General features: G+C 42.9%; 9 protein-coding genes across 10 annotated transcripts; 3 read left to right on the top strand and 6 right to left on the bottom strand.

Moving 5' to 3' along the window:
- Positions 1-8,671: 8,671 nt before the first annotated feature.
- On the bottom strand, positions 8,672-10,360 carry LOC306928774 (ankyrin repeat domain-containing protein 13A-like; the record flags this gene model as incomplete). The annotated part of the gene is made up of 1 exon (XM_079509046.1): positions 8,672-10,360. One exon carries the CDS (start codon positions 10,358-10,360, stop codon positions 8,672-8,674), a length of 1,689 nt encoding a protein of 562 aa, XP_079365172.1.
- Positions 10,361-13,385: 3,025 nt separating this feature from the next.
- Positions 13,386-46,815, bottom strand: LOC306927569 (E3 ubiquitin-protein ligase CBL-like). 2 transcript variants are annotated; one of them, XM_079507356.1, is made up of 15 exons: positions 45,964-46,815; positions 43,189-43,436; positions 37,977-38,123; positions 36,108-36,264; positions 34,788-34,909; positions 29,104-29,241; positions 28,853-28,940; positions 28,076-28,207; positions 24,970-25,191; positions 24,419-24,535; positions 23,845-24,140; positions 22,059-22,229; positions 19,704-19,819; positions 17,658-18,293; positions 13,386-16,774 (listed from the first exon to the last, which is right to left on the bottom strand). In XM_079507356.1, the coding sequence occupies exons 1-15, from the start codon at positions 46,105-46,107 to the stop codon at positions 16,416-16,418; spliced, it is 3,093 nt and encodes a 1,030-aa protein (XP_079363482.1). In that variant the 5' UTR covers positions 46,108-46,815; the 3' UTR covers positions 13,386-16,415. The 2 variants fall into 2 exon arrangements, with proteins under 2 accessions (XP_079363482.1, XP_079363481.1); XM_079507355.1 differs by having other exon boundaries at positions 19,704-19,822; positions 45,964-46,689.
- A 14,429-nt stretch (positions 46,816-61,244) lies between these two features.
- Positions 61,245-67,101, bottom strand: alkbh4 (alkB homolog 4, lysine demthylase). The gene is made up of 4 exons (XM_079507545.1): positions 66,969-67,101; positions 65,726-65,920; positions 64,984-65,254; positions 61,245-63,457 (listed from the first exon to the last, which is right to left on the bottom strand). The coding sequence occupies exons 1-4, from the start codon at positions 67,080-67,082 to the stop codon at positions 63,171-63,173; spliced, it is 867 nt and encodes a 288-aa protein (XP_079363671.1). The 5' UTR covers positions 67,083-67,101; the 3' UTR covers positions 61,245-63,170.
- A 1,507-nt stretch (positions 67,102-68,608) lies between these two features.
- Positions 68,609-69,412, top strand: LOC306927614 (26S proteasome non-ATPase regulatory subunit 8-like; the record flags this gene model as incomplete). The annotated part of the gene is made up of 1 exon (XM_079507415.1): positions 68,609-69,412. The coding sequence occupies one exon, from the start codon at positions 68,609-68,611 to the stop codon at positions 69,410-69,412; it is 804 nt and encodes a 267-aa protein (XP_079363541.1).
- Positions 69,413-70,995: 1,583 nt separating this feature from the next.
- LOC306928773 (centrosomal protein 43-like) lies at positions 70,996-72,309 on the top strand (the record flags this gene model as incomplete). The annotated part of the gene is made up of 1 exon (XM_079509045.1): positions 70,996-72,309. One exon carries the CDS (start codon positions 70,996-70,998, stop codon positions 72,307-72,309), a length of 1,314 nt encoding a protein of 437 aa, XP_079365171.1.
- A 1,438-nt stretch (positions 72,310-73,747) lies between these two features.
- Positions 73,748-81,433, bottom strand: LOC306928772 (uncharacterized protein; the record flags this gene model as incomplete). The annotated part of the gene is made up of 8 exons (XM_079509044.1): positions 73,748-74,634; positions 75,492-75,543; positions 75,802-75,887; positions 77,008-77,095; positions 78,736-78,994; positions 79,582-79,745; positions 80,666-80,787; positions 81,429-81,433. 7 exons carry the CDS (start codon positions 81,431-81,433, stop codon positions 75,530-75,532), a joined length of 738 nt encoding a protein of 245 aa, XP_079365170.1. The 3' UTR covers positions 73,748-74,634; positions 75,492-75,529.
- On the bottom strand, positions 80,666-106,860 carry LOC306928771 (inactive serine/threonine-protein kinase TEX14-like; the record flags this gene model as incomplete). Its single annotated transcript, XM_079509043.1, has 20 exons — positions 80,666-80,787; positions 81,637-81,715; positions 82,598-82,703; positions 85,629-85,844; positions 87,293-87,369; positions 87,615-87,697; positions 88,002-88,102; positions 91,503-91,811; positions 93,347-93,455; positions 94,116-94,306; positions 95,152-95,300; positions 99,030-99,208; positions 99,705-99,828; positions 100,602-100,703; positions 100,923-101,047; positions 102,012-102,087; positions 102,292-102,404; positions 104,630-104,795; positions 105,318-105,438; positions 106,725-106,860. 19 exons carry the CDS (start codon positions 106,858-106,860, stop codon positions 81,691-81,693), a joined length of 2,508 nt encoding a protein of 835 aa, XP_079365169.1. The 3' UTR covers positions 80,666-80,787; positions 81,637-81,690.
- Positions 106,861-113,728: 6,868 nt separating this feature from the next.
- On the bottom strand, positions 113,729-117,703 carry LOC306928770 (uncharacterized protein; the record flags this gene model as incomplete). Its single annotated transcript, XM_079509042.1, has 5 exons — positions 113,729-114,029; positions 116,376-116,739; positions 116,985-117,105; positions 117,570-117,593; positions 117,686-117,703. The coding sequence occupies 5 exons, from the start codon at positions 117,701-117,703 to the stop codon at positions 113,729-113,731; spliced, it is 828 nt and encodes a 275-aa protein (XP_079365168.1).
- A 2,754-nt stretch (positions 117,704-120,457) lies between these two features.
- Positions 120,458-129,483, top strand: LOC306928009 (stanniocalcin-2-like). The gene is made up of 4 exons (XM_079507930.1): positions 120,458-120,788; positions 124,155-124,297; positions 127,677-127,888; positions 128,309-129,483. Exons 1-4 carry the CDS (start codon positions 120,662-120,664, stop codon positions 128,634-128,636), a joined length of 810 nt encoding a protein of 269 aa, XP_079364056.1. The 5' UTR covers positions 120,458-120,661; the 3' UTR covers positions 128,637-129,483.
- Positions 129,484-144,179: the final 14,696 nt, after the last annotated feature.

Raw genomic sequence — 144,179 nt, 5'->3', positions numbered from 1 at the left:
GCGGAGTTTGCTGCCTTCCTGGGAGACAGGGGCATTAAGCACATCCGTACAGCGTTCTACCACCCCGAGGCGAACGGGGGGGTGGAGAGACTTAACCAGACACTGAAGAATGGCATCAGAGCGCACCTGGCCGATGGCTTCCCCTTCTCTACAGCTCTTCGCCGCACGCTCCTGCACTACAGAGCCTCGCAGCATTCCACTACCGGTTGCTCCCCGGCATTCCTCATGTTGGGACGGGAGCTGCAGCTGCCCTTGGATCGGTTGAGGGCTTCTGTGCCGGTGTCTCCTCCAGCTCGAGGACGCAAGAGAGTCCGCAACCAGCAACGTCAGATGAAGCAGCGCTTCGACAGGACACGGAGAGTGAAGGCCCCGTCCTTCGCGGCCTTGGACTGGGTCCGCATCCGCCGCCCCCACCGCCGCCCCCACCTATGCAAGTCACCGACCAGCTGGGGCCTGCCACCTTCCGCCTGTCCGACGGCTCACGCTTCGGCGACTGCCGTCACCTGCTGCTATGGAGCCAGAGGCTCCCGCGCCCATGATGCCGCTTGCGGCCGCAGGTATGTGGGCTAACGCTGACTTTGACTTTGCAGCAGGAGATATGGACTTTGCCCCGGGGCATCCCCCGGCACCTGATGTCCACCCGGTGGTGCCCGTGGCGCGGCCAGCGGTCCACCCGGTGGCGCCCGGGGCACGGCCAGCTCGAAACCGAGCTCGACCGGATTACCTCAAGGACTATGTTACAGATTTCTGAATGCATAAGGCATTAGCATTTTGATATATAACTGGGTGGTGGGGTTGTGTTTTCTGGTTTACTATGGGGGGGGAAATGTTATGTATGGGGTTCACGTCATATGGTTACGACAGTAACGTAAAGCGCTGCTGCCGTAAGGCTGTGTTGTTATTATTGCTGCTGCTGCTAACGCTGGTTTGTAAGTGTGCTGCCGGCGCACAACCAATGTTACAGTAAAGTCTTCAGCTCATGTCCATAGTAGTTGTGCATTATTCTCCAATACAACAGGACCCTATTGGAAACAAGTGTAATGCTTAATTGGGTCGTCCACTCACAGTTAACAGCCTTTGTATTGCGTTTGTGCTTGAAATGTACTGTAATTCTGCAAACTGTTAATACATTTTTCAATCAATCAATGGAACTATAGCCCCCATGACCTGAGTAAGGAATGCTATATAGAGTCTGGAACTACAGCCCCATGAGTTTTTTTGATTGATTGATTGAAAAATGTATTAACAGTTTGCAGAATTACAGTACATTTCAAGCACAAACTCAATACAAAGGCTGTTAACTGTGAGTGGACGACCCAATTAAGCATTACACTTGTTTCCAATAGGGTCCACCATGTTCAATTCATCAAAAACATTTAGAGACGTACAAATAGACACTTCTATATAGACAAAGGACAGAACAGGAATTCATCATAAAGGAGGTAAAAAGGGAAAAGAAACATATACAGTGAGGGGAAAAAAGGGGTGGGCGGTGGGGGGGATTCACGTTCAGCTCCGTTCATTTGTTTGTTTTCCTTGGAGGAGCTGCGTTGGGTCCCCAAGTCGGCTCTGTGACCGTACCTTGAGTTGGCTGTGTGGCCGTGACCGTCTCTTGTGTTGTCCTTGCGTTGGGTCCCCAAGTCGGCTCAGTGGCCATACCTTGAGTTGGCTGTGTGGCCGCGACCGTCTCTTGTGTTGTCCTTGCGTCCGTGTTTGAGGGATTCCGATTTTACAGGGGCCAGTTTCGAATTGCAGCCGTCCGTAGGTGCCCTTTGAGAGCGGTTTTGAAGGAGTCAAGGGATTCGCATGTCTTAATGACTGTTGGTAGGGCGTTCCACATTTTGGTGGCATAGGAGCGAAAATAATGTAGTCCCTTGTTTGTGCCGAATCTGGGTTGTACATGGTTCGTTGCACTCCCTCTGGTGTTGTGGGTGTGGACTTCGTTAACATTAAGGAAGTATCTAGACAGGTACATGGGTATCTTGGTGGTGTATCGAATCGTGTGGACCAGACCCATTGCAAGATGCTGTACTCTGTCGTCGACCCTAAGCCATTCCAGCCTGTCGAAGTGGGCAGGGGTGAGGTGGGTTCGGGGGGCGAGGTCAAGTAGGAGCCTGACCAGTTTGTTTTGGGAAGTCTGGAGCCTGGTTTTAAGGGCCTTTGAGGTGCTGTGGTACCAGGAGGTGCATGCATAGTCAAAGAAACCCTGTACAAGGGCTCCTGTTAAGGTCTTCAAGGTGTTTTTGTCGACCAGTGAGGAGATCCTGTAAAGGAATCTTGTTCTATGGTTGACCTTTTTGATTACGTTGGTGGCCATTTTATCACCGGAAAGATTAGCCTCCAGGATGGAACCTAGGTAGGTAATTTCATCTTTACGTGTGATAACATTGTCACCCACTCTAACCAAGAAGCCATTTGCCTTGCTGAGATTACTATTAGAGCCAAATAGAATGGATTCAGTTTTTCCCAGGTGTAAAGATAGTTTGTTATCAGCGAGCCAGGTGCAGATTCTACCGAGTTCAGAGCTGAGGGCCTTTTCAACCTGCAGTTTGTTCCTGTCCGAGACTAGCAGTGCCGAGTCATCTGCGAACAGGAACAAGTTGCAGTCACATGCTGAAGTCATGTCGTTAACATATATTAGGAACAGTAAAGGCCCTAGTATGCTCCCTTGTGGAACGCCACAGCTCACTGGGAGGGGGGGGGACAGTGTGTTCCATTCACCTCCACCATCTGTTCTCTCCCCTCCAGGTAGGATTGCATCGAGCTCACTGATGTGCTATCGAAACCAATTGCTTTTAGCTTGTTAACCAGTATGGAGTGGTTCACAGTGTCAAAAGCCTTTTGGAGGTCCAGCATGACCATGCCGCAGTATTTGCCAGCATCCACCTCATGTTTGATGTGGTCGCTCAAATAGAGAAGGCATGTGTCAGTGGAGTGGGACGTTCTGAAGCCAGATTGGAACTCGTACATTAATTTATTAGTGGCAAGATACTTTTCAACCTGTTCATAGACTATTTTTTCCATCACTTTCGAGATGGAGCTTAGAATAGAAATAGGGCGGTAGTTGCCGGGGTCTAATTTACTCCCTTTCTTGTGCAAGGGGGTTACTTTGGCCAGTTTGAAATCTTGGGGGACCTGTCCCTGTTTGATGGAGAGGTTTACTATGTGGGTGATGAATGGAGCTATAGAGATGGCTGAGTCTCTGAGAAATTTGGAGGGAATATTGTCATGGCCTGTGGCCTTGTGGGGTTGGAGGGCACTCAGTTTCTTAATTACCTCATCAGTTGTTACCATAACTAGTTTAAAATCGTCTTTACAAACACCTAGGTTTCTGTAGAAGGTTGTAATGTGCTCTACACCAAAGAGCTGATTTGGTCAAGGCAGTTACACTGTTTCTTAGCTTGATTCGTTGGGTATTTAGGTTGTCCAACTGAGCTTGGCGAGGAATGCTATATAGAGTCTGGAACTATAGCCCCATGACTGAGTAAGGAATGCTATATAGAGTCTGGAACTATAGCCCCCATGAGCTGAGTAAGGAATGCTATAGAGTCTGGAACTATAGCCCCATGAGCTATGAACTATAGCCCCATGAGCTATGAACTATAGCCGCATGAGCTATGAACTATAGCCCCATGAGCTATGAACTATAGCCCCATGAGCTGAGTAAGGAATGCTATATAGAGTCTGGAACTACAGCCCCATGAGCTGAGTAAGGAATGCTATATAGAGTCTGGAACGATAGCCCCCATGAGCTGAGTAAGGAATGCTATATAGAGTCTGGAACTACAGCCCCCATGAGCTGAGTAAGGAATGCTATATAGAGTCTGGAACTATAGCCCCCATGAGCTGAGTAAGGAATGCTATATAGAGTCTGGAACTACAGCCCCCATGAGCTGAGTAAGGAATGCTATATAGAGTCTGGAACTACAGCCCCCATGAGCTGAGCTGAGTAAGGAATGCTATATAGAGTCTGGAACTATAGCCCCATGAGCTATGAACTATAGCCCCATGAGCTATGAACTATAGCCCCATGAGCTATGAACTATAGCCCCATGAGCTGAGTAAGGAATGCTATATAGAGTCTGGAACTATATCCCCATGAGCTATGAACTATAGCCCCATGAGCTATGAACTATAGCCCCATGAGCTGAGTAAGGAATGCTATATAGATTCTGGAACTACAGCCCCCATGAGCTGAGTAAGGAATGCTATATAGAGTCTGGAACTATAGCCCCCATGAGCTGAGTAAGGAATGCTATATAGAGTCTGGAACTACAGCCCCCATGAGCTGAGTAAGGAATGCTATATAGAGTCTGGAACTATAGCCCCCATGAGCTGAGTAAGGAATGCTATATAGAGTCTGGAACTACAGCCCCCATGAGCTGAGTAAGGAATGCTATATAGAGTCTGGAACTACAGCCCCCATGAGCTGAGTAAGGAAAGCTATATAGAGTCTGGAACTATAGCCCCCATGAGCTGAGTAAGGAATGCTATATAGAGTCTGGAACTACAGCCCCCATGAGCTGAGTAAGGAATGCTATATAGAGTCTGGAACTACAGCCCCCATGAGCTGAGTAAGGAATGCTATATAGAGTCTGGAACTATAGCCCCATGAGCTATGAACTATAGCCCCATGAGCTATGAACTATAGCCCCATGAGCTGAGTAAGGAATGCTATATAGATTCTGGAACTACAGCCCCCATGAGCTGAGTAAGGAATGCTATATAGAGTCTGGAACTATAGCCCCCATGAGCTGAGTAAGGAATGCTATATAGAGTCTGGAACTACAGCCCCCATGAGCTGAGTAAGGAATGCTATATAGAGTCTGGAACTATAGCCCCCATGAGCTGAGTAAGGAATGCTATATAGAGTCTGGAACTACAGCTCCCATGAGCTGAGTAAGGAATGCTATATAGAGTCTGGAACTACAGCCCCCATGAGCTGAGTAAGGAAAGCTATATAGAGTATGGAACTACAGCCCCCATGAGCTGAGTAAGGAATGCTATATAGAGTCTGGAACTACAGCCCCCATGAGCTGAGTAAGGAATGCTAGAGTCTGGGACTACAGCCAGAAAAAAAAGAAAATAAGGAAAAAGATGGGTTCATTTATGTTTTGGTGATATTTGATTGTGTTTTATTTAATCAGCTATTTATTATTAAGTATTGGAAAAGTAACATGTATTTGAGAAATGACATGGGTACTTGAAGTTTGTCATTGCAACCAGTGATGTGATGACGGATGTAAAATAAATGCTTACATGATATATTTTGCACATATTTATTGAAAACTTTCACATGATATATTTTGCACATATTTATTGAAAACATTTTATTGGTATTGAGATGGATGTTTTTATTGATTTTGAACAAAGTGATTATGATGTAGAAATATGTTGCGATCCAAGTTTAACACAAGGTTACTGCATTTTGTTGTTTGACGAATATACGATCAAGTGGGGGTGTTGGAATATGATCTATATTTCACGTATATGTATAAACAATTAACTCTTATATTGAAGTGCCGGAGATGCTGCCCGGAAATGCTAGTTGACCACGTGTATAAAAACTGTCCAATAAATGATGGCATTCAGTTGTGTTTACAATGAAGGGGTGAATGCAAGCTCTGCCTTCTCGTGTCCTTTTATTTCCTCCATACATTCAACTTATATCCACGGTTTACAGATTCTTCCTATCGCTGTAATGCAGCTCTGTCTAACAAGAATCTTCTGGAATATTGGAGTCGGAAGTCTAGCTCACTGGTGATGAATGGAGAGAATGACAATTTGTTTCAGCCTTGCTTTCTATATTCACGGTTATATAACTTATCCAACTTGGCACGGTCAATTTTCTAAACTTGAGGTTGCAAAACATGGAAGACTAAACTTGAGAAAAAGAAGACCATGGAATTGTGACAGGGTCGTTCTTTTTATAGTAGGGGGCAGGGTTCTTGAAGACTCATACACTGAGTTGGCGGTGCCCGGATTTGAACCCATGACCTTGTGGCAAGAGCTCTACCTACCGAGCTAACTGGACACAATCAGTTATTTTATTGTTAACAGCAAAATCATTCAATGTTTTTGTAGAAAGTTGCGCAAGGATAACAAATGATAAAGGTGGGTATAAAGATAAATTAATTTACTGCGTATGAACCGGAAAATGTTGAGGAGCTCAATGAGTGAGTGAAAACCAATTAAATTAGTCGGAAACAGGGATTAAAGGTTAACTGAAAGAATAATATTAAACTTCACAGAAAACAAACAGCTTTGACATTCATGAAAAATAACAAACAAATGGGGGCCCCTTTAAGTTGGTAACTTGAAAAGTCCAGTCCAGTCCAGTTCAAAGTCCAGTTCAGTTCTAAAGGGAAATCAGTCAGTAGTTCCGGGTCGGCTCACCAGAACCATCCATGGAAGGGAATCCTTTCAGGAAAATCTGACCTGAAAGGCCAGGTGTCCAAATCAGTGTTAGTTTCAAAATCACTGTTGTGCAACATCAAATAAACTATCAATTAATGAGTAAAGAACTTGATTTGATCAAGTTCTTTATACATGGGTTCTTTATACACGTTTCCCACTAAACAAATCAGTTTCTAGCATTGTTACGGCCCTTTAAACTTGGCTCAACCAAGGGCTCATAACATAAAAGTCAGACACAAAGTCAGATCAAAAGTTTACAAAAATATTACAAATGTATTTAAAATCCGGCATTGCAAAACAGGGACTGATGGACACCCAAGACCACAGAATGAACTAGAACTGCACTCTGTCGAGTGCCTACTTGCTTGTTGCACACAAGTAGGCCTACTAGTGCGCAAGCAGAGCGCGCAAGTGCTGTAGACCGCTATAAACTTTCAAATCTTAGTCTCACATATTGAATTATTAGATTTACCTATTTGCTATGTACCTTGTCCATATATGTGTACATGTCTATATGTATGTATATGTAGTTTTCTGAGTGGTTGGTGGTATAATGTGATCGGCTGGGTGGTTTGATGCGTATGTACTTGACACTGAAACGTATCATCATTACGTCCCCATCGTCAACCAATACCCTGGCATTGGTACATAATCTTCATCACGATTCACGGAAAACATACCTGCACGGTCAGCTTCCGTATGTCCGTATGACATCATATCACGTGCATTATAAGGGACATTGGTACATATCTTCATCACGTCATGGGACATATGCTTCGTAGCAAAAACACACCTGCACGGTCAGCTTGGGGCCAGCATATGACGTCATAACATGTGCTGGCCCCAAACACGAGCATCGTAGCACCTGACTGAAAACATGACTTGCACGCTCTGCTTGCGCAAGTAATGAATGACAAAATGACTGAATGACTAAAGGAATGAAGTGCTAGAATGAATGACTGAATGAATGTACACCACAACAAGAATACTGAATCACTGAAAGAATGAAGGGCTAAATTAATTAACAAATGCCGAAATCAATAATGAAGATAAACCTAAAGACCTAACTAAGCATCCTAAACAAACAAACAAAAATATGGGCTGGTAAACTAGGGGAGCCTGGGGAGCTATGTGCAAGAAGAATTTTCACAAAACGGCAATTTCATACTTTCCCATGTCCGTATAGGTCCAAAGTTCATGTGTAGAACTTTTCGTGCATTTTGAGCAAAGATCCTGGGAGGAGATGCATTTTAATTGATTTTCATATAATTCAAAATGGCAGGTGATCTAGAGGTCAGAGGTCAAAAGTAAGAGCACGAAACATGTTCGGCATGAAGAGACGCATATGTGTATCGAAGATTCATTGCCGGTGACGGGCAAACGGTTCATGAACTATGCGTGGTCAAAGTTTGCATTTTCAATTGAGTGCTATTGCGCCACCCTTTGGCCAATGGTCGTGGGCTTCGCATCCTCACCGTTTGGCATGGCCCTCTACCATATTTACACGAAAACCGACTGCACGGTTCAGCCAGAACTGCTATTTTTGGCGGAAGGAGGAGAAGGAGAAGAAAAAACTAACAATAACAATAAAGGACCAAGTCTTTTCAGGACTGCTTGGTCCTTCAATAATACATAAAACATTTAAAGGTTTGATATCATTGTGCGCAAAAAGAAATCACACAATTTACCAAACTACCGTTTCCAATTTGTTTAAAAACAAGCCCAATTACAAAGTGAATGTAACCGAGACATTTAGCCATTCATCTGCCATGTGAGGCACAGGGAAGCTCTGGGTTACTTGGAGGGGTTCCAAATGGATCCTTGCGGGTCTGTAACTCTGAGTGTACAAATGGAACCAAATGGACTCTTACAGGTCCATTTGGTTCCATTTGTACACTCTCAGAGTTATGGTGGCCCTTGAAATTAAACAAAGTTTGAAAACCACTGCTCTATAGGAACACTCATCTACTGCAGTCTGAAACTTCAGGACACTATATGCTCCTCACAAGCATACGTTTAAAAAATTAGTGAACTGAACCAAAAGACGAACCAATCCAAAATAGTTTGGGAATAATGACACAGAACTGATTATATGAAAAGCGAACACAGTTACAGCGAGGCCTGGTCTCACTCCTTGGGCTTAATCTATGCTTTGTCGCTCTACAAAGACACATTTTCAACTTTTTCCAACTCTCTTTTTTTTCAACTTTCTCCCCTCTAAGCATAAATTAGCCATTATTCCCTCTTGTTCCTTTTACTTCTCAGTGAGCGACAGCTGCAATATCTTCTCCAGCTCCTCTTCCTCTTGCTTCCTCCTCTTCTCCTCTTCCTCCTGAGCTCGGGCCGAGAGCTCCATGGCCAGGTGGACGTCTGGCTCGGTGCTAGTGGTTGGAACTGAGCTTACAAGGCTGGACTCCAAAAGACTCTGATGGATGGCGTATTGCAAAAGGTGCTCATCATCGCGGTTGTACGTGTTGGGGCTCTTCTCCTCCTGTTGGCGGTAATGCACGGGCACAGCGAACACAGAAGGACACACCTGGAAAGCTTCTCCAGTAACAGTTGCCCCCTCGAGCATGGGCTTTGTACCTGTAGCCGCATTCGTGTCGCCATGCTTTTCCGTACGGCATTTGTTGACATTCCCGAAAGTGATCTTGGCATTGAGCACATGATGGAATAGGGGAATCTCAATCTTCACAGGAAATCCCGGAGGGAACTTCAGGGTGACGAATTCTCGCAGCCGCGCAAAATGGGCGCTGGTCCGGGCCATGAGGTCAATGATGGGAGTGACCTGCTCCACCAGGGAGAGTGGGTGGTCCTCACTCATCCACAATGTGCCCTTTAACTTCTGTATTCGGGTGTTGAGCTCAATGGGCCGGCCAATGTCTCTATTCTTCAGGTCGAATTCCAGGTCAAAATATTCCTCTGGAGTGATGGCAGACAGATTGGTGGCAGTTGCGTACTCCATAGTAAGGGCCCCCTGTGTGCTTGCCGGTACGTTAAGGGCCCCCTGTGTGCTTGCCGGTACGTGCTGCACCTCAGTCCCCAGAAGAGATTCGAGGGATTTACTTAAGCGTTTTATCCTGGCCTTCTCCGTATCTGTAAGGTGTTCCGTCCTCGTCCGGATCACCACATTGGCATTGTTAACACTAAACACCTTTGCTTCAAACCCATTGACGACCTCAGTTCTGTCCGTCCTCCACCCCCACATCCCAGACTTATTCCTCTCGAAGGCAATGTTTTTGGTGTCCAGATAAGTGTGGGAGATGGGAGTGGCCAACCTTTCGGCGACTTGCTGTTCAGCAGGCTGCATTGAATCTAACGTGACCTCCTGCACCTCGGATAGTATGTTGAAGCGCTGGATCTCCACCACCCTCTCATCATGGTTCACCTCCATCATCTCTGCGCGCTTATCGTCGCTTCTGAAGACCCACGACTTGTTCTCAATGCCCAGAAGAGTGGTGTCCACTCGCAAGCTGGAACCACTCTTCCAGATTCGGCACACGTCACTTGGACAACATAGGGAGATAAGAGGAATCCAACTGGTAAACTCCCATTTCATTTCCACATAGAAATCTGGAGACTCTCGGATCTTGGACAGGAGTTCAGGCACTCCTCCCAGTACGGTGCAGGCTTTGAAGTAGTCCCTGCGTTGAAGCACCAGCTGAACCATTTCCGGGTCTCCAGTACTGACTGCTTCGTGCAGAACCGTCCAACTCTTGGCATTCTCTTTAGTTACTTCAGCGCCATGTCTCAGAAGGACTCTCACCGATTCCACGTGTCCAAGTGACACGGCTAAGTGGAGAGCTGTCCTCCCCCTGGGATCCACGGCCTCAATGTCACTCTGGGGTAAGTGCTTCTCCAGTTTAATGTAATCATTCTCCCAGACAAAGGAATGCAGTGGAAACTTCACTCTGATCGCTTCGCTGACGATCCCTGAGGACATCTTACTGCTGCAGGGGGCTCAATGTAACGCCTAGCAGCTTACGGTATATTACACATATTACACAAACTGTCTACTCTTACGCCCTGGTCTTGCAGCTCGATGAAAGAAGACAACCACCTGGGATCGGCTATATGTGAACTCTGTGTGGGGTGGAAACTCAAACCCAATTATGACGACGCCGATATCCCATCCTTTCCTCCAAAGCTAGTGGAAATTCTTGATGTCCGACTTCCCAGTAACTGACAACATTGATGCGTCATCATACGTCACCAGGTGCTGCACTGTTTCTCAACTAGTGGTCGATAAAATAAAATACAAACCTTTCAATCTTCACTTTCCTACATTACAAAATGCATGGTCAGTGTTGCGAATGATTTTACGTAGAGCTCCATATATGGTGATAACCTATAGTCCCATATATGGAGATAACATTGATATCCAGATTAATGTAGAAACCCCAAAGATGGATATACAGTGGTGACATCATCGTGACACTATAGACTTGCACTCATCATAAAAGGCAGATCCCAGCCTCTAAACCTCAGATACCAAGCAACGCACGCGGTATCTCCAACGATCCCAAATCCTCAGAATCTACAGCACTCAAGCAAGACACAAGATCCAAGACCAAGAACATGTCAACACATACAAACCAAGGTGTCTGGCTTTACAACCCAGATACCCTGAATAGCTTCTATTACCCTTGGCACGAGTCATCTAGATGAGACAGAATATATGGCTAATGGCTAAGCAACTCGTAGAGCATTGAAGTAGAGGTTTCTACATCCCGGTTAAGTTCGTATCGAACACCACTGTAGCGGGTCCTAACTAAATAACTAGCACTGGTTCGAGCTATTTAATAGTCAGGGACCACATGCAATACCTTCCCGTTTCAACCTTCCAGTTGAAAACCCATGCCTGCCTAGAGGAGTGCATGTGTTTGATCCATGATCCAACGTACTAAAGGTCTCCACACACCGGGCGCCAAACGGATGCGAATTCGGATATTTAGCGGCGTTTCTCCATCGGTTTTCCGAAAAACGCGGCCGGTGTGCAACCACCTTAACAGTCCTAAAGTCATGAATCCGACACCTTACCCAAAACCCAACCCTATACCCAACCTCACAGTTTAGTTTTAACCTGCCACGCAGGTCGGGAGCCACGGGTTAGTTTTAACCTGCCAAGGGTTAGTTTTAGTTTTTTGCAAAGATCAGTCTCATGGTGGTGCTATAACAGGCCTTACTGGAGAACGTGGGGCAGACGTTTGGCATTGGCATCCAGGGAGTGGTGTGTGTGGCAGTGTGGCAATTTGGCAGCGACCGGGCCAACAGGTTTGGAGACTGACAGATGGACCTGGTGGAGACAATAATCACATCGCAGAGATTTCAATTTGTCATGACATTGTCAATATATGACTATTGTTGTTTCAGGCCTGGGAACGTCAATTTAAATAAAGAAAAAAGAAAAGAAAAAGAAGGTCATCAATATTAAGCCCATATATGGGAATGTCAATATATGGCCATACTGTGACACTCTCATGATAACCAGTGTGGTTGCCGCGACGCGAGTCACACTTGCAAATTAACCACATGGATTTCCATATGCGAAGCTGATAGTCATGCCAAAGCGCCAGCGCTCGCCCAGCAGTCTGCCGTCACCCAGGTGGATGCGTGCATGCTTTCTAGAGAGAGAGAGAGAGAGAGAGAGAGAGAGAGAGAGAGTGTGTGTGTACACATATATTTATTTATGGGGGGCACATCGAGATCACATTGTATGAATTACAGTATAATTGTTATATAAATTAAGCGGCACAAAAACAAATAGATGAAAATGCACCTTCTTGTTGGAGGTACTAAATTAATGGAAGTAGACTGAAAAGGAGAGTAGTGCCAACATAAGGGGCTTTCTACCATTCCTTCTCATGTTCCACTTCTCTTCTAAATAAACGCTAATCCATGTCAAACGATGTTCGATTGAATGTGTGGTCTGTACTAGTGAACTTACTGTACGCCTATTATGAGTACAGATGGGGATGGATGGGGTCAAGGTGGCAGATGCCTTCATTGTGTGATAAGAAACTCAAGTAAAACGATTCAAATGGTTTGTTGACCAACAACTTCATTGGAATCCAGTTTTCTTTTCGTGAAAAGTAATAGTTTGGAACATACACATTTCCACAGTGACCCGTTACCACGTTTAGCAAAATTGCACTCGTCAGAGAGTGCATTTGATGACAATCTCATCAAATGGTGGTCCGTGGCTTAAATGCAGAATAAATAATGGGCCTTGATATGAAACATAGGTTGAAAACCACAGTTGTAAGCCATCAGCTCTGAACCTGACAGCAGGGGGCAGCAAGCAACTATATGGGTAAGTAGACTACGGTAAGTAAGTAGGCTATACTACTTGAGTAGCCTACTGTATTTTTCAGTACTTGTGACTTTCACTCCACTACATTTGAAAGACATTGTATACGACATTTCTAGGAAGGGAACAAAGTTAGGGTGTTAAGATATAGTAACTGCATTGAAACATCGATTTTAATTAAAAAAAGCGAAGTATATCGAATTGGAAACTCAACATATGGTATCGTTTGACTTTGTATCGTATCGTTATCGTATAGTTTTGAAATGCATATAATCGGTATCGAATCACTTTGCAATGGAAATAATTGATTGTATCAATACTAAGCACTTGTGCGCTGTATTTAGCAATTTAAAGAAGAAAATAATTGTTTAATTACTTTTCCATTCCATATCTCTACACATTCCTATCGATAAATGTGTGAATTCTGTGTTCATGTCAAGGCACGGGTTTGTCCATGTGTTCAAATGTCTATCGTCAACCATGATACGTATTTAGAAATGGTCAGCAACATGTTTTATGATTTTGAGCAACATTTCTATCTACCTCACTCTGAACAGTCAAGGCTGTGATGTTTGGCACCCCCATTAATCCCACCCCAGACTCCAGGTTGGGAAATGCTGACCTGGAGTAATAGTTGGCAATAAAAAGTAACCAAATGTTAAAGAAAATATTGTTTAATTGAAAATCTTACATGGCTTAGACATGGCAAAACAAATGTTTATAAAAACAAAAACAAAAAAACAATAAATAAAATAAATTCTTATCTACACATGCAATAACAAGGCAATGAAAAAAGCTTATTAGTAGGCATGTTATTTTTTTTAGAAGGCTAGGTTAACAATGATTTTGATTTCACCAGGATCTTGTTAAACAATGTACCGAATGCACTACAGTTTACCAGTACATAATGCACTTCTGCAGTGCCCACACACAGGTTAACTGTAATCATGTGTGAAAGAGTCGCCCTCCTGTGGCCACTCAACACATGGCATCCCAGGACTGGTAAACTTTTAACTAGATCTGTATTAGCAGTTTCAAGTCTATTCTCGCATGGAGTGGCACTTTAATGGTCAAAGTATTACAGTCAATATACAACGTTTTAAACAGTACCATTGAGATCAACCAGAGGACTTCAGGATATTCGGTCCAAGGAATATAAATAAATATTTAATCCAGTGGTTCTCAAAGTGCGGCCCAGGGACCCTCAGAGTTGAGGGGGTTCCAAATGGACCTTTACGGGTCTATAACGCAGTGTGTGCACATGGAACCAAATGTGGACCCATATGGGTCCATATTTGGTTCCATGTGTACACTATCCACAAAAAGACAAACTGCACAATCGTAAAATTTGATATTTTCAGAATAGATGTTTTAATAAAACGCGTTCAGCGTTTCATTAAAACATGTTTTAAGATAATATAGATCAATTGAGATCCGTTGTCCACAGGGCTACTTTCTTTGTGTGTGTGTGTGTGTGTGTGTGTGTGTGTGTGTGTGTGTGTGTGTGTGTGTGTGAGAAAGAGACTTGCATATAATTAAGGTATTGATTATTGTAGTACGAGGGGCAGTATTCTCATATCTCACTTTTGAGACAGATGTGCTTCATAAAATGTATGGTTTTTGCTTACATAATGTTGATTGATATATATTTGTGTTTGCTTCTATACTTACAGTACAGTACATATGAACCACTACTTGGTGCTTTACGCTCTTTTTTTAACATTATGGTTGTAGTTGATGCGAAACTCAGGATGTATAAATGTAATTTAAATGTTTTCTTTTTTTTGTGCATTATTCAGTGTTCCATTCATGTTCATTTAGAAAAAAGGAATTTGAAGCCTAAAGTTAAAGCAGCTCCTTCCTGGTTAAGCCAACCCTTACGGGTCCATTTGGTACCATTTTGTACACTCTCAGAGTTATGGGGGTCCATGAAATAAAAAATAAAGGTTTGAGAACCACTGATCTAGTCAACCAACCAAACCTTGTCTAAATGCTTTTGGTGGTGGGTTTGACACGGCCGCTCTACATTTAGTAGGATTTGACACGGCCGCTCTACATTTAGTAGGATTTGACACGGCCGCTCTACATTTAGTAGGATTTGGTGGTGGGTTTGACACGGCCGCTCTACATTTAGTAGGTTTTGGTGGTGGATTTGACACGGCCGCTCTACATTTAGTAGGATTTGGTGGTGGGTTTGACACGGCCGCTCTACATTTAGTAGTCGCCCATCCACTCATAATCAGATTTGACACGGCCGCTCTACATTTAGTAGTCGCCCATCCACTCATAATCAGATTTGACACGGCCGCTCTACATTTAGTAGTCGCCCATCCACTCATAATCAGCCGGCTTATCACTGCACACGCCTCAGTCTTTAGACGTTTTTGAGTACCTGAGTCCCTGGGGTTTAGAACCTCGGTCGGTTTGGGTTTTGGGTTCAAACAAAGCGCAATCCCGTTTAAAATTACTCAATAACCTGAAGAAGCTGCATTCTAGGGTCGAACGTAACGCCATCCGAAAGTAAATTACATAAACATGGATTCCCAGAGAGAAGATTTCCAACGGGCATGAAGTCCTCTTATTCTTTAGTAACAAACTAGAACATAATATAATATATAAGCTATTCACAGAATAAAACAGGCTTAACCATGAAACCACTATGAACGGTGGTATTAAAATCATAATAACAAATAATTCATGAGGAAAAAACAATAACCAGACAATTGTTAGCGCTACGATGAACACACATTCTTACACAGTACTTACACATTACGGTTCTGTTTACAAGAGAGAGAACGTCACCATCATTGAACCAGTTAACAAGCGAATGTTGGAGGCTGTGTTCAACTTGTCAACACACCCCCACTTCATGTGGACTGAACAAGCTACGGTGAGACGTACGTACGACACGGAGCCCTGTAATACTGCAATGCCACTTCACTATTCACAGTCATCAACGTTAGCGCGGCCCACACAATCAACTGCTAACCGTAACTTAACTTGTGAAGCTACATTATTTGTACACCACGATTCATCAAGAGCCTGTTTACACACAAAAAACAGTGGTTCTAAAAGTGGTGGTCCAGGGACCCTAAGGGTTTCCTCGAGGGGGTTTTCAACTGAACCCTTACAGGTCTGTAACTCTGAGAGCGTGCAAATGGAACCAAATGGAGCCTTCCGGATCCATTTGGTTCCATTTGTACGCTCTCAGAGTTATGGGGGTCCTTGAAACTAACAAATGTTTGGGAACCACTTGCACATAACTAAAACAGCTGCCAGGATGATCAAATCAGCTATCCAGTCAACAGCGTTTTTTAAGTCCCTGCTTCTACTGATTTAAGTCACCAAAGCTTCAAGACAAGCTTCATAAAGACACTGCTCTCAGACGAGGGGGAAACGGTTCGCCACGGCACCAGCGGACCTGCAGTAAAGCACATAGGAACAACTGCGTGGGGGTCAAAGCTTGGCTAACACAGGTCACATTAAAAAGCTTTCCTTCTCCCTTAAGACACGCCATTTCCTCGCCAATAAAAAAAGTCAAGCTCTCTTGGCGAGTACTCGTGGACCTTCGAAGAAAGTGCTTAGATAAATGCTATCCATTATAATGGCACAGTGTGTAGAGCTGGGAGAGAGAGAGAGAGAGAGGAGAGGATGACAGCAGATAGGTGGGAAGGCAGCGCAGCGGCTGCTATGTGAGGATGTGCGCCGTGGAGGGGATGGAGACAAACTCGCGCAGGATGTTCTTGGCCGTCTCCAGGTTGTTCTGGGCGATCATCAGGGCTTTCTGGATGTCCTGGAAGGAGTAGCCCTGGGACATCAGACATTCTATCTCCCCGCTGATGGCCAGGCCTCCTGGGATGGGGCCCGAGGACGCAGAGGAGGAGGAGGAGGGTCCGGAAGAAGAGGAGGAGCGAGTGAAGAGGCCAGCGGCGGGCGAGGGGCCGCGGGACTCGGGGGGGCTGAACGGCCGGGGTCGCCGGTCAGAGTTGACCCGCCGCGGGAGAGGCTTGGGAGGGCGATCAGGGTCTGGTCCTGTTGCGAACATGGCTGGGGACGGAGAGAAAGAGAGAGGCCCGTCATATTTTCAGAGTAGTATCAAAGTTGGATTTCTAAATTAGCTACTTTCTGAGTGAGGTTTCCCGTTTTTTTATGGTTAGTGAAAAATTATGTTCAATTATGTCCAGGCAAGAATTTGTATAAAATGTGTACATAACAAAGCTAAGCTAAATCCACAGACTTGGGGCCCTATTTTCGCCGGTGCTAAACCCCTTATCCCTAAACTCCTTTTTTTACTATTTTAGCCGGTCTACAAGCTCACAACGTGTTGATGTAGATCGGCTATTTGAATATTTTATGTTTTTTTAAATAGTAAAAAAGACAAAGAAGTTTAGGGATAAGGGGTGAAAATAGGGCGTTTAGGGCTCCAGTGATGTGTTGGCCGCAAGGCAGCAACACATCACTCTTCCATAAGGCTATGAAGCAACAGGCAACGGATAAGGGATCTCTTAAAGGCAATGGCATGTGGCATGGTGATTGGTTTAATTATTGTAACCGCGCATAATCTAACGGGTAACGGAGGTGTTTTAGGGATTTAGACAGGTAACCAAAATACCAACTTTAGTGGGGGAACACCCCTTCCTTCCCCACTGCTAAATCGTCAAATTGTGTATTTAGAATGCTCGAACGAAAATGGAGCCCTTAGTTCGCAAGCTGTTTTCTGCTGTGTTGTGTTTCTTTGCTTCTGGACAAACTCCTCAGCCGTCAATTCTACCAAACTATCTGCAGCAACTGTGTTTTGATGGCTGATTTCCATCCATGTTTGGATTATGATAAATCATTATTTATAAAAATAAAAATAAATGAAACTGAAACTGAACCAAAAGACGAGCCTAGATCAAATAGGCCCAACAAGATCCACTGAGAAACTTACAGGCCTCTATTGTGGAGGGACACACGTCCACGCAGAGAGCACCAAAGGCTGCCGAGGTGCCGGTGGCATCCGACATGGTGCGTCTAGCGGGGGCTGGGGGCCTGGCATAGTCGGCGGCTGTGCAGGCGACTGGGGGTCCCTGGGGCCTGGCATAGTCGGCGGCTGTGCAGGCGACTGGGGGTCCCTGGGGCCTGGCATAGTCGGCGGCTGTGCAGGCGACTGGGGGTCCCTGGGGCCTGGCATAGTCGGCGGCTGGGCAGGCGACTGGGGGTCCCTGGGGCCTGGCATAGTCGGCGGCTGGGCAGGCGACTGGGGGTCCCTGGGGCCTGGCATAGTCGGCGGCTGTGCAGGCGACTGGGGGTCCCTGGGGCCTGGCATAGTCGGCGGCTGGGCAGGCGACTGGGGGTCCCTGGGGCCTGGCATAGTCGGCGACTGGGCAGGCGACTGGGGGTCCCTGGGGCCTGGCATAGTCGGCTGCTGGGGGTCCCTGGGGCCTGGGGTGGTCGGCTGCTGGGGGTCCCTGGGGCCTGGGGTAGTCGGGGGCTGGGGGTCCCTGGGGCCTGGGGTAGTCATACTCGTACACATCCTCAAAATCCTTCTGCTCCGCGCTGTCCTGGGTCACCACCACATGATGCTCTGAGAGAAACACAAAACATGACATAAAAATCTGTGCATAGAGCGTGTCTAAGCTCGTCCTTTCACCTTTGTGGAATTTGTATTTACTTTAAAACAACTGAAAATTATTCATTATTACTGAAAAACTGATACTTGTATTTATAAGTGTTTATATTGACTACTTCCATTTGGCTGAATGAGGCATAGACCGTTACCACACTAAAACATGAACACAAGCAGTCAGTCTGTATAGTGCTGCTTCACTTGAGCAAGACTCTGAGCCCCTAATTGCTCCCGGTGTGCAGGTTGGTGTCTTGCATGGTTTCCTCCGCAACCGGTGTATGAATGGGTGAATGTAATGCACAGTCTATGTAAAGCGCTTTGGATAGATTTACCATGCACCACTGCACGCTGCATTGTGATGCGTGTGTGGCTTCATTCACCAACTGCACACATCATAACTTAATGATGTGGTGTAGATAGCGTTTGCCGCTTGGCACAGTTGCGTGTGAATTCAAGGTGGCGGTTGCCTTATGTTAGGTATGTTCCTGCCAAACAAAGGGTTGTCGCAGAGACCTTCATCAGACTTCACTCTTATTTGGCCAATGACTTAATTAACATCTTAATTAAAATCCCGCAGCGCCAATGACGCCTTTTACGTGTTTTATAGCTTCCTATTAATTGATTACATTATAATAAAGACTTACCGCGGATCGGGCCTCTCGTTCGAGCGATAGCTCTCGGCTCGATTGGCTTTTCCTGGATCCCAATATATGTCCGTACACAATGGAGAGGCATGGATGCTTTTCTAGTCCTTTTTTAATCAGAATTACAGCCCTAATTGCGCTGGATAAACAAAGCGACCATGTTTATAAGCTCAAATAGTAACTCCATGTTATCTCGCGGGTAATATATGAATATTTCTAAAGATAGATAGACGAGGATCACAACAACACACACACAGATCCTCCGTGCCTGCTGCAGGAGAGGAGGACGTGCTGTTCTTCTTCAAGCCACATAGAATGGGACTGAATGGTGGCAGTAGCTTCACTATTGCTGCTAGCTGTTAGCATAAATCCTGCTTTGAACTGTGGTAAACGGACACCAGTTTTAACGTCCCATAGCTGGTGGTGACGGATTTGCTGCAGAGGCAACCGGATCAACGTTTAAGCATACGAGGGGGTACGAACATGTTCGTACATGGAACGAATATGCTCGTACTTCGCAGAGAAATAATTAACCTTTGCTGCCACCTACTGGCGGGGGATGAGTGAAGAGGCCCAAACTTTTAAGCCAACATAGATCTATATATATACGGTGACCACCACGGCGTGATGTCATGTTGTAGTTTTCGGTGGTCACCTCTTCACCAAAAACTGGACTATGAATAGGCCTTTACCTGGGTCAACCCTGTCCGTGTGTGTGTGTTACCTGGGTCAGAAGGCTGCAGTGCTGGGACACACTCTGCTCCTCCAGCCTGGGCCTGGATGTTACACATGGACTCATACACCTGGGGGTCCTCAAAGTCATCATCGTCACACGCCACACTGCTGGGAGGACACACACACACACACACACACACACACACACACACACACACACACACACACACACACACACACACACACACACACACACACACACACACACACACACACACACACACACACACACACACACACACACACACACACACACACACACACACACACATTTATTTCAAGGACCCCTCAGAGTCATTTGATACGCGTTAGGCCACGGACCCGTATTAATATCTGGAATCCCAACCTCTGCTGTACAATCTTCATTACTCAGTGTATTTTTTTGTACTCTCTGAGAGTACAAACCAGAAAGCAGTACTGTCTCAGAGATACAGAGTTAGAGTTACTGTAAGGGTCCATTTAGACACTCAGTGGTCCCCGGACCTGCAGAGTGCAGACCTTCACTCACTGATCAGGACATCAAGTGTTTTTTTATGCATAATTAATGGCATTCCCTTCTATATCTCAAAATGCTTTGTATGCTCATCTGAGCAAGCCACTTTTTGTGTCATTGTCAGATACACATTTTTGTAATGGTTGTGTGTGGTGGAACCATGTTCTAGTTCTAGTTCTAGTGTATTTGCATTTCCTCTGAAAAAAAAGGCCTTTTAAAAAAAGAACAGAAAGGGAAGCTAAAATAGCTAGTAGAAAAATGAATCCAGCCTATTGAAAAAACACAAGCCGGCAGCACCCTCTGCTGGTCAGGATTTAAGAACCAAATACCTAATGACTACCAGAAATTATTTAATGGTAAAAGAAGACACTGGATTCCCAAAATGTATGTTTCCATTTGAAAACGCAGGCCTCCTTGGTCTCATGTAACACATGCTGTATATCCGAGATCAAGGAACACATGATAGTATATGATTGCACGTGCATGCAGTACTTTCCACAGTACAGTATGAGTTAGAGACCAGCGGGTGGCGGATTTAGCCGCGGTTGCCGCGGGTGAACTGCAGTTTAGGGTGGATTAGGGTCAATTCAATATATTATAAATTAATATTGGATAAACCGCGGGTGAAATAATGCGGGAAATAAATGAATGGCATCTATCTATATGCTTATTATAGCTTTTAAAACGCACACAATCTCGGTGTGCGTGCGTTAGTAGTAGTATTTTAATTTAATCATTTTCCATGATCTGGCACAAATTAGCCGCCTATGAAGTTGGGTCCTGTTGCACAACAACAACAACACAGTGGTCTCCTACAGCCTACAGGCAGCTACGCTAAAGTTGCTAACAGGCAGCTAGTGAGTCTGAGAGAAACTTAAAACTAAGTAAAACAGAAGGGAGGAATATACGTTCGGCGTGGGACTGGGAGTGATTAAGTTCTTTACCCTGCCGCCGATGACCGCTGGATATGCTGTATGAAAATACGTCGCGAAAACGTGGACGACGTGTTACCATGGAAATGGATATATACAACCACTACGTAACATTGGTGAACTGTCGAGAGAGTGGTGAGTGACATTGTTTGTACAAGTAGTATAAATAGCCGATCTACAAGCTCACAAGTTGTCACAACGCGTCGCAGCGTTGCGAGCTTGTAGATTGGCGGCGCTTCCCTGCGCAGCGGATTGCGGGTGGTGCGGATTAATAAATTGGATTAATTAATAAATATAATTATGCACACGCGGATTCGGGTGACAAAAAAGCTCATCCGCTGTTCTCTAGTATGAGTACATAATAGAATGGTTGCATTGTTCTGCATCACTGATTCTTACTAATCTGACTTCAAGAGTGTGGGCAGAAATGTCAACTATGCCATGGGTCTAGGAGCCATTTATCGAACCAAATGATTGAATAAAAAATTAATGATAATTTTAAATTATCAAATAATTATCTAATAATATAATGTATTAGTAATCTATCATTATTTTTGGGCATGTTATTATAGATGGAAAGAAAATAGTAGATTATATGAATTTGGAGGTCCTTGACAAGCACTGTTCTAAATGAGGATACAGAAGGTGATACATCAAAAACAAGAAGAAATAAAAGTAAAACAATGATTGTCGTTGTATTTTTCCATGCCTTCCAAGGTGAGACAATTCAGCTATCCAGCCTTCATCAGTAATAGCTGAAACGTCGGTCACACAACAAAACACATCAAATTGTCTTTCATTTCTGAGTGCAACAGTCCTCGTTTTTGATTGAGCGAACAGTTCATTTGGACAAGGCAGGCACCTGAGTGCTCATAGTGGTTTTAGACATAAGGATAGCCACGGTGTACACAGGTCTTACCCTATGTCATTGTGGTGGTTGGCCTGGGCTGGCGGTGGGGGAACCAGGGCCCCCGCTAGCACCCAGGGAGCCCCAGACGCCGGCAGAGAGGTGGGGCTCATGTACTCGTTCTCCTCGGACTCCAGGACAGCCTTGTCGGCGCCGGACGACGTCCCTGGAGCAGCCAGGGACCTGCACGTGAACACACACACGGTCATTACACCCATCAAGACCTGGAACGCATCTGTGTCACCTTATAGCTTTTTAACCACATTAACCATTATTTGAAACTTTAGCTGTTGAAAATTAGCAGATCTACAAGCTCGTAGCGTGGCTTTTTGTTTTTTATCGTGAAAATGTGTGTAAATCTTTGAATATATTATTCTTTCACAGCAAGTGTTTTAACTCAAATCTTTGCTTCTGGGGGGTCCCTGAAACAACATGTTTTCAGATGGGGGTCCGGCGGCCAAATACATCATATTTGGGGTCCTTGACATGAAGTAGTGTGAGAACCACTGACATAGACACATAGGTTTGTCAGACAACTGTCATGATTTAGAAGACACTAGAATCTGGTCATCATTGGGTTAAAGTAAACCCAGCTGGAGCAGGCAGGGACCTGCACATGAACACACAAACTGTCAGTAAACCCAGCTGGAGCAGGCAGGGACCTGCACATGAACACACAAACTGTCAGTAAACCCAGCTGGAGCAGGCAGGGACCTGCACATGAACACACAAACTGTCAGTAAACCCAGCTGGAGCAGGCAGGGACCTGCACATGAACACACAAACTGTCAGTAAACCCAGCTGGAGCAAGCAGGGACCTGCACATGAACACACAAACTGTCAGTAAACCCAGCTGGAGCAGGCAGGGACCTGCACATGAACACACAAACTGTCAGTAAACCCAGCTGGAGCAAGCAGGGACCTGCACATGAACACACAAACTGTCAGTAAACCCAGCTGGAGCAAGCAGGGACCTGCACATGAACACACAAACTGTCAGTAAACCCAGCTGGAGCAAGCAGGGACCTGCACATGAACACACAAACTGTCAGTAAACCCAGCTGGAGCAAGCAGGGACCTGCACATGAACACACAAACTGTCAGTAAACCCAGCTGGAGCAAGCAGGGACCTGCACATGAACACACAAACTGTCAGTAAACCCAGCTGGAGCAAGCAGGGACCTGCACATGAACACACAAACTGTCAGTAAACCCAGCTGGAGCAAGCAGGGACCTGCACATGAAATTAAACCCAACGCTGACCTGTCCTGCTGACTCAGCATGCATATCATTGCTGTCGGGCATGAACCTATGTATACGTTTTATTTTTGTTTTTCATAACGTTGCTGTGTCTGCAGAAACCTCTTATCTCCATATTCCCTTTTTATCCCACAATGTTATCCATTTTTTCACCCGGTGCCAAATTGCCTAAGCTGTAATCCTGGGTGCTACTGTCCCTCTGCCAACCTGGGGAGAGCCCAGGTTGAGCTCATGCTTCCTTCAATGCATGAGGAGTGAGCAGGCCGCTTCATACTGTATCACCTGACAAGGGTTCGATTCCCGCCAGGGGAATTGAACCCGGGACCTTCTAGCTGTGAGGCAACAGCGCTTCCGACTGCACCACCATTCCATGTTCTTTTTCTGTAAATTAACAGCCTAATTGATCATACTAGTCATACAAAAGCATCAAAAGTAGCAGTTCCACAAGCTCGAAACGTGGCACGAATCCTCGGTCTGTCGTTCAGACAGAACGATCGATTCTTAAATTTATAGTAGGATTTATAGTACTACGGCCTACCTCGCGGTCAGGCAGTAGATGGCGTTGGTGGCCACTGGGAGCTTGCCCGCCTCGCCGCAAGCTCCGTTGCTCTGAGGGCCGGGGCCCATGGCGGCCCCCACGGCCTTGGTCGCCGGCCGGGGGACCATGTAGTTAGAGGCCCAGCTGGGCTGGTCTGGGGTGGAGGGGAGGGGTCTCCTCTGGAGCCTGCCGTCCTGACCGGGCAGCGGCGACGGGCGCTCCGGGGGGGGCGGAGGGGGCAGTTCTCTCAGGGCGGGGGGTAGAGGTAGTGGTTTGTCCCTGTGAGGCGCTGGGATCTGTGGGGGAGTTACTGTAGTTAAATAAAACTAATGAAAAAACTACAATAAAGAAAAAACATTTTAGTAAAGTTAGCTGGAAAAAAAGAAAAAGAAAAAAAAATAATGAAAACGAAGCATTTCACAAAATAAGAACCAAACCACCAAACCTAAACTACACTAAACTGAAAACAAAGTCAAACATGAAATCACAACAAAAACTAAAAGTAAAACTCAAAACTATAATAACATTATACTAAGGGGGAAAAGAAAGACACAAACACAATTTAACCTCTGACCTTGGGTGTGGCTCCCTGGGCCAAGGCAGCAGAGTTGCTGGGGGGTCTCGGCTGCAGCAGGTCCAAGCGAGGGGGTACCGGAGGAAGCGGTGACACTGGAGAGGGTGGGCGCTCCACCTACACACACACACACACACACACACACACACACACACACACACACACACACACACACACACACACACACACACACACACACACACACACACACACACACACACACACACACACACACACACACACACACACACACACACACACACACACACACACACACACACACACACACACACACACACACACACGATTGATTATCATTTGAAGAAGGGACTTGCATGAAAGCCATGTAGACTGATTTATGATCATATAGTCCGTCCGTCCGTCCCCCCTCTAGACAAAATATCTTTGCCAAAAAGCTGACAACACAAAGCGCTACATTGGCTCTGTGTTGTGAGCTTATACCGTAAATCGGTCATTTCCAGCGCACAACACTGTCGTACGAGGGAGCATAAAAAAGCTTTGGTATTCATGTCCTCTGTATGGTACTGTACCTTGACGCCGGCCAAGTGGCTCATCATCAGGCTCTGGTCCTCATCCTCGTCGTCCTCGTTGCCGGGGGACACGTTGCCGCCGGTCGCCTCTGGGACCCTGCAAGGCCCCTGGAAGCCGGCGAAGGAGACCCCGCTGACCTTGGGGTGGAAGGGGTCCACCACGATGGGCTCCGTGCCTTTGATCTCGCAGCGGCAGAACGGACAGCCCTGGCCCTCAGACTCCTGAGAACCACAAAGCTTGTTAATCACAGAAAGCCAAAAGGCAAAAGTGGATGAACATTAGGCAAAACAGCAATGAACATTCTGCAAAGAATGGATGATCTACGAGCTCACAACGCATCTCGAAGCATTGTGAGATTGGCCAATTTGATGTACAACAAGGACATGAGGTAAACATTGCTTCTGTAATGGGTTCCAACAACAGATTTCTTTATGTTCAACACTTTTTTTTAGCCACACATAATTAATAGATAGTAGAACGTCAACGCTATAGGCTGAGACAAATAACAACAATCACAATCACTCAAATTTCACTCTAGTCCACCCGTAATGACTATTGTAATTGTAACACTTTCTTTATTGTGTGCTCGCAACAGCGAGCACACACTAGTTATTGCCAGTTTATATTTATACTTCTTCCTCTTATTATTCCAATTTCCGCCCTTTTTTTCGATTTCCTACTACTTTCACACACTTTATGCTAGAAATGTAGTTCAAACTTCAAACTGTTCAGCTCTTTGCAGTTATTTATGCTTGTATTTTACTTTTTATAATTTGTTATACTTTAACGGTTTAACTTTTTTTTACATTCTTTATAATGAGAGTCGATGGAAGAAAGGTCCCATTTTTCACAGTTCACTTTTTTGTGCTCTAATTACCCTGTCATACTTTCACTTTGAAACTCCATTCAAACTTTAAAATGTTCATCAATCTTTGAATTTTCATTCATGAAAAAGTTGTTTTGAAAAAGTTTATACTTTTTAAAATATTTAACTTTATTTCCTCCCATAGACAATGTATGGGATTTTATCTCTAAATCAACCTCACTTTTGCAGCCTCATTACTCTGGCATACTTTGTCGTAGAAACGTGATTTAAACTTTAGCTAGCTCACACGACTGTGGACTTTTTCGTGGTTCAAACTGAATTCGAATATGTTACACGTTTTTTCCGAAATCGCAGTTCAATCGCAGGCCGTTTCTCCTAATCAGTGTCCCCTTAGAGTGCGGGGCCTCCTTGAGTAGAGTGTGGAAACTGAAATTCTTTCCTTGGAAATTTACCAAACAAATTGTCGTCCCGGCCAAAATATTCACTTTACACGGATGTTCTTTGGTCATTTTGTAGCCACACATGTCCTCTTTCACACAATGTAACCACCAAAGGACAGATACATACAGAATGTGAACTACAGCCTTAAGTGACACAAATACAGTCAAGCTGCCCATTGACCTCCATTGTATAATTCTTACGAGGAAATTATCGTGAAGACAATTCTTAACTCGCTCTTATAACCACATTTTCGATCGTACCAACACCACAATCGCACATGTTGTACCTCAATGTCTCAGGCCACTCACAGCGAAAAAGATATTTGCATTCGACTTTGTTCGGGCATAGGTTTCTCGCGTTGAGGCCCATTGAAATCTCCCAGTCATAGTGAAGCACTGTTTTACTCTCCCACAGCTGAGACATATAAGGGCTTAATTACAGGGCTGACATTAGAGTTACAAGATCTCAATGAGTTGCTCTGCGAAACCTTGTGAGCTTGTAGGTCTGCTATTTGTGCAATTAGGCTCTACACACAGAGTCACAGACACACGCATGCATGCCCGCGCACGCACGCACGCACGCAGCTTGTAGGTCTGCTATTTGTGCAATTAGGCTCGAATTTCCCCATTGACATGAATGGGAAAATGAGATTTTTCGCATTTTCTCACATTCAAGTATTTTTTCCTCAGAGACTGTAAGCACTATAATTACAAAACTTGGAGGGTAGGTTCATAATAATTACTAAAATGAATCAACTTATAATGTTATCGGTCGGCCTCATGGTGGCGCTATAACAGCCCACTTTACGTTTTGGCTTATAACTCTTGAACCGTAGGTCATAACATTATTTTTTCCCTGACTTCCTTGCGTCATGATAGATTTTCCGCCATTTTGAATTTTCTCCAAAACACAATTTTTGCTCCTCCTCCTACAGATTGTCCAAATCTCACAAAAATTGGTACACATGATCTCTGGACCTTTCCGATGAAAACGCCACAGGCGGAATTTTGATAGTGCGTATCATTCGGCCGTAATCGGCTTCCGAAGTTAGTGGGAGGGGCCTATTTTACAAAAACGCCACAAATCACGAACCAAACGTCCAATCAACTCCAAATTTGAATCAAATGTCATGGGTGGTTTAATCAACCAAAAGCCAAAAGCAATTCCATTTTCATCCATAGGGGGCGCCGCAAATGCAAAACAAATAACCGTTTGTCGCAAAAAACATGATTTTTGGGGGCATAAATCCCCTCCGAATTACTTACACATGATCACAGGGGTGACGCGACATTGTAATTGGCTGGCAATATTAGTGGGAGGGACCTATGTAAGCGACTGCTTACATAGGTCATGTAACCTTTCTAGTTACATGCAGTTATTCAAATTCACGTTTGGGACATAAAAGACGCCGTGATATTCTTTTGTTAAAATATAATATCAATACCTCTAGCCTCTATATTGCCATAGTACTCATTGGTATAGACTAGACTAGACTACTTTAGTCAACAGAAAATACATTTTCGGGTCGGGATACTGATTTCATCCATCATTATACAACAGGATAAACATGTGAATACAAATTGTAACTAGGAAATTGAAGATGATAAATGTGTTATTCAGATTGGATGAAATTGGTAACCCGCCTGAAAATGAATTTCCTGTTTATTTAAGAGCTGAAGAGACAGTAACTGAACAATAACTCAATAGCAATGATTACTATCAGAATTACAGAGCTTTAACTTTTTAAACAAACGTTTTGTTTTAACCAAAAAGATCGCACCCGTGCGAACTGAGCGGTGGAACTATACAGGACAGGATATATAGGACGTGTGTCTGACCTGCCAGGCAGTTAGACAGGAGGTACACATGAGGTGACTGCAGGGCTCGATCTTGACGTCCTTGTCGTTCTCGGCGCAGATCTTGCACAGCTGGAATGTGGAGCCCATCTCGCAGTACAACTCGTACTGCTCCTGTGCACGGGAAAGACAACCATACGTCAATGTTTTCCACGCTGCCGGCCGCACGGAACAGATTTTCACTTCCACTGATTAAGCTGCCACATCAAATGGTTTGAGCGCAACTAAAGCCCAAACCAAACCAGTTGCGACTCCTTGCTACTAGTCGCAACTCCTTGCAACAAAACAGTTTTAAGGCATGTCACACCAATGCAACTTCTTGCGACTGCCATTGGGGATCATGGTTGCGAGAAGTTGCATGTAGTTGTATGAAGTACAGTAGTCGCATTGGTGTGGTTTGGGCTTATTCCTACAGTGACAGGAGTTTTGTGTTTCAAATGTCCTTCGAGGCCATTCATTTATAAACTATAACAGCACTCCCTCTCATGTGATATAGTTTAAAAGCTTTAAAAGCTAGCTTTAAGCTAGCCACTAATCTTGCGTTTATTGCATTGTGTTTCTTTGCATCATGAGACGATTTCTCCTCTACTGTTTAGCCATCGTCTTCTAGGATCAACAAATCACATCTACTTGGTGGGAACAGAAACAAAATCGTGACAGAGTAACCACATTTTTGAAAGTCAAATGAAGATGAAGAAATAGATGCAGATGCGTTTCTGGAGTGGAAATGGATGGAGCAAACTAGAATTCTGTGCGTACCTGAGTAACTTTGATGTGGTCTTGGGGCGAGGGCTCACACAGGCCCGTCAGGTCTGGATTCTGAGCACGTCCATCTGGGAACAAGTAGCTGAGGAACACACAAACACGTCTCACTAATATGTCACCAGTATAATGTACAGTAATGGAAAACCATACAATGCTACAGTATGTGACTTCTGCACAGGGAAGGCAATGCCTTCCTTAAAAATACATAAATAAATACATAGAGAATGAGATATTAGACAACTTACAATCCCTCCCGGTAGCCATCGATGAGGGCTTGGAACAGGGGTTTGTTATGAGGGATGGTCTGCAGGATGTTCCCGTCTGCAGTCACGTAGCCGATGGCCCACTGGCCGAGCCGCGTACAGCTCAGCCTGAAGATGTAGCTGGGAAAGACACGAGAGCTTCCGTCAGCACAACAGCACAAACCATGCTTACTGGTCACACACAGCGGACCAGAGTTTGGTATTCATTAGGCCACGGACCCCCATAGCTCCATTCCATAGCATTAGTGAGTTCTCTACAATGCTCCACCAGGGACTATGTACGTCGGTATTTCGCCATATACCGGGTTTTTGATGTCTACCGATTAATAACATGTAATAAAATAATATCATTTTTCTGCCGTTGTGGAGTGAATCAAAGTTTCTCTATCTGGTCAAAATATTTAAGTTTCTGGCCAAACAGTGGATTTGACAGAAAAGGTGGGGTTCTGAGAGGCTTCCCACCGAAGACAAAAGGCTTTCAACAGCTGAACAGCTGAATGATATTATTTTTTCAGGGCGGTAGAGAGAACTGGCCGATGTCATGAATGCTATGACCCCATAATTCTGAGTGTACTAAAGCATTGGTTCCCAACCGTTTTATACTAAAGTACCACCTAAGCAAATATTTGGCTCTCCATAATAAATAACATTTATTATTTGTATATTTAGTTATACCTGCCCTTTTTGTTCCATTCCTAAGCCAATAATGCTGCTGCTCTAACAAAACTCAGTCTAATCACTAATCAGCACAACTGATGATATTTCTAAATTCTAATGTGATTAAGCCATTCTCAAATCTTCTATTAGCGGCTAGGTGTGCTGTCATGCACATTTCCCATGACCAAATATTCTGGATAGCCTATTTCAACCAATTGCTTGGTCAGAAGAATTACCTGTAGTAATATAAATATTTCATTCCACTTTTGTCTTTTTCCCTCCTTTTTTGGGTGACTCCTCTGTGTACCACCAGAGGGGGCCTCAAGTACCACTAGTGGTACAAGTACCAGTGGTTGGGAACCTCTGTACTAAAGGAACCAAATGGTTCCTAACTATCATTTAGCTGGGGACCTCCTGGAGACTCTAAAGGACACTTTGGAGAACCACTGCCTTAAATGGCCCTCCATGTTAGCAGAGTGTTTTAGAACTTGGAATAGCCTAATTACCATATTTAGCTGTTGTTGTATTTCATTAAAAATATATATAAAGATGATAACTGCACCTTAAATCTCTGCTTCTACAGATTACATTTCTGTTGTCGTTAAGAAGTCATTTGAAGCCTGGACCGCTGGCGTAGCGGTCCGGGCACCTAGTTAGCCTGAGTGACAATAATTATCAAAAGGCATAAAAGCCCAAATAATCTTTAAAAGAAGTCATTTGAATAGTGTTAGTTAAACTATCTTTACTCCAAGGAGTACTGTATTTTTTGCTAGACTTATCAAATGAATCAGGGCTTTCAACTGCATTAAAAAAAACATCAATGATGGCATAACTTTGACAAAAAATGAATAAAGTGAGTTTCTGAGAAACTACATATGCATTGGAAATCAGTCAGTATATTGTGAGCAGGGGCGTTTTTTAGAGCTACGCAAACTACGCAGCTGCGTAGAGCCCCGACGGCTAGAGGCCCCGAGAGTTCTCCCTGAAAAATGTCTAATATTGCAGCCCGTTCAGTCGCAGCGGTCATTTTGTTTGCCTGCGACGGCCGTGCGTCGCTTCCTCCTCCCAAACGGAGTCACTTCTTCATCCTCCCGGACAAGCGTCGCCCGGCCGTCCCATTGTGGGGCCCCCTGTTGTCCCCCTCTGGGGCTCTGAACCTGCTGCCTGGCCGCATCATCAGCGGCGCGCATCGCATGTAGTATGAATCCACCCGTGCCATGCAGATCTTAGAGCAGATCTACAAGCTCACAACGCGGCGCGCTGAGACGCGTTGTAGATCGGCCGCGCCGCCGCGCAACGCAGTCAAATTATAAACACAATGGAAACCGAACATAAACAAGCTGAACACATGTAGGTTAGTTGAGTGCACAACCGCTCACCTCACAAACAAAACTCGTCACTCGAGTGAAGTGAAAAAGGTAGGCTGTGTCATGTATATGACTGTGGACAAAAAAAAAGGTTTAATTTCAAATAATTAATCACGCTGCACGCATGGACCGACGACCAAACGAGAGGGACCTCTCTCTCTCTCTGTCTCTCTGTCAGTCCAGTCAATGTCATGATTTCACAATTTTCTAATTGAATTTTGAATTTTGATTGATCACAAACTGTCTGCAGGCAATCAAGCAAATGTGCTACTTTATAATTATAACAAATAACAGCAACACAAGCTGCTGTTCATTTTACTTTGAAAACCAGTAATTTGAGCTGCACTGCAGGGCAGACTGGTTTATTTAACAGGGACAATACAAAAAACAATGTATAAAGTTGTAAAAACATGAAATTGGGTACAGTAGTTGTCTTCTCTATATCACAGTCTATGGACTTTGCTTGTTAGAGCACTTTAGGGAACAGCAAAGTCTATGGACTGTTTATTTAGTGCACTAAAAGCAGTGAGGCAGCCACAGTGGGCACATGTTTTAAGTTAAAGCAATTTATTCCTGAATCCCCATATTGTTCCTGATGAACAAAGTAAACATTTTCTCATACTTTATCTAAAGCTTCTGTGTTGCTTTAAATAATTATATTATCAGTATTACATGAATGTGAATCAGTGAATGTATTTGTTTTGCACTGGCATATGGCATCTTCTTAATTAGCCTATTTGTTTTCTATGATCTCATCAGGGAATTGAAGTTATTAATATATCTTGCTCAATAATATAGCTTTGTACTGATTGATAAAATCATAGACAAAATCTGAGATGCTTATTTACTCAATGTTCATATCTTGCTCAATACTGAGTGTAGATTTGTACTGATTGACTCAAGTATAGTTAGTATAACCTTGTATCCCCATCCCCTGCAAAATGTGTCTAGCACCCCTAAAGTGCCCTATTCAAATTTCGGCCCCTGCCCCTCCAAATCCCTGTTTTTCAGTACATGCATTGTACAGTTGGGACGTGGGGGAGCTCACACTGTACTTTGTCTGCTATGCCGTTTTGCCTGGTAGTCTGCTATGCCGTTTTGCCTGGTAGTCTGCTATGCCGTTTTGCCTGGTAGTCTGCTATGCCGTTTTGCCTGGTAGTCTGCTATGCCGTTTTGCCTGGTAGTCTGCTATGCCGTTTTGCCTGGTAGTCTGCTATGCCGTTTTGCCTGGTAGTCTGCTATGCCGTTTGACGCAAGGGCCCCCTGACAATCCTTTGCTTAGAGCCCCCTGAATGGTAAATCCGGCCCTGATTGTGAGTCATAGTAGTCAATGGGCTAAACATGCCAGACCACAGGTATGATCCTTTAACCAGTGTGTAATTCAAGGCCACTCACCACAAGATGACTTTTGAGAATACATTTTTAGAGCACCAAAGACATGCAATTTTGTAGTGAGTTTGTAATTACACAATGTAACAATTAGGCCTAAAGCCGACAACAACATGGACTGCATTCGTATAACCAGAAATCAAGCCTCAGTAGTCGTGATCATATATGGTCAGAAGGAAGAACGATTTGGGGGGAAAAGGATGACCGTAATGCTGTTGTAGAGCTGGGATACATTCATTTAGTCCCAAGCAGTGGTGTAATGGTGATACCACGGCACGTCGCTCGCACGTGCCCTTGCACACGCCTTCTGTAAATGTGCACATGCGCACAGAACAGCTGATAGCCTAAGCCTATATTGTTTATAGTGTATGAAAGTTTTAGACACACAAACACAAAAGTAGACAATCAGACGGTAAGTGAATAATCAGACAAACTTCTTTACTGCACTGCAGTAACAAAACTAAAAAGTTTGCTTTGGATGGAGCATACTGCTGTGTTGCTTACCGTGTATGAGAATGTGCGTTCACGTAAACAGTTAAACCTGTTGTTATGCAAAGTAGTAGCCATTTGATTTGGGCACGTTACTTGACACGGTGTGAAAGTAGAGGGGGGAATGGCGGCACGCCCACCGCCAGTCAAGCTAAACCCTTACATCACCATGGAGCCGACCTGTTCTGACATGTTGATCCTTCCCCATCCATCCTTCCTCTTCAATGTCTCCCTTTTGAATGATACCTGTCCATTCAAACTCTAGACGGGCCTGCCCCAAAGTTATTAGTGCAGCTACGCCCGGCAGCCGGCCAAACCTAGTTCTCAACAGGCCCGAAAATTAAGGCCCGGGCCCTACCTCGGACCCTCATCAAACCCTGTACACTCAAGACACTGCCCCAGGTGCCACCCTTAGATCTCCATATATGGAGCTGACCTGTTCTGACATTCCATATGCTGATCTAACCTCATCAAACCCTGTACACTCAAGACACGCTCCATATATGGCCAGTACAGAATTCATTGTCTCCACCAGGCCGAAGGCATGGGGAGAGAGTATGTTTTGCACTCCGTCCGTGTGTGTGTGTGTGTCCTTCCTTCCTTCCTTCCTTCCGTCCTTCCGTCCGTCCGTCCGTTATCAGCTAATCTCCGGTACCGTTGGCCCGATCCATGCCAAACTGTGCACACACACTCCATGGATGCCAACGATGAACCTCTGCCCCAAATATTCCTCAAAGGCCTGTTATAGCGCCACCATGAGGCCGATTTAGGCAAAACACATTTCTGTAGATTACCCCTACACATTTTATCCATACATCACACAATTCGGTATACACTATCTACATAGTCATGTGATCAACACGGATTTGCACCATTTCCCATCTTCCATCCTGATTGGCTAATATTGGCTTCCAAAGCTCACATAAATGGTCCATTTCGAACAAAATGCCACAAATCACAAAAACAGTGTGCAATTTCCGTGAAATTATACACGCACATTTTCACTAGGCCGAGGACGACATGCCACTCATTATTTTCCAAATCAGCCTCATGGTGGCGCTATAACAGGCCAATTCCTGTTTTTAGCTATAACTGCATCAATCTGTATACAACTTATGTATGCGCACTCCCTAGAGGCCATGGAAAAACATTTTCCCTGCATCCCTCCACATCTGCCGGTTATAGCGCCACCATGAGGCCGATTTCACATTGCTTATGTTTGTTGCACAGATTTCATCCAAATCTCATGCAAATCGGTACACATGATCTCTGTAGTCATGTGATCAAGACGAGTCTGTTGGATTTCTCAGATTCTACACTGATTGGCTAACATTGCCTTCCAAAGTTTTCAGGAGTGGCCTGTTTCATTCAAAATGCTGGACATGTCCTGCTCATCCAGAATTCTATCCTCAGAGATGCTATGAGTGATCTGGCTCTGCATTTCCTCAACAAAATGAAGAAAATTGTTGCAAAAAACAAACAAACAAAAAAACATGTTTATATTACTCCTAAACATTATGCCAAACATCACACACAGTCCTATCCTCCTGGTGGAGACCTGTGCCCAGAAGGGCACTTTTTCTAGTTCCATTATGTTGATCTGACCCCCCATGACAAAGCGTCAGCGCTCGCCCTGCAGTCTGCCGTCACCCAGGCAGATGTGGTCGAGGTCGCTTCTCGCCCTCAGGCATCTTACTGGTTATACTATGTATCTGTGTGCCCATGTTTACTGTAGGTGTGTGTTTGTGTATCTATCTGTCTCACCTGCCAGGCTTATGAATGAACCTTTGCAGTCGGGCCTTGACCTCGTCGTAGGTGAGGAAAGCCATGTAGCCTGAGTGTGTCACTGCCAGGCTGTTCCAGTTCCTTAATAGAGATGACCATGGCTGCACGCACACACACACACACACACACACACACACACACACACACACACACACACACACACACACACACACACACACACACACACACACACACACACACACACACACACACACACACACACACACACACACACACACACACACACACACACACACACACACACACACACACAGCTTGTAGATTGCCTTCTTGAAGTATGAAATAGGGCTTAAGTGCTTTGATTCATTGATGGGTATATGATCTCTGTCAGGAGGAAACCTCAAATGTCCAAAACTGTTACTTTTCAGGATTAAAAAACAATGCAGCAAAAGCTACAAGCTTAAAACAAGCTTGCATATCTGCTACTTTTGACACTTTTATGTGACGCTGTAGTAGTAGTAAGTATGGCGTCAAAAAATAAAAATAGAGATAAGAGGTAAGAGATAAGACTTGCCCAACAACAAGTCAGCAACGATACATTTATAATGTAATCGCTGAGAAAATAATGGCTAGTTGCAGCCCTACTGATGAATGGACAATAAACCTGAGATATGGACACTGCCATCTCTCTGACTTTGACTCATCACTGGGTGTTCTTGCTTATAGCCATCAGAGCTAAACCATGTCTCGACTCTGTTGAGTTAAACTATGCTTAAAAACAATATTCCTTCAACTAAATCCATATGTTTCCTGCTTATTTCCCTCCTACGGCTAACCTAAGGACGTTATTTCGGTTTTACATCCCACTAAAGGGAACCCTCTGGAAGAGTTCCAGCCACCACACCCTCAATAATGACCGAGCCATGTCCCTGTGGAATAAAGGGAAAAAAACGGTAGCCATGACTGAAATTAACTACCCACGCAGTGGTATGACTAGACCCTTTTTTAGCTAAGAATATATGGGTGGCAGAGAGAGTAAATGTCATGTTGGGAAATACACCAAGAGGACACAGCATATATATTCGTTTAGACACAATCGTAGTGAACCGGCTGCTTAAAATGACCAGTAGCATACTTGATAGTGATTTCCTACTTTTCTGCATTCCTTAGGCAGGTAACAGGTGGTTCAGTAAGGTAACCACACAGTAACTACTTAACTAATATACTGTCGCAGCATGACAAATAGCAAAAAAAAATCTAATCTACAAGCTCACAACAGAGCAGATCTGCTATTTTTGCTAAAAAGAAAAACTTTGACTTTGATGAATTTGCCCTTACCTGGAAGAGCCTGGTGAAGATGTCAAACTCAAACACAGAGATGTAATCGTTGCAGGTGAGGTCGATGGTGGACTTGAGGGCCATGGCCTCCAGTCCAGAGCTGATGGGATGGAACTCATGGAGAGCCTGCCTGAAGGACCTCCACGGTACTATGGTCCTGCAGGGGACACAGGGGACATGAGACATTAGACGTTTGCCCCGGGACCCAAACTAGTGAAAACGGAAGATCTACAAGCTCACAACGTGGCGCTTTGCGCCGCGTTGTGAGCTTGTAGATCGGCTATTTTAGATCGAGCTTAGATAGAGCTTGTAGATCGGCTATTTTCACTACTTTTTAAACATTTTGTTTCTAATTTATGGAATGTCTTAGATTTTTCTTTGATTTCTTCATGAAATTACTGGGTGGGGAAAATCATTGAATTTGTTTTTAATTCATAAAATATTTGCTTTTTTGGGAATGTTATTTTGAAAAGGTTTTGAAACAAAAAAAACAGATAAAACAGCAAAGTCCCGGCCTGGGCCATGGCTCAGCGGTCCAGGCACCTTGGCCGGTAGCCCGAGCCTGGCAGTGTGCCGCAGGTTCGACTCCCGATCCCGACGGCTTTTACTGCATGTCACTCCCCCATCTCTCTCCCCATTTCATGTCAGCATACTGTCTGTTCCTCTATAAAAAATATAAAATAAAGGTGAAAGCCGAAAAAAAACACATAAAAAAAACTAAATTTCTATTCACCTTTTACACATAGACGCACACTTACTGAACACGCTGTAGTGTGCATGCCAGGTCGCTAAGTGGCGGTGACGCACTGCCACCAGATAGACCAGGCAAGCATCGTACTTGAACTACTTCCTATCACAAGGCTTTTGTTTACATCATGTTCCATGGTTTACATTCACCAATGCAGAGGCTCGCTAGTCGCTACATTTGTATTCGTAGGATAAGCGGGCGAGGGAGCGCTTGCTCATTATAGGAACTCCAAATATTGCCTACGGCTCTGCATCAATGTAATAAACATATGCGTTGTGAGCCCACGTGAGCCATTATGTCAAAGGTTTTGCGGATTCATCGTTTTGCCCGTTTACATGGGGAGGAATCAGCGTTTTCAAATATTTCCACTCTGGAAGGTGTTTTCACTTTGAGTGAAGACACCGTTCTCATCTAAACGGATCCCCACAAAAAATAATGTATTGTACCGTTTTCTATGGACAGCGTTCTCGTGTAAAGGGGCCTAAATGGCCCTTTATGAGACTGCAATTCTGATAGTGTGCAAAATTGTGGATCCATTTGAACACACTATGAAGAGTTAAACTAACACTTGGATGAAGAACTTCTATCTGTGTTTCACATGCCTTAAACAATGCATTGTTTCGCTGTTTCAAGGAGAGACCTTGATCATGAAAGACTAGCTCTTGTTTAAAAAGGGAGTATGGCTGTCTTGACTCCAGACAAAATCTCCTTTTAAAACTTTTTAATGAACTAAATGAAATTTAACTTGATTCCACACGCATTTCTATCAGTTATACCAAACACATCTTTATTTAATACCTTTGGAGCTAACCAGTGTGACTCAATGTGGATTTACCCTTTAATTGCTCACACCCATTAATCTGAAAGAACTTCTGGTAATAACCTGGTATTAACCCTCCCAACCAGCAATCAGCGCTGGGGAATCAAGCTGATTCAGCACTGCAGTGAATGAGTGTGATGGTAGACATACACGGTGTGGGTGAAGGCCATTCATTTCACCTCCAACTGTTTAGTGCAGGTTCATTCTGATCTCAGTGTAAACCACTGGTTCACAAGGTTTATCCAAAGCGCTTTGCAATGTGGGCGTGTACTGGAGAAGAGTCGAGCATAAAGAAACTCACTTGTCCCCGAATGACCTCCTCCAGAACTCTGCTGCATCGGCTTTGGTGATCCGGAAGTTGTCTCCTTGGAACAGGCCGTTGGGGAAGATGGCTTTCAGCTCAGCCAGCATGTGGCTGAAGATCAGAGACAGCTTGGTCAGATTCCGCCTGTAAAGGGGAAGGAAGGGAGAGAGAGAGAGAGAGAGAGAGAGAGAGAGAGAGAGATATGTTTTTAAAAAAACAAGACAGGGCTCAGATCTCTCACTGGCCACAGTCTAGATCTCAGATGTTGCCAGGCAGTCTATGATGTCAGTCGTCAATGACATAACTATGAGCTATTATTACTCCAAATTTGGGCAGGTTTTCAGCCCGATCTGACCCACATTGACTACCCATTTTTTTCGGCCCAGTGGTCTGCGTGCATACTGTAATAGAGCCTAATACCGGATCCTTGACATGAAAATGTTTGAGAACCACTGATTCATACTTGCGCATTGATCACTACACAGATATACATAAATTAGTGATTGGAATGTTTAAAGCAAATATGGTGTCTATAAAAGCATGTCTTTGCACACCGGAAATAGGAGCAATGCACAAGCTCACCACGCACATTCTAAGCTTGTATTTTCAGTGCGTGACCAAATATAAATCAGGCATATACTTGTCGAAGGAGACTGAAGCTTTGCCTACACTTGGAACAAATCCCGGGTGGGCGGGCTCAACCGACAACATGTCAATGTAAATTCAAATGCGTTAGAGGTAAAACAGGAAGAGCCATTCAACAACATAGGACAATAGTGCAGGGCAATGCTATGGAACACACAGCCAACACTGCAGTCAATGACACCAAGCAACAGAGAAACACAAACTTGTGCGGGTAACAGCCCGACCCGTTCTTGTGTGGCGGGGGCCTAAATGAACTCCCAGCTGTGTTCAAGCACTGTGAAGCACATTCAAGGAGAACTGTAGGTAGAGTTCTTTGGCACCTGGTTATTTAATAACAAAATAACGTTTTTTGTTTTTTGTGTTTTTAGAGGGGGGTGTTTTTTTGTGTTTTCTTTAGAGGGGGGCTACTATTGTGATATGTTCATGTACAAGTAAGTGACCTGGACAGTAAAAAACATAACTGCCAGGTGCAACATTTAGCTTCTCTGTTGCCACTCGCGTTCCACTTCTCACTTGCGTTCTCATACAAACCCCTTACACAACAGCAGCCAATACGGCTTCACGTTGCAGTGTTCAGAGTATTTTATTTATTTTATGCCATTCAGACTATGGGTTTTACATGTAAGTGACTTAGAGGGAGCCAATCATGATGAAAACGTGTCCACTGCGGTCGTCCCCACGACTACGGTCGTCAGTACGGTCGTTGGTAAATGTAGTCCAGGCGCTTTTGAAGCACCTGGCAAAAAGGTTGCTTGACTTGACTGAGCTATATGGAGTTGTACATTGAACCATCAGTGGTTGATGTCTGCAGCCATCACCACACCGACACAAAGTGGAACGATGTACAATATATACGGTATATATATATATTCATCATGGCATTATGTACAAGTTGGAAATCACAGGCAGCATGGTAATGGGAACAAGGGAGGGTTCATTACAGTTTATGACACATGCCTTGGAATATAGTAATAGAACAATAACACTTTTGTACATCAGAGTGTTTGCTTAGTGATAGTTCCACAGGAGAAGACCAGACGGTCACCAACGTTTTTACGACTAAAACACAATCTCTTCATTGTAAGTATTATTTATGTTTAACAAAACCCTGACTTCTATTCGCAGTGGCCATTGGATGTTTATTCAAAATGTGTTAGTAGTGACTGTGTGCACCAGTCTTTTAATTTATATATTTTTTAACAGTGTGGTATATAGTGCCATCCCATCCTTCCCACAGAAAGCAGTTGTATGATGAACACCTCATTTCCATCTAAGAAGTTTGCCCATCCTTGAAAAGAGCACCAATCAACATTATAACAATTTAGACATTTATCATGACGCTTTTATGCCGAGCGACTTACAATAAGCAAGGTAACGCCATACATCAAATGCAGAGTGACAGTGTAGTGTTAGTGCCTCAGTAAACTAGGATCACAGCTTTGGGTCCCAGTTCACAGGCACACTGATTTAAAGGGGATATATGAAGACTCTTGGCATACGGAAGTGGCTAATATAGCCTAACTATCTGAATCAGCAATCAGGAAGGATGTGCTTCAGCTTAGTAATCACATTCTGAGACAAGAAAGGGGAAGCGACACCTGTTTGTCACCTGTTTTTTTCTAAGGCAATTTCTTAGAAGCCTCATCTTCAGAATGTAACAGAAACCACAAAATAAAGTAAACAAGTCAAATGAAATTATTTGGCCGTCTAACTAGCATCTCTAAGAGTTAACTTGGGTATGTGTGCAATATGTTAAGACTATTATCCTGGCCATTTTCACAGCCAGCCTACAGCAAACTCCTCCCATGCTCAAACTTATTAAAACATAATGCACAAGAAATCCCTTAAACAGGAGTCTTCAATGTTTTTCTAAGGACACCTTCGTGCTATTTGATAATCAACTTACAAAATGGTCTGTTGACGGCTGAGAGATTTGAGACTAGATTGGAAGTGATAAATTCGTTTGAGAGCATAATTTGTGTACTAATTCAATCTCATTTCTAATATTATATTGGATTCAGCATGGTATTTCATACGCTACATTTTTTGGAAGAAGAATTAAACTAAAAATAAATGTCTTTGCCAAAAGGAGCCAATCAACAAGCTCACAACGCATCATTGTTGGGACACGTTGTGAGCTTATACTGTAGATCTGCAATTTGTACTACTTATTCACTTCTGTTTTCCCGTCTCACAAAATGAGAGAAGAAAAGGCTAATGTTAGCATTAGCACACGATGTCTATCTTTCTCCAGAAACGTTAATACTTTAATCGCGATGCCGTGAAGTCAGAAATCAGACCTGAACCTCGGATGGATGATCAACACCACGGACAGCGCCGTAGTTTTCAGAGAAAACGGCGAGAGAAGACAGTTATTAAAACAGGACTATGGATGCGCACGCATGTTTGGTGTGGGCGGGGGTGAACATGCCGTTGCCAAGCAACCGGGCCAGGGCTAAAAGTAGCCAAACCGTTACATAATTCATATTGATATAAAGCGATTAACTACGATATATCTCGTAGTTGGCAAATAGTGATCAACAAAAACAAAAGTTAGAATATGTACATAAGAGATTTTTGACCGACAGCGACAAAATAAGGAACACTGAGCTGCTGGCCCTAGATACTGTACACTGGAGCTCTAACTGGGTGGATGAGTAAATGTGTACATCCATCAAAAAAATAGGAGTGAATATATTATGAATTCATAATTATACATGATCTACCGCTGATGAATGAGTGAATGTGTAGTCAACTGCGTCTGAATCTGGTTTCTGTTCAAAAGCTTCAGACCAGGTGTTTCCCAACACCTGCAATGGCCATTGCAAAACATTAATTGTGTTCTTGGACCCATTTCTGTGCTTCCTGTTTTTGGGGTCATTGTGTGGTTGAAAGTTCCACCTGACTCATGTCTGGGCAAGAATGGTGATAGGTCCGTTATAATAATACTACTGCTGTTGATCTTGACAAGAACACCTGTACTGGGGCAATAACTTAATACTTCATTTCTAGTCCATGTCTACAAAACAGTACATTGCCACCAAATAGTGATATTATCTCCATTGCAGACAGTGAAAAGCTCATACACTGCAGGCTTTTTCTTTTTCTAGTAGACTCACTGTAATACACTTTATCTGGCCTACCCAAGAAATCCATTATGAACCTGCAACAAGTTCAGAATGGTGCTATTAGAAACGCAAATTGTGATTGGCAGGAATGAGATGAGCATGTATGATGATAAGAGCACCCCTCACTTCACATGGGTGTGATTCTTTATTTTCTTTTATAGGTGCAGCAAGTAATACTTTATTGTTAATATAAGTGTTAAATAGCTCTATACTGTTTGTTCAGTAACAGGTGTCTCCCTGTCTTTGCAGCTCTTTAAAATGTATTTTCAGGTCTTGATACCAATTTGATCCAATTAGGAAAGAGAACTCAGGCTAAAGAGGTTAAATTAGAAGTGACAAAATACATGAGTAGACAGATTTGTAGCTGGAACATGATACATTTTAAGCTAATAAATGGGTAGGCCTACTCTCTTCTCATTGGCTGAAATTGCCAACCCAGTTGGCAATGTTATTGAGCAAAAGCTGTAGCAATGATTACTATCAGAAACAGTATATAAAGCTTTAACTTTTTAACAAAACATGTACTGTTTTAAACAAAACATATCACTTACACTACCATTCATTTTTAAATGGGTTTCCTTTCCTCCCACTTTACTTCAGTGTTATTAGTGTAAACTAAACTCCTTCTAGGTCGCTTAGAAGTCATCCTACATTAATTAGTTTTACTTTAGTCTTCTGGTTCACTGCTGGAACATGCATGGCTACCCTGCCCGAAACAATGTGTTTATTTGTGAGCATGCATCTGTCTGACACCTGTTACATGTTATAGTGATACTAGGGGACGGCCGTAGCTATTAGTGGGTAGAGCGAGGCCCTCTATCGAACCACTAATAATCAGAAGCCCAATATACATAACATATCAAAGGCTTTCTTCTGACTGAAGGCAAAGGTGATTTGTTTCTCAAATCTGATCTTTAGGACTGACAGTGCACACCGTTATACAAATTATTCGATTAGTGTGTTCAGACATCGCCAATTTGCTTCTTTTTTTTCTTCAGCGAGTGACATCAAATCAGGCTTCAGTGTGTCCAGACTACCGTACATACATCTTTCTATCTAGATGCATGTTTAGAAATCAACTAAGAATGTGGTTCAAATCTGATTCACAAGAATCTACATCCATGTGTGGTTGTTCAGACTTGATCAAAACAGATCAGATTTGGGCTGCCAGTCTAAACATAGACAAAGTGCCCCCCCCCCTGTGCAACGCAACACACACACACACACACACACACACACACACACACACACACACACACACACACACACACACACACACACACACACACACACACACACACACACACACACACACACACACACACACACACACACACACACACACACACACACACACACACACACACACACACACACACACACACACACACACACACAAATAATGGTGAATGCTTTTGTCTTGTAGCGCAACCAACCTGGGCTGAGAGTTCTCCTCATACATGCGCTCTTTGGCCTCCTTGAAGAGGCTCATGGTCTGCTTGATCTTGTTGGTGAGGTTTTCCATCACAACACGAAAGTACTCATTCTCCCCAAGAATCTCCATCTTGCCCTCGTAACGTGACAGAATGGTGCGCAGGTGCTGGTAGGTGTCGGGCAGCAGGTCCAGGATATAGGGCGGACTGTTCTTCAGCGCCACCTTGGGGTTCTGGCAAAGGCGCACCACCTGAATGGGAGACAAGAGGGTCCACAATGATTTAAGGCAGGGGTCTTCAACAGGACCCCTTGTGGGTTCTCAGAGTTACTACAGGGGATCCGCCAAATCTTTGTGTGATTTGTTTTTTGATTTTGTTCTTTCTTTTTATATTTACCCCTTGAGCACTAGCATCCCTATTCTGGGGGAACATTTGCTGAAAATAGCAGGTCTACAAGCTCAGCGTTGCGAGCTTGTAGATCTGCTATTTTCGGCAGAGACTTTGGTGTGCAGGGGTCAGGTTTATCGATATCTGGCATTTTCATCAGCTGATTTTTTTTAGCTATACCATAATTTCGTGCAAATATCCACAACAGCTGTTGTTTTCACAAATGCTCACACTTGTGTAACCCAGACCATGCGTGTTCATGCTGTGGAATAGTGTTGCTATGCATATTACCAATTACCATTGCTTCGTCTTTGTCTGAATGACTGAGTAGCCTTAGCCTATATTTTGGTTATCAAAATCTGACAATTCTTTGTTTGAAAAAAAGTAAGCAGTCTCTTTTAAAAGAGATATAAGTGTATAGAAGTCACTGTATAGAAGTATAAACGTGCTGGACATTTTGTAATGTCGTAGAGAAGGGCATTAACCCATGAGGCCTGTTCACAAGTGTGAATGTTTTTTTCTTTTCTATGACTTTTTGATTTACAATGACAATGATATTTACGCTAAAATGTAAAAGCTGTATAGAATAATTCCACTGTGAATTTCTGCCCCATATTTGAACTCTAAAGCAGTGGTTCCCAAAGTGGGGTCTGGGGACCCCCAGGGGAACTTGAGGTAGTTCTAGGGCATCCCCAGCTAAATGATTGTTTGGAACCAATTAACCAAATGGACCCTCGTGAATCTGTAACTCTGAGAGTGTACAAATGGAACCAAATGGACCCATTTGTACACTCGGAGTTAAATTAACATTGATTTTACAATATAAATTGGGGGTCCCACCGTCCCAGAGATAGAAATGCCATTAAATGGGGGGGTCCGTAGACTAATGCATGTCAAACTGGGGGTCCTTGAAATTAAACGGGTTGAGAATCACTGTTAAATCCGTAAAATGTTCTCTTATGGGTGTCCCTGGCATATCTTTTCAAATGGGGGTCCGCAGGCTAATAAGTGTCAATGTCGGGGTCCTTGACATGAAAAAGTGTGGGAACCACTGCTCTAAAGGCCTGGTCAGTCAGTCACCATTGACTTCAGCTGTAACGGTGAAAGCTGCTATCAAGTTGGTAAATGGTCTGCCTTTTCTTTTTCTATAATAGCACTTTATACAAGCAATTTATATTCTTGTGCATCATTTACATTCAGAGGCAACCACAGGCACCAAACTGCTCATCGGGAGCAGTTGGGGGTTTTGCTCAAGGACACTTCGACATGATGCCAGCAGGAACCAAACCAGGAAACCTTCCGGTTCCCAGATGGCTGATCCACCTCCCAAGCCACAAACTCTCCTTGTGTTATGTCACGTGGACAGAAACAGTCCGTCTGTGTTTCTGCTGACATAGGGTGAATAGATGCAACAGTTAAACTAATCAATTTAATCCAAATGTAATAATCGCTTAGTAATCAATCCGTATTTTGGGCATGTCATTACTCATTATAGGCGAAGATTTTCACAAAATTAAAAAATGTTCAAAAATAGCGGAAACAGCAGATCTACAAGCTCACGTATCGCATCAACACATTGTGAGTTTGGTAGTACATCTGTTTAGTGTTTCCCTATTTTTGCACTATGTTGTGTGACAAAGTGCTTAAATGGTTAACCAATTTGTTTATAGATAGATAGATAGATAGATAGATATAGTTTTTATTTTATTTGAGGAGTCAAAGCCCTCATTTAACCTTTATCTTTATCTATTAGCTGAATTCCCAGCATTGATGATGTCATCGGTAGACAGGTTTCTGAAAAGTCCACAGCTGGGCTGTTTGTAACAGCCCACGTGAGATGCACGGATGCAGAGTGAGTAGACAGACATTGTGCCATCTTTAATATGAGCATTAAGTGAGGACCAATTATATGAAGATAAAGTTGAAAATGGGTGAAGAAGTTCTCCATTAAGCTTTCCCACAGCTTGGACTATGCAAGAATCAGGAGGACCCCTCTGTCTCTGTATCAGTCCAGACTCAGTCACGTAATATTACAGACTAGAGCTATAGTTATAATGAATATGATGACCAGCATCCCACTCCCACCTACAACAATTGAATGTCCAATAGCCTATTCTTATTCAACAACATATGACACATGTTTGTGTATTATGAATGTTATTCCACTTGGCGACAGACAGGTAGATATTAGACAGCCAGACCTCACGTGGGTGTAAAAACGACTCATCATCACACATATGTCGCTGTTTCTAGACGTGGAATCAACAGCTGCAGACAGATGCGTACTGTAGCAGCATCATGCAGCGCGCGCGCGCGCGCACACATACACACACACACACACACACACACAGGTGGACGTGGTGTCTGTCTGGTGGTGTGTTTACCAATTACCTTGTCCATGAGCTTCCAGCATTTCTCCACCATCTTCTTGTCGACGGCGGCAGGTTGATGCGGCTGGAGGGGCTGCTGGTGGGGCTGAAAGGCGTCCTTCATCAGCCCGATGAGACCGGTGCCCCTCCTCGGATTTCCTGCCATGCTTCTGTCGCTGACCCCCGGCTCCAGTAGTGGGTGGTGATGATGATGATGGTGGTGGTGTGGAGACAGACAGACAGACAGACTCCGGGGCTCTTGGAGGACGTCAATGAAAATGGTAATTCCGGACACGTATTTTGGGAACTTGAGGGGTCGTGGCTGTTATTTAGCCCCCCCGCTTCCGTAGCCGAGAAAGACGCACCGCCGAGCGGAAGAGAGGAGAGCGGTGCCCCCGCTATACGGTTAAAGAGCCCTGCTATACTATAACGTTAGCTGCACGGCTAACAAGCTAATTTTAAAAAGCCTCTCTTCTCGCCTTTTCCCGTTCGCCACAAAAAGAGCTGCTGTTTCTGCCATAATAATCCCGTTCAATTTTTAAAAAACCCTTGAGGTTCTCTCCAGCCGGCGGGCCGATGGGCGAACCAACCGGGTTCCCGACACAAATTATGTCGGTTTTTTTCCCGTAATAATATTGAACTGTACTCTTTTTTTCTCTCCTCCTCCTCCAGTTGTTCTGCCGTTCGGCTTCGTCCGGGTAGCGACTCGCCGACCAGCTTTTTTACACCGTGACGCACTAGTGGCCACACGTCATAAACCCCGATTATATATATACATCCCCTTGCGGCGGTGTCGCGCGTCGCAAACCAGCTGATCTACAAACTCACCGCGCGTTGCTTCGGCGACGATCCGTGAGCTTGTAGATCGGAGTGGCGTGGACGACACCCGTCTACGATCCCATAGGCCCGGAGGGACGGCTCGCGCTTTGATTGGCTAGATTGGTGAGGAAACGTCCGTCTCCATGGAGACGTATGAGGTACCAGGAGTCTGTTTAGTGAATTAGTTATCTCGTTCTTCTCAGGGAAATGATCTCTGAAGACTAGGTAACTATTAACTCAGATATGTCATGTAACTAAATATATGATTCTAAAACTGGAGTGGCTACTCCAGTGGCATTTTACATGCACTATGCACTTTCTCAATCAATGAGGAACCTGAGTTGTTCTGTTGTATGTCGTGTAATGTGCTTGCATTGCATTAATACAGTAAAGTAAGTCACACACGCACGCGCACACACACACACACACACACACACACACACACACACACACACACACACTATAGTATAGGCTATAGTGTGTGAGATTATTTTGTGACAATAAGATACAATTAGGTGTGTGTGTGTGTGTGTGTGTGTGTGTGTGTGTGTGTGTGTGTGTGTGTGTGTGTGTGTGTGTGTGTGTGTGTCAATAAGATACCTAATTGTATTTTATTGTCACAAAATAATCTCACATATATATTTATATATATATATATACAGTATACTGCTATAAGCACTACTTGAATACTAGGATAGCTGTTCTCAGAATCAGATTCAGTTTTATTTGTCACATAAAAGTAAGGTGGGTGAAATACTTTGTTGTGCAGGTGTGACCGGTGTCAAAATCAGGTTTCTCTTTTTGTTTTTCTTATTTGTTTTTGCATTAATACCCTGTATTATATATCCGTTCAGTGACTTATTCTTATTATATATATAAATACTTAACGCTGTCGATTGGATGTATGATCCTGGATGTGTGCAGTGAGTTCTGTTTCTGCTGGACTTTGGGGGTGATATCACTGTCATTAACTGATGCCTTTCAGGTGTGAGAAATGGAGGAGGAGCTGTCAATCAGGCCAGATCTTTGTCAGTATAAGAAGGGACTTGCTGGGAGAGGATGTGTTATGTTGTGTGCTGCTCTGTCGAGTGTGGAAGGTTGACAGGAGGATACCGAGAGAGAGAGGGCTGGAGAACAATTGGCACACCGTCTTACGAGCCGAAAGAGGAAAAGGACTCGAGTGTGACCAACTGTCGAGGATTGGAGAGAATCGAGTGAGCTGTGCCAGGGACCAGGAGTGGTGTTACAGAGTGCGGATTCCCAACACACGCAGCGGGCAGGTGGAACTGCCTGTGGTGTGTGAGTACTGTTTCATCCCGCACTACTGTTGATTCTACCACCCTGGGCGTATGTGAGCTGTACTGTGTTGTGGAACGGAGAAACTGGCGTTTGGCTTATGTGCGTTCAGGTCCAGTGATGTATTGAAGGGGACGTATATGATGCTGGACTGACTGGACTCTCTCTCGGATAATGAAAAGAACTGTCTGAACCTAAGCGCACTTTAAGCACACTTTTGTATTGAATGGTTTTAAGGATTTGGTTATTTTGTTTTTGTTTATTGTTTATTTCGCTACATCATTTTTAAGATTTATTAAAGATTGTATTTTTAAGGCATTTAGTGGCCATTGTATAGGATAATAAACATGTTATATTTTGGATGCATGAGCCAGTGTCAGTCTCTCTCCACCTTTTTATGGTTGCTCTCTTGCCTGGTAAAACTTGAACCTGTGTGTCCTTGAACAAACTGAAGCTAAGAGTAATAATGACAAGAGTTGCTGTTTCTCTACAAATAAATGACGGCTGGCGTAGTCCCAGGTTCTATTGACTTAATAGGGTTGTACAACTTTGATATCTCTAGCACCTTAAACGGTGCAACTCTAATAATTAAAGGTTGTATGTCTTATAAAGTAATAGCGATAAAGAATATTCTACTGCCCAAATTTCGTGGCTGATTCGGCCTTGGTCACACAGGCTCATTGCAGTTATGGGGGATAGAGACAACAATTAGAGCTACAGTACACAGCTGCAGCATGTCTACACAAATGTATGGCATTTTTGTTGTGCTCACAGAATCTGGTATTGAATACTACGGGTAAACAAGTAAACCAGCAATAAAGTTATTTTGATTATCATTGTATTGATTGTTGAATACTTTATTTGTCAAATGTCAACAGCATGGAAGCAGTCAGTAACACACTTGGGCTAAAAGGATAACACAAAAAACCCCTGGGCACTTCCATTGTGGTCCTATGGTCTCCATTGGCCCTATGATTTTGTGCATTTGCTTTGTTCAGCTATAGATTACCAGACAGGAGTTTTATAGACATTTGGAATGTGGGGATAACTGTATGCATGTTTCCTGAAGCATCATTGATGGAACTATTTGAGATCAGTTATAAATTATATTTTTCCATGTTTTATTTTATCATATTTTGTCTTCGTAACTCCATGTCCTGCATGTTAGACACTAGACAGAAGTCCATAATCATTTTAACTTTGGCCTAGTCCCTGTTTTGGCAGTTACCTTGTTATTACCATCCTAAGTTTATAAACAAATATCTCATGACGCCACCATTAATCATATTGTTGTCGCCCCGTTCATTATAATGTCTGTGTCCCCACGTGCACTCAGCTGAATACTGTCGGTTTTACAAATCCTACCATCTGTGTCTTGTGGTTTCACTTGCCCGGTGGAATGTATAAACAACCTGATAAGACAGAATTTACCAGCTAAAAGAGGAAGGTCAAGTCACTATAGTCAGGGCTCTATCTAAAGGTTGCCATGACAACGCACTCAACTTCTACTGCTTCATCCCTTTCCATCATCCCTCGTCGGGCTGACCCGGTCATCACTACCTCCGGGTCAACTCTATCCTCGTCATCCTCAACCCAACATGTGAACTCTTCTGTCCAATGAATTAGCAACGACAACTGTGACGCCATCTTCATCTTAAAAGCCATCTACAGCCCTAGAGACGTTCAGATCATGGACTTTGTTACTGGAATTTAATTATATGCGATGTAAATTCTGAATCTTCACGATACGATCGCTGATTGAATAATTCACTAAAATTATATTTCCTTTATTTCGGTGTCGGCGCCTATTCTTTCAGGTCTATTTTTCATTGATTGGGTTTAACAGTTTCATCACATTGACTGCTTGGCAAAGGATTTTTAAAGGGATTTCTGATTCTTAATATTTATTTAAAGGCGTTTATCTAAAAATATCCGTCAATCATAGATCTATGATTAGCATCTCCATCATCACAATTCACAAATAGAGGGCAAACCATGAGAACATGAGATATATTATAAACTGCAGACTTGTGCTTTTGATAGATATCACACATTCACAGATACTGTACCTGTGACACAGGATATACAGCTTAGAGGTTATAATGGTCAGGTGTGTAGTGCGATGGTTCCCAAACTTTTTAGCTTGAACCCAAAAGTTATATTTGATGTCTCCCGTCCCCGGAACCCAAGAAGTAGGTCAGGACTGGCTAATTGTTGGTATCAGCCGGGAACACGCGTCTGTCACCGAAACAATGCGCAAGACCCCTGGGAGATGGGATTGCCACACCTACCATCAACTCCCAGTACTTCCGGATCCAACCCATGAACTTGTGGTACAAAGGCAAGAGCTCTACCGACTGAGCTCCCCAGACACAAACTATAGTGAAAATAGCCGATACAAGCTCGGCTATTGTATATCTGCTATTTCCTCTACTTCTAGTATTTTTTCCCCCTCTAATTAATGGTTTGTTTTTCATAGAATTCTTTAGAAAGAACATTTGAATTTGTTTTAATGAATTATTCTTTTTAATCTTTTGAAATAATGATAAAATGTAGGAAAAAATATATTTACTGGCGTCCCATAAAAAAATGCGACACACATATGGGTCCCGACTCACTGTTTGGGAAACCCTGTAATTCTGAGAGGGCACAGGTTTATATCAAATCAGCCAGCAGACCTACTTACTGCACATGGTAACACAGTGATGCAAATTAAGGAAGATTACATTTACTTGCATGAGTACTTTACTTAAATACGGGGGGGGGGGGGGGGGTGGTAGTAGTGGCTCAGGGGTAGAGTGCCTGGATGGTAACCGCAAGGTTGCCAGCTCGAACCCGGGCTCCCCCAGAGTTAGTGTCCATGAGCAAGACACTGAACCCCTACTTTCTCCCGATGTGCAGGTTGGTGCCTTGCATGGTTTCCGCCGCCATCGGTGTATGAATGTGTGTGTGAATGGGTGAATGCGTGAATGTAATGGACAATCTATGTAAAGCGCCTCGGATAAAGGCGCTATATAAATGCACCATTTACCATTTTATACTTTTTTTTTGTATCTGTACTTTACTTTTATTTTGATATTTTCACTCCACTGCATTTCAAACACAAATATTGTACTTTTTACTCCACTACATTTCTATTCCTTGCGCCTCGGTGATGGCTGCGCCCGGGGCGTCCCTCCGCCGATTCGTCTATAGTTGGAGGCCTGGAGGAGAGGGGCAGTGACTTGGCCAATCACTGCCGACCCACCAACTGGAGAGTGTAGTGGTTGAGGGTTGAAACACTCTAAGGCCTCATTCACACGTACCAAACACCAATCAAGCAATGTTTGGTCGTTTTTTGGTTTTTTTGGGGCACCACAATGCTTTTCCAATGGGAGTCACATGGTTTGATCAAACATTTGTGTTTGATCGCTGATTGCTGATTGCTCCCCCCTCATCAAACAAAAATGTTTGGTCAAACCATGTGACTCCCATTGAAAATGAATTGGAGCGGCACTCAAAAAGCAATCAGGCATCACACACGGACCGAACATTTGTTGTGTAGGTGTGAACTAGGCCTAAGAAGGTTGGAGACCACCTGATGACCTCTCTTCCAGGCCAAGGCTTCATCCATTAGAAATTGATTATAATCGCATATTTGATGTATTTATACAAACTAAAACTAGGAAGGGAAAACACTTTATTTAAAAAAAATTGTGAAAACAGCAGCTGTGACACATTGAGTACTTTTATCCAACTTTAGTACATACTGTACTGTCTGACTTCCAGCTGTGGAAAGCATTAAAAACAAGGGGAATGTGGGAGTGACTTACCAATTTATAATCTGTCACAGAATCATCACCAACATGTATATGAAATGAGAAGCCCTTAAATGTTTATTTGACATCAGAAATGTTAAATATCAAATACATAAGGATGGACCTTTGTTTTGATTTGCCACTGCCCCTGCTCAGATTTGAGATTTATACAATGCAATAACTATATATTCAAATACTATTGCATTATAGTTAACCATTTAAGCCCTATTTTGTGATGTATGATCTTGTCATGCAGCAAAAATAGCCGATCTACATGCTCATGCATCACGTCACATGCAACATGCTTTTGGGGCTATTACATGCCCAAAATAGTGATGGCAGGTTCCAAATGGTGTTCTGTGGCCCGATAATACATACAGTATCAATTTGGGGGTCCTTGACATGAAAATGTTTGAGAAACAGTTGACCACAAATGTTTCTTAGTAAAATGAACATCGTTGTGGCTTGTCTGTGCAGCCGTCCAGGCCATTGTGTCAGACATTTCCTGTGATGTTGCCATGCCATGAGTAGATAAGGAAGAGAGAGACGGCAGAAGTCGTGAGTCATGGAAACATATTTACTTCTGTAATTCTGCAATGTTGCATTTGTCTGAGCATATAAAAGGTGAAATACTTGAAACAGAAAACAACAATGTAACCGTTTTGAATTTGGCGTGCATAGCCTATAAACCTGACGCTCAAATACCAGACCTGTGCCCAGCACATTAGGTTCATGGGAACTCACCGGGAGATTGGCAGATTGGAGATAGGAAACCATCAGTGTTCATTTTGTTGAAGTAAGACGAAGACTAAAGACTAAGTCGACTATGTTTTTTTAGAAGACTAAATAGGACTAAGTCTAAATGGTGAATTATTGAACTTAAATATACAATCAGGGGCTCCACTCAGAAATATATCAGAGTTTGGCAACCATTTCTAACCTACTTTGCGGTAGTATTTTCTGCGTAGTCATTGGCCATCTCCCCCCCCCCCCCCCCCCCCTCCCTTCATTTTTATTTATCTTTTTGTATTTTTTTTGTATTTTATTTCAGTTAGTTGATTTCATTAATGTACAATTTGTGGTTTTTTACATTGTATTTCAGACTTTTTTATTTTATACATGAATGTTGAGTACTGGTGTTGTTGTTTTGTCCTGTGTCTGTTTTGTAATTGTTATGTATCTGTTGTTTGTCCTGTCTCAAACTTCAATAAAAAGACTTGAATAATAATAAATGGTGAATTATTCAAAAGACAATCTAAATATTGTGAAAAGATTAAGGTCTAACCATGCCACCACACACCAGCCATATTATACTGATGAATATGGACCCTGCAACTACAAGAACCAGTTACATGACATGATGTTCCTGCTCTTTCTTTTAGAATAATCCTTCACTTCCTTTCTGCTGCAAAACAGAGTAAACTCTCCCCTTTCTTAATGTAGGCCTACATTTTCTATGCATTAAATAATAGGCTTTTAGTTTCCTTAGTTTTCCTGGCGATTTACCAAAAAGTGGCCCAATTCAATAATAAGCACTGCTTATTGTGTTGCAGGTTATTAACTTTGTTCAAAGTTAATCTTAACAGATTAAGAAAGTTAAGTATCATTCAAGTAGCAGTTCAGTATCATTCCTTTCATGTGGAAGAATCTAACTTCACGGTCTTGTTTTCTCTCGGTCAGTGCACTAGTTGTATTTTCCAATCTTATTATTTTTCATTCAAGTACAAGGGCTTCTATTAGCATGCTAACCTTCCAGGAAGAGAAAGGTTGTACTTTCTATTATCTTGAAATTCCCATCGATTATGTGATTGGCAGGCAGGTTTCTGAATTCTCCATATAGCCCACCAATGTGAGTAGACAGAAATGGACAGAATCTGATAATATATTATCATATTTTAAGACAAAAATGGTTGTGGTAAAGTGTGCTGATGAAGTATGGAGTTTTCTAACTATACAATGTTGTATTATTTGTTTAAGATAAGTAGCCTAAAGATCAATTTTCATAACTCATTTCACTGACGCACTATCCATTACAAAATAAAAATCAGTTTTCTGTGAATCTTATTAATTATCAAACTGGCTTGGCAGAGCATTTTAACATTGCTTTTAGATTATTATTTGTTTTAGTTTAGTTTATTTTATCATCTTCACAGTATCAACTGTACATCAAGATAAGGACACTGTTACATAAAGGTGATCAAAGGGAATAGGCTGAAGTTAAAAGCTTATAAGTATCTAACTATCCTATAAACAAAACATAATTTAAAATACTCAACATACTGTAGTTATCACTTATCAGATAATTCACAATACATAAATCAGAGACAAAAAAAAAAACTATCCTGAATCCGACCCACACCCGTGTCACCAGTTGAATCTTTGTCATTTCGACTTGGCAGCAAAACGGACATCTACAGGTGCATCTGTTTGTACACAAAGACAATTCAAAGGGTTTTAAATACATTTCAAGAGAAATACAGAATAATGAATACATTACAAATATCACACTAGCACACTATAGAATCAGAGCACTTAAAAAAGACTTGAGCCCCGGCAAAACTAATAAACAAACTCAAAATACTCATCAGATATTGTAGCCTCAAAAACCGCCAGAATGAAAATGTTGTCCAGCAGGGGAAGTGGTTCACCAGGCTAAGAGACATACAGGAGCAAACACAATTCTACACTTTAAGGACCACTTCCTTTTTCCATGTTCAACCTTATCTTCATCATTGGTCCTGCACTATTTATGCTCATTATAAGACCGAAGGCACCATTACTGCGGACAGTTCATAAACCTGTCAAAATGTATTCATCAGCATGTTCAGCACATGCTAAATTTCAAAGGAAGAGAAAGGCTGTAGTTTCAATTAGATTGGAAGGTTTCTGATCGGTCCAAAGCCAAGGCATCTTATAATGAACATTAGTGAGGACCAATTAGTTAAACTAAAGCAGTTTTAAACTTAATTTAAAACAAACAAGTCCAGACTAAAACTAGAAAAAGTGCCCCTTGGGGCACAGGTCTCAACCAGGATAGGAGCATTTTTTTTGAAAAATGTTGAGTGGCATTTCTTCCTTGGCCTAGTGGGAATATGCATGCACAGTGTCACCACAATCAGGCGCTGCGTTCATGATTTGCGGCATTTTGTACAAAACGGGCCACTCCTGTAAACGCTGGAAGCCAATTTTAGCCAATCAGGATGGAATATGATAAATCAAACAGACCCGTCTTGATCACATGACTAATGTACGGGTTCATCTCTGGCATCCAGGGAGTGTGTTGCATAGTTTGGCTGCAATCAAGCCAACGGTGCCAGAGATTAGCTGTCCACAGACAGACAGACAGATGGAGTGCAAAACATACTTCCCCCATGCTTTCGGTCTGGTAGAGACAATTACATAATATAGCCCTTTTTCCCAGTTTATGTTGATCCCAAATGACTGGCCATGGGGATGATGGGGTCTATTTGCAGAATTTACCATATGCAGACCGCGGCCATCTTGCCATATAAGTTAATGGCAGGGTGGTAACTACAGTATGGTGCAATTTCCCATTGACAGCCCATACATCCAAACAGAAAAGTCCTATCTGATTGTATTATACGTCAAACTCACCACTATTGAAGCTGTACGAAAAGCCTGAATTATCCTCTTTCATGTTTCATAAAAATGTTATGAGCTACTTGTTTTCCTTGCAGGTGATTATTTTTTTATTTATTTTTTATTTTTTAAGTGTTGCAGTTTGGAAGTGCTCATTAGATATCACTCAACTGTGCCATGCGTACCACCTGTTTGGAAGTGCTCATTAGATATCACTCAACTGTGCCATGCGTACCACCTGTTTGGAAGTGCTCATTAGATATCACTCAACTGTGCCATGCGTACCACCTGTTTGGAAGTGCTCATTAGATATCACTCAACTGTGCCATGCGTACCACCTGTTTGGAAGTGCTCATTAGATATCACTCAACTGTGCCATGCGTACCACCTGTTTGGAAGTGCTCATTAGATATCACTCAACTGTGCCATGCGTACCACCTGTTTGGAAGTGCTCATTAGATATCACTCAACTGTGCCATGCGTACCACCTGTTTGGAAGTGCTCATTAGATATCACTCAACTGTGCCATGCGTACCACCTGTTTGGAAGTGCTCATTAGATATCACTCAACTGTGCCATGCGTACCACCTGTTTGGAAGTGCTCATTAGATATCACTCAACTGTGCCATGCGTACCACCTGTTTGAAGTGCTCATTAGATATCACTCAACTGTGCCATGCGTACCACCTGTTTTCAATTGCATATAATGCAGGAGGACGTTGCTTTACTGAAAACTCTGATGGCAAGATGGCCGCGGTCTGCAAATGGTCAATTACCATAGGCCTTGTCGTCCAGTTTCCCCAGCAGCCAGCGGAGCCCATAAGCATAATCGCTAGCCTATGCTATTTGTTGCTGTCAATTATTATTATTATGATTACTATTATTATTACCCTTATTATTTTCATGAATCGTTATTGTCATTACACATAGGCTACACACGTATCCATGCCTTGGTTGTCCCACACGAGCCACAGTAGTCTGCTAAACAGATCAACCATGTATATGCAGCTGTTGTGTGTTTGCCATCGCGCTGTGATTGGCCAGTACAAAATAAGATTTTGCTTCTCTCTGCCCCTTTTTTCTTGAACAAAAATAGTTGTGCCGATGATGTATGGAGCTGTCTGTCTTTATTACTTTACTTAACTTTAAATAAAGATAGTCATTAGAGCAGTACCAGCAATCATGGCACCTGTCCAACCACTGCATCATCATCGGTGGCAAGAGGTCCTCCATATGCAACCACAGCACCAGCATCGATGACACCATGATGACCATGTCCATGATGTCCTCCTCCAAAACCTCCATGTCCTCCAAAACCTCTATGTCCAACTGGTTATCCTTTTTGGGGAGGCGGAGCTGCCTTTCACACAGAACATAATGGAAGGTTTGTATGTAACAAACCTTGAGGTTGGTTGTACTGTGCAGAATTCAGTATACATTCAAACACACATTCATCATGGTTCATTATGCTTTACCAATTGCTTTACCAATTAGCCCTTGCACCCCTAGCTATTTTGGTCATAGGTGAAATTATTCATAAGATTCATTCAAGTATTTTCATATTTCTTTTTTAAATTGCACTATTATCATGTTTTCATAAATAGCAGGTAGTAGGCCTACAAATGGACCCTTAGGAGTCTGTAACTCTGAGACAGGTCCAATTGTTTCCATTTGTACACTCAGAGTTAAAGTAACAGGATTTTACAGTGTAGTCCCAAACAAAACAAAACAAAAAAAAAACGATCGGGGTGCATGGCCTAATGCATACTGGGTCTGGGGGGGTTCTTGAAATTAAAAGGGTTGAAATTGACAGAGGTTAGAACTGAACTCTTCTGAATGTCCCTGTTGTGCCTACCTGAATTTGTGTGGACCAGAAAAGGACCAGTAAGGCCATGGAGACCAGCATACACATCTGCATCTAGTAGAGCAAAAGTTCATAATGAAGAAAACATTGAAACATTACATTTATGTTTGAACAGCTGCGTACAGCATTAATTGTTTATTAAACAGAGTTATCTCATATTCCGTGGTTATATACAGTACATGTTATCTCAAGACTATTTTAGACTATACAAAAAAGCCTCAGATTTAAGATGTGTTTAGCAGGTCTGTTTACATATTATGCAGATCTAGCGGCCTACTTGTATAGTAGTCCGGCCTGGTAGTATTCTATTGGCTAACCTTCTTTTATTGCAACAGTTTACAAATCTTGCTGCTGTGTTTACACATTGTTGTATTTCGTATGGGTAATGATTCTAATTATCTGCCTCCTGATCCACTGCTGCCCAAATAATATTGAAGTGAAAATGGACTTACCATTCAAAGCTTTGGTGTTTTTCCTGTAGTTGGCTGGTTGCTTCTGAGCTGAATCAAAATCAGGATGTGACAACACAGAATGTGGAGCTCTACTTATATATGCTCAACAGAAGCCAAAATGTGGCCTAACATGACCTGATCTTCAAGTTTAAGTAGGCTACTCTGTCAGTCCGCCTACTTGCTCCATCTACATTTATTGACCTGCCTAAGGGCTACCACGTTGCTGGAATTGCATCACATACATTTCTCGACCCAACTTAACCAACAGTATAAAGTCAATGGAATTTTTCTCTTGTTTCTTTTCATGTCGTATGAAAGCAGGGAATCACAGCTTCAAATTGACATATTGGTTGTGCAGTTTGGTTTGACCCACTAGTTTTGGAGATATATATGGCTTATAGAATGAGGTCTTGCAGAGATGTAGCTCCGTTTGGAACTTCACTCTATGCTCTTAGCTCAGAGAAGAGGTTCCGTATCAGGATATCCCTGCATCGGTAGACGGGGGTTGAGCCGTCCGTGGTATTGGCTGACTTCATAAGCTTTGTAAGTGGTTGTTTCACCCCTGTCTAAAAATTGTATGTGCCTGTCCTTTATGATGATTTAGTTTATCATCTGTAGATACCCAGAAATACCTTTACTTTTTGGAAACGATACTGCGAAAAGGGTTTTCGCCACTGTTTTTGGACGGCTCAACCCCCATTCTACCGATGCAGGGATATCCTGACACATAACCTCTTCTCGGAGCTAAGAGCATAGAGTGAGTCCCCAAATGGAGCTAGCAGAGATGCAGCTAGTTGAGAAAACAGGCCTAGATAGCTGTAAACTGCTACTGTATGTTCATCGTTTATCCTAGATTATTTAATGCACTTTACATTGTTCTCTATTAGTCGATATACCATATATGTGATTATTTACCTTGCTTTTTATTTTATTTATATATACTCTGCTCATTCCAATCTCACACTACTAGACCCTAAGTGACTCTGGATAAGATCCTGCTAAATGCCTAAACTGTAATTGTATAATTATATTATTGAAAAAAACTTGACTTAGTAACTTTGTTTTATTATGTGTAGTTAAAAAGGCTACTTCAAGCAGAAAAGGTTACTTAAAAAAAGCGATCTAGAATCTAGTTCCTGGTTTAAGATAAGGAGATGATCCGCAGCAGCAGTCAAACCAGACTAACGCGTTTCGGCGCGCAGGCCTTCGTCAGTGTCAGAACTTTGTAAATTCTGACACTGATGAAGGCCTGCTCGCCAAAACGCGTTGTCTGATCATCTCCATTATTAAACAAGACTCTTACTATACGACTGAGAGTGCAGATTTTATTCTCTTTCTATATGTTCTCTTTGAACTTGCACCCAGCACACGCCTGAACCTTTAAAAGATTGCCTGAGTTGAGCGAGCCTTTTCCCTTGAAGTTAACTAAGGTAAGGAGAGCCATAACAGAGAGGGGTCTAGCTGTCAATATTGAATGAGCAGTAAGTGAGAAATCAGCTGATTGTCTCTACCAGGCCGAAGGCATGGGGAGAGAGTATGTTTTGCACTCCGTCCGTCCGTCCGTCCGTGTGTCCGTCCTTCCGTCTGTGAACAGCTAATCTCCGGCACCGTTAACCCAGTCAATGCCAAATTTTGCACACACACTCCCTGGATGCCAACGATGAACCTCTGCCCCGTGCTTTCTAGAACGGCCTGTTATAGCGCTACCAGGAGGCCGCTTTGTGCAAAACAAGTTTTTGGACAGTACACCTACAGATTTTGTCCAAACATCACGCAAATTGGTACACGGTCTCTCTAGAGCCATTCAACGAAACAGGTCTTTCAGATTTCTCAGACTCTATCCTGATTGGCTAAGATTGGCTTCCAAAGTTCGCAGGAGTGCTCAGTTTCAAACTAAATTCTGCAAATCATGAACACATCGTGTGATTTCCGTGAAATTGTGCACGCACATTCCCACTAGGCCGAGGAAGAAATGCCACATGAACATTTTCAACTCGGCTTCATGGTGGCGCTATAACTGGCCGAAAAGTGTTTTACCTCTAACTGCACAGATCTGTGGATAACTTTGTATGCCAACTCCATAGAGGCCAAGGATAAACCTTTGCCTGGAATTTTTCACATCTGCTCTTTATAGCGCCACCAAGAGGCCGACATATGTAAAACACATATGTGGTGAAACTGTGCATGCATATTCCCACTAGGCTTTGGAAGAAATGCCACTTGACAGTTTTCAAATCAGCCTCATGGTGGCGCTACAACAGGCCAAGCCACGTCACACACACACGTTTATATTGCTCCTAAACATTTTGCCAAACATCACACGCAAACTCCTATCCTCCTGGTGGAGACCTGTGCCCAGAAGGGCACTTTTTCTAGTTTTCTTATGAATTAGGAGGCTGTTTTCAGACCCCTGCCAGATCATCCACATACCGTTTCCACAACTTGATGTGTTCTCCCGGGTTCTCCGGGTCCGTCTCAAAATTGTTTTCAAACATTGCAACAGTCAATCTTAATTCCAAAGTCTCACCTACAATACCGTATGCTCAGGAAATGTGGGTCATGATCCTCTACGTTGCAATGTTTGAAAACAATCTTGTGACAAACCCAGAGAACCCATTTCTTCAAAAGAGATGGCAAGGGGCTTGCTACTGATCTTTATAGAAAGAAAACAGACATGTTCATATTTGAATGCTGATTCCTTATATCCCACACATTTAAGTTGGTCCCAGCAAATCTTCCACCTGTCCATTTAACAGACAACCTTTTTCTTGAATCATCCTATCCTTGTTGATATAACGCCATTTAGGTCAATGATATAACATTATGTTGTGATATAATAATATAGCAGTGGGTACTTGAATCATTGACTTCCTATAGCCTCGGGTTTTGTTTTCAAAAAAGAAAAAAGCCTGGACGAACGAGCCTGGAAATCTGGTCTAGGTGTGGGTGTGATTCGTGAACCCTAGCTGTACTTCACCAACCAATAAGTCGATCCAAATTTTGGTGACGTCAGCGCTCTCCGCTGTGTTCTACCGGGGAGGGGAGGGGAGGGGAGGAGAGGGGGCATCCTTGTCCAATAGGCACGTTAGCAGCGAAGAAAGCTTGACCTGCATAGCAACCGTTGCTAAACTATTTGGATTGGCATTGGACACTCGCTTTTTGGGGTGGGATTTAGTGAAGGGCTAATTGTCTTGCCAACTGGGATTTAGTCCTCATGCCCCGCAAACGGCCCAGTACAGGGCTTGTGGTCAAACGGCCCAGTACAGGGCTTGTGGTCAAACGGCCCAGTACAGGGCTTGTGGTCACCCAAACTACTCACCCAACTGAAGTGGGTTCTAGTACTTGCATGTATTTCAGGAGAAACTGGCAATTACACTATCATAGTTCCATTTGTATTTCATCAGTGCACAACTGATCGCACATGCATATAATTTACATAATATGCATTATGCATCTTAAAAACAAATACTAGTCGTTTAATTTGTTTACATGTTTATGCATACTGTAGACGCAAATTACAAACAAAAATTATATTCTTATAATAAAGACATGATTTTTGTAATTGCCTGGAGTTTATATTGTAGCTTTGATTGGTCAGAAATGTTTAAAGGTATATTCAGTGATTTCACTTAATTCAAATCACTTCTTTTTTTGTTTTGTATTGATAATCCTCCTTACTATAGAGTGTGCTGACCATATAAGGAGTTCCTCCCTGTCCCCAGTTAACCCTTGGGGGTCAAAAAAACGGGTTTTCGTTTTTGGCTAGGTGGCCCAGCCTTCATCCAATCAGGATAGAGAGGGGCCTTCTGCCAATCATGATCGAGCGGGGGTGGGCCTTGGTGTGTGTGCTGTTGGCCTGTCGCGTGTCCCCTCACTGTAGTGCGTGCATGATGTGCACATCTTGTCACCGGGGCGGACTGGGGGGTTTTCCAAATCACTGAATTCTCCTTTAAAAAAGGTAACATCTATTTAACACATTTCTGCATATTGCTTGACCAGGGTGAAGTGACTCATTGTTAAATCACAACACTGTGATTTAGTGAGTAGACTAGGCCTATGTGCAGAATTTGTGGCACGGCCAGGTCCATAGAGTATTTATGTGAGAATTTGGCCTCAGGTCAAATCTATTTGATAACCCCTGCTCCAAGTGCTAGTTTTGCACTCAGTGTGTGCGCGGCGTGCATTTGTAATTCATCTCAATGCCTCTGAATCAAAGCAGCTTTGTTCTCGGCCTAGACTGGAGTCGAGGAGAGGTAACCATTTTTTCAAGAACCCATACTGGGAAAATAGCAGAAATCTACAGATCTACAACATCACAAGGAATCACATTGTAGATCGGCTCTTTGGACAATTTCTCTGAACTTTAAAAATATATTTTTTCTATTTTAGCCTGGCGTTTTAATCTGGTTGGGGTACAATTATTTTAGCACAGTCACCTAGGGCCCCATCTTCAATGTTTGTTTTAGAGCACCTATGACGTAAATCGTGTACCAGCAAAGGTACACTTTGAGGATATTACATTGGCCCGGTTTCCCAAAGGACACATGGTGTAAGAGGAATGGTGTAGAACATGCTCAGATGCCCTCTAGGCCACACACAGAAGCCTGTGAACATAGACATTCCGTGCATACCACGTAATGGTAGGCCTCAGGCCTGGTATGGTAGGCCTCAGGTCTACCATTCTGAAATTTAATTTAATAATATTTGGACTGCTGGACAGTAGGCTCTCTTTACTCTTAAAAACCTATTAGGCCTCAGGCCTGAGGCCTACCATTGCGTGGCACATCTATGCACGGAATGTCTATGTTCACAGGCTTCTGTGTGCGGCCTAGAGGGCATCTGAGCATGTGCTACATGGTGTACCTCTTACACCATGTGTCCTTTGAGAAACCGGGCCTAGTCTGTTTAGCGCACTTAAGACTTTATGACTTATGCTAAACGTTTTTAGGCATTTTTTACTATTTTGAAAAACATTTTAAAAAAAAAGGTTCAAAGAGCCGATCAACAGGTCGAAGTCGATCAGCTATTTTCGTTATTTTAAAATGTTTAAAAAAAATCACTCGTGTGAAGGGTGGGGCGCTCTTATCATCATCACATGGCTCAGCCAATAAAATCATAACATTCCGCCCCCCCCCCCCCCACACACACACACACACACACACACACACACACACACACACACACACACACACACACACACACACACACACACACACACACACACACACACACACACACACACACACACACACACACACACACACACACACACACACACACACACACACACACACACACGGCTAGCGCCTCTCAAAAATATTTTAAAGGTTTAGGCATAAGGGGTAAGGCAAGATAGGGACCCAAGTGACTGCACCTTTAAACAACAGAAAATAACAAACGTCTAACTGTGGCGGGACGATTTGGTAGTCCCCTGGAAAGTCAGAGCAATGTCCAAGAGTTGCGCTCCCAGCTCCGACTGCTTTCCTCCGGGCAGGAACTCTGCAGACAGCTCTCTGAAGGTGCTGCACACTCTGCGTGCATCAATGTCCTTCCTGAGGATGGCGTGTTTCCATTTGTGGCGAGCCTCGCCAAAAAGCACCACCAGAGACCTACGAGGGAGATGCACGGCCACAAGGACTTCCTCCGCTTCTGCAAGTCCCACTTCTCCTTGACCCAGTTCCACAAGACCTGTTTTTAGGGGAGCAACAGTTAACACTTTTTGTGCCCAGGAATCCTTCCATTTCTCCCCCCCAAACCCGGTAGGTATAATGTTCCAGTACTACCTCGCCTGATCTCTATTTAGAAGCGTTAATATTCCAAACGAGATGCTTGACTAAGTCAGAAATGAGGACAGAACATTACCGTTCTGAAAATAAGAAAATAAACCGTTTTGTCGGGCCGTAAACAAGGAAGTGAGCGGCTGCGCACATGCACCAAACATGTCAGAGAACACTGAACAACGGCCCGTCAAAAAATTGATTTTAACGATGCATTTTTATATCATTAAAAATCACACCTGTGTGAAGCTCTTATCATCATACATCATCATGCATCATCTCATACTGGCCAATCAGAATGCCCCTTGCCTGTTGCCACAAATTTACGTCATATTTGGCGGACATTTGATCAAATTTCTACTTTCATTGTCAATGGCAAATATTGAGACTTGTGGGGACAAAAGCTGTATATAGGAGGGGCGCCCCTCAAAAAAGACCTTAAGACATCATGGGCCTCCTATGGGTGTAATTCTAAAGACATCTGGGGCACAGAAGCTGTTAATAGAACTAATCGATTTTTTCCCTTTTTTTAATCAACCTTGTGTGAAGTGAGGGGCGCTCATATCATCATACATCATTATACATCACATTCCGTGCTCAGCCAATCAAATCATCACAAATGTGGTACACACAAACACACGCTGGGCATATCTATTTTAATTAAAAGAAAAATTTATATTTGGTGGGAAAATATAATTTCCCTTTTTCTTTCAATCCTTTTCCAATGCATGGCTTTTGAAGATTACGTCATATGGCAGCCAAATCTATGGTCTTTAATGTTTGTTTAGAGCAAACAGGAATTTATTGTCAATGGGTTTGTGTAGGACAAAGTTTGTGAACATCTAACTATAAATGCCCCAAGACTATGTGTGTGTGTGTGTGTGTGTGTGTGTGTCTGTAATCCACGCAACTCGGAACCGTTCGCCCCATCGACTTCAAATTCGACAGACGTGTTCCACACCCCCACAGGGTGTGCAGTGCCCGGTGTCAAGTCGGTCGGACCCACGGTTGTCCAGAACCACCCCAAAGGGCCTCTGCCCGGGCTCTGGACAGGGCCCCTGCCCAGTGTCCATATATGGAGCTGGCCTGTTCTGACATCATTCTGACGTCTGCATAGACTCCCTATTTGGGCATGCCTGACAAAGAACTCCATATATGGGCATAAAAGGACACAGACATAATATCTGGGTGAGGCATGCATTTCCAACTTGCATTGTGTGATTGGCCGGAATGTGATGATGTATGATGATAAGTGTGATTGTTTTTACTGTAGATCTGCTACTATTGTGCAACACTATTGTATGACAAAGTATTAGAATAAGGCTTTTAAAAATACAACAAATTATCAAAGAAAAACACACTCCTCTGTCATTCGGAAAAAGTAATCGATAGAACTAATGACTAAGAAGAATTATGGACAGTTGCGGCCGGCCTAACCTGTTTCAATGGACATGGTGAGCGTGGTGTCCGATAACATGTTGATGGTGACCAGCCGCTCCCCCCACAGCCAGGAGTCGTCCAGGTGTGGGTCGATGGCGGAGCCTCGTTGGGGACGGTAGTCCAGGTTGCACTGCTCCACCGGCTGGAAGCCTTCCAGGACAGGCTCTGTGAGCATCCTTTCTACCAGGGGACGGCTGGCGGCGGGCAGCCCACAGAAGACGCCCAATCGCACTTTGTGCTTTTTGAAGTTCACCTTTGGACCAAAGTCCTGCCATGACATACAAAAATAAAAGGGTTCATGCCTTTGCAGTTACAGTACACTGTGGGCTTGTGATATGGTCGCTGGCTGTCATGTGTCCAAAGCCGTTTATTTTCTGGAAATGGGAAAAATATCCTGTGTTCCAATGGTTCCAATCTAGTTATTTAGTCACACACCTTTGTTAATTATTTTCATTGGTATATTTTAGAAAACCCAGACAAGTTAGACAACTAAATACTAAGATTACTATTGTGGTTTGTGCAACATCGTTATGTGTTAAAGTAGGCATTCCCAGGGCATGAATTTGAAAAAAACGAAATATGGAAAATACAAGATTTCTGCCCAACGTTAGCAACGATATGTATCCATTATGGCCACATTTTGGGCTGTGAATATATACATTTTTTTAACAATCCTGTGAAACAAGCAATGCCAACACACACATAACAGATAATAGACACAGACAGTATTTCACAAGACCTGTTTCTGTCTGCCAGACTGAGACTTGTTCCAGACATCTTGGTCCACGTTCTTTATCAACTCCTCCTCCTCCTTTTCAGATATAAAGTTTTCCCGCAAAAAGACACCAGGAAAGGGGAAAGACACAGGACTGCCGTCTTCAAGTTCACGCACAGCTAGTCCCAGTAGAGGATCATAGCGGAAATGATGAACAACCTGGACAAACAACAGTGAAGTCAAAATCTGCCATAAACCTCCCTTTTAGCAAAAGTAAAACTTTAATATAACCACAAGAAAAGATGTTATTACGGCTAGAACCTCACTTGAACATACAGTGAGAGTATATGGCTGCAGAGATGGTGTGGATCTCTGCAGTTTTATAGCAAAAGACCATTGTATCTGACAGTGTGCAGAACCTCTTCTTCGTCTTTCAAAGATACCCTTTTCATTGGATCTCTGCAGTTGACAGTAAACCACTTGAGCTCAGCAGCAGAAGCTGACGTGTGTCACTTCCCAGGTTGTCAATGTAGGTTCCAGACAGGGACCAGCAGGTGTCCAAATGGACCCTTACGAGTAGGGATGTCCCGATCACGTTTTTTTTTCTCCCGATCCAATTCTGATCATTTGAAAATGACGTCACGTGATCGGCCCGGTTTCCGATCACGTGATCAGATCATTATCATAGCCTCTAGAGTCACTGTCATATTATCATTGATGAATTGAACAAGGTGGACCATCTTGTAAACAAGTGTAATGCTTTATTGGGTCGTCCACTCACAGTTAACAGTCCTTGTATTGAGTTGTGCTTGAAATGTACTGTAATTCTGCAAACTGTTAATAAATATTTCAATCAATCAAATCAATTATGAATGATTATCGTCTTGATTCAACTTTCAAGGCTAGGATTATCATTACTTGGACTCGAGCGGACGAGCGCCACCTCCTGATATATAAATGTAATAGCAAGTTGCTTCCCAACTGACAACTATAATACGTGACTAAGATAATGGTCTCTGACTGATACCTAAAACAATAACATTATATAGCGTGTTGTATATAGTAAAACAAGAGATCAGTCTTAAATCATTCTTAACAGATATTTGGCGAAGGTAGCAATCATTCAATTCAAATCAAATATAGACGTTATCCATATCCTACGACTCCTACGGCCTGTGCTATCTGTCAGCTCATCGGGTGAATTTCGCATGGTGAGCCCAGCTTGCCTTGTACTTTTTCGGCTCAACATGTGTGGAAGCGCTCTTACCGTTGCTGCATTCTCACTGATGGGTCCATTTCCCTTCAAATGTTCACAGAAAAGACAACTTCTGACACCCTTGCAGCCGCATTTTGCGATCCCAACGTTGTTGTCTGTGGACATATTAATGTGCACCAGCCAAATGGACTCACCTAAATTGCAATCCGTGCACATAGGTTCCGCTTTGAGCACTGTGTGATGCACTGACCTGTGATGTCAGGGTGATGTCACTGTTGTGCCTTTATTTTAAATGGCTATGTTGCAGGTTCAATGTGAGATAGCTGATCCTCCCCATGGTGTACCGTGTAATTATAGAGAGAGAGAGAGAGAGAGAGAGAGAGAGAGAGAGAGAGAGAGAGAGAGAGCTTGTAGACTGTAGATGGATGTGCTATTTTTGAGTGGTGTAAACCACTCCTATAACTGGCTTTGTTAGTTTACGTGTCTGTTCGTACCAAAAAATGAGCATGGTTGCTATGGTCACCCAGTTCACCCGGGTGTGATTTCAGCTTTGTTAGTTTACGTGTCTGTTCGTACCAAAAAATGAGCATGGTTGCTATGGTCACCCAGTTCACACGGGTGTGATTTCATTACGTCAGACATTACGTCAGACCACAGCTGATCAGTCTATATAAGACCTTACACCACTCATTTCACACAGGTGTGATTTTTAAAAGATGACCATGATTTTAGTTTGTTTAATTCAGTTTTGTGAACACACAATACAGTTTATGTTAGTTATTGAGGGGCGCTAGGCCCTTTTGTCCCCACAAAATGTCCGCAACACAAACATTAAATGCCATTGACAATGAAGGGACAATTTACGTCATCTTGTCCCCACATGTCTCATATTTGCCATCGACAATGAAAGGAGAAATTAGGTCATATGACGTAAATGTCAGTATGAGATGACGCATGATGATGTACAGTACGATGATAAGAGCGCCCTCACTTCACGCAGGGGTGATTTTTGTTTTAATGTAAAGCCTAATTTTTGAGGGGCTCTCTTATATAGGCCTACAGCTTTTGTCCCCACACGTCTCATATTTGCCATTGACAATGAAAGGAGTAATTAGGTCAAATGTCTGCCAAATATGATGTAAATTTGTGGCAACACAAAGCACCCCTCACTTCACACAGGTGTGATTTTTGAGGGGCATACAGCTTTTGACCCCACATGTCTCAATTTTTGCCATTGACAATGAATGGAGAAATTAGGTCAATATGACGTAAATTTGTGGTAACAGGCATTTTGATTGGCCAGTATGAGATGATGCATGATGATGTACGATGATAAGAGCGCCCCTCACTTCACACGGGTGTGATTTTTATTTTTATTTCAGTTAACTAAATATTTTTCATTTTGTTAGTTTTGGTTAACTTTAATAACCTTGGCACACAATTAATGCCAAATTCAGGGCACAATGGCAACACTTTGTGTTTGTCTGTGATGTCAGACCAGACCTCTGGTCAGTCTACATAAAATGCCTATAAATATTTTTAGATGTCCACGAGAAGAAAGAAAGCAGGAGAAAGAAATAGTCAGCACAGAAAAGAACAGAAGAGCAGAGAAGACCGAAGTGAAAAGACAAGGCGGATATCCTACGTCTATGTGTTCAGGAGGGAAGAGAAAATCCGAAATAATTATCACTATGCCATTGAAAGAGACAGAGGGGTTGTATGAATCGCTGAAAGCAGAATGGAGGAAGGAAGACCCCAACCTCAGCATATGTGGAGAGCTTTTAAGTCAACTCAAGATTTCCCTGTTGGAATTAGATTTTCTGCCCACTGTGGCCAAGCGCTCTGAGAAGGAGCTCCTCATAGCCCGTGATGTTCTGGAGATCGGAGCGTTGTGGGGCATCCTCAAGAAGGACATTCCTTCATTTAAGAGATACGTGGACCAGCTCAAGAATTACTACTTTGATTACAATGACGTGCTGTCTGAATCGGCTTACATGTACCAGTTGTTGGGCCTGAACCTCCTCTTCCTGCTGTCACAGAACCATCTGTCCGAGTTCCACACAGAGCTGGAGAAGCTGAGTGCAACGGCCATCACCACCAATGACTACATCAGACACCCGGTGTCTTTAGAGCAGTATCTCATGGAGGGGAGCTACAACAAGGTGTTTCTCGCCAAAGGGAATATCCCTGCTGAGACAGTGAGGTATACTACGTTCTTCATAGATATCCTGCTGGACACGACTCGCGATGCCATTGCTTCTTGCCTAGAGAAGGCATATGAGCAGATCCAGTTCAACGAAGCCACGCACGTGCTGTTCTTCAACTCTCCAGAGAAGATGAGCGAGTACGCCAGGAACAGAGGTTGGACTCGACGCCCAGACGGATATTACACCTACACCACTCAGCAGCAGAGAACAGAGAAGGTGACCATGGCCTCCAAAGAGATGGCACAGCAGGTCATGGAATATGCACGAGAGCTGGAAATGATTGTGTAGTCTGTCCTCTGTCTGAACTTCTCACCCAATCTCTAAAGGACGTGCTCGTACTGTATCTTGTCCTTCTTGGTCATCATGACCCACACTTCATGACCACATGAGAGGGGGAGTGAAGATTGACAGGTATTTTGAGAGCTTTGCATTCTGGCTGGGTCTATTCAAACCCGAGCCATAATAAGTCTGATTTGTGTGGTATGTGCTCTTACCAGGTCAGCCCTGTCTTCTTTCACCAGACTGCATACCTGGCAAAATACGCTCCAGAGATGCTCTGTTCGTTCTGGAGGCTCAAGAACAAGTTCATCTGTACAGAGCAGAAGGTTAAAGCAGTGATTCCTCCATCGTTTTCATTGCAAGGACCCCCATTTTACTATACAGAATTCCAGAGCTTGGGGCCATATATAAACTGAAGGTAGACCTCCCAAACTATATCTTATCCAGGTTCTAGGAATGATCGCTGTCAGATCATCTATTCTACTAAAATAGGTGACCTAGCAGGAGTTCCAATCGTCACTGAGGTAAAGTGGGGGAAGCCATAAAAAAGTCATAAAAGAATCTTGATCAATTCTAAAACACGGATAACCAATAAAAGGATTGATAGCAGATGTGATATGATCCCTCATTTTAGTGTGTGTTAGGATTCTAGGGATTCTAGCAGTAGCATTCTGAACTTGTTTTAAGGACATATTGGGTAGGCCAGATAAAAGTGAATAAGCTGCTAGTGCCTAACATGCATGTTAATGTACTCATTTCATTTTATATTTGAAATATATTTAATTATTACAGTATTGACACAGGCACAAAGCCCTCTTGCATTGGTAAAATGAAGATTTCTGAATTGGAGCAAGCTTAATCAATAATCTGTGAAGGTTGAGCAACAAGACATTCTATCCTCAGCTGTAAAGCAATAACAGCATACATACTAAATATATCAGCAAGTAAAGAAGGTCCTCTATACCACTGGTTCTCAAAGTGGGGCCCGGGGACTTCCAGGGGTCCCAAGATCATTTGTAACAGTCTGTCTATTAGACCTAATAATATAGGCCTAATAAATAGACTGATTCATTGTTCTTTCTGTACACATGTGTACAGACTCTAGAGTACCTAGACTGCAAAGTACCTGTTTAGTCTAATCCACTGGTGGATTAGACTATAAATAAATGTTAAGCCCGTCTCCTCATACTTACTTTGAACATATAGTTATTAGATAGGGTCAAGCCCGTCTCATTGTGATACACAGTAAAATGCAGTGTAAATGTATCCATTTGTAACACGTGTGTGAACTTGTAGATCTGCAATGTTTGCTAATTTAGAAAATGTTAAACTTGAACTCAGGGTTAGTATCACCGCCTGAGCACGGCCAAAATTAGGTTCTGATAACTATCCAGCCCAGCACAGTTCAATTACAGTAAGTAGTTCTTGTGGTCAAAAAGAGCCAATGTACCATGTCATCCAAATATGGGATGACAAATATGGTTCCCTGATAATGTCATCATTGTACCATGTCATCACTATAATGTCAGCTACTGAATACCCAAATATGGAATTCCTTGGTAATGTCATTATTGTACCAGCAAGCTGTCAGCATGTCCGCTACCGAGGATGAGACAGAACTACGGGATCTGTTGATCCACAACCTGGAAAACAACGGAATCTTCAACAAACTGAAGGCAGAGATGCGTGCTGCTGTGTTTCTGGCCATAGAAGAGGAGCAGGATAAACTGGTAAACAAAACACCACTTGTCAACAAAAACCTGAAGAGATGCCTCAGTACCAAAGATGGTCGTGTGGTTGCCAGTCTAGTTCTAGACTTTCTCCAGGTGTTTAACTTGGACTGCACCCTGGCCGTGTTCCAGCCTGAAGTCAACTCTACGAATGGGCTGCATAGTCGTGCACAGGTGTGTTGTGAGCTGGGTCTGTCCGAGTCGGACGTGAACACTCCCCTGCTGCTGGAGCTACTGGCCAAGTCAGCAAGACACCCAGAAAAGGAGGGTGGCAAATTGACAAACATTCCAAAGGAACTGTCCCCAAAGACAATCGCTGACGCCAGGAAGAAGTTTGACCATTATGACAAGGACAGGTGTGGAGCCGTGCTGACAGAAGATCTCAGACGTGTCTTCAGGGATCTCTTCCCTCATTTTAATAAGAACATGTTGAAGAGGTTCATCAGTGATGAGCTAAAGACCACAGACCAAGCCTTACAGAAGACAGACTTCCAGGAGTTCTTGGGCTTGTACAAACGGCTTTTTACTCAGTGTGGGATTGTGGTTATGGGTGACGTCAGCGAGGCGACCCGTCTCTCCAGAGGCTTTGAAGAGAAGATGACCAGTAAGAGGGTGGAGCTTGTCCGTGTTGACCCCAGTATTACCTCGGGTTCCGGGGTTATAGGTGACGTTGGCACGGGCCCTGGCAGGCCCAGCAAAGCTCCTGGAAACGGCCAAAGTTCCTCCTCCGTCCTCCTGAGGAGGGCACGAGGCCTGGGCGTGGAGGAAGGTGGTGACGAGGGAGACTTCCTCATTGACGACCCGCTCCCCAAACCACAGAAAGCCCACGGCTGGAGGGTGGAGTCGTCCAGGACTAGAGACAGCCCCGGGGGCTCCCAGTGGGACCCCACCCCGCAGAGGAGAGACCACCGGGACATGCAATCCTGCAGGAATGGAACTTCCATCTCCAGAGACAGAGGAACAAGAGACACAACTGTCAAGAAGGATAAAAGTGGCTATCTGGGCTTAGGTGAATATGACGATGATTTTAACAGCCGTTCACACCTCTCTAGGTTTAGTGAGCTAAGTATAGGAAAAGCGATAACGGAGGCATCCGTAGAGGGAATTGACATCAGCAACAAGTTTGATGAAACCACCCAGGACTTGAGTGTATCCCAACTGAGTCAGAAGCATTGAGAAGCATGCTACCAATAGTGGGCAAACGGCTGTGAATTCCATGTCTGCTCTGCTGTTATTGTGGTTGACATTTTGCACATGTAAAAGGCTACTGTACTGTATGTTCGCATGCACAGAGGTAAACATTGTATCACATATTCACAAGTGATTGTTATTTTCTTAGATAGACAGACAGACTGATTGATTGTTCTTTTTTAAGGGTCCATTTGGTTCCTAAATATCAAAAACGTATCTGGGGACCCCTGGAGGTCCCCGGGCCCCACTTTGAGAACCCATGGTAGAGTGGTTCTCAAAGCAGGGGTGTCAGACTGGGGGGGAAGTGTGACAGACCCAGGGCCCCCAGACTTTGCTTCACCCTGCTCAAAGTGGCATGGAGATGTGGACTACTAATGACTCCGCTGGTCAGGTTAGTGGACTACAGGAGAACAGGCAAGTTCAGGATGAGGACAGAAGAAACACCTGACAAATTATAGCTGGCTTCCCTTCCCCTTATTTTTCATATTGATATTTAATGTATTCTTATTTTAAACTAGGCCTCAGTGTAAAAAAAAGAAAATAAAAATAAATGTTTTTAGTGTCTTGCTCATCTTGCTCAAAGGCACTATACCTCCTCCTGATGTTGGACGTACTAAACATTCAAAGAATGTTATCCTATACCAACTTTTCCTGAAAGATGCCTATGTATGAGGTGCAGAACTAGAATCTATGTGTACCAAATAACAATTTGATTGGCTGAGCACGGTATGTGATGTATGATGATGTATGATAAGAGCGCCCCTCACTTCACATACGTGTGATTTTTTTCTCCAACCACCCTCTTAAAACCACTAGTGCTAATTTTGGACAGCATCTTCAGATGCTTTCCTATGTAAAAAGAACCTGCGGTACAGTACAGTACATGCGGCATAGACTTTGTGACTGAAACAGAGGCAATACAATAGAAATGCACCTTGTATGTGTTTATTTAACACAAATGGAATAAATGACAAATTCAATGCTTGCTCCAATGGTAACTATATACTGTGTCTAAATGAAAGGCTTCAGCAAGTAAGCACACATTGATACGCCAAATGGTTCTATTTAAACACTCAGTTACAGACCCGTAAGGGTCACTTTGGACCAATGGTTGAGAACCAGTGCATTAATATCTCCAAGGAGTAGTAGCTGCCAGGAGTCGGATCAAGTTACACTTTTTACATTTTTTTTTACCCTAAATACATCCGTGTGTTGTACATAAACAACATAACATGAACAATAGAATCCTCCAAAAACATAATAAAAGGTAGGGTAAGTGATATTTTTGGTAAAAACTAAAAGGGGTTTCTTAAAAGGTTAAAGTAGTAGTATCTTTATTGGAAGGATAAAGTCCTTTTATTTGTTTTAGAGGGGGTCCTTGACCTTAGCACAGCAATTGTACATTAGAACCACAGAATGTACAACATGTTCATTTAAATACAGTGAAACACAAGACATGGCAGCGGACGCCACAGGGACAAAAAAAAAAGAAGCTCAGCAGGAGGTTGGAAATAACTTGCCATCCATTTACAACTACTTCCTGCGAGGTTGCACTTGGGGTCAACCTCAATCTTTTAAGTGCTATATTGTACAATACTCAATAAAGCACTACCGGTATATTGTGATAGTAATCATTGCTACAGTGTGTTTGTTCAGTAGCAGGGGTCTCTGCGTCTCTCCAGATCTTTAATGAGCAGAAACCAAATTTGCAGGTGGGTGGCCAATCCTCAGCCAATCAGGAGAAAGTACCCATTTATCAGCTTACATTCGGTAGTGTTCCAGTTCCAATTTTGTCTGCTCATTTCATCACTTGTTTAATCAGGGCTAAACAAGTGTTAAACTATGTTTAACCTATGTTAAACTATGTTCCACAGGTTCTATGTTCCCCCTTACCTTAGGGTTAGGGAAGGCAGGGAACATAGATACCGGCACGCCCCTGTTTAATCTGTATCCTTTGTGAGTTCTCTCTCCTAAATTGACAAAATTGGTATCCCTACCTGAAAATGTATTTTCTGTCTAATCAAGAACTGAACAAACACTCTATACAAATGAGTACTATAACAATATTTTAACAATTATAACACATATTTTAACAACAAATAACATTTACTCTACCTTCAAACGAAAAAGAACAAATTTAATAATGTTAACATTTTAAACAAATTAGCAGAACTTGGGTACAACAGTCAGTTGAATAAACACAAGATACATTACAGTCAACTGACTGAACAAACACAGTAGGCCTACTGAGGTACAGTCTGAAGCACTTGAACAAGTTGGCTTTGGTTAGTCTGCTTCAATTCAATCCTCCTGCATTCACAAAAAAATAAAAATAAAATAAAAGATGAGTGACACAGATATACTGCAAATCTGTAGCTCATTTCATACAAAGTACATTTGGTGTGCTTCAGACTAAAGGCCTGGGAACAGACCTATACATTACCTGTTGGTACTGTATAGGTCTTAAGTCTGCTTTTAGAATTGACACCGTAATAGCAGATCTCAGGTCATCAGGAGGTCGTTCCAGGGAGTAGAACCATGACTAAATGCACCTTCATCTGATTCACATTTTATTCAACGTATACAGTATTAAGGAGACCAGTTCCTGGTGATCTGACATGATTTGATTGGTTTCTAGGTAGTGAGGAGGTCAGAGATTTATTCAGATGCAGTTGCATTTAGGGCCGTATTCACTTCTTCAGAATCTATCTCGCCCCCTAGCACTCCCTGTCCTTGTGTCACTTTTTGTTCCCTATATTTTTTATAGATGCTAGTTATACTATGCTGATGCAGGTTGGTTACTTGTTCACATGATGTTGTTTAAATTGACAAATACTGATTAGTGTTTGCTTGATCACAAATGCTAGTTCGGTAGCATGTTGTTTAGACAGATGTTGGGTTTGGTCTGTACCTGGCATCCCGGTTACCATTATTTTTCCACTTATGTGTCCATTTACCCCTGTCGTTTGTTATCTAGCGTTCATGGCACTTACTCTGATCTTGCACTTACCGGTAGTTGTAAGTCACTCTTTGTAACAAATAATAGATACGTTTTGATCATCTCTGGTATAAGACACAGTTGACATAAAATGCTGTACAAAGCATATCTTAATGTATGTAGAAAAGACAGGACAGGGAAATGATCATAACATATAGCTACAGCGTACCTGTGAGGCTGGCGGCACTTTGTAGAATGTGATGCTGTCTATGGCACGTTCTCTGTAGAGACACAACATTATATGGTTATTATTACAAATTATTAACCACTTTAACCTTATTCACACTTTGCCTATTCGAAAATAAATGTATTTGGGGAAAAAGTAACACATCATAATCTTTACTCAAATATTCTCTTCTGGGGGTCCCTGGCACAAAATCTTTATAGATGGGGCTGTGCAGCCAAATACACATCGATTTGGGGTTCCTTGATATGGAAACATTTGAGGAACAGTGAGTTAGCCGTTAATGGACACTCACCGTTGTCCAGACAGTCCAGTGAGCTCTGCCATAGGCTTGTTTGGTTCCCCTCCTCCTGTAGCGCCTCATCCAGAGTAGACTGAGCTCTAAACACAGATGAACACTCACTGTTGTGGATGGAAATCTACAACACATCCTGCTATACACTACTATGTTCAGTATGTCCATGTTTCTCAACATACTGACGTACATACTTACAGTATGGGCAGTTTCCATGGCATCATTACCTATTCCGTATTAGTTTTGTTCTGTGAAATTCAACTTTATCGGACTCCTGGCAGCTGTCCAGGCTGTAACTATTCCTTCGGGCTATTAAAGCAAGCTAATGCAGAGGTATACAGCTGTGCATGGTACTGTATGTTATCATGTGTCAATGTATTGGCGTACTGTCAGCGTGCACAAGAAATGTGATGCTGATCGATGTACTGCAGAGTTTACAAGATTAGACAAAACACGCACGGGTGGAAACAACCTCTGAAGTCTGAACATGGTTTTGGACTGGCGGAGATAACAATAGGCAATGAACACAATCAATCACTTGGTGTTTGGATTATTTGCAGAAGAATGAGTGCTGGGCATGTATGTGAGGGATAATCTGGTGAGCCTGTGGACACTGTGATGCCTGAATCCCATGCGTTATTTTGTCTGTACAAACTATACAGACGTAAACAACATGTACAATCTATAGACACAGATGGCAATCTATAGACACAAGTGACAGAGACATGGTCATGATGAAAGTAATGCCTTTCTTCAATAATACTTCAGTGTCCCACAAAAGTTGATTGCAATATGGGTAAAGGATAATAACAGTTTTGGACATACAATGTTTCAACCCAACAGCGACGATATACAAAGGTGTCTACAGTAGGCCAGGGGTTCTCAACCTTTTTGGCCGGGGACCCCCGGAAATGCTTTGGCAATGTCTCGGGACCCCCCCGCCCCCTCCTGACTCCCGAAATTGACTGCTACAATAACCTTAAACCATTTTGGGCGGGAACCCCTTTTGGTGTTTTAAGCATTGTTATAATTTAGCTATTGAAAAATAGCAGATCTACGAGCTTGTAGGTCTGCTATTTTTGAAAAATCGTGATTTTTTTTTTTTTTATCTTTTTTTTTGAAAATAATTTGGGGACCCCCTAAAATAATTTGGCGACCCCCCGAGGGGTCGCGACCCACGGGTTGAGAACCCCTGCAGTAGGCTACCTGTTGGTGTCCTCCAACAAGCTGGTTCCTTCAGCAGAACCTACACCCAATGCTGGCCACTTCTCTTCTGGATGGAGATCACAGTCACCTGTAGGGGTGGGGAAAAAAGTAACAGAAGAACATTACACAATTTGAAGGTACTTTGACTCTGATTCACCGCATCTCAGAGGCAAATATGCAGTGGCGTGCACAGACATTTAGTGGGGCAGGTGCTCAAGTGAAAAAGGGCACCTTGTGCAGCGTGTGGAACCGGCCGGTCGCCTTAACCCATTGATGCCTGAGGCCGAATCTGGGAATGCCTTCTAGGGCCTGACCTAAGGTTTCTGAAATCCTTCAAAATCGGATTCTTCTTTTTTTTTTAAATAGTTCCGTTACTACATGTATAGCAATAGCTGATGAGACACAGAGCGCGCCGGCATCAAGGGTAGAACAGCGTATCGGTTGCACCAGGCGTCAATGGGTAGTGTGAGATTTATAGATTTGGGGGCCTAAATAATAGGCCCCCAAATCAAGAATTGATCAATGTCACCATGGTCCACATACTGTACACTAGTGTACACTGTACATTTAAAGTGCTCTAGCACCCCCTAGTGATGTGCACGCCACTGCAAATATGAAATGATAAATTATGGCTTAAGTGGTTAATACACTCCGGGGACCACCAGTGGTCCTCGAGGGGGTTCCAGGTGGTCCCCAGCTAAAATGATGCAGAGTTGGTAGACAGCATGTACTTCGCTTGTGGACAAAATCTTATCCAACGATAACAAACATTTTGGGTCCGAGAGGCAAAAATGGTGGTCCGTAGCTCAAATGCTGAATAAATAATGGACCTTGATATGAAAACGGTTGAAAACCACTGATCTAAATCTGCAAAGTAACTATAATCAATAAACAAAACGTGTGATTTGATGTGTTGAGATCACATGAGACAGCATTATCATTTCTATGGTTCCCATCCTGCATGCTCAGTCAGTACCTTTGTCCAGTGACACCTCGTCCCCAAACTCTTCATCACGGCACAGCACTTGATCCATATCGTCATTGTCCTCATCTTCCAATGCATCAGTAACATTCCATCTCTCCACCTCTTTAATGAACAGAAAATAATTTTTCAGGGGTGTTGCAATGTTTCCAGCTAGTCATGAGAGAGTACCTATTTATTAGTTTACATTTTATTTACTGCTCCAGTTACAATATTGTCTGCTCATGTCTTTGTGTCACCACCACTTCCAATTTGTTTACTAAAGAGCTGGAGAGACAGGGAGACTCCTTTTATCAATGATGAATATCATTGATAATAGAGACACTTACCCTACCTTTAACTAAAATTGGAAAAAACATTTCAGTTAACTGAATTAGAAGGAAAACAAATTATAAAACAAAATAACTCACTGAAACTGTATTGTGTGCGTTTACAAAACTAACTAAAATCATAGAGAAAATGTCCTTAGTCTTGGTCAAAAATATCAAAAATAGCAGTTCTACAAGCTCACAACATGTCATAATGTTTGTGCACTTGTAGATCTGCTATTTTGCAATTTCTCTGACCTCGTTCAATCTTGCCCCTGACCAATCCATATTACCGTACAAAAGGTTGAACTAAAACAGTAAAACGAATATTATAATATAACTAAAACTAAGCCTTAAGAAAATAAAAAATGAAATTGAAAACAAAAAGTAAAACAAAATAAAGATGTAAATGAATAAAAAATGCAAAACTATAATAACCTTGCAATGCATATGCCTCTCTGTGTGGCATTCCTTGCCTCCCCTCCTCTGCATCCTCCTTCCTCTCGTCACTCTGTTCTTTGGGAGCATGTCTCTCCTGCTGCTCTCCTTCCACTGCAAGGAGAGTTGTGGTGTAGGTCTCTCCTTCACCAGCAGGTGGCACTGCGGAATAGGTGTCTCCTTGACCAGCAGGGTGTTGTTTAGAGGTGGAGCCTGCCTTGATGGGCGGAGCCTGAAGTGTGCTGGATGAGGCAAAGATCTGCACATCCACAATGGAACAACAACACACTTAGTTAGGACTACACTAATGGTTCTCTAAGAGGACCCCCAGGGCTCAGTGAGGGGGTTCCAGGAGGTCTCCAGGTAAATGATTGATAGTTAGGAATCAAATGGAACCTTACAGGTCTGTAACTCTGTGAGGGTACAAGGGGGGTCTGTTAACCATTAATACATACCAAAACACAATCGATCGATTGATCATTAAAATAAACACGCTCAGAAACGTTAATCCAGAGCGATTTACATTAGGCAAGAACAAAAATATGGTAATACATCACATACATAAAAAGTAGTATTCAAGAAACATGCGTAAGCTAAGAACGTAACAGTGTAATCTCTATATAATGAAACTATACATATATACTATACTATACTATAAAGTGCTATGACTACATACAATGCAATTCTAGTGCTGTCTACATCACATGCTATAAGTCTGTATAAAATGCTATCTAAGTCTACAAAAGTGCTATCTAAGAAGCTAGGGTAAGTGCTATGGAGTATGGGCCATGATGGAGTCTGAACAGGTGGGTTCAGACTACGGCAGAAGGACGTGGTTTGTCTCACAGAGCTGGCTGTGGTGAATGCGACGGCTCCAGATGTGGAGTGACCACAGGAGGAGGGGTCCGGGGCTCCAGATGTGGAGTGACCACAGGAGGAGGGGTCCAGGGAGCCGTCAGGATATGGGATGACCGCTCCACTGCCTCGCACCACACTATGCTGGTGGTGGGCTGCAATAAAACACAACGCAAGCATGTCAACCACGCCTAGAGCTGTCTGGGAGAAACAAGACTAATTCAGCCGGTAACCGGAACAGTCCTCAGAATACTGGGGACCGTTTTTTTTTAATTACTTACCTTATTTCATATTTTATATTTGATTTCTTTAGAGAATGAGGGGAAAATACAGGTCCAATATGTCCACAAATGCTATGTATGTTACAAAACTATCCGGTCATTTTGGGGATAAACAAGAAGTCGAGGCATACATTTAGGTCTGATAAGGATGTACAAATCATGCATACTTTACATTGTTCAAACCATTTTCCATGAACTGAGTTCACAATATGAATAAAATATCGAAAAGTGAAGGGTACGCTTTTAACAAATTCTAATTTACAAAAGGAGTCAGGGTTTTAATATATCTGGTTCTGGTACTATTCAATTCAAACTTTATATAAGACACTCACAGGGGGGTCCTATCCTACTCCGGTTATATATTCATTTCTCTAAAGAAATCATGGAATGTACTAATTTACCCAATGAGAGGTTTCCCTGACGTAAGTTTCACTGCCAAATAATCAACCTCTGGATTACCTCTGGAGTAAAGAATCCTACAGTTTACCTGGAGACTTGTTCCACCCCCAAAAACAGCAATCACTGGACAGGGCTAATCTCTTGCTACCTATTACAATGATCCATTCTCAGCATCACAAATGTACTGTAAGCAGTATGTCTTGGAGTTCCAGTAACATCACTATTACTATCAGTTTGTTAAATTAGCTTTTCATTATATGTTTTGGCCCACCATCTAATGCCTGTGAAATAAATTAGCCAGAGGCCAAACCTTTTTCCCCGACCCATGAAGTAGGGTCAATAATTTACAGTTATGTAAGGTGTATGCGAGTGTGAGACAGTGCTACAGATTGTACCTGGGCTGCGTGGCGTACTGTTGTACAGTGGGGGCATTCTGTTGAGAGGAGACGGCACTCTGTTCTGGAGATGGGCTGGAGAGCATGTGATGCTCGACAGCTCAGTCAGCTCTGGAGGAGTTCTGGAACCACAGAGAGTTTAGCAGACGCAAGGCGAGAGATTGTTTTTATTTATGATGTGTACACTATGGCTGTTAACATTCCTCAGAAATTAAATTCGAATATCGGTCTTAAGAATTGCCCCGAATATCAAATATATTAGAATATTAATTATTATATTTGTATTCTTTAATTTTTCCCCCATAGAAAATTAGTTGTAAAAACAGGATACCAGCGGAAGAGTTGTTGCTCTGATCCAATAAAAAGATATACATTTTGTTTGTTTTTATAAGTTGATACATTGTTTTTTGTATTGTCCCTGGCAAATAAACCTAAAAAAAAGATATATTATTATTTTTAATAATTTTCCCCCCATATTTGAGGAATATTTGAATTTAGAATATTCACCAGCCCTATAGCTCCTACTCTACACCAAATCTCTTGGTCGAAAATAGCCGATCTACAAACTCAAGCTTGTAGCTCGGCTATTTTTGGTGACATGCTCAGAATAGGGATGCTAGGGTTCATGCCAGCTGTGTGTGTGCCAAAAAATGTTAAACAAAATTAGGGACACTGTCCATAAATTACTCTAAAGTTCTCTTGCAGGGCATGATTTAAGAAAAACAGGACACTACTCAAACGCAAGTGTAGAAAAAACACAAACTCCATGTGTCCATTGTTGACTAGTCTGTCATCCAGGGTCCACTCTACAAGCTCACAACATGTTGTGAACTTGTGACGCGTTGCATTGGTGAACTTAGCAACCGTTCAGGGACGCTAGGGTTCAAATGGTTAAATACAACAGCATACACCCTTGATTGTGCTTTGAGTATAACTGTTCATTACTGATGAAGAGAAGCCCAGGTGCGTACATGTTTTCACCAAGTGGAAAAGAGGCCTGGGCAGCACTGATGGCACCATCATCTTCACAGTTCTTTACAGCCACACATTCTGTGTGAGAGAAGAGTCACTTTACATTGGTAGATTACATTTATATGATTAGTGACTGTGAGGCCTAGTTCACACCTACACAACAAATGTTCGGTCTGTGTGTGATGCCTGATTGCTTTTTGATTGCTGCTCCAATTCATTTTCAATGGGAGTCACATGGTTTGACCAAACATTTTTGTTTGATGAGGGGGGAGCAATCAGCAATCAGCCATAAAACACAAATGTTTGATCAAACCATGTGACTCCCATTGGAAAAGCATTGTGGTGGCCCAAAAAAACAAAAAAACGACCAAACATTGCTTGATTGGTGTTTGGTACGTGTGAATGAAGCCTCAGGCCTCATTCACACGTATCAAACACCAATCAAGCAAATGTTTGGTCGCTTTTTTGTTTTTTTAGGCCACCACAATGCTTTTCCAATGGGAGTCACATGGTTTGACCAAACAAAATGTTTTTGTTTGATTGCTGATTGCTGGTGGTGTTCTGCCCCTCCCCCCCATCAAACAAAAATGTTTGGTCAAACCATGTGACTCCCATTGGAAAATCATTGTGGTGGCCTAAAAAAACAAAAATATGACCAAACATTTGTTTGATTGGTGTCTGATACGTGTGAATGAGGCCTCACTGTGTGCAGTGGTTCTCAAACATTTTCATGCCAAATTGATATGCATTAGGCCGCAGACCCCCATCTAAAAATCTTTTGTGCCAGGGACTCCCACAGAAGTTTTTCAAATATTTTCTACAAAAGCAGATCTACAAGCTCTGTGACATGTTGTGATTGGGGTCTGTGGTCTAACGCATAGCAAACAGGGGGTCCTTGACATTAAGTCGTTTGAGACTCACTGCCATAGTTGAAAGATGTTGCTAATAACATGTTGTTACCCTGGTTGTTGTTGGCATCCAAAGTGTCTCCAGGTGGAGGAGTCCTGCTGGCTGCAGGTCCACACACCTCCAATGTAACGTCTGCTGCTTCTTCTGCACTGCAAGTCTGGAACACAGATTTTAACCACATGAACTAGTGCTGCACGATTCTTGCTCAAATGTGAATCTCGATTTTCCTCCACAAGAATTGAGAGCACGATTCTCACACGATTCTAATTTTTCCATGAAAATATTTATTAAAAAAAAACACAAGACATACAACATAAAATGAATTGGAAAGCCAACTAGTGCTGCACGATTCTTCACAAATGAGCTTGCATAGGTGTCTGAATCTACATCTCAATCTTTTTTTTATTCATTGTGCAGCACTAACATAAAGCCTAATGTTAGAATGGGGAAACAATTCAGGAGAAAATAGCTGAATATTTTTGCAAAAATAGCAGATCTATAAGCTCTCAATGCACATTTTGTGACGGTTTAGGCAGAGGGGCTATCCTTTACAGAATATCTACTGTAAGCAGTGCTTATTGCAGTGCGCATTGAGAGCTTATAGATCTGCTATTTTTGCAAAATATTCAGCTATGGGATACAACTAGGTTAAAAAACAAAGCGCTGTAGCGATCATTCATCCAGTGCCATTAAGTCCGGTGTAAACTGTACATCATCCGGGTAATTGGAGCCCCATTATCCAGTCAATTTCAGTGCGGCTATCTAACTACAATACTACAACTATATACAGTTCATAAATACAGAGCTAGAAGATATAGAACTTTCATTGGTACCATTGATGTTATAATACAAATAAAATACTAGATTATTAAAATAGGTTCAGACGTTCAAGTTCTACACTAAAAAAAATAATAAAACAGGCTTTTCTGGAAAAGTAGGTTGTTTCCTTGGTCCCGGTCTGTACATTATGATCCCCACCTGGGGAACAGAGCGGCATTCCGACCCACCGCCATTCCGACTACGTGGCTTCCGCGTGCGGTTAGGGTTAGGGACGGAGTTAGTAATGAGCGCGTCGGAATGGCGGTGTGTCTGAATAGCGGGCTTTGGAATGCCGGAGTGTAACGGCCCCAACCTGACTGTCTTCAGAATGTTGACTCTCGGCATTGCCTGCAGCGGTTTGGTTCTTCTCCTCTGTGTTGGCACTGTAGAAAACACTCGACATGTTGCTCCATTCCGCCTGAAGACATGCAGCCGCTTGATTCTCTGCCTCTGTGCTAGGACTGTCTGTATCTAGGGATGTCATGATTAAGTTGACAATTAATTGTCACACAAATAATTGCGATTAACGATTGAATTGGTACGTTACAATTAGAATTTTCCATTTGCCTCTTAGGTTTCGTAATCACAAATTGCACAGGGCCGATATGACAAATAACTTACGGTAAATATACAAATAAATCACTGACACATTTAATAATTTTTCATCCAATTTTCTTTCCAAAAAATTACAAAATAGCGGAAATAGTTTACAAAAGCTTACACCAGTCACGAAGTGTAAGCTTGTAGATCTGCTATTTCTGCTATTTTTGAAAAAGTATGTCAAGTGTCTCAAATAATTCCAATTAGGTGATTATGTAATAATTGTGACAGGCCTATCTGTAGTGTACCATGCTGATTATGCTCTGTGCTAGTACTGTCTGCAGCATGCCAATTCTCCTCCTCTGTGCCGCTACTGTCTGCAGCATGGCGATTCTCCTCTCTGTTGGCACTGTAAAAAAGACTTGAGCAGTGGCGCCCTTCCTCCTGAAAACAGGTTGCAATGAGTCATGCATTAAAACATAGTCAGACAAACATTAAGGCCATGGCTGTCCATTAAAGCCTAGAGTTCAAAATGTTTCAACTCCGAACAAAGCCCTGCGGTGGATTCAAACCCCTAGACTCTGAGGTGGTGGGCAGGTAGTTTACCACTGCACCACCCGAATGCCCCAACAATTACAACAAAAAAACTAAAACAATTCAAAACGTACACTGCGCTCAGGGGGAAAAACGCCTTAGTAGACAGTCTGGACACTGGACCCAGCCCCACAGTAACAAAGGTTTATTTGGAACGATAGCATCCATATTCTGTGCATATATAAATAAACCAATGCAATTTGGTGTAGAGGAAAAACCCTGGGGGACCCCGGTCAACTTAATTATATAGAATTTAAGTGGCTAAAACAAACGGCAACACATCAGGTTGCAACGAATCATGCACTAAAACCAGTGGTGGACAGTAACGTACATTTCTTTGAGTACTGTACCTACAGTGTAAATACATTTTCTGAACTTTGAACTACATTTCTAGGAAGGAAAAAAGTACTTTATGAATAAACCACTTAAGCTGTATTTCAAACATAGCCGATCTACAAGCTCACAACAAGTCACAATGCGACACGATGTGAGCTTGTTGGTCTGTATTTTCACTATTAGTTAGTTAGTTAGGTTCAGGTTCTTGAGCTCTGCAGTGTTAATATGTTTTGAAAATGTTTGGAAAATGTTTGAAATTAAATAAAGAAAATATAATTTGTGCAAATTAGAAAAGTACAAATGTGACAGAGCATCTTTAACTTGTAGTAGAGTAATGTTTGACTTTTGACTCTCAAGTACTGGGGTTGAGTACTTTGTCCACCACTGGTTAAAACATACAGCGGTAGCAGTGAGCCATGCATTTTGACCAGTTGATACCTGTGGACATGCTTCTTCATCCCAGACTCTACAGGTCTGACTAAAGCTCTCATTGATCGTGTGGAAATCTGCGTCCAACTCAGTCTCACCTATAAAAACAAACCTTCAGAGTTCAGACAGCCATTTTCCAGAGCTTATTCAGGAGTATTGATTTGTTGATCTTTACCACGTGAACCATACCGTCCCTATTCTGCTGTAATAGGCAAACGTTCGGCGGAAATAGCCAATCCACAAGCTCACAACGCGCCGTGGCACGGTGTGAGCTTGTAGAATGACTATTTCCGATGAAGAGATTTGGTGTAGAGGGGGGAAAAGGACGTATATAGGGTTAAGGACATCCCATCTCCACTCTTACCCACTGAGCTGTTCTCCAAGTCCGTGCCACTCTCATCCTCTGTTGTTCTCTTCTGTGTGCTGAGATCTGTCGAGGGATTTCTGTTGTGGTCCCTGCAGCCTAAGTGTGTCTGGTTGGATTGACATGCTGCCTGCATATTGTGGTCCACCTCTTCACTGTCACCGCTACCTGGCACCTTGCATCCAGTCATTCTAGCCACCAACTCCGATATGTAGTCTACAAAAGACAGAATACAAGTGGGAGCTTTTAAAAAGCAAGAAGAGATCCGAGCACTCAACACATGAGGAGGAGAGGAAGTTAAAACAAATTTTATTCTATAAAAAATGCCAACATGTTTCGAGTATAGGTTTTCATCTGTTCTCGCCCTGATGAAGACCTTAACCGGTCAAAACATGTTGGCATTTTTATAGAATACGGTCAAATTTGTTTTAACGTTAACCTCTGCTACCCATTTTTTTAGTGCTCGGATCTCTTATTTTTGAGGGTTGCTAGCCCCTCCTATATACAGCTTTTTGTCCTAACTCGTGTCACATTATCCATTGACAATGAAAGGAGAATTTACGTCATAGGTGTCTGAGGCTGAGCAAATCTGCTTTATGTGCTAACACAAACATTAAATGCCATTGACAATGAACGCCATATGTGTCTGAGCAAATCGGCTAATATAATATATGCATTTTTTTATTGGATGATGTACGATGATAAGAGCACCCCTCACTTCACACAGGTGTGATTTTTTAAAGTCTACATTCCCGCTGATCCTAGCCCTCCTGTGAGCACCCGGTTGGCCTCTGTGTTTTTGTTGAGTGGTGCAAACCACTCCAACAACTGGCTTTGTACCCGTGTTTGTTCGTACCAAAAAAACAAGCATGGTTGCTATGGTTAGTATGTGACGTCACTGACATAGCTGATCAGACTATATAAGACCTTGCACCACTCAGTTCACACAGGTGTGATTTTGTCTATACAAGTGGGAGCATTGGAACACAAAAGTGGCAACAGATCAGAATGGTATCCTGCGCTTGACCCTGGTTTAGGTAGAATGCAGAATATCCCAAAGTTCTACAGGCCTGGCATATGCACTGAGGTGGTTTTTAACCATGTGAAATATGTGGGTGTTTTTTTCTTTACCTTTGCCGCACAATATCATATGTACTCCCACTGACTATAGTGACTATACCTTCGACAGGCAGCCTGTGTAGACATTTTGAAAGCACAAGACCTACATCTTCATTCTTGCTTTTAGTTGAGCTTTTAAAATCCCTGTTATTCATGTCCTCACTGTATTGCCTTATTCCACTGCTATTATTTGTGTTGTTTTATGGCATGCCTTTTCTTTTTTCTTTATTGCTCTGTAAAGGACTTTGAGCTGCATTTCATGTCATGACAGGAGCTGCATTTCATGTCATGACAGGTGCTATACAAATAAAGTTTTATTATTATTATTATTACACACCTACAGATAATGCTAATATTCCAAACATCATGTATATAGCAGCTATCACACACCACCTGTAAATACAAAGATATTCTCTACATAAAAAACTGCTTTTAAATTATTTGATTAACCTACATGGGCAAGATTAAGTTTGGTATTGGTTCTAAATGTTGGTTTGGGTATATTGTGGGTTAATTGCCCAGCCCTAGTGTTCAGTACAACTCACTTGTCCATGTGGTTGGCTCAGGCTGTAGAGAATGTCCTTCCTCCTCCACACAATCTGTGTCAGATGAAACACAGCATCTGGAAGCACATTTAATACAAGTAATACTATTATTTTGTGTTGTATTATAGAGTGCCAGGCGAGCCTGTCCTGTTCAGCCCAACCTCTTACCTGTTGGCAATTGGCATGCAGTATGGGCCTCAGGCCTAGGAGGTAGGAAGCTGGGCTTGTCACAATAATTGTATTAATGAATGTAATGATGATGGGTACATTTTAGGCTGAACTGGTGACGCAAAGGGCCACGGTCAGCACTGTTGGCCTATACCTGGGTTGTGCCTTTGGCTGCTGATTAGGTGACTGGGACCGCTGTCTTCTCTCTGGTCCTCTGGAATGTCTGCCTGCCGCTGCCTAGCAACACCAGGGGCAAACACGCATTATCCTCAACCCTCAGAGAGGAGCTGATGTACAGTATAAGAAATACAATGATATTCAGTATAATAGAAAAAAAAAATAATAATAATAATAATAATAATAATAATAATAATAATAATAATAATAATAATAATAATAATAATAATAATAATTGTAATAATAAAAAAGAAAACAATTATTCGACTATCATTAACAAGAGTGTGTCGGTGAGCGGTTCTAAATTTCAGTATCGATCAGTTTTCGGTTAATTTCCCAGCTCTACATTGTTACGTTATCTCACCACTGTCCACTTGTCCCCGAGCGGGCGGCTGTCACAGGTCAGCTCTTGGCTGCCACTGCCAGCCTCCTCTGAGGTAAACGCTGAGCTGCTGGAGTCTGCATCTGAAAACAGTGGTGGAAAGTAACTTAAGTACATTTACACAAGTACTGCACAACCACACAATTTTGAGGTTATTTTAGTTTGCTTGAGTATCGTGACTATGTCTATGTTTCAATACTTGATACTTCTACAATCTACTCCACTACATCTCAGAGGTAAATGTTGTACTTTCTTGCTCCACAAGAAATTATTTGAAAACTTTAGATAGAAGTTACTTTGTGGAGTTCGATTATTATTAAAAACTTACATTAACCAAATACGCCTTATATACTTTGAAAAACAGCAGATCTACAAGCTCACATCTGTAGAGCTGCTATTTTCGAGAAGAAAAAAAAAGCCAAATGATGGCAATACTTTTGTACTTTTTACTCTGACTTTTACTTGTAACAGAGAATGTCTACATTATGGTATTGCTACGTTTATTTAAGAAAAATAAATAAATCTGAGTACTTCTTCCCCCTTTGTCTGAAAGATGTTCTGGTGGTGGCGAACTGTACTCCTGGAATGGGTTCTGCTCAGCTGGGTACCGGGTCAGCCAAAAAGATAGTTCTTCTTGGTCCAGCAGAGTGAACTCTCCTATTAGAAATTGGACCTTTTTTAAAGTGTAAACTTAAGTGTAAACTTATATTGTCGTCGACGACGACGACAATATCTGTTCTCTGTTGAATAAGGCCTTGATTAGAGCCCTGCAAGCCTGTCGGGACCCGACAAAGCGGGCCGGGCCGGGCCCAGGCCAACTCTGTCCCTGACCAACGGGTCCAGGGCCGGGCCGGGCTCACAACCCCCCCCCCACCACCACACACACACACACAGTTGGCACACTAAAATCTGGTAAAGACTTTTAACAAACAGCGTGTTGAATTCTCTTCAGACATAAAACATTTCTCCTTCCTTCTCCGTCTGTCAGGGTGTCCGTGCTACGGTTCTCTCTCTCTCTCTCTCTCTCTCTCTCTCTCCTAATTGTCTCCACCAGGCCAAAGGCATGGGGAGAGAGTATGTTTTGCACTCTATCCGTCCGTCCGTCCGTCCGTGAACAGCTAATCTCCGGCACCGTTAACCCGGTCGATGCCAAATTTTCTATGTGTGATTTCCGTGAAATTGTCTATAACTGGCAGAAAAGTGTTTTTACCTCTAACTGCACGGATCTGTGGATAACTTTGTATGCCAACTCCCTAGAGGCCAAGGAAAAACCTTTGCCTGGAATTTTTCACATCTGCTCTTTATAGCGCCACCAGGAGGCCGACATATGTAAAACACATTTTCTAATATTACTCCTTCAGATTTTATCCAAATTTCACGCAAATCGGTACACATGTTCTCCAGTCATGTGATCAAGACGGGTTTGTTTGATTTCTCATAATCCACCCTCATTGGCTACGATTGGCTTCTAAACTTCTTCTAAACTTTTCAGGAGTAGCCCGCTTTGTACCCGTTTTGTACAAATCGCCACAACTACTCAACGCAGCGTCCGATTGTGGTGAAACTGTGCATGCATATTCCCACTAGGCTTTGGAAGAAATGCCACTTGACAGTTTTCAAATCAGCCTCATGGTGGAGCTACAACAGGCCAAGCCACGTCACACACACACACACGCACGCATGCACGCGCACACGCACTCACACGTTTATATTAAGGCTGTCAAAGTTAACACGTTAATCGTGCGTTAACTCAACGTCCTTTTAACGGCGTTAATTTAATTAACGCGCGATTAACGCACGGTGAAGTTTGACAGAACGGTTGAGAGACGCATGCATCTGAATGCAGGCAGGCAGATTCCAATAGCCCCGCCTCTCTCTCATCCCCCCCCCCCCACTCTCTCTCTACCATTCCCACACTCAGTCCGGACTCCGGACCGTCAGTACTATAGGGCACTGGCAGCGGTGGCCGAACGGATAGCGGCGCGGTCTAGATACCGGAAGGTTCCCAGTTCGAACCAGCCGTCCGACACGTTAAAATTACCACCGCTGAAATGCCCTTGAACAAGGCATCAACCACTACGATGAAATGTGTTCTATGAGCAGGGCCTGGCTGGAAACAAGTTCTTGAGCTTAGCCCAGATACCCTGGGTAAATATAGATTTCATTTCATTTCATTTCACTGGGCACTGCAGTTGAGCTGTGAGCAGAGGCTGAATGCCTCCTCCGTTGCATTGGGCAAAAGCAAAACTCTGGCAGTTTTGGTTGACAAACATAGTTAGTTAGTTGTGAACACAGACCATGCTAATGAGTGCTAAAGCTAATGTTGACTTGCAGGAGAGAGAGGGGTGTGTGTGTGACTGTGTGTGTGTGTGTGTGTGTGTGTGTGTGTGTGTGTGTGTGTGTGTGTGTGTGTGTGTGTGTGTTGAAAAGACCACCAGTGGTCCCTGAGGGGATTCCAGGTGGCCCACAGCTAAATGATGGAGGGTTGGTAACCAAATGAACCCTTATAGATCTTTAACTCTCAAGAGTTGAATAATTGTTAAACAAATGCATTACTTAAAGTTAATTTACAAGAAGTCTACACAATTAGAGAACTTAGAAAACATGTTATTTTGATCAACATACAGCCTGTTATCTCTCCTAATGGTACCAACATCAATACAGTTCTTTAGTTTGGGTCTGGAAGGCTAAATGTCATCAAATGGTGGTCCGTGGCTCAAATGCAGAATAAATAATGGACCTTGATATGAAAAATATTGAACCACTGATTTAAGGTATATTTAGAACGGATAAAAAATATGTGATTAATTTGCGATTAATCGGCGATTAACTATGGGCAATCATGCGATTAATCGCGATTAAATATTTTAATCGACTGACAGGCCTAGTTTATATTGCTCCTAAACATTTTGCCAAACACTCACACTCACACTCCTATCCTCCTGGTGGAGACCTGTGCCCAGAAGGGCACTTTTTAGTTATGCACTGCAGCTGTGCGCACGCACACACACACACAAACACACACACACACTCCGAGACGGCGTCAGGCGCGTTGTGAGCTTGTAGATCGGCTACATGCTGTTCTGATCAACAAGCAGTCACAATTAATATACTGCAGGATAATTACCGCCTACCAAACGAGTAGCCTACAGTGCAGAAGATGTAAGTGTTCTTCAGTTATAATTATTATTTACTTGTTTTTTTATCATGCAGCTGTTGCTGCGCTGCGCACAATGCACGGCCAGCGACTCGCTAGAAAAGGTGTCGGGACTCGGGCTTCGGGCCGGGCTTTAAAACGGCGGTACAACAACAGGCCCGGGCCTTAACTCCACAGGCCCGGGTCAGGGCCCATATTTTGGGCCCGTGCAGGGCTCTAGCCCTGATACATGTATCCGGTGTTGTAGCGATATCAACAAGCAACGTCAATGATCTCTTTTTCGGGGAGGGGGGGATATACAAAAAATAATTCTAATCTAATCAAACCTGTCAGAAGCTGGACCTCCATCTTCTCAACTGCAGGGTGCCCCTGTGGCTGGAGCCGGTACTGTGGCGGTGGCCCCACTGCTGGAAAGATGAAAACATCTTGATGGGTGCCTCCCGTCATGTCCAGCTGGAGAGCGTTCTCCACCGCGTCCAGGCTTCTATTGGCCTGCAGCAGCAGCTGACGGGAAGCCTTGAGGTTGGACCTGATCCTCGTCATCCTCGCCGCCCGGTCGGCGATTTCACCGCTCTCTGTTTCAGTCTCACCGTCTGTCTCAACCGCCACTGGCTGGAGCGCTGTAGAAAGTACACCTGAGGGACGAGACAGAGAGAGAACCCCAACGATTGATGATATGATATGATATGATATGATATGATATGATATGATATGATATGATATGATATGATATGATATGATATGATATGATATATGATATGATATGATATGATATGATATGATACATTTGTTTTTTTTATGTAAACAAATCACTTTTAGGTTATTAAATCATTTTTATGTAAATAAATCCCTCTTACCTGTTGCTCTTACTTACTTATACCCAAAATATGATGAAATGATCAATAATCAATTACTTTTTATAATTGTTTTGCCAATTATTTGGGGGCCCACTTGCAATATCCTCACAGCCCACCAGGCACCAGCCCCGGCCCACAGGTTGAGAATGGCTGGAGTAGATTTAAGGGTCCTATCTTGAACACCGGCTTAACTCTTATCCCTACATTTCTTTGCCATGTTAAATTTCAAAAAGCCAATCTACAAGCTACAACGTGACGATGTAGATCAGCTAGCTGAACTATTTTAAAATGCAAGATTGGGGCCTTAGGGCCTCATTTATCAACGTGATTTACACCAAAAAATGGGCCTAAGGCGAGATCACCGCATTTATCGGCCTTTATCATTCCAGCTTGACTTTGACGTACGTCACACCAAAACTCACGTCTGGTCGGGAGCTGTCGTAGGCTTTGTCTGCACCCGTTTTACTGTAGATCTACAAGCTCATAGCGCGCCACCGAGTGGCGCGCTACGAGCTTGTAGGTCTGCTATTTTTGAAAAATCGTGAAAATAAAATTTAAAAAAAAATATATATATATATTTATTTTTTTTGAAAATAATTTGGGGACCCCCTAAAATAATTTGGCGACCCCCCCGAGGGGTCGCGACCCACGGGTTGAGAACCCCTGTCGTAGACAATCGGAGCAGCCTTGTCTGACCAGCTAACAGGCATCTAAACATATGTACAAAAATGTACAATAAAAAAACTATAAAACTAATAAATAATACATGTGAAAAATATATATTGTGTATGTCCTGATGTCATATGAAATTGAAAAGAAAGTGTAAGAATGCTTTTGAATGAGCGCATACATGCGAGAGTATTTTGAGAGTGGTGCCTGTGCTGGAATATTTTCATGACATGGAGACATTGGAGAATGGAGACTGCTGGAGAGTGAGTTCTCCCAACTTGGGTAGGCTACTGTAGCCATATTCAAAGATTTGCACACATTTTCAAGATTTTTTCACAAAAAATAGTGTGTGTGTGTGTGTGTGTGTGTGTGTGTGTGTGTGTGTGTGTGTGTGTGTGCTCAGTACTAATCAAAGTAGCACAGTGTTTAAGTGTGTGTGTGTGTGTGTGTGTGTGTGTGTGTGTGTGTGTGTGTGTGTGTTAATATGCTCAGTACCAGTGTCAATAGCAGTGTTTAAGTGTGTGTGTGTGTGTGTGTGTGTGTGTGTGTGTGTGTGTGTGTGTGTGTGTGTGTGTGTGTGTGAGTGAGTGAGTGAGTGAGTGAGTGAGTGAGTGAGTGAGTGAGTGAGTGAATATGCTCAGTACCAGTGCCAGTAGCACAGTGTTGAGGACTCGGAGAACAGCCTGATGCCACCACAGCGTTTCTTGGCTCAGCACGCAGACCACACTTCTGTCTTGCTTCCTGGGGGAGCTTCTATAACACACACCCACACACATACGCACACACGCGCATGCACGGCTTGCACACGCACACACGCGTACTGTACGTCAGGGTGTTTCCGAAAATAAACTAGATTTTTCTTTTTAATTTCAAAACAAATTATTTAGTTGGGCATTTAATTTATTAAAACTTGAGCTATAATTTCACTCAAACTTTGAAGCGTTCGAAACATCCGCATCCGATCCTGACCCCGACGATGCCCTTTCATGTATCATGTTTACAACAGCTGATCAGACGACTTAATCTTGCTCATGTAGGTCCAATAATCGAATAATCTAGAAGCAAATTATTTTGCCCACAGCTTGGAGACTCACTGGACTGTAAGTATATTGGTCGCTGTCGGGCAGAAACATCGTATCTCTGTGTGTTTTTTTAAATCAACGCCTCACTTCATCATTGCCAGTTCCCACTTGTAAAAGAGACGCAGTCTCAATGTGTTTTTACTGGTTAAATAAAGGTTAAATAAAAAATACAAAAGTGTCGCACAAAAGTAGTGAAAAGCTCACGACACGTCGCAACGTGCTGTAAGCTTGTACATCGGTAATTTTCACTATTTCAAAATGTTTTAAAAATAATAACGGTAATAAAAAAAGGAATTCCACCCGTCAGCGACGATATGAGAAGAAGGCACACCTTGCCGTGGGAGCGCATTGTGTCGTATAGGTCCTGCATGCTGCGCCTGCGGTCCTGAGCTCTGGCTCGCAGGCCCATTTTGATCAGGTCGTAGTGCGGCTGAGGAACCTTCCAGTGTGGACCCAGGGCATGGCCGCCGTCCACCACCTCCTTGATGTATCTGGGTTCAGCTAGGCCCCATGGTATCATGTCTACAACATAGAGGAAATGTTTTAGTCTTTGTTACTATTTCATAGTTCATGGCGTGTTCACACTGGCAGCTACAAAATATACAAAGTGGCACAGGCAGTGTGTGTATGTCGCACTGAGTCACTGTGGTAGTGTTGATCAACACAAGTTGACGTCATCCAAGCGTGCGTCCGACAAGCAAGAAAAATATAAAGGAAAGTAAAGCCTGGCTGCAGTTGAAGCCAGCTCAACTTGGATTGCAGCTTTGTAGCAGCTATGAACGTTGGTTGTATCTTTCTCGCTGGTTGAAGAAATGTCACATTGAAAATAAGCGGTAGCCTGTACAGTAGCTTTGTATCTGCCAATGTGAACACAGCATTACTATTATTTTGGGAGGATATGAAATATATCTTCCATTTATTTTTAACCAGTGCCAGTTTTCTTTTATTTTTTAAGATGTGTTTCTGCCTTTATTGATATATCAAGACTGACAGGAAAGAGGGAGAGAGAGAAGGGGAGAGACATGCAGCAAAGGTTGTCATGAATGGGACACATATAGGCCAAAGCCTACAGTATATGTGGCATGCTCCTGGACCACTTGGTCAGCGGGCGCCCCACCAGTGCCAGATTTAATTTAAAATGGGGATGTTAAAATAAAACTACATTGGGGCATTGTGAGCTGCTATTTTTGCTACCTTTGTGACACTGGCCTACAGTATGACAAAGTATAAATTAGCTAAGGCTAAGCTAAAAAAAAAAACAAGCAAAAAAATGTTAGCTTGTTTTTACGGCAAAGATTGTATTCTGTACTGTAACACTGAGATTTGTTCCAAATGTAAAGTGCAAACTAAATAGAATGTATCATTACCTGTGTATATTTCTTGGATGAGGACACACAGGCTGTACAGGTCAGCCTTCCATGTGCATGGTTCCTGTTGAATAACCTCTGGTGCAGCCCAGTTGTACAGGCTGGGTGGTAAGGCTAGAGACACTGCCGTTCGGACACACGTCTCCTTACTGGCAGGCAGGCAGGCAGGCAGGCAGGCACACACACACACACACACACACACACACTCACTCATCATTCTTGGCACTTTTTGGCAAAACGGGCATGTCTGCAAAATTAGGCAGACTCTGACTGATACTGCAAGCTGAAAAAGATCGCACCACGCCGCCAAGTACACAAAGTGGTAGGAGGGTCTAAGTGGTTAAATTTAAGTGATATTGATAAATTCCAAATATTATTAAAGTATTCTGCGGCACCCCTGGACTTGTGTCATGCTGGCACCCTAGGGTCTCACAGCACACACTTTGAGAAACAGTGCTATACAGTACAAAGCTCAAAAGGGCCTACAGTACATACAAAAAACACATATTTACTATTCAGACTTAGAGCCTGTAAAATACAGAGACTTTAAAGTCTATTCCATGTGGGAACTGCGACATGAACGTTCTAACAGGAAACACATTGAAGAATGACGTGTTACTGTATGAGGAAATAATATCAACCACAATACACACATGCTGCTTTGCGGTCAGCCTCACTGCACACACACTGAGACAGTCAAGACAGACAGCTCAGAGTGACACAAAAAGACATATTCATATCAGAATGTCTTGGATCAGATGGATTCAACTGTTCTTATTGCTGCTGCTTGGAGTCGACAACACCGACCTCCTAAAACTCACTCACCTCTACAGTAGATCTGGTTATACTATCAATCTGCCATTTAACACAAAACTACCCGATGACCCCGGCTGTGTTTCAACTGTGTGGCTTTATAACGGAAAGGATTCCAAAACTGTCCGTGTGGCTGAAGGTGGTTCGATTCGAACGAGTGGAATAAATCCATCTAAAGGAAACAGAATGAGCTTGGAGTCTAACTGCTCTCTGACTGTTAAAGATATCAGAGCTGAAGATGTTGGTCTTTATGGCTATCGGCTATATAAAAACACAAACAAACATGGAGAAAACCACTGGATTGACTTGACTGTATTGGAAGTGAGAGACATCACTAGAGGAAGCAGTTTGACTGAACAAACATTGAAGTGTTCTCTGTTTCTAAAGGGTGGAAGCTGTGAAGATCACACTCTGAGCTGGATAAAAGAAGAAGGTGCCCTGATGAACTCACTGCCTGGATGTTCTACTACATTGACCATAAAAAAGGACGACCCAACCAACAAGATCAGATGTCAGGTGTCTGTCTCTGGAGAAGTGCAGGCATCTGTTGACTTCCTACGAGGTATGGGGGGGGGGGGGGGGGGGGTTAACTGCCACAGCGTGACAAACAATTCACATAAAAATTGTGATTCTTACTTTCTATGATTCTGAATCGATTCTATTTCCTAAAATCTGTCTCTATATATCCAACCATGCATCCATCCATCCATCTATATAATTAATTTATTTTGTTTGCTACCGGTATTGTTGGCTTGCCTTCCTAGTTTCTGTAGTGGTTGCACAACAAGCAGTGTGGCCACTAGTGTCATTCGCTGGCTGCCAAATTGGAGTAGGAAGAAATACAGCCGGTGTTTGGAGAGTTGGGACGCGCATTTACTGATGATCTCTCGTTCTGCCCCTCTTCCACGCTCTCCCTCTATGTGTATGTTTGCCACTCTGTGTTGAAGAGTCATATGCATGTTGCTGCGAACTTAAGAAATCTTGGCGCTGCCGCTGCTGAACTAAAGATAAATACTATACACCAATTGTTGGTGGCTATTTGTACATAATGTCGCGGCTAGGTAACGAACCCATTTAAATCAGTAACTGTTATTGAATTGGAAAGGTCATTCGTTACACTACTAATTATGAGTGGAGTGGAGAGAGCATGTCACAAATGACCCCACATTAAGGTCCTTTGAAACGGGCAGTGATTAATGCAGACGTTGTTGCCTGGATCAACAGGTCTGCAACAGGTCTGCTCAAGAGGGGCGCGACAACGCAAGCGTATAAAAAAGCGAAACAGAATCCAGGTCTGGTGAGTCGTGGGCCTGTGCACAAAACGAGCACGCACGCAACAATTTCACGGGACCGCGCACACGTAAATAAGCTTGCGTTGTTGCCACTCGACTTCTCCGCGCGTACTGAAAAAGAAACGCAGGTCTCATTGAAAATGAACTATAGAATCGCAGCCCGTTTGAAAGGACCTTACAACTGGGTCAGTAGTAGTTGTGGACAGATGTAATGCTGTGCTTCTACAAAGAAATGCCGGGTTAATTTAATGTATAACAATATCAGCACCTCAGTTTTGTGTAAAAGTGTAACAACTGATCCTAGTCTCCTCTCGTCAGCACCAGAACATGAGGGGGGTCCCAATGTCATTGCCACGGTGATCGTTGTGGTGTCTGTTGTTTTGGTCGTAACAACAGCATCTGTGATCTTCATTGTCAAGAGGAACAACATGCCAACCCAGAACAATTCCCTGAACTCAACCAATCAGAGCACAACAACAGTGAGTCAACCGGGACTATCGTCCAATCAGATCGACCCTGATGGCGGTCTGACCTACGCGTCCATCATCCACACCAGTCAGACGAAGACCGCCGTGAGAGGATCCAGGACACAAGATGACGATAAGGTGACCTATACTAGCGTCAAATCTGGCTCTTCAGAGGAGCTCTACGCTAAGGGCAACAAATGACATGTATATTTGTACAGAGAAGTTAAAGAAATCCCCTTTAATCTCCTTTAGGAAATCCTAGCAAAAGATTTACTAGACATTATGCTTTTATTATCTGTATTTTAGATCTAATTGTCTTCAATTTACAATTTCGGCATTTAGCAGACGCTCTTAATCCAGAGCGATTTACAGTAAGCAACAACACAAGGTAATACTTCAAATACATAGAAATAGTCATCAAGAATCATAAGTCAAGCTAAGAACCTAATATCTGTCTAACAGTAGATAATCTGTACAGTGAAGCTATGAGTATACATTATAGAGTGCTACGTGCTACGTCTACATAAAATGCTGAATTATAAATCTAATCAAATGCTAAATTATGAATCTAAATTACATACGTTTAGCCTTTGCATACATACGCCTGTAAGGTTGTCGAGGCTAGTGCAAGTGCTACGGGCCAAGATGGAGTCTGAAGAGGTGAGTTTTCAGACTACAGCGGAAGATTGGGAGTTCGCAGTTCTGATTGCAATGGGAAGTTCATTCCATAGTTTTGGAGTCAGAAGGGTCGTGGGACGTCTGGGACGTGTGGAGCGTTGTCCCGGCTTTTATATCTGTACATATCTGTACTGTGTATCTGTATATTGAATCAATCAACTTTGTGTTGTATCTGTATATCAACTACTTCATATACTGTGTATCTGCATAAATCTACTGCATATACATTGTATCTACTGTCTCTATACTGTACATACAGTATATCATTCTGTATATACTGTAGATCTATTGTATATCTCTGCTTTCCTGGAGCACACGTCATAACTTCAATCCTGGCTGTTGGCAACCAGTACCGCCTAATAATGGGCTTTAGGCGCTACAATGACTTTAGTTTATAGTGAACAGTTTCTTCCCCACTCAAGCACACTTGCCCGTCGGGCAACCTGAAAGCAAATTCCACTTGCTCGAACGTTTTATTGACTTGCCACGGGCAGTCGTGCAACGCTTTTTTGTCAACCCTTGTATAGGGCTGAACTTCCGTCGTATGTATAGCCAGCCTACTTCCCCCGGAAACTGTTTTCTTCGAGCAATCACAACACAATGCGAGTCTGGGTCAGACTTTCCCTACCTGGGGACCATGAAGCCCAGGCCAGTGAGCTTGGCCAGCCCAGGGCGCGTGAGTAGGACGCTGTGAGAGGACAGGGCTCTCATGACCAGGCCTCCACTGTGCAGGTACATGAGACCTTCACACACCTGCACCACCGTCCACAGCAGGTCCTCCGCCTGCGGCCGTGGAAACTTTGGTTGCTAGAAGACGGAGGGATTCGACAGTTATGAAACTAATCCATTTCATTGATTATTTATGAAAAAGAATGATCGCTAATGAACACATTTTATTTAACTTTTCATCTTTCAGAATTAAGGTCCTTTCAGACGGGGAGCGAGTGACGCAGGCGTTGTCGCCTGGATCAGCGACAGGTCTGCTCATGAGGTGATGTGGCGCGGGACGCGTATAGCATAAATATTTTTTGCACGCACGTGACAATTTCACGGGACCGCGCCTGTGAAAATATGCTTGCGTAATCGGCGCTCAACTTCTCCGCGTGTCCAAAATAAACGCAAGCCTCTTATTGAAAATGAATTACTAGGCGCGTTAGTCGCTCCCCGTCTGAAAAGGCCTTTCGTTTATTTTTAATATTTGCGGTTTTTGTGCAACACTGACAAAGGATAACATCCATTTTGTCAATTTGCTTTGTGTGCGTGTGGAGTCAAGGGGGTGTGGGGGGTAGTGTTTTTGTGTTACCTTGTGGTGAAGCAGGTTGTATAGGGAACCAACATGGACCCTCTCAAATACCAGTCTGGTCCTGTGAAGGTCATCTGACAGATTCACTGCCACGAGCTGCAACAGCTGGGAATGGGGCAACTGACTATACACACACACACACACACACACACACACACACACACACACACACACACACACACACACACACACACACACACACACACACACACACACACACACACACACACACACACACACACACACACACACACACACACACACACACACACACACACACACACACACACACACACACACACACACACACACACACACACACACACACTATGACTGTCGGGAAAGATTCTTCATCTTTGTATGAACCCTGAGTGTCCCTGGACCACGCTTTGACAACCACAGCAAGCATCAAAGCGTGCACCAGCCTCATCTTCTCACCTGACATGCTAACTTCCCCAAACCCCACAACCAATCAGAAACGAGAAAGACATTATTGTCACACCTAATGTGAAAAAAATATATATACTGTATGCAGAAGGAGGAGAGGAAAACTACTAGAAAATAAAAACGACTAATGTTTCGACCTTACGGTCTTCATCAGAGTCATGATATACTGTATGGTGCAGTAAAAAGAAGGGTGAAACTCATTTGAGTCTTCTCAGACTTGCAGAACAATAATACAAACAAAATACAAACAGACACACAATCACAATATAAAAAGGCTGACGCACCAATGAAAATATATTTACCGGTATACAAGACACTGCATATGTCATAATAATGTTAATTTTAACCATATACTGTATGCTTCGCTGACCATGGTCACCCAGGCGTCAATTTTGATCCCCACCTTTTTTTCCCTTGACACCAAATCACTTAGCTAAACATAGCCCTCACCAGCAGTAGTCTTGCTCAATTAGGAGAAGGTCAAGGTAAGATGCCGGGGTGGCACTGGCAATTAGTTCTTTCATTGTGACCCGGGAGTCTTTCCACATGCATCTGAAATACACAGGCTCTCTGGTTAAATGTGCACATGTACAAAAGGACATTTAGAACAGTCATGGTGTGGTTCACAATGTTTTTCAGGCCAAGGAACCCTTAGCTGAGAGAGAGCTGAAGCAGTGACCCACGATTTAGATGATTTATATTCACGTAAAGTAATGCTGAAACAAAGCTATATGGGTGACAATTAACAATACATCAAACGATGGGTCTCACTTGGTCATGGAGATGAAAGAGCCACAGCTAAATGAGAACGGAGCTTCGTCATCATCCAGTGTCAGATCACTGTCCACTATCACTGGAATTGGGGCCGACATACCCAGGACCTTGTCCACACACATCTGGATAGACACGCACAAAGCAGGAGATGACTTAGTTTGGTAATCTGATGAAATAATTGATCTCTCTGTCTCACTCTGTATAAGCGGTGTGTCAGGTCTAGAAAAGGGACTAATATGTAGACTAGACTGTGTCAAACCAGCTTTACAGAGCAGGGCAGCTAATTGTCCTATTCCTGTATACATCATGATCCTTTAAAAAAAAAAATAATAAAAGTAATTATTCATTATTTTTTATTATATGGTTGTACTATGCTACTCGTTACTTTTTGTGCACGTTTATGATTGATAAAGTTGCTAAATAAGCTCAAGGGCTAATCATTTCAATGTATAATGACTGTTGATTTAATAGGAAGTTTTGAGATTGGCCTGTAATTTAGTAGCCTCGGTCCCAGGCTTACTTTTCTGCGAAAAGAAGAGCCTGGTCACAACCTAAGGCAGAGAAGCTATCGGGCGGAACATCCGTCAGCTGTATTTCCCCCGGATACGATATTTTCCCGACCAATCACAACACTTGTTTCATTCGCGGAGAATGTAAACTGATTTGTAAAGCATCAATGGGCGATACTTCCGCTAAAATCCCGCAACTTCCGATGATAGTCTTTTCAGCGTAGGTCTTGCCCAGGGTGGTAATTTAGATCATTATGGATCTAATGAGGGCTAATTATAGGTTGAACTACGTACAGCATGTATGACATGCTGTGATTTAATAGTATCTGTAAAGAATGAACATTTAATGCCATGCCGAAGAGAAGAAGCAGAAGAAAGAACTAATTCTACTAGCATGGCGGTGCGCAGTAGTGCAGCGGCTTCTCTAGCCACTGGAACTCTCATTTAGATGTATTTTTATCTTTTTGCCTGACCAGGACCTGGGTAAACAAATTTCATTCTGTACTTGTATTATGGAATGACAATAAAACTCCTTGAACCTTGAGCTCTGCTACTTAACTGAAGATCAAAGAAATACCTTTCCGAAACCTCGACACGGCACCTGGTTAGACATGGAAGACTTGCTGCCCAGAAATCTGTTCAGGTCCCAGCCTCTGTGGAAAACAGGATCATACACAAGCCAATAATTAGTACCTGGGGGTGCGATCTCCATAAATGGGCATAAAAGGGACAAGGACTGACAGATAAGAAAATGTTCATATATGAGCATAAAAAGGACCAGTACTAACAGATACAGATACTTGCGCTATAAACCAATTTGACAGGGTTGAGGATGAAGAATATGAGGAGCACCATACCGGCACTTGAAGAAGCGTGAGATGGAGTTAGATGTATGGAAGTGTCCCTTCATCACTGGACTCTGCAGGCGCTGGTGCACCTGAAACGTCAAGCTGTGCAGAAAGTCCACCATCTGTATGACCAGAACAAAGAGAGTAGATTACATAGGGCTGCCTGCAACAATCCATTATTTCCTAATTTGGTTGATTATTTATATCAGTGGTTCTCAATGTGGGGTCTGGAGGGTACTTGAGTGGGGTACCAGGGGGTCGCCAAAAATATAATTTTAACCACTTTATCCATATTTTATACTTTGGCTATTCCAAAATAGCAGATCTACAAGTTCATAGCAGATCTGCTATTTTTGAAATATCATGAAAATTTGTGAAAATCTTTATATACATGTTTTATATAAATCTTTGCTTCTGGAGGTCCCTGGCACAAAATATTTTTGAGATGGGGGTCCGCAGCCAAATTAAATCCATATCATTTTGGTGGTCCTTGACATGAAGTTGGGAGAACTACCGTTTTATATATCAACGAATATCAAATCGAATCCAAATTACATCAGTCGTGGCGACTGAAAACTGTGAGACCTACTGTAGCGCGGTGCTGCTCGGGTGCAATGGTCAGCCAGTGTGTGTAGAGTAGAGACCTACTCTAGCACGGTGCTGCTCGGGTGCAGTGGTGAGCCAGTGTGTGTAGAGTAGAGACCTAGGCCCTCATTTATCAACCGTGCGTACGCCAAAATATGGGTGTACGCCGAAATTACCGCAATTTTCGGCATTTACCATTTGCGCCAACGTTTGATTTTGAACTTGAGCCAGGACAAAACTCACGTCTGGTCGGGAGCTGTCGTACGCTTTGTCCTCACCTGTTTTTCTGTCGTAGAACAGCGGAGCAGCATTGTCTGAACTGCTGACACGCTGTCACAGGCATCTAAACATATGTTTTCACTCCTAAAATGTTAATATAAAACTGTATGTATATACATGTAAAAAGAAAAAGAAAAAGAGAGATTTCCAACTTTACAAGTAATTAAAATCGCGCAATTAAAAACAATATAACATGTTTACAATGTATTAGTTTGTGCTTAATCAAACAGTGCTTTACTGGCCTTGTTATGCGAGCGCACTTGTGAGATGATTTGGGAGCGCATCGCATGCGGCATGAGCGTGACATCAGATGCCTATAGAATCACTGTGATATTATTTTAAAAAAAGGCACATGGACTGCACGCCTTTATTTCCAAGTGACAATGACAATCATACAGCTTGCCTATTTGCAATTGTAGCAGGCTATAGGCGTAAGGGGCTTAATCATTCACCATTTAAATAAGCGCTTTGACAGTTCAGATAAAAGCGAGATCATTTTCGGGGGTCGGGAGGCGTGCGTCGCCAGCCCAGGCCAGCACATACCGGCACACATGCAAACCTTCATCCATATGTTTATGATTCGTTCATCAATGATCAAATCACTCCATAAACGTTGATTATGACTGCCTTGACGACATGGTAGCCTATCTCTCATGCAGGCATCACTGACTCACCCACAGGACTTATCACAGCAGTGCGCGCAGTCTCACTGATCGCCTTCGCCGTGCACTGCGCACGAATGGGTAAAATTATTATAGGCCTACAAACGTATTCCATTCATGGCGATGCGATGTGTCATGTAGCCTTGAGGTGCGTGCGTGGACATGACAGAAAGGCAAGCGAGGTGAGAGGGAAACAGGTGAGAGGGAATTATTTAATTCATGCAGGTGTTCGTTCTTTATTTAAGATACAACACACCAGTTAGTTGGGCTTGCAAGTTGTGTGTGTGTGTGTGTGTGTGTGTGTGTGTGTATGAGAGAGGGGGGTGAGGCGGGCAGTACGTTTTTCCTGTATCCATGGTTTCCAGGTCGTATTGCAGTTGTTCATGTCGCAAAAACGAGGGCGAGGCTTGATTTCATAGGGCGTGCCAGATAGATTTCAGCCGTCACATTTATAAACGTCCGAACGAAATTAAGGAAGAAACAGCTGTCTGCGATCACTTTGTAAATGCCGACCCGACGTGGGTGTACTACGAATCCTACACTCGAATTTGGGGCAGATTTTACACTCGATTGATAAATGAGGGCCTTACTCTAGTGCTGCTCGGGTGCAGTGGTCAGCCAGTGTGTGTAGAGTAGAGACCTACTCTAGCGCGGTGCTACTCGGGTGCAGTGGTGAGCCAGTGTGTGTAGAGTAGAGACCTACTCTAGCGCGGTGCTGCTCGGGTGCAGTGGTGAGCCAGTGTGTGTAGAGTAGAGACCTACTCTAGCGCGGTGCTGCTCGGGTGCAGTGGTCAGCCAGTGTGTGTAGAGTAGAGACCTACTCTAGCGCGGTGCTGCTCGGGTGCAGTGGTGAGCCAGTCCTGCGGGGTCCTGCCGTCCAGGTCGTGCAGTCGGAGATCTCCTCCAGCTTCCAGCAGTGCGTGCAGCAGCCAGGGCTTGCAGGAGAACACAGCAGCATGGACCGCTGTGCTGCCGTCCTCACAGCGGCTGAAGCAACAAGCAAGTATAGGGCGCAACGGTTAATCAAACTAATCGATTTAAGCAATTTTTTAAAAAGTCATTAAATTACACTGGAGCAGATTTGTGCGGGAATATGCTTTTTCTTCGTGATATTTTCCATCCCAGCACCTCAACCAAATGATCTGCATATTCTATTTAACGGTTTAAGAACATTTAATATCATGGGGTCAAGAAACTTTGTGACTTCAGTGCTTGTTGCTGTGGTTGCTCACTCATGTGTGAGAGCACCATCCGGTGGACATTTGGTGTGATCTCTGATCACCTGGCTACACGAGACCACGTGAACAGGAGTGTTCTTACTATGAGCGCGTGATAATATTAGGTGAACATTCAGTAAAAATCAACAAACGTACTGTGAAAATAGTTGAAAACTGGGAGATTGTAGATCGGTTATTTTCGCTATTTGATGTACAACTAAGTAAAGGGCTAATTTGGTTAAAAGAGTGATATCATTATTATTAACTCCATGATAGCTTGCTCGATACTTACTGGTTTGGGTCGGCACCATATTGCAGCAGCAGCTTTGTGATAGCCGTGCGGCCCAAGAGAGCAGCAAAGAACAGGGCTGTCTGACCGATGTGGTTCATGGAGTCGGAGTCCACCTCCACCCCTGCAACACACAAGAACAACACTGTATTATATAGAACATATCGGCGCTGTCTGGTAGAAACCTAGCCTGGGTTCCAGCCTGAATCAACAAACAAATTCACGGAACGCAGTCGTGAATTTGTTTTGTCACTGTGGCAAAACAAATTCACACAGGCAGTGAAGCAGGCTGGAACCAAGGCTAGCAGAAACCCACCCCCGCCCCCATCTATTCTCACCTTTTGTGTTTTTTCATAAATTAACACCCTACTTGATCATACTACAGTACAGCGTCACACAAAACAGGGCTTGACACTAAGGTCTCAGAGGAACTTGCCCAAAGTGATGTTCTACTTAACCAAAGGTCATGCCCACTTGCCCGAAAAGTAAATTGTCCATTATAAAATGATAGGTAAAATTTGAATTCTTTACTTTCTGGGGCTGTGCGATACAAACATTACATTATAGGTAAACAGTGCTCCTATTTTACATTCCACAGACCAGAAGACAAAGCTCTCTGGCCACATCCAGGTGTTTAGACAGATATCTCATGTTGTGTTTATATTGTGTTTATAGAAGGTGCGTCCCCTCTCAAACGAGCACATGCCCGGACGGGCAACCTGAAAGCAAACTGCACCTGCCCAAAGGTTTTATTTACCTGCCAGGGGCAGGTAGGCAACCCTTAGTGTCAACGCCTGCAAATGCAAAACCATCAAAAGTAGCATATCCACAAGCTAAAGTTTTGAGCTTGTAGATCTGCTACTTTTGCTATTTTCCTGAAAAGTTACAGTTTTGGAAGTATGAGGTTTTCACCCGACAGAGACGATATACTGTATACCTGGAAGAACTAGAGGCAACCACACTAATAACATATCTGAATACAAAGTATTTGAACTTGCTTCCCTTTAAATAATAAACAAAATGTTGTGTTCTCATTTCTTTAATGAAAACATTTATAGCCGCACACTCGTAGCTACCAATGCCAAAAGTGTTATTTTGGACACAGAGATGAGACCAACATTTCGACAAACAAACTGCCTTCTTCAGGGTTCTCATTTCTTACCATGAATGATTTTCCAAGAATCTATAATACTTTGCTCCAAATGGACATGCATGAATCTTATTTACCTAGTCAAAATGATCTCTTGAACGTCAATTTAAGAATACTTATCGCAGGGGGATGTAACTTCACTTAAATAAAAACTGTTCTATCGGCTAACAACTGTTCCTTTTGGCAAGCAAGAATTCAACGCCATGGTAATACAGAGTATATGAGGCTTTAATAGTATAAGTAGTAACAGAGTTGTGTACCTTTGTTCAGCAGTTTCTCCATCTCTGCCATGTTTTTGTCCATGGTGTATCTGTGCAGCCGAGCAGACAGATCACCATCACTTCTCACCACAACACTAAGATGCACACCGCACGGGTAGGGCCATGCCGTCTTCATGCTCATCTCTGCTCACTGTGTTTACAATTTACAATTTAGGCATTTAGCAGACGCTCTTAATCCAGAGCGACTTACATTAAGCAATAACAAAAGCATGGCATACATCACATATATAAGAAGTAGTTATCATGAATCATGCGTAGACTAAGAACGTAACAGTGGAGTATCTATGTAAACTATACATACTATACTATATAATATATTATACATGTGTACTATAAAGTGCTATGACTACATAAAGTGCAATTCTAGAGCTGTCTACGTAACAAGCTATAAGTCTGTTTAAAATACTATCTAAGTCTACATAATGTGCTATCTAAGGGGCTAGGCTAGGGCAAGTGCTACGGGCCATGGTGGAGTCTGAAGAGGTGGGTTTTCAGACTACGGCGGTGTTTAAACACATCTACGGCGGAAGATGTGTTTAAACACAACAGCATTTTGATATTACAATCACACAGAGAACGTTTGACATTTTGACATTATTAGTTCAGAGTCAGACAACTTGTGAGAAGAATTTACCATCCTTACGTTTTTGCTCTTTAAACCACTTTCAATATGCTGTCCCTATTCTGGGAACACACACACACACACACACACACACACACACACACACACACACACACACACACACACACACACACACACACACACACACACACACACACACACACACACACACACACACACACACACACACACACACACACACACACACACACACACACACACACACACACACACACACACACACACACACACACACACACACACACACACACACACACACACACACACACACACACACACACACACACACACACACACACACACACACACACACACACACACACACACACACACACACACACACACACACACACACACACACACACACACACACACACACACACACACACACACACACACACACACACACACACACACACACACACACACACACACACACACACACACACACACACACACACACACACACGGCACCAACCTGCTCACCAGGAGCATTTAGGGCTTCAGTGTCTTGCTCAAGGAAACTTCGACAGTAACACAGGGGGAGCCCGGGATCAAACCAGGAACCTTCTAAGTGGCCACTCTACCTCCTGATACTGCCTCCCGTCATCCATCTATAAGTGTGTGTGTGTGTGTGTGTGTGTGTGTGTGTGTGTGTGTGTGTGTGTGTGTGTGTGTGTCGCACAGGTGAGCTGATGGTATGATGGTCACGCATACATGTACAGTTACACTGGTATCAGGTACGGTCGCCCCTAAACCATCTCGCCCCTCGATTTTTTCCCACAGACCTCACGCCGACCGCTCGGCCCGACGGTTCTTGTATTCTTTATTTTGTTTTACTGAGAATAAGGTTAGAAATAACTTAAATAAGTTTAGGGTTAGGCATAAGGTTAGGTTTAACCGTTTAAGCATAATTTACTTAGGTTACTTTACCAGGCTGCACAGTTCTGCCGGCTGTACGCCCGGGGCGAGTTGGTAAAGGGGCGACTCGTTTGGTATTCGTCTTAGTTATAGTGGTATAGTGGTATAGAGCGTATAGTGGTCCCGCCTCCTACCCTGGACCAGGAAATGAAACCCAATGCATTATTCTCATAGACATTTCTTAAAGTATTTATTTAAAGACGGTTACGCCGCGGACAAAGCCAACTCGAGTCGTGACAACTCATGACAACACAAACAATATTTTGGACCAAACAAATAATTAGAAAGAAGAAAAAAACGGCAGGTTACAACACTTTTTTTGTTGTTTTTCTTCTTTGTAATTATTTGTTTGGTCCAAAATATTGTTTGTGTTGTCATGAGTTGTCACGACTCGAGTTGGCTTTGTCCGCGGCGTAACCGTCTTTAAATAAATACTTTAAGAAATGTCTATGAGAATAATGCATTGGGTTTCATTTCCTGGTCCAGGGTAGGAGGCGGGACTGCGACGCTCTATTGTTGAAGGAGTATAGCCGAGTAGCCGTCTAGACCAGTGGCTCTCAACCGGCTCAAGTGGTCATTGAGCCGGTTCCAGGTGGTCCCCAGCTAAATGATGGAGAGTTGGTAACCAACTGTACATTACAGCAATGAAGACCTCAGTCTGTGCTGTTAAACTTACGGTTTAAATGTTAAAATGTTTAACGTTAGTTGGATTCCCATCATACATACATATCTAATATTGGAGTTGTTGCAAACAACAGACCACTATAGGGGAGAGACCAACTCGTTTGCATGGATTTAGAAATATCGGGTATGCCCAGCCATACCTATAATAATAACATTATAACACCTTACCTTACCAAAATCAAAAATGTGTCTCCCCAATTAAAACAAATTGCCCCAGGCAGGGGTATTGTCTGGCTAGGCATCTATACCAAAGAGTAAGACAATAGCCTACGTATGTTTACATAGCTACTGTCTATACAACTGCATTATAGCTACTGTCTTGCATTATAAGCCTACCGGCTACCGTATGCCACATATTTCCATAGGCTTTTTCCGTGAAAACGTTTGGTGTAGCCTAGTATCAGTTTAGGCTACATACGTGGACGGTGGACGTTAAAATCAGCTCGTCCATAACGTAACAAAACTTAAACAGTTAGCTTGCAAGCTTACGGCAGCATTAAAATAATAATAATAATAATACAGTTAGCACATTGCAGCTGTAGACAGAAACACATACATGTCATTGGCATTGCAGATTGTTTACCTGGCTGGCACAACTTGCTTTCGCCATGTGGAGAATGAAGACGTCAACACTTCGCGTGCGGCCACCTGCCACCTGTTTACCAAATAAGGTATGTGTGCACTGCACGGCTGGACGTAACCGAATCCCTGTGACCTCAGAGCGCAACCAAGGCTAGCGACAAAAAAGGAAGTATTTAACAAACTGGCAAAATAAACACTTTAAGTCACCGACAAATTATTAGGCCTTCAAACCATAGAAAGCGGAGTCTCTGACGTAGTTCACCCGCGGCCATCTTGCCTTGGGGCTACAGTAGTTAGATCTAGATTTTTGTTATAAAAAAATCTAGGGTTGCAAATTGCGGCTACAATACAGTATGTTCTATTAGTTAGGTAAAATTAGCTTAAGTTGTGGCAAATCTGGGGAAAAAATGCTTACCACTAGCTTTCTTCACAGATGTGTTCATAAAGGTGTTTACCACGGTCTACCATCACAGAAAAATCTGTTCCAAGCCAACTCCCTTGGGAAACTTTGTGGGAGCCAATCAAAGTTGGGGTACCCAGAGGGCCTAGGCTAACAGCAGGACATTTTAAAATTGGCTAATATGAGCTTGTGAGGTGTGTAAATAGGGTTTTTTTTGGGGTGCTGATGCTGAATCCGTTCCAACCATTCATTTTCAGTAAAAATGACTGGCCATAAAATTGGCTGTCCCAGACATACTAATCCATTTTATGCATATCTCAATGGATGTCTATGGTGTTTTCTTGTTTTCTTTTGTGTGTTGGTGTGGGGGGGATATTAAAATACAAAAAGCATTTTATTAATATATCACAAATGCATCTTAATGGAAACTAACTGTTGAAACAGAAGTAGATGGACAATCTTTAATGGATTTAACTGATTTATTCTTTTCAGAATCAGAAAGAAATAATTAACGGTAAAATAAGGGGGAAATGAATGTGCCGAATTTCAGTTCATTAATACAAATAAATAAACAGATATCACAACACAATATAAAAAAAAGATCAACACATAATAAAAAACCAAGGGGCTAAAATCTAAGTATGCTTTTGTAAACAATAAATACAAATGTGAATAAACATACAACTATCTACTCTTCCAACTCCCTTTCATCTCCCTCACTGCTCGTCATCTAGCTTGTTGTTCTTGCAAAATTTTCCATGGAAGTTACCACAAGCAGAAATGCACTGTGCACTAAAATGCAGTTTGTACACTCCCCTCATAGATGCAACTGACTAACTCCAGTGCCACCCCAGTGTCTGCCCAGTGCCTCCCCAGTGCCCCCCCAGTGCCTCCCCAGTGCCTCCCCAGTGCCACCCCAGTGTCTGCCCAGTGCCTCCCCAGTGTCCCCCTGAGTGCCTCCCCAGTGCCTCCCCAGTGCCTCCCCAGTGCCTGCCCAGTGCCTCCCCAGTGCCTCCCCATGCAGTGTCTGCCCAGTGCCTCCCCAGTGTCTGCCCAGTGCCTCCCCAGTGTCCCCCCAGTGCCTCCCCAGTGCCTCCCCAGTGTCTACCCAGTGTCTCCCCAGTGTCCCCCTGAGTGCCTCCCCAGTGCCTCCCCAGTGTCCCCCAGTGCCTCCCCAGTGTCGTCCCAGTGCCTCCCCAGTGCCTGCCCAGTGCCTCCCCAGTGTCCCCCCAGTGCCTCCCCAGTGTCTCCCCAGTGTCTCCAATAGCAATACAAGAGCAATAATACAAATTAATCTTAATTAATCTTAATGTATTAATCTAATTAATTCATGAATTCATGAATTCATTAATTCATTAATTCATTAATTCATTAATTCATTAATTAATCAAAATTTTAGGTCCCCCGTGCCCAGCTCCATGCCAAAGCTTTTTCCTGCAGGAAACACTGAAGTTCATGTTCCATGGGAAATCGCACGAAAGTTTTGGGGACTGGAGATTTTACATCTTCAGCAAGCAGGTCGCTACTGGGAGTATCAGACCAGAAAAACTGCCCCCGACAACAGGAGCCACAGCACAGCACTCTCTACGAGCTTATATCCAGACCAGATATTGGCAGCTTCCATTCATACTCCAGTACATACTGGAGAATGGATGGAAGCTTGGTGACAAAGGCTATGAGTCTCTACCGTCAATAGACCCCATCACACCAGACTATCTTCTGAAGTCAACTGTGAGGGGGATTGTATTGTACATACTCAGGTGCTGCTGTAAAAAGCAAGGAGTGAAGTGCATTTCTGCTTGTGGTAACTGCCATGGCAAATTTTGCAAGAACAACAAGCCAGATGACAAGAGCAGTGAGGGCGATGCCAGGAGGTTGGAAGAGTAGAGATAGTTGTATGGTTATTCATATTTGTACTTGTTTACAAAAGCATACTTTCTTTTTAGCACCGTAGTTTTTTATTATGTGTTGATCTTTTTATATAGTGATATAGAACCATATTTTGTTTATTTATTTATTAATGAACTGAATGTCTGAGGAGCAAATTCATTTCACCCTTATTTTACTGTTAATTATTTTTAAGGTGTGACAATAGTCTTTCTTATTCTGAAAAGAATAAATCAGCTAAAGATTGTTCTTTTGTCCATCTACTTCTCTTTCAACAGTTAGTTTTAATTAAGATGCATTTGTGATGTATTAATGATCTTTATATTTTAATAACATGCGATACCACAGTATTGCATGTCTCAACTTACACCTTCTGTGTGTCAGCCTGACACACAGCTGAGAATAGGTTGACTGATATGTACATGTGTCCAGATCTGTCCAGATCTGATCCATCAGTTGATTATTTATGACTGCCTTGACGACATGCTACAGTATCTCTCGTGCAGGCATCACTCACCCACAGCACTTATCACAGCAGTGCGCAGTCTCACTGATCGCCTTCACCGTGCAAGTGCTGCGCACGAATGGGTCAAATTAATATAGGCCTAGCCTACAAACGTATTCCATTCATGGCGATGCAACTCTGCGATGTGTCATGTAGCCTTGAGGTGCGTGCGTGTGGACATGACAGCAAGGCAAGCGAGGTGAGAGGGAAACAGACAGGGTAGGCCTACATCTTTATTTAATTCATGCAGGTGTTAGTTCTTTATTTATTTAAGACTAGTCCTTACCCGTTCTGAATATATGAAGTATCAACCACTTAAACTCTATAATTTAGTTTGTTCTACATCAAATAATGAAAGTATAAATTGCAGCACAATTAGGTGAAACTTTCAGAGGATACTAGGGAAGTTTTATTTTTTGCCACTAGGGGGGTGAGAAAAAACATAGGGGCAATTCAAGGCAATCACTGAAACAGAACTCAGGTGTGGTGGTTAACATGGGTGTGGTAGATAATCAGGAGGTGGGGAAGACAAAACACAAAATGCAAGGCAAAAACAATGTCCAAAAAGGCCACCAGGGGGGCACCAAAAACCCAAACCATAACAGGAATACCCTACCGATAGGCTGTATTATATTATACTAATAACTTTGGGGCAGGCCTGTAGAGTTTAAATGGACAGGTATCAGTCAAAAGGGAGATATCGAAGAGGAAGGATGGATGTAACCTGACTCCGCCAGCTAGTGGCAGCAGTGAGTTCCTGGTCCCTCTCGGGCAGAGACGATGTACTCCAAGCCATTTCTGACCGGAGAGATATGCGGCCGCTAGAGGCGGGATCAACACGATACTTGATGACGTATTGAAGCGCTGCAACAGTGCAAATGTAAACACAACCTAACAAGACTACAACTCAAAATTATTATGGAGATATCATCATTTCTATCCCGCTGCTTCTGGTTTATCGTTTGAGAGAGCCCAGATCCAGGCAGGAGGAGGGAACCTGTGAACTCAATACTGCCGCAATCTGGCGGAGTCAGGTTAGGATGGATGGGGAAGGATCAACATTATGGAATGTCAGATTAGGTCAGCTCCATATATGGAGATCTAAGGGTTTGAGGTTTGAGGTCAGATGTAGAGTTGCTGGTCAATCCCTCCAATATTGATGACATCAGGGATCTCCATATATGAGCTTAATATTGATGACATCAGGGATCTCCATCCCTGATCTTCTTCTTTTGTGTATCGTCGTCATATGTCCAGTCCAGCTCAGTGTTATAAAGCCACGCTCTTGTCTCTGGCTCTGGTCCCACGTGGAAGAGGCCAGTCTCTGAGGGAGGACAGGTGGTGATTATGTGGTCAGCAGTCTACTCGGGCTTGCCACACTCGCATGCTGCGCTGTCTGCCAGGCCCCACTCCTTCATGGACGATTTGAAGCGACCAACCCCAGTACGGAGGTGGTTTAGCAGGGTCCAATGCCGGCGTGGTAGATGTTCTCCTTCGACTCCATCTCCCGGGTCTTGGATGTAGCGGTGCATACGTGTAGACTTGGCCGACTCCCATTCCCGCTTCCAGGTAGTTGCCAGCCATGCCCTTGTAGAGAGGTCCTCAGGAATGGAACCAAGCATCTCCTGTACTGTCCGGTTGAAGGGGTGGCGGGACTTGAGTCTGCATGGGGGTGCTGACTTTAGTTGTAGTTTCGTGCAGGATATGCCAGTCGTGTTCTTGGGCTTTCCTTGCGAGATCCATCCCTGATGATGTCACGTGATGTCACGTGATCCATCCCTGATGATGTCACGTGATGTCACGTGCTCCATCCCTGATGATTTCACGTGATGTCACGTGCTCCATCCCTGATGATGTCACGTGATGTCACGTGCTCCATCAATGATGATGTCACGTGCCCGACCAACACACTGACGGGAAATGCACGATTCCATAGTTAACTGTGACAGAAATGGTCATGCTGGATCACTCTGCTTGTGCAAAACAAATTTGTTGTTGAACTCAAACTTTCTGCTTTTAAAAGCACATCATGACCATGATCGGGCTGCATCAGATTGGTTCAACAATCCTGATGCACCAAGGCTCCACACATATTCCCTAATTTTATTCTTATAATTAGAGGTCCATATTCCTTGCTTGAACTGGAAACTTCGGGGGCAAAACGTTTTAGGTATAAAGACATTTTGTGAAAAACTTAAAAATACCTAAGAAACCTAAAACCTAACCTCAGCTATTTTAGCTCTTTTCTAGGGCTAAAGTGTTTAAACACCCATGCTGTTATGGGGGTTGACCTACATACAGACAAACCTATGTTTTGGTCCTACCGCTGTCCCAGAGGCAGACATGCACTATGTTTATGTTGTGGGTTTGTCATAACATGGTCATGTGAGGGAGAGGGTACAAGAGTGCACTGCACACATGCAGTGTGCAATACGGCGTGTTGATGTATGTGTGCACATACACATGCATAATATGTGTGCTTCTGCGAGAACATGTTTGTCTGTCCGTGTACGTGCGTGCGTGCGTGCGTGCGTGCGTGCGTGCGTGCTCGCACCATGAGACATAGCATGAGGTATATTTTGTGTTTTTTCTTGTGTGCGTGTGGGCGTGGGTGAAAGGTCATTGTGTGGGTGGTCATCCGGGGTTGTGTGAGGGAAGCCATGCTAGCCTGGGATGTTGTTTTGAGACAGGAGGGAACAGAGATAGAGAGGTGTGTGTGTGTGGGGGGCGTCCCCATCAAACATGAGGCCCTGCCTGATGGGTCCCTGTGGGCCCCTGCACATACACGCACACACGCACGCACGCACACACACACACACACACACACACACACACACACTTTTTCATTACCTTTTCCTGTCTTTCATTTCCTTTTTGTCTTTGTCTCACTGCTTCAGAATCCAGAATCCTGGATGGAGGCTCAGCAGACCTGCATCTCTGCAGAGAACACTCAATTTGGTCTCATAGCAAATGAACAAATGCCCGGCTGGCTGGCTGGCTGGCTGGCATGCCCCCAGGTTTCAGCTCACTCTTCGTCTTCGGTGAGCTTTCTACAGTATGTCCCTTGTGACAAGTGGCATCCTCCACTTATAAAAGCACTCTGCTCAGCCAGAAGCATATATGCTGTCGTCTTTTGGTAATTTCTCACTGTAAACTGGACCTGAGGGCTCTGCCAAAAATATGGCTATTTATGGATGCCGTACTAGTGTTAACACAGCCTCAGGGTTCATTTGGTTCTATTTTACACTGTCAGAGATAAATGAACACTCCAGCCTGTGGTTGCTTGGGTTTATTTAGTATCCTGGAGAGACAGTCATATAGGTCATCGTGTCACATGACCTTGTTGTGTCCAAACCTTGATCTCAGGAGACCAAAGGTCAGGGCTGCCGATCAGAAACAAAACACAGCAGCACAACAAGTGGTCTGCTGAGGTTCAACTTCATTCAACTTATTGTAAAAACAAAAAACAACACTGCCTGGAATTTTGGCAAATCAAATATTGCCAAATATTTACAGTTAGATGGATGCATTGCAATATTAATTATACATTTTGGGAATCCCTGATGTCCCAGCCCCTTTTGCTCATGAAGTTTTGATGTGTGTACGTGCCGCAACGTACCATTCATGTACCATTTATCAAAAAAGTTAATTCCACTTACTCTATAATAAGCATATATAATAAGCAAGATAAGTTCACTTCATAGCAGTGATCATCAAGTCAAAGCAAACATTATTTTGAAATTGGAAATAAATCATTGCAGGCAGCATTTGGAGGCAATAGGGTCCTGGCCCTGGAACAATGTGGTTGCCTTCTCACACTCTGTATCCTGAGGTCTTCCAGGAATCTAGAAGAAATAGCAGAATAAAATTCACAAAATAAAATAAAATAAAATTTGATTTTGTTCTGCACATAAGTGTTTGTGTGTTTGTTTGTTTCTTTGTTTCTCTGTTTGCTTATTTACACAGATAAGTGTACTGATGATAATTATTATTAAAATAACGCATAACCTGATAAGGTGGAATATGAATACTATTAAAGGCATAAGTAATAATAGAAAGTATTGATTAGATACCTGGTTGCAGACAGCCCTTCCATATCGTACAAATGTGACAAAGTGTTCGCAGTTGCAGGAGAACAGATCATATGTAAATACCACATTAAGAAGTAAATTGAGGCGTTTCCGCATATCTTTCTTTGAGGATGGTGGGAATTTATGGCTGTTGTTATCGATGGAGACACGGGCTCCTGTAGGCACGTTCACCTCCTCAATTGGCATCCTGCGTATCTTGGTTTGCCCCAGAAGGATGTCCCCGCTCATGGGGAAAGCTGATTGCAGGTAAGTGCGCACACTGGACATCAATTTGTTCTCATCTAATGGGAGCATGAGGAATTAGAAAAATCTCAAAACGTTTGAAAAACTCATTTGAATTCTAAATTTGCGTCTCCCGAAATAAAATCTTGTCATCAAGCAAAATGCTTTCCAAAATGTATTCTAAATTAGGCCTATACTCCAATACATACAGCAAATTATTAGATAGCACATTAAAATGGAAACAGGTGATTCATGTAAAGCTATCATGATACAGACATTCAATTTACATATCTAAATGTCTCACCTGCTACAGCGAAATGGATTACATGTCCATCCTTTTCATATACAGCCCAGTGTGAGTATCCAATAGGGTAGCAAAATTCTATCAAGTCTCCAAACTTGGCACTGGACTTAATTTCATCAATCTGTGCATAAACAAATTGTATTTAAACAACAGAAAAACAACCCTCTGCAGACTGATCTCCACACCCTGGTAAACTTCACCTAGTTTAGTTTAGTTTTAAAGCTTAAAGCTTTGGCAGTAGGCCAAAGGTGAATGCATAATTCGTCTTTTTGCTTTATATTCTTTCTCCTATATTTTTAGGGATGGTAAATGCTTATTGTCTTTGTACAATGTTGCACCACTATTCAAGGAAGGAATCCATCTCTGAATCTGACCATATCAGACCATGCCTGATTAACAGCTTGCTTGTTTCATTGTACCTAATATATATCATCAAGCAGTATAAAAAATGGAGGATCTATTTTCCTGGATGGCTGTTTGGATGTTTCTTCTATTCCTTCCTTTTTACAATCTCAGTGCAAGCAACTCACTATTTATTTACTCCTGCTGCCATAAGTAATTAACATCATACTATACTATATTCACCTCTTTCCTGGCCTCCCGTTTCAGCTGAACAGACACAAAATGGTTACCACATCAATCTTCACATTATTATTTCTGTGCAATTGAAACCATAAATGTATGCCTTTCTATTTTCTTACCTGCTTTTGGTAATCCATTATTGACTACTGACAAGTTGCTCTCAGTAAAGACTCTTTTATCTAACCCGCCCTACTGGGCATGTGCCATTGTTGTCTAGTTTGAACAATGCTGACACACAGATGTAGGATGACCCCCTATGAATCACTTCATTCAATGGAAAGGAATTGCATGTCCCCATTCTTCGGGGTGTAATTGTACATTACAACCCCGCAATTCCTTTCCATTGAATGAGGTGATTCATACATCGGGGGCGGGCACACACGCGCGCACACACACACACACACACACACACACACACACACACACACACACACACACACGCACACACACACACACACACACACAACTACACACACAATAAAGAGGGCAACAGATATCTTTAGAGGACAATAACACTGACTAGATTCAGTGAACCTATTCTTATTGTATTTTTATTGTTATCACACCATTATGTACCAAGATGATTTCACTTCCTGAAATGATGTGACAGCTGTATTGTAAATGCATGTGACAATAAAAACCTTGAATCATAGAACCTGCTTCACACATTGACCTGTATGAGACCAGAATGATATGGTCTCAGGGTTGTATATTACTAGAAGCTTGTGTGGATTTGCTCACTATGTGGCAGTGTGATCTGAGTGAGACATACACACACACACACACACACACACACACACACACACACACACACACACACACACACACACACACATTTAATTTAAATGTATCCCATGATTTTGTAACCCATTTCCATGTGTCAATTATCTAATGTGATCCTGATCCTGGGCTCTACACACCCTCCGCCAACCTGGGGAGAGCAACGGACTTGAACTCATGCTTCCTGAATCATGCATGAGTGTCCAAGTCGCTCCTTTACACCTGACAGGGGGGAGTTTCCCTGGTTGGACGTAGCGCGTGGGAGGAACACGTTATTCCAACCAGTTCCTTTCCCCTCCATCAGGCTGGCCAGGGGGAGGCAGTTTAGAGACCAGGATTACTGCATGTTTTTGTGAGGGTACCTACCCTAGGCGACACGGGGAGAACATGCAAACTCCACACAGAAAGGCCCTTTGTACAAACTGTACATTTTGAACGAAGGCAGTTTTGTCTTTGTGTTGTCTGTCGATGCAGAGTTACTGGAAATGTGCCATTACACTCTAGTTTGAACAACATGCATGTTATTTGGGAATCCTCAGTGTGGCTAAAGTGAAAACATTGGACTGGCCATGGCCCATGGCCAACATGCTGAGAGGCTGGCCGATTACTCTTTTTTTGTTTCTTTACACTATGATAATTAGGATTAGGTTTACAAAAAGATATACTAGATGGCAATGGCAACACATCAACAATGTTCAACAAAGAGCGGCTGATTTTGTATCAGGTAATGGCTGTTCTGTTATTCATTTTTAGAAGATTTTTTTTTTTTTTTTTTTGGGGGGGGGGGGGGGTTTAATCTGGTCATTCATTCATACCTAGGAAAATAACTTGATTCATATGAATAATTTTATCCTCAAAGTGACTTTTCTATGTGGATTGTGGATGTGTCCTTTAATAACACAAATATAACCAATCATCTTAGGGCTTAATTCGTTAATTGACAGGTGTGTCCCTATACTTACCTAGCAGAAACAGCTTGCTCTGCACTTGTCCAATACATATCAAATCCTAGTTCTTATCATCCTTTTTTTTACACTAGGCCTATATAGCCTATATTATTTGTTTTTTTGGTTTTTTCATTTATGTATAGGCTATATTATGTTTACATCTGGATGGCTTGTGTTTCCCTATACTATACTGTTCCCATGCATATGTTCTGGTTACTGTATGGCCATGCTGTCTGGCCATTCTGTCACAGATGCAGTGGAAAGTGAAGTCTGCATCTCCCAGTCAAACAGACTGATGCCATGGAAGAATGTCCTCGTCATGCCAAAGCTCTGAGGGCAGAATTCATTCACATGCACCTTGCTGATGTATAGGTTCAATTACACGGTCTATACAGATCAGGCCATCAGGGGTGCACAAATTAACATTTCCGCAATGACCCAGAAATATTGATCCATGTGCTTGTTGTGACACAACTCAATGTAGTATTTAGTCAATAATTGACCATTCATTGTTTGACTGCTGGTAACAGCCATGGTAACTGTTTAAAGTGTTACTGCACTAGCTAACTATTATTATTATTATTATTATTATTAATAATAATATTATTCATATTATTATTAATAATAATAATAATAATAATAATAGGCCTATTTTTATTTTTTTAAAGCCCAAATTGTGGAATTTGTGGATGGTTATATTAAAATGTAGGTATGATTTATGTGGAATGACACTATAGGGCTAGGCTATCCAACAACAGCAAAATAATAAATATTGGTAGGACAATACTGTTCTTGCACTGTAAAATCCTCAGTTAATTTAACTGAGTTCGACAAATGAAATCAAATTAACCCTGACCTTATCAAATGGAACTTTGTAATTCTGAGAGTCTAGCCTGGCTAGCCTACACGTAAAACTCCATGGAACCAAATGGAAATATGGACCCTTGGCTTTAGGGTTCAAATGGACCCTTTAGAGTGAGACCAATGAAGTGTGTTGAACTGATTTATTAACTAATTTAGCTCATGGGGACCTCCTGAAACAAAGGACCGCTGGGGTGCCCCCGGACCCCACTTTGAGAACCACTGACTGGTTTATCGTTTACAGTTGCACAATGTTGTTTTCTGCGGTGACGTCACGTCGGGTTTGTGTGGGTTCTAGCGGTCCAGCCTCTGTCTGTCTGACTGTCACTTTGAATTTGAAACCGCTAGTCATCCCACCGGGTCCGGGAGCTCCTGCATGAGTCCTGTACAAATCCTGAAGGCATTTTGTTTGTTTGTGTCCGTATAAAGCGAATCAATAACACCTAATATCGTCGTAGATTCATTTGAATCCCTACAGTGAGACTGAGGTGCTGTCTACACGAGGACATGTCGTTGAACTTGTCCGTGTCGCTGTCGCTTGTCCTGTTGCTGCTGCTGGTCGGTGGAGCGACGCCTGCAGAGCTGAACGACCCGCAGAACCAGGCCAAAAGACGCCTCACTCTGCAGAACACAGGTAACTGTTTTACTGTCTACATCTCAGTGCTTTTCAACCCCTTTCATATCAAGGGAATTAAGGCCCGTTATGTATTCAGTATTCTGCATTTGAGCCACGGACCACCATTTGATGACATTAGCCTCTCGGACCCAAAACTAAAGAATATTTTTGTTATATCATTGGATAAAATGTTGTCCACATTTCCATGCTGTAGGCCTATACTGATCGATGTTGGTACCATAACATAGGAGAGATAAACGTTGATCAAAATAACAATTCTTGAACTATAGGCTACATATAGTTGTGTAGACTTCTTGTGAATTAACTAGCCTAAAGTATTGCAGATGATTCCCCTCACTGTATATATTTCTTTTCCCTTTTTACCTCCTTTTTGATGAATTCCTGTTCTGTCTATAGAAGTGTCTATTTGTACGTCTCTAAATGTTTTGATGATTTGAACATGGTGGACCCTGTTGGAAACAAGTGTAATGCTTAATTGGGTCGTCCACTCACAGTTAACAGCCTTTGTATTGAGTTTGTGCTTGAAATGTACTGTAATTCTGCAAACTGTTAATAAATTCTTCAATCAATCAATCAATCAAACAACTAGAAAAAGTGCCCTTCTGGGCACAGGTCTCCACCAGGAGGATAGGAGTGTGTGTGTGATGTTTGGCAAAATGTTTAGGAGCAATATAAATGTGTGTGTCTGTGTGTGTGTGTGTGTGTGTGTGTGTGTGTGTGTGTGTGTGTGTGTGTGTGTGTGTGTGTGTGTTTCTTCCAAAGCCTAGTGGGAATATGCATGAACAGTTTCACCACAATCGGACGCTGCGTTTAGTAGTTGTGGCGATTTGTACAAAGCGGGCTACTCCTGAAAAGTTTAGAAGCCAATCGTAGCCAGTGAGGGTGGATTATGAGAAATCAAACAAACCCGTCTTGATCACATGACTATGGAGAGCATGTGTACCGATTTGCGTGAAATTTGGATAAAATCTGAAGGAGTAATATTAGAAAATGTGTTTTACATATGTCGGCCTCCTGGTGGCGCTATAAAGAGCAGATGTGAAAAATTCCAGTCAAAGGTTTTTCCTTGGCCTCCAGGGAGTTGGCATACAAAGTTATCCACAGGTGCAGTTAGAGGTAAAAACACTTTTCGGCCAGTTATAGCGCCACCATGAGGCTGAGTTGAAAATGTTCATGTGGCATTTCTTCCTCGGCCTAGTGGGAATGTGCGTGCACAATTTCACGGAAATGACACGATGTGTTCATGATTTGCAGCATTTTGTTTGAAACTGAGCACTCCTGCGAACTTTGGAGGCCAATCTTAGCCAATCAGGATGGAGTCTGAGAAATCTGAAAGACCCGTTTCGTTGAATGGCTCTAGAGAGACTGTGTACCAATTTGCGTGATGTTTGGACAAAATCTGTAGGTGTACTGTCCAAAAACTTGTTTTGCACAAAGCAGCCTCCTGGTTCATCGTTGGCATCCAGGGAGTGTGTGTGCAAAATTTGGCATCGACCGGGTTAACGGTGCCGGAGATTAGCTGATCACGGACGGACGGACGGACGGACGGACGGACGGACACACGGACACACGGACGGACGGACGGAGTGCAAAACATACTCTCTCCCCATGCCTTCGGCATTGAGAGTGTAAAATTAAACCAAATAGACTTTCATGGTTTAATTTTACACTCCCAAGAGTTAAAGATGTATAAGGGTCAATTTGGTTACTAACTCCATCATTTAATTGGGGACCACCTGGAACCCCCTTAAGGACCACTGGTGGTCCCCAGGCCACTGGTTGAAAACCACTGGTCTATCTGATAGCGAGAAAATTTGAAAAAGTTTGTTTTATTTTCAAAATAACAAACAACAAAAAATATTGCTATGCCTATCATATCATATCATAGCCTCATATCATAGCCGTTTATTGTAACTAGGTTTTTGAGCAATACAAAAAATTGCAATTTCTCCCATTTATATAGTCTCCTAGATATAAAATATAGCCTAAAATATAGCCGGCAAATAGTTTTTGATATGGCTTACTAGACTACTTAGTTAGGCCTAGCTATTTCTTAATGTCTAGTAAGAGTTTAATGTGCTACGTGTGTGTGCGTGTTGGTTTTGATGGGTTATAGTCCTCTGGATGGAGATTTCAATATTCTCCCCTGCAAGTAAATTGTCCCTGATGCTAGGATTTCTTATTTTTTTTTATGTATTAAGTTTTGCATTTAATAGTCTTCCATTATGCCTGCCTATCATTCACTGATGATGACTATTCTGCCAGACATTTCTGCTCAAAATTGTTCAGTGTCTGGTTTAAACAGTGTGGCTGTAATGTGTGCCTTATGATATTATACAAGTCAAGTGGTTCGCAAAGTGGGGTCCACCCCCCAGGATTCCTTGAGGGGGTTCCAAATGGACTGTTATCTCTGTAACTCTTCAAAATATGTGTACAAAATATTACCCAAAAGAAAATACCCGTAATGACATTCACTCTCAGAGTTTTGGTGCTCCTAAGTGCAGTACTAACTACAGTATGTCTCTGGACACACTGACTTATTTATTTGTCTCAGAAGTCAAACCAGCCTTCATGAATTTGGGGGATAAAAAGAAGTAGCTATGTCAAGATCATATACAATTAGTGCAATTACACCATTCGGCTGACAAATTGAAACACTTAAAACCTGTTTTGCATTTTAGCTTTGAATTTAACTGACCAAGAACATTCCACCCCCTGTGCTGTGTCAACTGGCACCTGGTGCGTAGCTACACACAGTCAGGGACCACTCAAAATAAAAACCTACACCTGGTACAAACAAATAAACGGGGGGATATGCCCAGGGGCCATTCATGAAACAAGTCGGTCAATGATTGATAAAGGGCATATTTGACCTTTGACCGCTTACTGATTATTAATATCCACTTTAAACCAAAATGTCTATTCACTACAGACAGTATAGGCCTGTCACAATTATTACAAAATCGCCTAACCGCAATAATTTGAGATAGATGGATCTGAGATGATCAATTGTTTTCCGACTTGTTTCCTTGTTGAAAAATGTTCATTCATAGATTTTCTAAAATAGTGGAAATGGCAAATGTACATGGTCACGTGTCGCTGTTGTAAATCTGCTATTTTAACTATTTTTAACACATTTTGAGTGTAACATAATTAAATAAATAAATAAATAAATTTCTGTCATAGTATTTTCTTTTTCTTTTTGAATTTATCGGTTGCCAGTCATTCAAGTTATTGCCCCGTGCAAGTTGTATTTATAAAGCCTGTGTGTGTGTGTGTGTGTGTGTGTGTGTGTGTGTGTGTGTGTGTGTGCGTGTGCGCGTGTGTGCGTGCGCGTGTGTGCGCGCGCGTGTGTGTGCGCAGTGGACATCCAGGGGTGCTTGGTGAGTTCAGGGGACGTGGGCTGTGGGATGTTCCAGTGCTTCAACAACAACTCATGTGAAGTCCATGGACTGCACCACATCTGTCTGACCCTGCTGCACAATGCTGGACGCTATGACTCACAGGTGAGCTGCTGCTGCTTCTACATCAAAGGGGGCTTGAGCCCCTGCCTTTTACCCGTCTGTAAAAAAGACTGCCCTCTCCAGTCCATGAATGTAGTATTTACTATGGTGAAAGAAATGCAAATGCCCACCTCTCCATGCCATACCCGATGGCAGCATTCAGGAGGATTGCCTTTTTTCGAACTCTCCCGAACTCAAACGAAACATTTTGTATTGAAAGAATGTGTGCCCTGTGTAGAATTCATGCCGTACACAGCATCTTCAGTAGCTAAATAGTGTAGAATTCATGCCGTACACAGCATCTTCAGTAGCTAAATAGTGTAGAATGAAGGCCGTACACAGCATCTTCAGTAGCTAAATAGTGTAGAATTCATGCCGTACACAGCATCTTCAGTAGCTAAATAGTGTATAATTCATGCCGTACACAGCATCTTCAGTAGCTAAATAGTGTAGAATTCATTCCGTACACAGCATCTTCAGTAGCTAAATAGTGTAGAATTCATTCCGTACACAGCATCTTCAGTAGCTAAATAGTGTAGAATTCATTCCGTACACAGCATCTTCAGTAGCTAAATAGTATAGAATTCATTCCGTACACAGCATCTTCAGTAGCTAAATAGTGTAGAATTCATGCCGTACACAGCATATTCAGTAGCTAAATAGTGTAGAATTAAGGCCGTACACAGCATCCTCAGTAGCTAAATAGTGTAGAATTCATTCCGTACACAGCATCTTCAGTAGCTAAATAGTGTAGAATTCATTCCGTACACAGCATCTTCAGTAGCTAAATAGTGTAGAATTCATGTCGTACACAGCATATTCAGTAGCTAAATAGTGTAGAATTAAGGCCGAACACAGCATCCTCAGTAGCTAAATAGTGTAGAATTCATGCCGTACACAGCATCTTCAGTAGCTAAATAGTGTAGAATTCATGCCGTACACAGCATCTTCAGTAGCTAAATAGTGTAGAATTCATGCCGTACACAGCATCTTCAGTAGCTAAATAGTGTAGAATTCATGCCGTACACAGCATCTTCAGTAGCTAAATAGTGTAGAATTAATTCCGTACACAGCATCTTCAGTAGCTAAATAGTGTAGAATTCATTCCGTACACAGCATCTTCAGTAGCTAAATAGTGTAGAATTCATTCCGTACACAGCATCTTCAGTAGCTAAATAGTGTAGAATTCATTCCGTACACAGCATCTTCAGTAGCTAAATAGTGTAGAATTCATTCCGTACACAGCATCTTCAGTAGCTAAATAGTGTAGAATTCATTCCGTACACAGCATCTTCAGTAGCTAAATAGTGTAGAATTCATGCCGTACACAGCATATTCAGTAGCTAAATAGTGTAGAATTAAGGCCGTACACAGCATCCTCAGTAGCTAAATAGTGTAGAATTCATTCCGTACACAGCATCTTCAGTAGCTAAATAGTGTAGAATTCATTCCGTACACAGCATCTTCAGTAGCTAAATAGTGTAGAATTCATGCCGTACACAGCATATTCAGTAGCTAAATAGTGTAGAATTAAGGCCGAACACAGCATCCTCAGTAGCTAAATAGTGTAGAATTCATGCCGTACACAGCATCTTCAGTAGCTAAATAGTGTAGAATTCATGCCGTACACAGCATCTTCAGTAGCTAAATAGTGTAGAATTCATGCCGTACACAGCATCTTCAGTAGCTAAATAGTGTAGAATTCATTCCGTACACAGCATATTCAGTAGCTAAATAGTGTAGAATTCATTCCGTACACAGCATCTTCAGTAGCTAAATAGTGTAGAATTCATTCCGTACACAGCATCTTCAGTAGCTAAATAGTGTAGAATTCATTCCGTACACAGCATCTTCAGTAGCTAAATAGTGTAGAATTCATTCCGTACACAGCATCTTCAGTAGCTAAATAGTGTAGAATTCATTCCGTACACAGCATCTTCAGTAGCTAAATAGTGTAGAATTCATGCCGTACACAGCATATTCAGTAGCTAAATAGTGTAGAATTAAGGCCGTACACAGCATCCTCAGTAGCTAAATAGTGTAGAATTCATTCCGTACACAGCATCTTCAGTAGCTAAATAGTGTAGAATTCATTCCGTACACAGCATCTTCAGTAGCTAAATAGTGTAGAATTCATGCCGTACACAGCATATTCAGTAGCTAAATAGTGTAGAATTAAGGCCGAACACAGCATCCTCAGTAGCTAAATAGTGTAGAATTCATGCCGTACACAGCATCTTCAGTAGCTAAATAGTGTAGAATTCATGCCGTACACAGCATCTTCAGTAGCTAAATAGTGTAGAATTCATGCCGTACACAGCATCTTCAGTAGCTAAATAGTGTAGAATTCATTCCGTACACAGCATCTTCAGTAGCTAAATAGTGTAGAATTCATTCCGTACACAGCATCTTCAGTAGCTAAATAGTGTAGAATTCATTCCGTACACAGCATCTTCAGTAGCTAAATAGTGTAGAATTCATTCCGTACACAGCATCTTCAGTAGCTAAATAGTGTAGAATTCATTCCGTACACAGCATCTTCAGTAGCTAAATAGTGTAGAATTCATGCCGTACACAGCATCTTCAGTAGCTAAATAGTGTAGAATTCATGCCGTACACAGCATCTTCAGTAGCTAAATAGTGTAGAATTCATGCCGTACACAGCATCTTCAGTAGCTAAATAGTGTAGAATTCATGCCGTACACAGCATCTTCAGTAGCTAAATAGTGTGGGTCGTGCCTCGAAAATAGTTGATCTAGATCCGCTATTTTTGTGCCCTTTTAGGGAATTTCAGCCCCTGCCTCTGTAACATTTTCGGCACAATCCTGGCTCCTGGCATGCACCCAAGTGCACACACACACACACACACACACACACACACACACACACACTGGTAATGAGTTAGTGTATTATTGATTTGTGGATTCAGGTTTTCAGTCACCACTGATTTCTATAAGATTAAACAGTACGTTTGGCTGTGGGTTTCGAGACCTTAGTCTTAGTGTCAACCCTGTGCTCTATATGTATACGCATGTGCATCTTGAGACAACTTGTTAATAAACTATATAATAAAATTCCATTGAATTGAATACTTGGGTCTATAAAGGGGGGATTGCTTACAATAGTGCGGTGGTTCTCAAAGTGGGGTCTGGGGACGCCAAAATGTCTCTGGGGCGGTTCCAGGGGGTCCCCAGCTAAATGATTGATAGGTAGGAACAAAACGGAACCTTACAGGTCTGTAACTCTCTGACTTATGTGGGTCTGTGGCCCCAAACTGGGGCTCCTTGAAATTGAAAATGTTTTGAAAACCACCACAGTGGTGTCCAGTGACCTGTAGGTCTCTCTCTCTCTCTCTCTCTCTCTCTCTCTCTCTCTCTGTCAGGGTAAGTGGTTTGTGAAGGAGGCGCTGCGCTGCATGGCGGTGGGTCTGCGTCAGCGCTTCAGCTGTGTGAGCCGGAGGTGTGCGGCGGTCAAGGACATGGTGTTCAGCCTGCAGAGGGAGTGCTACTCCAGACACCAGCTGTGTGACGCCCTGAGAGACCACGTGGACACCATGGGAGACCTGCTGCACTTCCACCTGCTCTTCCCCCCGGGGTGAGAGACACACAGGCACGCACGCATGCACACACACCGTAGGCGGTCAGAAGGGTCTGAATGTCCCCGCACTATTGGGGGATGACTGGTCTATTTATTTATTTAGTTTTCCCGACCAGCGCTGCATACTTGCCTCTCACTGACTGCAATGACCATTCTGGCTGTAGTCTAGTCTACGTGCAGTAACTGCAGTTGCTCTCTCAATCTCATCAAGGTGTCAGACAAGCTAATGCACAACAATTAATCGATCTTTGTATGCTGGCTGTAGATGTGAGCTGCACCTGCTATTTCATGACGCCCCCCCCCCTTAACATTGTGTGTGTGTGTGTGTGTGTGTGTGCGTGCATGCGTGCGTGCGTGCGTGCGTGCGTGCGTGCGTGCGTGCGTGCGTGCGTGCGTGCGTGCGTGCGTCACCACCAGGCCGTACGTAGAGTTGGTCAACTTCCTGCTGGGCTGTGGAGAGGAGGTGAGGGTGTGGGTGGGCCAGCGGCTGCGTGGGCAGTGTGACCAGCAGTGGGGCGCGCTGTGCGGCAGCTTCAGCGGCGGCTGCGCTTTCAACCAATCCCACGCCCCACTCGCCGCCGCCAACAACTCGTTCCCTACCGCACCCCTGCAGCCTATCACAGAGCAAGACCCCACTGTGCTGCAGCCAACCAGACAAGACCATGCGGAGAGGAAGAGGGATCAGCAGACTAATAACAACAACACAACCAACCCATCCGGACACACAGCCATACCAGCTCTGTAGAGGGACACACGCATACGCCTGATTTAAGGTCCTTTCAGGTGGGCAGCGTGTGACGCAGACATTGTCAGGTCTGATGACAGGTCTGCTCCAGGTCTGCTCATGAAGGGCGCGACAAAGTAAAAAAAAGCTCAACACAATTCAGGTCTAGTCAGTCGTGGGCATGCTATGTTTATATACACATATATATTTATATATTATACATGAATAATTATAAATTATACGTTATATAGTATACTGTGTGCAGTATAAGGAAGAAACTATTTATCTACCTCAATTCAACATCAAAGTTGTAATGGATATACAGCAAGGAGCCAAGGACAGATGTGCACAAACACACACACGCACGCACGCACACACACACACACACACACACACACACACACACACATACACACGGGTGAATACTTTACAGGGAATGTATTTTTGGATGGTGTACACTAGCTGAAGATTCACTGTCTATATATCAGACATATTTAAAGTCTTTATTTATAAAGGGATGGTTTTGCATCACCGCATGGTTTTTACTTTGAACAGCCTCTTGTCCAAATCCATTCATTATCCTACACTGTAATGCTAATCCTCATTGTTTGTTTAACTCCACGAGTGAATAAAATGGAACAGGTCCATTTGATGAATATTTTTTTATTCTTGACGTTACAAACCCTATGAGGGTCTATAGTTGGTTACATTTTTATACTCACTGAGTTACAAGTTACAACGCCATAAGGGTCCATTTGGTGCCTTTAGTGCCTACTGTGACTTTTCTACAGTTGTATTTGTTTAATAGTTTTTGTATGAAGCTTTCCTAAAACCAGCACATTTGAAGCAGGTTGTCTACACAGTATGGTCCAACACAATAAAGTCAAAATCAAACAAAGAACTCAATGAGTGTGTCTGTCAGTGTTGCCAAGTCTGCTGATTATAAGTGACTTTGGGCTTGTTTATTTTCTGTAAAGTCGCTTATTTTGGTAGTTGAACTTTATTATATATTTATTTTACGTTTTTAAGGGGTGCTAGCCCCTCCTGTGCCCAGATTTCCATGTTTGTGTAAACTCAAACATTGAAGACAAATGTGAGGACAGAAAAGTGAAGACGCAAATTGTGATTTATTTGGCCGGAATGACATTTGTGATGATATGACTTGCTGAGCACCGAATGACAATGTGAATGTGAAATCACACAGGTGTGATTTTCTTTTATAGGAAAGCATCAAAAGAGGCACAATATTTGTGGATTTTGTATGTATAAATGATTATCCTATATTTTTCTTTAGCTTGTGGAATGTGCACAAGATCACCACTAGAGGGGCCTATAAGTATGGGATTTATGCATAGCATAAGATCAGTTTAGGCCAAACACCAAGCACTAGAAGGGAACTCAAATGGAATGGATATAATAATAAGCTATTGTCAAATATAATAATAAGCTATTGTAAATAAGCCATTTTCAGCCAAGAGACTTGGTGATGAACAAAGAATAATTGGACATAGGCGAGCCCTGGGCTACTGCGGTCAACTAAGTATATGGTTTAAGTGGTTAAAATGGGACAGGGGTGCTAAACTAGACCTGATGCAATTTGTTTATCTCCGGCCAAGTCAACCTCTGTAGATAAGAGGGGAGAGATGACTGATGAAAAGGGATAAGACAAAAGTCAAGATGATGGTCTCCGGTCACTATAGCTCAGATTCCAGTGGAGGGGTCAACTCTATGGGAGGGCCACACTGACTGGGCAAGCAGCTGAGTAGGCCTGTTAAAGAAAAGACAATTGTTTATATGTCTTATTATATTTTCTATATTATCTTAAATGTCATTGTGCTGTATGTGTTTCATACAATGGGAAGGAGGAGGTTTGTTACAGATTCTCAGTGGATAGTATCCCATAGCCTACTTAAAACGTCAACATCTAAATTCTATGTTGGGGCTAAAACAGGTTGAACAGGTTGTAAACCAATCCTGATACTCATGAAACATTGTAAAAATGATTAGGAAACGTTTTAGATTTTTTGACACAAGAGGGATGTGTGTAGTTATACTGCTGCAGGTGTGATAGTGCATTTGCGGGGCTTCTTTAATGTACTGTACTCAAAATCTTATGGCAGTTTGACCACAGTATAGTTTAGCAGAATGCCGGAAATTCTTAAAGGCATAAAATTACTACGGATATGATATCCCCTGGAGTCGTTGGTCTTAAAAACATGAGAAGTTGTTCCCATTAATGGTAACACTAACAAGCAATGGCAGGTCAGGCAAGGGACAGTTCACATTGAAGTCTACCCATGGAAATAACCATGGACATACAAATAAAATACAAACGATGTAAGAAAGCACTTTATGCATATTTAATCATAGCAAACGAAACAACACCCCCTGAACTTGACCCACAATTGCAAGCAAAAACCTTTGACAGGAAAGAAAAACGAATAAACCTCTGGACCCTCTTCCAGAGTGTAAAGGTGCAATGATGGCCAAAACTAACAAAATAGCAAACTAATTATACGCAATAATGCAATTCATGCTGTGATAGAGATGCATGCAGTCTATTATCCAAAATATTATTTCAATTTATGCTGCATTGAATAAATGCCCATAAAAGCACATGCACAGCTCACTGCAGACCTAACCTAGTTCATTGTGTTGGTGAAAATGTTGCTCAACCCCAGCTCAGCCTCAGCCTAGCCAATGTTCTCTACTTACCAAGCAGGTACCCACCCGCTATATGGAACAGAAACCTGAATGTTAGGCTTCCTGCTCCTGAGCGTGCTGATGGGGCATATGTCTACTGCTAAAGGGTTTAGGTTGGTATGCTGTAATGCTGGACAAGACTGTACAAGCTGAAGAGTCAGACGTTGCATTAGTACACAGCGTATTTTGTAGGTAGATCACTGACACAATAACTTGCTCCCAGTGAGATTGTAACATAACAACATAATCTATAAATTGCCATTGGTGATGATGTAAATTAAGTAACTAACTAGAAAAAGTGCACAGGTCTCCACCAGGAGGACAGGAGTGTGTGTGTGATGTTTGGCAAAATGTTTAGGAGCTGTGTGTGTGTGTGTGTGTGTGTGTGTGTGTGTGTGTGTGTGTGACGCGGCTTGGCCTGTTGTAGCGCCACCATGAGGCTGATTAGAAAACTGTCAAGTGGCATTTCTTCCAATAGTGGGAATATGCATGCACAGTTTCACCACAATCGGACGATGCGTTCAGTAGTTGTGGCGATTTGTACAAAACGGGTACAAAGCGGGCTACTCCTGAAAAGTTTAGAAGCCAATCGTAGCCAATGAGGGTGGATTATGAGAAATCAAACAAACCCGTCTTGATCACATGACTATGGAGAGCATGTGTACCGATTTGCGTGAAATTTGGATAAAATCTGAAGGAGTAATATTAGAAAATGTGTTTTACATATGTCGGCCTCCTGGTTGCGCTATAAAGAGCAGATGTGAAAAATTCCAGGCAAAGGTTTTTCCTTGGCCTCTAGGGAGTTGGCATACAAAGTTATCCACATATCCGTGCAGTTAGAGGTAAAAACACTTTTCGGCCAATTATAGCGCCACCATGAGGCTGAGTGGAAAATGTTCATGTGGCATTTCTTCCTCAGCCTAGTGGGAATGTGTGTGCACAATTTCACGGAAATCACACGATGTGTTCATGATTTGCAGCATTTTGTTTGAAACTGAGTACTCCTGCGAACTTTGGAAGCCAATCTTAGCCAATCAGGATGGAGTCTGAGAAATCTGAAAGAGCCGTTTCGTTGAATGGCTCTAGAGAGACTGTGTACCAATTTGCGTGATGTTTGGACAAAATCTGTAGGTGTACTGTCCAAAAACTTGTTTTGCACAAAGCGGCCTCCTGGTGGCGCTATAACAGGCCGTTCTGGAAATTTGGAGCAGAGGTTCATCGTTGGCATCCAGGGAGTGTGTGTGCAAAATTTGGCATTGACCGGGTTAACGGTGCCGGAGATTAGCTGTTCACAGACGGACGGACGGACACACGGACACACGGACACACGGACACACGGACGGACGGAGTGCAAAACATACTCTCTCCCCATGCCTTCGGCCTGGTGGAGACAATTATAAAGATCTATTTCCCTTTTTCCAGAAATGCTCTGTAGGAGATTTTTCATTTATTTTTATTTTTTAATTTAGATACATTTTAAATAAAAAAATTGTAAAATCTTTAAAAATCTTTAAATATTTATAATATAAAAATGTTAACAAATGCTCAAGCCAGCAAGTATTATAAACTTGTTTGTTATGTGGTGGTGCTTTTCTACAATTATCACAGAATGGTGTTTTATCACCTGCCCTGTTTTATCACCTGATGAAGGCCAACCATGGTCAAAACATTAATGCCATTTAAAAAAATAAAAAAGCACCGTAGAGCAGATCTGTGTGCGGACTTCTCTCTGTTTTAAACTGTATCTACCAGTACCCATTGTCCAGCACCAGCGAGGGACTGGATGGGCACAACTCACCTATTTTTGACCATGTAGACTTACCCTGGTCATTTTGTTCTCTTGTTTTTATTTCTTAGGCTTTTTTGTTTGTTTGTTTGTTTTTAGGAGCGCTAGCCCCAGCTATAGTGTAGATTTTTGTCTTACACAAACATTCAATTCCCATTGACAATGAATGGAGAATTTACGTCATATGTGTCTGAGCAAATTGGCTATTTTCGTCCTACACAAAGACTAAATTCCCATTGACAATGAATAGAGAATTTACGTCATATGTGTCTGAGCAAATTGGCTATTTTCGTCCTACACAAAGATTAAATTCCCATTGACAATGAATAGAGAATTTACGTCATGTGTGTCTGAGCAAATTGGCTATTTTCGTCCTACACAAAGATTAAATTCCCATTGACAATGAATAGAGAATTTACGTCATGTTTTATGAGCAAATTGGCTATTTTCGTCCTACACAAAGATTAAATTCCCATTGACAATGAATAGAGAATTTACGTCATATGTGTCTGAGCAAATTGGCTATTTTCGTCATACACAAAGATTAAATTCCCATTGACAATGAATAGAGAATTTACGTCATGTGTGTCTGAGCAAATCGGCTATTTTCGACATTAAATTCCCATTGACAATGAACAGAGAATTTACATCCCATGTTTCTAAGCAAATTAGTATTGTTGTCCTATACGCAAATATTAAATTCCCATTGACAATGAATGGAGAATTTACGTCATATGTGTCTGAGCAAATTGACATGTTACGTCATGATGATGTACGATGATAAGAGCGCCCCTCACTTCACACAGGTGTTGATTTTTTTCACCACAAGGTTAAAATGTAATCTAGCTAGCATGCTATTTGACAGATGCTATAGGTTCACTGTTTACCTGCTATCCTATAGTCTCAATGTAGCCTACAGATTATTTTGTTTGTTTAGACTGATGCTATATGTTCTCGGTTTACCTGTAGTTTACTGAGGCACTTCACTGTCTTTTCTGCATTTGATGAATGTGTTTACCATGCTTATTGTAAATCGCCCTGGATAAGAGCGTCTATATTGCATTCAGTCACTATGTTTGTAGTGAGGGAGCACAACTTCTGACATATATCATAATCTCAATGTGACTGTTGGTGGAGAATCAGCTATAGGCTATGCATCTTAGGCTACTTATAAAGCATTTGGATTGATGATTGTTCTTTTTAGGATTTTAAATTACATGTAAATGCGAGGCCTGAAATGTTATCACTGTTGCATCCTTCAGATTGCAACAGTGTTTTTAATGTTTCCTCAGTCTGGCTGTTTTCTGTTATGTACCAGGATGAATATATAGGCTACTGTACACTTTAAATATTGTTTTAGTTGACATTCCTCAGGGAGTCCAGAAGAAATATCACCATCATACTATAACGACTAACATAACCTTTATAATAAATGTACTGTGTATGCTGTATTCTGTATACATACATACACATACATACATACATACATACATACATACATACATACATACATACATACATACATACATACATACATACATACATACATTCTGTATGTATGTATCTGTTTTCATGAGCAGACTTACATGAACATGCAGAAAGGAATTCAAACTTTGACACAAGGTAATTCCTGTGGATGCCACATGGTGGAGTATTGCCTGGATGAAATCCACAAGGCTCATTCAGAAGTGTGGTTTCAAATATTGTGCAGTATAGGAGGTGTACCTCTGCCAGAAGGGTTGCGCACGCTGATGATTAGTGATCATGATTAGGTAACCAACCACCAATATGAATAAACACTATACTTGCAGAGTTATATAGGAAATACTTCCTTAATGTTAACGAAGTCCACACCCACAACACCAGAGGGAGTGAAACAAACCATGTACAACCCAGATTCGGCACAAACAAGGGACTAAATTATTTTCGCTCCTATATGCCACCAAAATGTGGAACGCCCTACCAACAGTCATTAAGACCATTGACTCCTTCAAAACCACTCTCAAAGGGCACCTACGGACGGCTGCAATTCGAAACTGGCCCCCATAAAATCTGAATCCCCACCGCAGTGAGGGGAAAAGGGGGGCCCACTGTATATGATTCTTTCCCCTTTTTACCTCCTTTATGATGAATTCCTGTTCTGTTCTTTGACTATATAGAAGTGTCTATCTGTACGTCTCTAAATGTTTTGATGAATTGAACATGGTGGACCCTCTTGTAAACAAGTGTAATGCTTAATTGGGTCGTCCACTCACAGTTAACAGTCTTTGTATTGAGTTTGTGCTTGAAATGTACAGTACTGTAATTCTGCAAACTGTTAATATTTCAATCAATCAATCAATCAGTTTTAATAGTTCTATTTTTGAGGGTGCTAGCCCCTCCAACGTCTGGCTTTCAGACATGACGTCATGTGGCAGCCAATTCAGTCTATGGACTTTAATGTTTGTCCTATTAACGTGCCCCCTAAAATCAGAAAGCCCCCCCCCCCCCCCCCCTCTGCCCCCAGTGACGTCATGTGGCAGACAAGTCTATGGACTTTTTATATTTGCTTTAAGCATGCCCCCCACACCCCCCGTGATGTACAAAAGCAGACAAAGGCGACACTCACTTCACACAAGTGTGATTTCTTTCAAATATACGGTATAACACCAGAATAATATAAGGTTTAAAAAGAGCTATGCTGGGATTAATACTGAAGTCCCTTTTCAAACAATCACAATACACTGTTGTGTTGGTCTGTCTTTGACTTTTGGCCACATATTGACTGCCAGCCACTGTTCTGTCTATCACCGTGCCCATTTATTGACATCACGTATTGGACCCTTAGCACTGTGGCTGGATAATAAAATAAACAAAATAAAAGTCACACACAGTACCTATCTCTCCTCCAAACTCTGTGCACTCCCAGACTCAGTCCACAATGCCCACGGCTGGCATTGCTTACAGAGCAGTTCCACCATTTAACGGCTTTCAATTGTGATTTGCTGACCAGTTGCTGACTTGAGTTTTTATCCTCGTGGCCCGTTGCCGTTTCACTGGCGATTACATTACTAAAGAGCTCCAGAGGGCCGGACAATGCCAGAGAGCTTTACATGCCACTGATGTCATCGCCTGCAAAGAATAGGATTCTGCCGTTGGTCAGAATATTGTAGTGTTTACAACGAGGGGCCCCTATGGGGACTCGGGTAAGTGTGTGTGTGTGTGTGTGTGTGTGTGTGTGTGTGTGTGTGTGTGTGTGTGTGTGTGTGTGTGTGTGTGTGTGTGTGTGTGTGTGTGTGTGTGTGTGTGTGTGTGTGCGCGTGTGCGTGTGTGCGCGTGTGCACATACTTATTTGCGTGTGCTTTTCTCACACTTTTTTGTGAGTGCACTTCTGTGCATGAGTTTCGTGTGCCTGTTCCTACAGTAGAAGGAACTGACAGTAGGTGTGCGAGTGGATTTGATCGAGGAAAGGCTTTCGAGTGAGATGCTGTGGTTATAATCAGATGACTTACTGTAGGCTAGGGGCTGTGCGTGTGTTGGCAAGCAAACAGCGTGTTTTAATGATATGTTTCCCAAACACATTGGAGATCAATAGAAAAAAAGACAACTCTATTCTCTGTTTCTTTGATGAGATTATTTGTCTATCCTGTTGTGATTAAACGGTTTGTACAAATATGTATTGCCAATACTGCCAACTGAATGGGAAGGAGAGAGAGGGGGGGTGGGGGGAGGGGGGAGTGGGGGCCGACTACCCAACCAACAAGAATAGTCTTGTAGTTTGGCTGTATGTGAATACCCAATTAAAAACAAATGACAGTCCAATTACAATGCACTCTGTCAGCAAACTAAAACCACTGTACTATTAGACGTAGGTGTGCACAAGTACTCAAGTCTCACCTCACCTCACCTATCCCGTAACCCCGGAGGGTCGTTGGGGCACCACATACGATCTGTTGACCAGCTCTCTCCGTCCCTCTCTGTCCATCCACTCAAGTCTATAAATACAGCTGAAAATAACCCTGAAGCATCCGTCCTATGACAGAACAACTGATGAATTTCAAAGCAAAAGCGTACATCATTTATATAATGACAGTGAAGGTTATCATCGAGGTTATGGGTTATCTTTAAGACCCTTAATCCAGGTGCTGTAGAGGTAAAACACTAGGCCACACAGTGGTGCAGCCAGCTCTGCCAGGAGATTGACAGTGAACACTGTTGACAGGTGTTCGTGGGTGGGAACACTGCAGCCAGCAGGGGATCGTGTCCTTGTTGCTACACTAGCAAGTCGGGGTGGAGCGGGTGGAGTGCCTGTTCAATAGTGGGAGGTGATCTGGGAGAGTGTGAACCTAGGCGTGCATTATACTCCCCTGGTGAAACTTCTCACAGTCCTGTGAGAAGATCTGGCATGGTGACATGTGGAAGTCCACAGACAAACTGTGGGTTGGCAGTGACAGGGAAGGGACCACAGTACATAATGTGTGAAACTGACAATGACTAAATCAAATAACAGTAGAATTTCTGATTGGATTAACTGATACGTATACCAATTTAGGCCAGGGGTCCTTCACATCAAAATGTGAGAACCTTACCAATCCCATCTCTGAGACCCTGAGAAAGTAAGTGGGGCCTCCAAAACTCCACTAACGCAGAGCGTTTCTCATCACGTTAACCCCCCCCCCCCCCCCCCCCCCGGCGCTGCCAAAAGGAGGTATGATGATGACAGACGAGTGCGTCCGTGCGTGCGTGCGTGCGTGCGTGCGTGCGTGCGTGCGTGCGTGCGTGCGTGCGCGCGTGCGTGCGTGCGTGCGTGTGTGTGTGTGTACGTGTGTGTGTGTGTGTGTGTGTGTGTGTGTGTGTGTGTGTGTGTGTGTGCGCGCTCGCGCGCGCGTGTGTGTGTGTGTGTGTGTGTGTGTGTGTGTGTGTGTGTGTGTGTGTACGTGTGTGTACGTGTGTGTACGTGTGTGCGTGTGTTTCGTCCCAACCGTCTAGACGTGTCATGGTTATGTTGGACTCTGTATTGAACGACTTCTAAAACACTGCACATAAAGCGGTCTGCTGTTAGCATCAGTTCATTATATTTGGTCATGTGCTGTCTGATATTAAAGGGCCTGTAAGGGTGAGTGTGGGTTGTCATCTTTTGTTTGCGATACTCAGTATGTTGTACAAGCAATACAGTGTGTTGCTTGGGCTCTTGATCAAGATAAGAACCTTTAATAAAGCAGTGCCTTTTCCTGGGTTCCTGGGTGAGGCCATACAAATAGTTCCATACAAATAAGAGTATCATACAATCAAGTGCATCATTTAAGTATCATACAAGTATGGAAGTGTGGATTTTTACTGTTGAACTTGTTACTATATATTATGATTATATTGTGGAAATAAATACATTAGTGAATATAATCAACACAACTAACTCATTAGATCTGTATTGTCGTACATCTCTTTTTTTCTTTTCACCGAAGCACATTCATTGGGTAAATGCATTTTAATCGCGGGTGATAGGCTTACCTTAAAATATTTAAATCCATTGTGTGATTTTTATGTTAAAAGTTAAAACACCATTTTTGCTTAAGCGTGTCACTTTGTGCAACTTAAAAAAAGGGAATATGATAAAATAATAATAATAATAATAATAATAAAAGGGTGGGCCAAATCTCTGTTCGCCTTGATTACATCTCACAGTCTGACATCCACACAACACAATGTTACCTAATGTTCACACACACACACACACACACACACACACACACACACACACACACACACACACACACACACACACACACACACACACACACACACTTACCCGATTGTCTTCATATCTCAAAATGTGTGATTTTGTCCTCTGTATTTGTTTCTCGTTGCTCTGTCAACCACTTTGTGACTGATTTGGTGCCCATGCTTTACAAATACTGTAGGTTTGAACTGGAGTTAACATGAAGGAATGACTCATCTGTAACTGACAATAACTCTCGGGCACCTCCTTCTTAAACAGCCCTAATCCCCACATGAGTAAACTGATCCAGCAGCACTGCTGTGTGTGTGTGTGTGTGTGTGTGTGTGTGTGTGTGTGTGTGTGTGTGTGTGTGTGTGTGTGTGTGTGTGTGTGTGTGTGTGTGTGTGTGTGTGTGTGTTGTGTTTGCGTGCGCATGGGTGCATGTGTATGTACGTGCGCGTATGTACGTGCGTGATTTTGATTTGTTTCAGCCAGCTGTGCGTTGGTGTTTTGGTGTCGCCATTGTTATGGCTATAGGAACAAACAGTAGCCAGGTCGGAACAAGGCAGAAAAACAGAGAGAGGGAGAGAAATAGCATTTGGGAGACAGAGCAAAAGAGAGATGCGTATCAACAACAGGATTACGTTCTCTTGATTCTATTGTCACCGATGGTCTGCCACCAGCCACCTGTGTGCTGCCAATACAATCATTTGTTTTACATTTTGTTTAGGCACGACCACGGTTTGATTTCCTATGTAGGGGAGATCCATGCCACTCTTGTCATACAATTTTACTGCCGTTGCTGATATGTCTCATGTCTGCTTGACTGAATTCAATCCAAATTCCTTTGGGGAAATGTACTGTATGATATGTCTGATATTTATGTTTGCTAATATCATAATTCCTTCCATCCATCCATCTTCAGCTGCTTATCCGAGGACGGATCGTGGGGTCAACAGTTCCAGCAGAGAGCTCCATACTTCCTTTACCGGACAACATTAGCCACTTTCATGCAGGGGGATCCCAAGGCGTTCCAAGGCCATCGTGGATATATAACCCCCCTCACCGGGTCCTTTGTCTACTCAGTGGGACGTGCCCAGAGGACTTCCCTAAGGAGATGCGCAGGAAGCATCTGTACTTGATGCCCAATAACTGGCGGGAACAGCAGATCTACTACGAGTCTCCCAGTCCCAAGTGAACTTCTCTACCCTTTCCTGATAGTATCCACAATCTCATTCCTTCAGTCATGACTCATGGCCCACACTTCATGACCATAAGTGAGAGTAGGAGCGAATATTGACTGCTACATTGGCTCTCTTTTTGTCACAACAGTGCGGTACAGCGACTGCAATACCGATCCTGCTGCTCCGATTCAAGTGTGAACAAGACCTCAATACACCTTTACTTGGGGCAAGACCTCATTCCCTACTACACCCTCCTACAGAAATATCATAATTTAACAATTAAATTATATTAATCTGGGACAGCCCATGTGGCTCATTCAGTAGAGTGCATATCATTTCAAGACCTAGTCCTTAGACCTTGGTTGAGCCCGACCTGAGGCCTTTGCTACATTGTCTTCCCCATCTCCTTCTTCTGCCATTTCCTGTCTATCTCCACTGTCGCTATCAAATAAAGGCCCCCAAAAGAACTAAAAACAACAGAAAATGTTTGTATCCCTATTTTGGGCAAATTTGTCACACATTTTCAAAAGGTTTTTGCGATGCGTTGTGTAGATATTATACGCTATATTTTCATGATTTGCACAAAGATGTATATATAGGGCTTAAGTGCTTCAGAAAATGTCCTCCCTCAGTTTCTTTCAAATCAAACCCTGGGCAAACTGTGACTGTAACGGAGACTCTGACTAGGACGTTGGGCTATATGATATATGACATGTTTAGTATGACAATCCCTATATTTGGGCCCGAGCCGACCTAGTGCTGATGTCGATAGATATGGTAGAACCATATATGGATAGAACCATATATGGATAGAACCATATATGGATAGATCTAACTGGCTTAGTCATTATGACAAGCCTGGTCGTCGGAGCATATATAAAGGGTAGGCTTCAGGGAGAAGGCAGAAGTCGAAGCATCCTGGTTTAAGTTCTAACCGGACACCACTGCGGGGGTCCTAACCTAAGTAATCAGCAATACAGCCTTGAGCTGGGGGTGGCAATGAGTGTAACGAAGGCTTTCACCTAGAGCTTCTGGTGGATATCATGAGAGCATTGTCTGGACAGCATGATGATGCAAGGGCATCGGAGCTATATCAACCCTCCCATAGATGTTGGAGCAGTCGGAGGACGGCAGAGGCTTCGTTCACCGATAGGATATCGAGATGAAAGTGCAAGCTGACAGACCAGAAGTCCAGGTTCATAGGGACCGAAGTAGTCCAGCAAGGAGGCTGGACGGTCACTCTTGCAGAAATGACCATGAGCATAACCGGAGACGAACAGTCATCATGCATGGTACGGTAGTAGCACCCAATTCTGCCGATCGTACACCAAGTAACCAGCAAGACGGCAAGAAGCCGTATGTCAGTACTGTAATAGCGGCACACACCATCTTGGGGTATGCGGCAGGTTCAAACGACTGAGTTTAATGGCGAAACGAGATTTGATATGACAGATGAAGCTGTGTTATCAGCAATGGACGTCGTCATGCAGGCAAGAAACTGTAAACTACAGACTAGGAGTGAAATGTGGTGGAAGGCACCCTCTGGCTCTTCACAGTATTAATAGGAGCCGGACCCGGTTGAACCGGAGAGCAGATGAACCTTTGCGGAACCCTAGGACACCTAAGATCGAGACGGGACAGGATTTACAAGAGGAATTACCGCAGCCAGCAATCTTGACTATAGCAGGAGAGTCCTTGCATGTGGGCTATCCACCGCCTAAAGGGAGAAATGTCATGTTAAAGGTGTGCAAAGTTCTAATTTGCAATTGTGGCAAAGTAATGGAAGTATATGCAGTTCTGGATGATGGTTCGGGGCGAACCATTTTGTTACACACAGTTGCCAGGCAGGTCGGAGTGAGGGGTCAACCTGAAGAGTTGCGTATCAGAATCATGAGAGATCTTCAAGTTTTGCACGGGGTGGCTGTATCTTCCGAGGTATCTCCTGCCGTACAGCCAAACCAAGTCAATAATATTGAGGGAGCATTGATCGCCAAATAGCTTGGATTGTGAGCATACACAGATCGTCAGCAGACTAATGGAGAGAGATTAACATCTTCGAGAGCCTCCCTTGCTGGATAACTACCAGGCCTGGCCTGTTAGAACCTAGCCGAAAGAAAGGACAATTGTCTGAGTCTTCTGGATGCGGTATAGATTTCAACGTGAAATCTGGGGTGGCTGTAACGAAGACTCTGACTAGGACGTTGGGCTATATGATATATGACATGTTTAGTATGACAATCCCTATATTTGGGCCCGAGCCGACCTAGTGCTGATATCGATAGATATGGTAGAACCATATATGGATAGAACCATATATGGATAGAACCATATATGGATAGAACCATATATGGATAGAACCATATATGGATAGAACCATATATGGATAGATCTAACTGGCTTAGTCATTATGACAAGCCTGGTCGTCGGAGCATATATAAAGGGTAGGCTTCAGGGAGAAGGCAGAAGTCAAAGCATCCTGGTTTAAGTTCTAACCGGACACCACTGCGGGGGTCCTAAGCTAAGTAATCAGCAATACAGCCTTGAGCTATTTTATAGTGACATTTGAATATAGGTTTTGTCAACAGGGAGGCTACAGGGCTGACTGTCATGTGAGCTGGTGGTGAAACGACTAGAGGCATTTAGATCAGTAAGTCTGTTTCAGACGGGTCTACTCTACTGCCCCTTTTACAAATTTACTGCAATGATTGCAAAACTTGACAATGGTCTCTAGTTCGCATTGAAATTAGGGTACTATTAATTAGATGATCTGTAATTTCATGTTAATGCCATTGTGACTACATCTGATCTGAGAGAAGAATATTTGCTGCTACTGCAGCGCTAACCTCGGAAACCCAGACATTTTTATAATGTCTTCTAATGCAGGGGTTCTCAACCCGTGGGTCGCGACCCCTCGGGGGGTCGCCAAATTATTTTAGGGGGTCCCCAAATTATTAAAAAAAAAAAAATATTTTTTTTTTTAAATTTTATTTTCACGATTTTTCAAAAATAGCAGACCTACAAGCTCGTAGCGCGCCACTCGGTGGCGCGCTATGAGCTTGTAGATCTGCTATTTTTCAATAGCTAAATTATAACAATGCTTAAAACACCAAAAGGGGTTCCCGCCCAAAGGTTTAAGGTTATTGTAGCAGTCAATTTATATTGGGGGTCGGGAGGGGGCGGGGCGGGGGTCCCGAGACGTTGCCAAAGCATTTTCGGGGGTCCCCGGCCAAAAACGTTGAGAACCCCTGTTCTAATGTACTGCAGTGCGGAATCACAGAAACGAGGGATCCCTCTGTCCTCTAAACTGTCATGTTCCAACTTCCAACCAGGACTATATTTGACCCTTCAACATTGTCTAATCCAGATCTGTCCAAATGATAAACTGCACAATCCTCAAACCCCTCCCTTTTTCATTAAGTGCATTTAATTAAACCACATAATTAATACATACTGTAGCATGTCATGCAGCACTGATCTGCCTCAATTTCAACGGGAAACAATATATAATGTGCTGTAGATACTGTAGACACAAAACAACAGAGGAGCTGTACCCACTCCACCCTTAACCCAGACACTGTGGACTATTGCATGCTCATTACAGTTTTAGTGAGGTTTAGCCTTACCAATTATATTGCACAATTCTGTCAGCTGCAACAACTGCAGACTAGTTTCACTGGCTCCATTAATAGGCTGTTGACAGTTCCATATTAACAACCTAAAGAAAGATGAGGGCCCTCTTTCAGAAGGGCCCTCATCTTTCTGGAAGATCACCTTTAGTACACATGCTTAAACTTTGCAATGTTACATTTGGACTACTACTTTGTTAGCACTAAATCCTTCAGTACATTATATCCAATATGACCCGCCATCAAAACGTATACATATTACCATAAAAACGTATCAGGTTTAAAAATACACTGTCTGATCATTCTGCCTGCTATAGAGTCTATACTACTACATGGGGTAACTGTACAAACATGTGGGATCTAATCCTTCATCTTAGCCTGTCAGCTTCCTACATTGCAGTAGTGACAGCTCCACCCTTTACACCTCTGCACAGGTATGTGGAAGGGTTGTAGGGGGTGTGTACATGTGGGTGTGTGCATGTTAAACAGGAAGTACGTACAGTAAGCTCAAAGAGAGTTCCATGGCCACGTGTCAAGATGAATGCCAAGGTCAGCTCCAGTGTCAGCTCT

The sequence above is a fragment of the Electrona antarctica genome (assembly GCF_951216825.1).
Source record: "Electrona antarctica genome assembly, chromosome: 8".
NCBI classification, from domain to species: Eukaryota; Metazoa; Chordata; class Actinopteri; order Myctophiformes; family Myctophidae; genus Electrona; species Electrona antarctica.
Note: the sequence above shows the minus strand (reverse complement) of the source record. Positions and strands in the feature narration are given on the sequence as shown.

Bases quoted from the DNA above. Each gene is read 5' to 3' on its own strand.
- LOC306927569 (XM_079507355.1), bottom strand. From the start codon at position 46,107: ATGGCAGGAAATCCGAGGAGGGGCACCGGTCTCATCGGGCTGATGAAG. The intron at 22,230-23,844 runs GTAGGCCGTAGT...GTTCACGTGCAG, and splicing joins ATCTACTGCCTGACCGCGAG to GTCCCTGGCTGCTCCAGGGA. The intron at 16,775-17,657 runs GTAAGTTTCTCA...CTCCGTCCCCAG, and splicing joins TCCCTCCACAATAGAGGCCT to CCATGTTCGCAACAGGACCA.
- alkbh4 (XM_079507545.1), bottom strand. From the start codon at position 67,082: ATGTCCACAGACAACAACGTTGGGATCGCAAAATGCGGCTGCAAGGGT. The intron at 65,255-65,725 runs GTCTTGTGAAAT...ATGTCATGGCAG, and splicing joins AGTCTGGCAGACAGAAACAG to GACTTTGGTCCAAAGGTGAA. The intron at 63,458-64,983 runs GTTAGGCCGGCC...CCCTAAAAACAG, and splicing joins CACCATGTCCATTGAAACAG to GTCTTGTGGAACTGGGTCAA.
- LOC306928009 (XM_079507930.1), top strand. From the start codon at position 120,662: ATGTCGTTGAACTTGTCCGTGTCGCTGTCGCTTGTCCTGTTGCTGCTG. The intron at 120,789-124,154 runs GTAACTGTTTTA...GTGTGTGCGCAG, and splicing joins CCTCACTCTGCAGAACACAG to TGGACATCCAGGGGTGCTTG. The intron at 127,889-128,308 runs GTGAGAGACACA...CGTCACCACCAG, and splicing joins CACCTGCTCTTCCCCCCGGG to GCCGTACGTAGAGTTGGTCA.